At 42.2% G+C, this 144,179-nt stretch overlaps 2 protein-coding genes across 2 annotated transcripts; one reads left to right on the forward strand and one right to left on the reverse strand.

The window, feature by feature from the left end:
- Positions 1–31,798: 31,798 nt before the first annotated feature.
- CLN5 (CLN5 intracellular trafficking protein) lies at positions 31,799–59,774 on the forward strand. The gene is made up of 4 exons (XM_073664061.1): positions 31,799–32,018; positions 38,006–38,180; positions 51,984–52,209; positions 52,494–59,774. The coding sequence occupies exons 1-4, from the start codon at positions 31,918–31,920 to the stop codon at positions 52,985–52,987; spliced, it is 996 nt and encodes a 331-aa protein (XP_073520162.1). The 5' UTR covers positions 31,799–31,917; the 3' UTR covers positions 52,988–59,774.
- An 8,721-nt stretch (positions 59,775–68,495) lies between these two features.
- Positions 68,496–101,185, reverse strand: LHFPL5 (LHFPL tetraspan subfamily member 5). Its single transcript, XM_073669071.1, has 3 exons — positions 100,774–101,185; positions 100,343–100,579; positions 68,496–68,629 (listed from the first exon to the last, which is right to left on the reverse strand). The coding sequence occupies exons 1-3, from the start codon at positions 101,183–101,185 to the stop codon at positions 68,496–68,498; spliced, it is 783 nt and encodes a 260-aa protein (XP_073525172.1).
- Between the last annotated feature and the right edge of the window lie 42,994 nt (positions 101,186–144,179).

Consider the following 144,179-nt stretch of genomic DNA (forward strand, 5'->3'; position numbering starts at 1 on the left):
TGTGGTGCATACGGCGTACACAGTGTGTGTGGTGCTTACGGCGTATACAGAGTGTGTGTGTGGTGTGCATACAGCGTATACAGTGTGTGTGCGTAGTGCATACGGTGTATACAGTGTGTGTGTGTGTGGTGCGTACGGCGTATACAGTGTGTGTGTGTGGTGCGTACGGCGTATACAGTGTGTGAGTAGTGCGTACGGCGTATGCAGTGTGTGTGTGGTGCGTACGGCGTATACAGTGTGTGTGTGTGGGAGGGGTGCGTTCGGCGTATACAGTGTGTGTGTGGTGCGTACACAGTGTGTGTGGGTGTGTGGTGCGTACGGCGTATACAGTGTGTGTGTGTGTGGTGTGTATGGTGTATACAGTGTGTGTGTGTGGAGCGTACACAGTGTGTGTGTGTGTGTGAGGTGCGTACAGCGTATACAGTGTGTGTGTGTGTGTGTGGTGCATACGGCGTACAGTGTGTGTGTGTGGTGCTTACGGCGTATACAGAGTGTGTGTGTGGTGTGCGTACAGCGTATACAGTGTGTGTGTGGTGCGTACGGCGTATACAGAGTGTGTGTGTGGTGCGTACGGCGTGTACAGAGTGTGTGTGTTGTGTACGGCATATACAGTGTGTGTATGGTGCGTACTGCGTATATAGTGTGTGTGTGGTGCATACAGTATATACAGTGTGTGTGTGTGGTGCGTACGGCGTATACAGTGTGTGTTGCGTACGGCGTATACAGTGTGTGTGTGGTGCGTACGGCGCATACAGAGTGTGTGTGTGTGTGTGGTGCGCACGGCGTATAGTTTGTAAAGCCGAATAGTATACACTGTGTGTGTGCTGTGTGTGTGGTGCGTACGGCGTATACAGTGTGTGTGTGGTGCGCACAGTGTATACAGTGTGTGTGTGTGGTGAGTACGACGTATACAGTGTGTGTGTGTGGTGCATACGGCGTACACAGTGTGTGTGTGTGTGGTGCTTAAGGCGTAAACAGAGTGTGTGTGTGGTGTGCGTACAGCGTATACAGTGTGTGTGTGGTGCGTACGGCGTATACAGAGTGTGTGAGTGGTGCATACGGCGTGTACAGAGTGAGAGTGGTGGTGCGTACGGCGTATACAGTGTGTGGTGCGTACTGCGTATATAGTGTGTGTGTGTGGTGCATACGGTGTATACAGTGTGTGTGTGTGGTGCGTACGGCGTATACAGTGTGTGTGTGTGTGTGTGGTGCGTACGGTGTATACAGTGTGTGTGTGGTGCGTACGGCATATACAGTGTGTGTGTGTGTGGTGCGTACGGCATATACAGTGTGTGTGTGTGTGGTGCGTGTGGTGCGTACGGCGTATACAGTGTGTGTGTGTGTGGTGCGTACAGCGTATAAAGTGTGTGTGTGTGTGTGTGGTGCATACGGCGTATACAGTGTGTGTACGGCGTATACAGTGTGTGTGGTGCGTACGGCGTATGCAGTGCGTGTGTTTGTGCATGTGATGCGTACAGCGTATACAGTGTGTGTGTGTGGTGCGTACGGCGTATACGGTGTGTGTGTGTGTGGTGGTGCGTACGGCGTATCCAGTGTGTGCGTGGTGGTGCGTATGGCATATACAGTGTGTGTGTGGTGCATACGGCATATACAGTGTGGAGCGTACAGCGTATACAGTGTGTGTGTGTGGTGCGTACGGCGTATACAGTGTGTGTGTGGTGCGTACGGCGCATACAGTGTGTGTGTGGTGCGTATGGCGTATACAGTGTGTGTGTGTGTGGTGCGTATGGCGTATACAGTGTGTGTGTGTGGTGCGTATGGCGTATACAGTGTGTGTGTGGTGCCTATGGTGTATGCAGTGTGTGTGTGTGGTGCGTACGGCATCTACAGTGTGTGTGTGTATGTGGTGTGTACAGCATATACAGAGTGTGTGTGGTGATGCGTATGCCGTATACAATGTGTGTGGTGCATACGGTGTATACAGTGTGTGTGTGTGTGTGTTTGGTGCGTACGGCGTATACAGTGTGTGTGTGTGGTGCATACGGCGTATACAGTGTGTGTGTCTGGTGTGTACGGCGTATACAGTGTGTGTGTGTGTGTGGTGCATACGGCGCATACAGTGTGTGTGTGTGGTGCGTACGGCGTATACAGTGTGTGTGTGTTGGGGGTTGCGTACGGCGTATACAGTGTGTGTTTGGTGCGTATGGCATATACTGTGTGTGTGTGTGGTGCGTACGGTGTATACAGTGTGTGTGTGATGCTTACGGCGTATATAGTGTGTGTGTGGTGCATACGGCGTATACAGTGTGTGTGGTGCGTATGGCGTATACAGTGTGTATGTATGTGGTGCGTACGGCGTATATAGTATGTGTGTGTGTGTGGTGCATACGGCATATACAGTGTGTGTGTGTATGTGGTGCGTACAGCGTATATAGTATGTGTGTGTGTGTGGTGCATACGGCATATACAGTGTGTGTGTGTGTGTGTGGTGCATACGGCATATACAGTGTGTGTGTGATGCGTATGGCGTATATAGTGTGTGTGTGTGGTGCGTAAGGCGTATACACTGTGTGTGCGTGGTGCGTACGGCGTATACAGTGTGTGTGTGTGGTGCGTACGGTGTATACAGTGTGTGTGTGATGCTTACGGCGTATATAGTGTGTGTGTGGTGCATACGGCGTATACACTGTGTGTGGTGCATACGGCGTATACAGTGTGTATGTATGTGGTGGGTACGGCGTATATAGTATGTGTGTGTGTGTGGTGCATACGGCATATACAGTGTGTGTGTGGTGCATACGGCATATACAGTGTGTGTGATGCGTACGGCGTATACAGTGTGTGTGTGTGTGGTGCGTACGGCGTATGCAGTGTGTGTGTGTGGTGCATACGGCGTATACAGTGTGTGTGTGGTGCGTATGGCGTATACAGAGTGTGTGTATGTGGTGCGCACGGCGTATACAGTGTGTGGTGCGTACAGCGTATACAGTGTGTGTGTGTTGGTGCATATGGCGTACACAGTGTGTGTGTCATGCGTACGGCGTATACAGTGTGTGTGTGTATTGGTGCGTACGGCGTATGCAGTGTGTGTGTGTGGTGCGCACGGCGTATACAGTGTGTGTGTGTGATGCATACAGAGTATACAATGTGTGTGTATGTGGTGCGTACGGCGTATACAGTGTGTGTGTGTGTGGTGCGAAAGGCGTATACAGTGTGTGTGTGGTGCGTACGGCGTATACAGTGTGTGTGTGGTGGTGCATATGGCATATACAGTGTGTGTGTGATGCGTACGGCGTATATAGTGTGTGTGTGTGGTGCGTAAGGCGTATACACTGTGTGTGCGTGGTGCGTACGGCGTATACAGTGTGTGTGTGTGGTGCGTACGGTGTATACAGTGTGTGTGTGATGCTTACGGCGTATATAGTGTGTGTGTGGTGCATACGGCGTATACAGTGTGTGTGGTGCATACGGCGTATACAGTGTGTATGTATGTGGTGCGTACGGCGTATATAGTATGTGTGTGTGTGTGGTGCATACGGCATATACAGTGTGTGTGTGTATGTGGTGCGTACAGCGTATATAGTATGTGTGTGTGTGTGGTGCATACGGCATATACAGTGTGTGTGTGATGCGTATGGCGTATATAGTGTGTGTGTGTGGTGCGTAAGGCGTATACACTGTGTGTGCGTGGTGCGTACGGCGTATACAGTGTGTGTGTGTGGTGCGTACGGTGTATACAGTGTGTGTGTGATGCTTACGGCGTATATAGTGTGTGTGTGGTGCATACGGCGTATACAGTGTGTGGTGCATACGGCGTATACAGTGTGTATGTATGTGGTGCGTATGGCGTATATAGTATGTGTGTGTGTGTGGTGCAAACGGCATATACAGTGTGTGTGTGTATGTGGTGCGTACAGCGTATATAGTATGTGTGTGTGTGTGGTGCATACGGCATATACAGTGTGTGTGTGTGTGTGGTGCATACGGCATATACAGTGTGTGTGTGATGCGTACGGCGTATACAGTGTGTGTGTGTGGTGCGTAAGGCGTATGCAGTGTGTGTGTGTGGTGCATACGGCGTATACAGTGTGTGTGTGGTGCGTATGGCGTATATAGAGTGTGTGTATGTGGTGCATACGGCGTATACAGTGTGTGGTGCGTACAGCGTATACAGTGTGTGTGTGTTGGTGCATATGGCGTACACAGTGTGTGTGTCGTGCGTACGGCGTATACAGTGTGTGTGTGTATTGGTGCGTACGGCGTATGCAGTGTGTGTGTGTGGTGCGCACGGCGTATACAGTGTGTGTGTGTGATGCATACAGAGTATACAATGTGTGTGTATGTGGTGCGTACGGCGTATACAGTGTGTGTGTGTGTGGTGCGAAAGGCGAATACAGTGTGTGTGTGGTGCGTACGGCGTATACAGTGTGTGTGTGGTGGTGCATATGGCATATACAGTGTGTGTGTCGTGCGTACGGCGTATACAGTGTGTGTGTGTGGTGCATACGGCGTATACAGTGTGTGTGTGTGTGTGGTGCATATGGCGTATACAGTGTGTGTGTGTTGGGAGGGTTGCGTACAGCGTGTACTGTGTGTGTGTGGTGCGTATGGTGTATACAGTGTGTGTGTGTGTGTGGTGTGTATGGTGTATACAGTGTGTGTGTGTGTGTGTGGTGCGTACGGCGTATACAGTGTGTGTGTATGTGGTGTGTACAGCATATACAGTGTGTGGTGGTGCGTATGGCGTATACAGTGTGTGTGGTGCATACGGCGTATACAGTTTGTGTGTGTGTGTGGTGTGTACGGCGTATACAGTGCGTGTGTGTGTGTGGTGCATACGGCGTATACAGTGTGTGTGTGGTGTGTACGGCGTATACAGTGTGTGTGTGGTGTGTACGGCGTATACAGTGTGTGTGTGTGGTGCGTACGGCGTATACAGTGTGTGTGTGGTGTGTACGGCGTATACAGTGTGTGTGTGGTGTGTACGGCGTATACAGTGTGTGTGTGTGGTGTGTATGGTGTATACAGTGTGTGTGTGTGTGGTGCGTACGGCGTATACAGTGTGTGTGTGTGTGTGTGGTGCGTACGGAGTATACAGTGTGTGTGTGTGTGTGTGTGGTGCGTACGGCGTATACAGTGTGTGTGTGTGGTGCGTACGGCGTATACAGTGTGTGTGTATGTGGTGTGTACAGCATATACAGTGTGTGGTGGTGCGTATGGCGTATACAGTGTGTGTGGTGCATACGGCGTATACAGTGTGTGTGTGTGGTGTGTACGGCGTATACAGTGCGTGTGTGTGTGGTGCATACGGCGTATACAGTGTGTGTGTGTGGTGCGTACGGCGTATACAGTGTGTGTGTGTGTGGTGTGTACGGCGTATACAGTGTGTGTGTGTGTGGTGTGTATGGTGTATACAGTGTGTGTGTGTGTGTGTGGTGCGTACGGCGTATACAGTGTGTGTGTGTGTGGTGCGTACGGAGTATACAGTGTGTGTTGGTGTGGTGCGTACGGCGTATACAGTGTATGTGTGTGGTGCGTACGGCGTATGCAGTGTGTGTGTGGTGCATACGGCGTATACAGTGTGTGTGTGGTGCGTATGGCGTATACAGTGTGTGTGTGGTGTGTACGGCGTATACAGTGTGTGTGTGTGTGGTGCGAAAGGCGAATACAGTGTGTGTGTGGTGCGTACGGCGTATACAGTGTGTGTGTGGTGGTGCATATGGCATATACAGTGTGTGTGTCGTGCGTACGGCGTATACAGTGTGTGTGTGTGGTGCATACGGCGTATACAGTGTGTGTGTGGTGCGTATGGCGTATACAGAGTGTGTGTATGTGGTGCGCACGGCGTATACAGTGTGTGGTGCGTACAGCGTATACAGTGTGTGTGTGTTGGTGCATATGGCGTACACAGTGTGTGTGTCGTGCGTACGGCGTATACAGTGTGTGTGTGTATTGGTGCGTACGGCGTATGCAGTGTGTGTGTGTGGTGCGCACGGCGTATACAGTGTGTGTGTGTGATGCATACAGAGTATACAATGTGTGTGTATGTGGTGCGTACGGCGTATACAGTGTGTGTGTGTGTGGTGCGAAAGGCGTATACAGTGTGTGTGTGGTGCGTACGGCGTATACAGTGTGTGTGTGGTGGTGCATATGGCATATACAGTGTGTGTGTGATGCGTACGGCGTATATAGTGTGTGTGTGTGGTGCGTAAGGCGTATACACTGTGTGTGCGTGGTGCGTACGGCGTATACAGTGTGTGTGTGTGGTGCGTACGGTGTATACAGTGTGTGTGTGATGCTTACGGCGTATATAGTGTGTGTGTGGTGCATACGGCGTGTACAGTGTGTGTGGTGCATACGGCGTATACAGTGTGTATGTATGTGGTGCGTACGGCGTATATAGTATGTGTGTGTGTGTGGTGCATACGGCATATACAGTGTGTGTGTGTATGTGGTGCGTACAGCGTATATAGTATGTGTGTGTGTGTGGTGCATACGGCATATACAGTGTGTGTGTGATGCGTATGGCGTATATAGTGTGTGTGTGTGGTGCGTAAGGCGTATACACTGTGTGTGCGTGGTGCGTACGGCGTATACAGTGTGTGTGTGTGGTGCGTACGGTGTATACAGTGTGTGTGTGATGCTTACGGCGTATATAGTGTGTGTGTGGTGCATACGGCGTATACAGTGTGTGGTGCATACGGCGTATACAGTGTGTATGTATGTGGTGCGTATGGCGTATATAGTATGTGTGTGTGTGTGGTGCAAACGGCATATACAGTGTGTGTGTGTATGTGGTGCGTACAGCGTATATAGTATGTGTGTGTGTGTGGTGCATACGGCATATACAGTGTGTGTGTGTGTGTGGTGCATACGGCATATACAGTGTGTGTGTGATGCGTACGGCGTATACAGTGTGTGTGTGTGGTGCGTAAGGCGTATGCAGTGTGTGTGTGTGGTGCATACGGCGTATACAGTGTGTGTGTGGTGCGTATGGCGTATATAGAGTGTGTGTATGTGGTGCATACGGCGTATACAGTGTGTGGTGCGTACAGCGTATACAGTGTGTGTGTGTTGGTGCATATGGCGTACACAGTGTGTGTGTCGTGCGTACGGCGTATACAGTGTGTGTGTGTATTGGTGCGTACAGCGTATGCAGTGTGTGTGTGTGGTGCGCACGGCGTATACAGTGTGTGTGTGTGATGCATACAGAGTATACAATGTGTGTGTATGTGGTGCGTACGGCGTATACAGTGTGTGTGTGTGTGGTGCGAAAGGCGAATACAGTGTGTGTGTGGTGCGTACGGCGTATACAGTGTGTGTGTGGTGGTGCATACGGCGTATACAGTGTGTGTGTGTGTGTGGTGCATATGGCGTATACAGTGTGTGTGTGTTGGGAGGGTTGCGTACAGCGTGTACTGTGTGTGTGTGGTGCGTATGGTGTATACAGTGTGTGTGTGTGGTGTGTATGGTGTATACAGTGTGTGTGTGTGTGTGTGGTGCGTACGGCGTATACAGTGTGTGTGTATGTGGTGTGTACAGCATATACAGTGTGTGGTGGTGCGTATGGCGTATACAGTGTGTGTGGTGCATACGGCGTATACAGTTTGTGTGTGTGTGTGGTGTGTACGGCGTATACAGTGCGTGTGTGTGTGTGGTGCATACGGCGTATACAGTGTGTGTGTGGTGTGTACGGCGTATACAGTGTGTGTGTGGTGTGTACGGCGTATACAGTGTGTGTGTGTGGTGCGTACGGCGTATACAGTGTGTGTGTGGTGTGTACGGCGTATACAGTGTGTGTGTGGTGTGTACGGCGTATACAGTGTGTGTGTGTGGTGTGTATGGTGTATACAGTGTGTGTGTGTGTGGTGCGTACGGCGTATACAGTGTGTGTGTGTGTGTGTGGTGCGTACGGAGTATACAGTGTGTGTGTGTGTGTGTGTGGTGCGTACGGCGTATACAGTGTGTGTGTGTGGTGCGTACGGCGTATACAGTGTGTGTGTATGTGGTGTGTACAGCATATACAGTGTGTGGTGGTGCGTATGGCGTATACAGTGTGTGTGGTGCATACGGCGTATACAGTGTGTGTGTGTGGTGTGTACGGCGTATACAGTGCGTGTGTGTGTGGTGCATACGGCGTATACAGTGTGTGTGTGTGGTGCGTACGGCGTATACAGTGTGTGTGTGTGTGGTGTGTACGGCGTATACAGTGTGTGTGTGTGTGGTGTGTATGGTGTATACAGTGTGTGTGTGTGTGTGTGGTGCGTACGGCGTATACAGTGTGTGTGTGTGTGGTGCGTACGGAGTATACAGTGTGTGTTGGTGTGGTGCGTACGGCGTATACAGTGTATGTGTGTGGTGCGTACGGCGTATGCAGTGTGTGTGTGGTGCATACGGCGTATACAGTGTGTGTGTGGTGCGTATGGCGTATACAGTGTGTGTGTGGTGTGTACGGCGTATACAGTGTGTGTGTGTGTGGTGCGAAAGGCGAATACAGTGTGTGTGTGGTGCGTACGGCGTATACAGTGTGTGTGTGGTGGTGCATATGGCATATACAGTGTGTGTGTCGTGCGTACGGCGTATACAGTGTGTGTGTGTGTGGTGCATACGGCGTATACAGTGTGTGTGTGGTGCGTATGGCGTATACAGAGTGTGTGTATGTGGTGCGCACGGCGTATACAGTGTGTGGTGCGTACAGCGTATACAGTGTGTGTGTGTTGGTGCATATGGCGTACACAGTGTGTGTGTCGTGCGTACGGCGTATACAGTGTGTGTGTGTATTGGTGCGTACGGCGTATGCAGTGTGTGTGTGTGGTGCGCACGGCGTATACAGTGTGTGTGTGTGATGCATACAGAGTATACAATGTGTGTGTATGTGGTGCGTACGGCGTATACAGTGTGTGTGTGTGTGGTGCGAAAGGCGTATACAGTGTGTGTGTGGTGCGTACGGCGTATACAGTGTGTGTGTGGTGGTGCATATGGCATATACAGTGTGTGTGTGATGCGTACGGCGTATATAGTGTGTGTGTGTGGTGCGTAAGGCGTATACACTGTGTGTGCGTGGTGCGTACGGCGTATACAGTGTGTGTGTGTGGTGCGTACGGTGTATACAGTGTGTGTGTGATGCTTACGGCGTATATAGTGTGTGTGTGGTGCATACGGCGTATACAGTGTGTGTGGTGCATACGGCGTATACAGTGTGTATGTATGTGGTGCGTACGGCGTATATAGTATGTGTGTGTGTGTGGTGCATACGGCATATACAGTGTGTGTGTGTATGTGGTGCGTACAGCGTATATAGTATGTGTGTGTGTGTGGTGCATACGGCATATACAGTGTGTGTGTGATGCGTATGGCGTATATAGTGTGTGTGTGTGGTGCGTAAGGCGTATACACTGTGTGTGCGTGGTGCGTACGGCGTATACAGTGTGTGTGTGTGGTGCGTACGGTGTATACAGTGTGTGTGTGATGCTTACGGCGTATATAGTGTGTGTGTGGTGCATACGGCGTATACAGTGTGTGGTGCATACGGCGTATACAGTGTGTATGTATGTGGTGCGTATGGCGTATATAGTATGTGTGTGTGTGTGGTGCAAACGGCATATACAGTGTGTGTGTGTATGTGGTGCGTACAGCGTATATAGTATGTGTGTGTGTGTGGTGCATACGGCATATACAGTGTGTGTGTGTGTGTGGTGCATACGGCATATACAGTGTGTGTGTGATGCGTACGGCGTATACAGTGTGTGTGTGTTGTGCGTAAGGCGTATGCAGTGTGTGTGTGTGGTGCATACGGCGTATACAGTGTGTGTGTGGTGCGTATGGCGTATATAGAGTGTGTGTATGTGGTGCATACGGCGTATACAGTGTGTGGTGCGTACAGCGTATACAGTGTGTGTGTGTTGGTGCATATGGCGTACACAGTGTGTGTGTCGTGCGTACGGCGTATACAGTGTGTGTGTGTATTGGTGCGTACGGCGTATGCAGTGTGTGTGTGTGGTGCGCACGGCGTATACAGTGTGTGTGTGTGATGCATACAGAGTATACAATGTGTGTGTATGTGGTGCGTACGGCGTATACAGTGTGTGTGTGTGTGGTGCGAAAGGCGAATACAGTGTGTGTGTGGTGCGTACGGCGTATACAGTGTGTGTGTGGTGGTGCATATGGCATATACAGTGTGTGTGTCGTGCGTACGGCGTATACAGTGTGTGTGTGTGGTGCATACGGCGTATACAGTGTGTGTGTGTGTGGTGCATATAGCGTATACAGTGTGTGTGTGTTGGGAGGGTTGCGTACAGCGTGTACTGTGTGTGTGTGGTGCGTATGGTGTATACAGTGTGTGTGTGTGGTGTGTATGGTGTATACAGTGTGTGTGTGTGTGTGTGGTGCGTACGGCGTATACAGTGTGTGTGTATGTGGTGTGTACAGCATATACAGTGTGTGGTGGTGCGTATGGCGTATACAGTGTGTGTGGTGCATACGGCGTATACAGTTTGTGTGTGTGTGTGGTGTGTACGGCGTATACAGTGCGTGTGTGTGTGTGGTGCATACGGCGTATACAGTGTGTGTGTGGTGTGTACGGCGTATACAGTGTGTGTGTGGTGTGTACGGCGTATACAGTGTGTGTGTGTGGTGCGTACGGCGTATACAGTGTGTGTGTGGTGTGTACGGCGTATACAGTGTGTGTGTGGTGTGTACGGCGTATACAGTGTGTGTGTGTGGTGTGTATGGTGTATACAGTGTGTGTGTGTGTGGTGCGTACGGCGTATACAGTGTGTGTGTGTGTGTGTGGTGCGTACGGAGTATACAGTGTGTGTGTGTGTGTGTGTGTGTGTGTGGTGCGTACGGCGTATACAGTGTGTGTGTGTGGTGCGTACGGCGTATACAGTGTGTGTGTATGTGGTGTGTACAGCATATACAGTGTGTGGTGGTGCGTATGGCGTATACAGTGTGTGTGGTGCATACGGCGTATACAGTGTGTGTGTGTGGTGTGTACGGCGTATACAGTGCGTGTGTGTGTGGTGCATACGGCGTATACAGTGTGTGTGTGTGGTGCGTACGGCGTATACAGTGTGTGTGTGTGTGGTGTGTACGGCGTATACAGTGTGTGTGGTGTGTATGGTGTATACAGTGTGTGTGTGTGTGTGTGGTGCGTACGGCGTATACAGTGTGTGTGTGTGTGGTGCGTACGGAGTATACAGTGTGTGTTGGTGTGGTGCGTACGGCGTATACAGTGTATGTGTGTGGTGCGTACGGCGTATGCAGTGTGTGTGTGGTGCATACGGCGTATACAGTGTGTGTGTGGTGCGTATGGCGTATACAGTGTGTGTGTGTTGGTGCATATGGCGTATACAGTGTGTGTGTCATGCGTACGGACTATACAGTGTGTGTGTGTGTGTGGTGTGACGGGGTATGCGGCAGAGCAAGAAGAGACCACCGGACTAAGAACAATCCAACGGGATTTATTGAGGCAGGCAGCATACCAAATCAAATATCCATGTTATTCCTGATGTCCATAATAAGTCCAAAATCACAGACAGATGTGAGGTCTTGCCGCAGCTAAGAGCCCTCACCCTTTCTCTCCAGAGATCTCCCAACACAACACTGATCACGCATAAGTTCCTTGTCTTAGGCTACTGGGAACAGCCCAAGGGTAGGGGAGGAGAGGTTCCCACCTCCTAGTCAATGGTTTGGTCCATTGCATGGCTCCATATGTCTATATGAATGTGTATTGTGAGTTCTCCCCCGGCTTAGGAGAACAATGGGGAGTCCTCTAGCTGTGTTGACATAAGCCTAAGTTAAATGATGATGGAGGAACAAAGTTATACAGAAATGCAGGACAGGGCAAACTATGTATCAGGACAGTGGTGGTGCGTACGGAGTATACAATGTGTGTGTGTGTGGTGCGTACAGCGTATACAGTGTGTGTGTGTTGCTGCATATGGCGTATGCAGTGTGTGTGTGTGTGGTGCGTACGGCGTATACAGTGTGTGTGTGTGTGTGATGCGTACGGAGTATACAATGTGTGTGTATGTGGTGCGTACGGCGTATACAGTGTGTGTGTGTGTGTGGTGCGAAAGGCGTATACAGTGTGTGTGGTGCGTACGGCGTATACAGAGTGTGTGTATGTGGTGCATACAGCGTATACAGTGTGTGTGCGGTGCGCACGGCGTATACAGTGTGTGTGTCGTGCGTACGGCGTATACAGTGTGTGTGTGTGGTGCATACGGCGTATACAGTGTGTGTGTGTTGGGGGGTTGCGTACAGCGTGTACAGTGTGTGTGTGGTGCATATGGCGTATACAGTGTGTGTGTGTGGTGTGTATGGCGTATACAGTGTGTGTGTGTGGTGCGTACGGCGTATACAGTGTGTGTGGTGCATATGGCGTATACAGTGTGTGTGTGTGTGTGTGTGGTGTGTGTGGTGTGTACGGCGTATACAGTGCGTGTGTGTGTGGTGCGTACGGCGTACACAGTGTGTGTGTATGTGGTGTGTACAGCATATACAGTGTGTGGTGGTGCGTATGGCGTATACAGTGTGTGTGGTGCATATGGCGTATACAGTGTGTGTGTGTGTGTGTGTGTGTGTGTGTGTGTGTGTGTGTGTGTGTGTGTGTGTGTGTGTGTGTGGTGTGTACAGCGTATACAGTGCGTGTGTGTGTGTGGTGCATACGGCGTGCACAGTGTGTGTGTATGTGGTGTGTACAGCATATACAGTGTGTGGTGGTGCGTATGACGTATACAGTGTGTGTGTGTGTGTGTGTGTGTGTGTGTGTGTGTGTGTGTGGTGTGTACGGCGTATACAGTGCGTGTGTGTGTGGTGCGTACGGCGTACACAGTGTGTGTGTATGTGGTGTGTACAGCATATACAGTGTGTGGTGGTGCGTATGGCGTATACAGTGTGTGTGTGTGTGTGGTGCGAAAGGCGTATACAGTGTGTGTGGTGTATACAGTGTGTGTGTGTGTGTGTGTGTGTGTGTGTGTGTGTGTGGTGCGTACGGCGTATACAGTGTGTGTGTGTGTATGTGGTGTGTATGGTGTATACAGTGTGTGTGTGTGTGTGTGTGGTGCGTACGGTGTATACAGTGTGTGTGTGGTGCGTACGGCGTATACAGTGTGTGTGTGTGTGGTGTGTATGGTGTATACAGTGTGTGTGTGTGGTGCGTACGGAGTATACAGTGTGTGTGTGTGTGTGTGTGTGTGGTGCGTACAGCGTATACAGTGTGTGGTGTGTACAGCGTATACAGTGTGTGTGTGTGTGTGTGTGTGTGTGTGTGTGTGTGTGTGTGTGTGTGTGTGTGTGTGTGTGTGTGTGTGATGCGACGGTGTTCCGCTGGTTGTAAGAGGCTGGTACCACCAGCAGTTTCCATATTGAGACACCCATCACTTGGGTGTCCCAATATGGCGGTCGGCGAACTTCCGCCGCTTGGAATTCTGGGATCCGGACACATATGGACGGAACAGGATGTGAAGACATTACAAGGTGAGTATGTATTAGATTATTGCACCTATCCCAGACCTTGTATTTACCAAATAATGAAAAAAAAGGAAAAAGAGGAAGAATGAAGGGAGGGAGAGAAAATAGAAAGGGGAAGAGGGAAAGGGGAGAGTTGGACCTGCCCTACTACTGGCGATTCTAAGAGATTACTATTCCTATGGAATAATTGGGTAAAAACTTTGAATCCTGATGTTAACTTTTAAGATTTATGTTTAAGGTGGCAAAAATGGCGCAATTCATTATCGTATATTAAGAAATTATACGGCCCTTTTAGACTTAATATTAACTAACAGGCCAGACAGAATAACTGAGGTGCAGGTCGGGGGGCACCTGGGAAATAGTGACCACAACATTATACAACTCCACATGTGCTTCAGTAGGGTGCCCAGCAAGGGAGTCACAAAAACACTGAACTTCAGGAGGGCAAAGTTTGATCAGCTAAGAGATGCCCTTCACCTTATAGACTGGGATAGCATCTTCAGTAATAGGAGCACGGATAGAAAATGGGAAATTTTCAAAATAGTCCTACATAGTCACTGTAGAAGGTACATACCTTATGGGAATAAAAGGGCTAGGAATAGGAGGAAGCCAATGTGGCTAAATAAGGAAGTCAAGAGGGCAATGAAAAACAAAAAAAGGGCTTTCGGTAAACTTAAACAAGAAGGCAGCGAGGAAGCGCTAATATCTTATAGGGAAAAAAACGAAATCTGCAAGAAACAAATAAGAATAGCAAAAGAGGAGACAGAGAGACTAATTGCCAAGGAAAGTAAAACGAATCCCAAACTGTTCTTTAACTATATAAACAGTAAAAGGATTAAAACTGATGGCGTTGGCCCATTGAAAAATAACCTGGGTAAAATCATAGAGGGCGATGAGGGTAAAGCAAACCTACTCAATAGCTTCTTCTCCACTGTTTTCACAAAAGAAAACAATTTATCGGAGGAAATACAGAGTGATAAAGTAAACCCTCCGCTAAATATCACCCACCTAACCCAGGAGGAAGTTCAGAAACGCCTAAATAATATCAAAATAGACAAGTCACCAGGCCCAGATGACATACACCCCCAGGTACTAAAAGAATTAAGTAATGTGATAGACAGACCGCTGTATCTTATATTCAAGCACTCTTTATGGACAGGGACTGTCCCACTAGACTGGCGCCAAGCAAATGTGGTACCAATATTCAAAAAGGGGTCTAAAAGTGACCCTGGGAACTATAGACCAGTAAGCTTAATGTCTGTTGTGGGTAAATTGTTTGAAGGATTTCTTAGAGATGCTATTGTAGAATATCTTAATGATAATAACTGTCTAACTCCATATCAACATGGATTCATGAGGGATCGCTCCTGCCAAACAAACCTGATCGCCTTCTACGAGGAGTTGAGCTCACAGCTGGACCGGGGAGAGTCAGTGGATGTTGTATACCTTGACTTCTCCAAAGCATTTGATACCGTGCCACACAAAAGGTTGGTATATAAAATGAGAATGCTTGGTCTGGGGGATAATGTGTGCAAGTGGGTAAATAGCTGGCTGAGTGATAGAAAGCAGAGGGTGGTTATCAATGGAGTAAGCTCAGGGTGTGTCAGGGTTACTAGCGGGGTGCCTCAAGGGTCTGTCTTGGGCCCTATATTATTTAATATATTTATTAATGATCTAGTGGAAGGGTTGCATAGTAAAATAGCAATATTTGCAGATGATACTAAACTTTGTAAAGTAGTTAATACAGATGAGGATAGGGCACAGCTACAGGAGGATTTAGATAAATTGGGGAGTTGGGCCAAAAAATGGCAAATGGGGTTCAATGCCGATAAATGTAAGGTCATGCACATGGGAAAGAAAAACAACAGTCACCCATACTTATTAAATGGGAAACCGTTGGGGAAATCTGACATGGAGAAGGACCTGGGCGTCTTGGTTAACAGCAAATTAAATTGGAGTGCCCAGTGTCAGGCAGCAGCTGCGAAGGCAAATAGAGTCATGGCATGCATCAGAAGAGGAATAGGGGCATATGATGAGAACATTGTTCTTCCTCTGTATAAAGCGCTGGTGAGGCCGCACTTAGAATATTGTGCACAGTTCTGGGCTTCCGGTGCTCAGGAAAGACATATTGGAGCTAGAGAGGGTACAAAGGAGGGCCACTAAGGTAATAAAGGGAATGGAGGGACTAGAATACCCAGAGAGGTTGTCAAAATTAGGCCTATTTACGTTGGAAAAGAGAAGGCTTAGGGGAGACCTCATAGACATGTATAAATACATCAGGGGGCAGTACAGAGATCTCTCCCATGACCTGTTTATACCAAGAATGGTGACAAAGACGAGGGGGCACACTATGCATCTGGAGGAAAGGAGGTTCCTGCACCAGCATAGAAGGGGATTCTTTACGGTCAGAGTCGTGAGACTCTGGAACTCTCTGGGAGAGGAAGTGGTGATGTCCAACTCACTTAATGAGTTCAAGAGAGGCCTGGACGCCTTTCTTGAGAACAATAAAATTACATCTTATGCTTAGTGATAGTTAATTAATCCAGGGATTTAATCTGACTGCCAGATTGGAGTCGGGAAGTGAATTTTTCCTCAATGATGTAAATTGGTCTATACCGCATGTTTTTTTTTTGCTTTCCCCTGGATCAACGCTGCAGAATAGCTGCAGTGCACAAGAAATAGGCTGAACTGGATGGACGCTTGTCTTTTTTCGGCCTTATAAACTATATAACTATGTAACTATGTAATTACTTGTAAACTGGTATGCATGAGACACAAATTTGCCAGTTTGCCACTATAAACAGGAATATATTATCACACAAAAATTTCAAGGAAAAAAGCCCACAAAAAATAGGATATGGGTGGCAATAGCCAACCATATCAAAAAAGAGGACCATAAGTCTATATTTTTTTATCTCCTTTAGAAGACACCAGCCATAGCATCTCAAAATCTCCCGAAAAAAACGCTTCCACTCAAATGACGAAGGCCTTCAATTACCATTCCTTATTAAAGTTTAGGATCCTGATATTATCAATTGCAAGCATGCTTCTCCCATCAAAATTCCAGGATAGAAGGTAAGTAAGGAGCCGCCAGGTTGAATGCTCCTTTGAATCAAGTAGTTACTGTCCGTGAGTGTTTTCCCATCTGGACACCTGGATGGGATCACATTCTTGCTGTCCATACAATGTTCATCCATCAAGGTACCAGGATACAAATGGATGAAGAACCACCCAATAAAGATGCTCCATTATTCAGCTCTGGTTGTCGTTTATTTCAGTGCATAATTCTTTCAAAGAGATGTCAGGGTACAAACAGATGATAACATATTGTAAAGAATACTCCATTCTAAAATCAAACAAGGAGAATATATCAATATTAGTAAGCATGTCAATATCAGGATCAGGAATGACTAATATAAGGAATACATAATTCAGGAACACTGGGATGTGCTAAAGTTAGGAATATCTAGTTCTATGGATATCAGAGAAGTAAAACCGTCAAAAATTAACGTTAAAGGTTAAGATTAAAAATAAAGGTTCTCAAAAGACCTTACGGATTAAAATCAATTAAAAACAGCCATCAAAGACAACATGAAACCTAATTAAGTGAAATGTGTTATTGTATTTTGCTTTATTATAAGAATGATCCATAGCAAACAGTATAACAGAGAGTAGACCCCTCGCGTATCGACACAAATGTGTCTTCTTCAGGGGTAAAGTCCCTGAAGAACACACATTTGTGTCGATACGCGAGGGGTCTAGCTCCCTATACCTATTGACCTTTATGCATGCAATGGTTCTTGATTCCCTCTGGAGCTGCTAAGCATTACCTTTTACTTGCTAGGTTTTGGTTTGTTATTATGTGGACACTTTATATGGTGATTTAATATTTAACCGAGAAATGATGCATTATTTTACAAGTATTTATTATATATTGTAGCTTACACTATTTTACTGGCAGCATATTATATTATGTATATTGTCCATGGTTAATATATTATCTATATATAAAATAAGCTGCTGGGTTGTGCACGCGTCTTCTTGTGCAAAGTGGCTTCGGAGATAAGTGGCAGTTATTTCAGAGGCCATGGACTAACATCTTTCTTCTTCTTCTCTTTTCACACAGGTACATGCTCTTCTGCCTAATTCCTCTGCTTGCTGTATATGCTGCCATCTAATGCTCTGCTCTCCTGATTCAACTCACTGGTACATGCTCTTCTCCTGCACCATTCCTCTGCTTACTGTATATGCCGCCATCTAATGCTCTGCTCTCCTGATTCAACTCACTGGTAGAATTCTCTGCTTGATATTTCTGCTCTATCTGTCCCTTTCCACTCAATACTCACATATGTCTGTCCTTTCCTCACTGTAGACTTTATCTGATGTTTAGAGGTGCTAAACTGCAGAGCCTGCAGAGTCCTAGCCCTGTCTTTGATCACCCAGCCATCTCCTGGTGAGATGACCAGCTGTTAATTTAGCCACAAGCCGCTCCCACAAAGCCCCTCACCTGATGGTTTAGTGTTCCCTATACAGTACAGACCAAAAGTTTGGACACACCTTCTCATTTAAAGATTTTTCTGTATTTTCATGACTATGAAAATTGTACATTCACACTGAAGGCATCAAAACTATGAATTAACATATGTGGAATTATATACTTAACAAAAAAGTGTGAAATAACTGAAAATATGTCTTATATTCTAGGTTCTTCAAAGTGGCCACCTTTTGCTTTGATGACTGCTTTGCACACTCTTGGCATTCTCTTGATGAGCTTCAAGAGGTAGTCACCGGAAATGGTCTTCCAACAATCTTGAAGGAGTTCCCAGAGATGCTTAGCACTTGTTGGCCCTTTTGCCACTCTGCGGTCTAGCTCACCCCAAACCATCTCAATTGGGTTCAGGTCTGGTGACTGTGCAGGCCAGGTCATCTGGCGTAGCACCCCATCACTCTCCATCAGACACCATCAGACAAAGCTTTTGCCTAAAGCCCGCACAACCCCTCCTCATATCTACTCAACCTTCCTCCTCCAAACCCCACTTCTCCTCCATTACAGAAGGTCAAGTCTCCTCTTTACTCTCCAAATCACACCTCACCACCTGCGAACTTGACCCAATCCCATCCCACCTCATCTCTAACTTTACCACAGTCCTCATCCCAACCCTAACCCACCTCTTCAACCTGTCACTAACAACCGGTGTCTTCCCCTCATGATTCAAACATGCCGCAATCACACCCATCCTCAAAAAGCCCTCCCTTGACCCATCCTCTCTGACTAGCTACCACCCCATATCACTTCTCCCCTTTGCCTCAAAACTACTAGAACAACATGTCCACCTTGAACTGTCCTCTCACCTCTCCTCCTGTTCCCTCTTCGACTGCCTGCAATCTGGCTTCCGACCGCATCACTCGACTGAAACTGCCCTGACCAAAGTCACCAACGACCTACTAACTGCCAAATCCAAGCAACACTACTCCATCCTTCTCCTTCTGGACCTGTCATCTGCCTTCGACACAGTGGACCATTCCCTCTTACTACAGATTCTCTCATCTCTTGGCATCACGACTTGGCCCTATCTTGGATCTCATCATACTTAACAGACAGGACATTCAGCGTCTGCCACTCACGCACCACCTCCTCATCTCGCCCCCTATCTGTCGGTGTCCCCCAAGGTTCAGTTCTAGGACCTCTGCTCTTCTCCATCTACACCTTTGGCCTGGGACAGCTCATAGAGTCTCACGGCTTTCAGTATCACCTCTATGCTGATGACACACAGATCTACCTCTCTGGACCCGATATCTCCTCCCTACTAACCAAAATCCCACAATGTCTGTCCGCCATCTCATCCTTCTTCCCTGCCAGATTTCTAAAACTCAACATGGATAAAACAGAGTTCATCATCTTTCTACCCTCTCATTCATATCCCCTCTGACCTATCCATCAACATCAATGGCTGTTCACTCTTCCCAGTCCCACAATCTCGCTGCCTTGGGGTAACCCTGGACTCTGATAATAATATAATAATAATAATAGTTTATTTTTATAGCGCCAACATATTCCGCAGCACTTTACAAATTTTAGGGGGGACTTATACAGACAATACAGAATAAGCATATCTCATATCGAACGGAGTGAGGGCCCTGCTCGCAAGCTTACAGTCTATGAGGAAGTGGGGGAGACACAAAAGGTAAAAAGTACATATATTGTATAATGCAGCCTTGATATACTGAATAGGATAAATAATAATACATGGACTGGTCGCCAGCCAGTATGTGTGCAGTCCTGACAGAGGCTTTTATGTGCATGGTTGGTTTGAACCCGAAGTTGAAGAAGATTTTAATATGGGGGAAAGCTGGGATGGACAGAGTGTGTTTAGGTGATACGCCAGTCTAAAGAAATGTGTTTTTAGGGTTCGCTTGAAACTGTGGGTATTGGGAATTAATCGAACTGTCCTGGGTAGTGCATTCCAGAGAATTGGCGCAGCACGCGAGAAATCTTGGAGACGGGAGTGGGAAGTTCGGATTATGGAGGATTTTAGTTTCAAGTCATTTGCAGAACGGAGCGCACGTGTAGGGTGGTAGACTGAGACAAGGGAGGAGATGTAGGGGGGTACTGAAGCATGGAGCGCTTTGTGGGTAAGCGTGATAAGTTTAAAACGAACTCTATATTGGATGGGCAACCAATGCAATGACTGGCACAGGGAAGAGGCATCTGAGTAGCGGTTGGCGAGGAATATGATCCTGGCTGCTGCGTTCAGGACGGATTGGAGAGGGGAGAGTTTAGTAAGAGGGAGACCGATTAGTAGAGCGTTGCAATAGTCAAGACGAGAATGAATAAGAGCGACAGTAAGAGTTTTTGCCGAGTCAAAGGTGAGAAAAGTCCTGATTCTTGAGATGTTTTTGAGGTGTAGATGACATGAACGAGCGAGTGATTTGATGTGAGGAGTGAAAGAAAGATCTGAATCAAAAATGACCCCAAGACAGCAGGCTTGTAGCTGGGGAGTAATGGTTGAGCCACAAACGGAGATGGCAATATCGGGCACAGGTAGATTAATGGAGGGAGGAAAGACGAGTAGTTCAGTTTTTGACAGATTCAGTTTTAGGTAGAGGGAGGACATAATGTTAGACACAGCAGAAAGACAATCACTGGTCTTTTGTAGTAATGCAGGGGTGATGTCCGGAGCAGAGGTGTATAATTGGGTGTCATCAGCATAGAGATGGTACTGAAAACCGAATCTACTGATTGTTTGTCCAATAGGAGCGGTGTATAAGGAGAAAAGAAGGGGGCCTAGGACTGATCCTTGAGGAACCCCGACAGTAAGAGGAAGTAGGGAGGAGGAGGAGCCTGCAAAAGACACAGAGAAGGAGCGGTCAGAGAGATAAGAGGAGAACCAGGAGAGAACCGTGTCCTTGAGGCCAATAGTGCGGAGCATAGTGAGGAGGAGCTGGTGATCCACAGTGTCAAATGCTGCAGAGAGATCCAGGAGAATCAGCAGGGAGTAGTGACCATTAGATTTAGCTGTTAGTAGATCATTAGAGACTTTAGTGAGGGCAGTTTCAGTAGAATGTAAAGAGCGGAAACCAGATTGTAAAGGGTCAAGAAGAGAGTTGTCTGAGAGATAGCGGATTAGACGGGAGTGGACCAGGCGTTCCAGGAGTTTAGAGATAAAGGGAAGATTGGAAACAGGTCTGTAGTTGGCCGTGCAGTTCTGGTCGAGGGATGGTTTTTTAAGTAATGGTTGTATGCTGGCGTGTTTAAAAGAAGAGGGAAAGATACCAGATGAGAGGGAAAGGTTGAAAATTTTAGTTAGGTGAGAGGTGACAGCTGGAGCAAGGGACTGAAGGAGATGTGAGGGAATAGGGTCGCTGGTGCAGGTGGTAGGGCGAGAAGATGCAAGGAGCCTGATCACTTCATCTTCCGTGACTGGTTCGAAGTCAGAAAATGAGCAAGATACAATGTGGCAGGGGGGAGCATGCATAACATTTGGTGATTGGGAGAAAATTTCCTGTCGGATATGGTCAATTTTTTCTTTGAAATAGTTAGCCAGATCGTCAGCGCTGAGGTCGGTGGTCGGGGCCTGTGCTGTTTGATTGAGGAGAGAATGAAACGTGTCAAAGAGTCGTTTAGGAGTATTGGAAAGTGAGATGATGAGGTTGTTAAAGTAGGTTTGTTTGGAGAGGTGAAGGGCAGAGTTATATGTTTTCAGCATAAATTTATAGTGGAGGAAATCTTCGGGCAGATTTGATTTTCTCCACAGTCGTTCAGCGCACCTGGAGTACCTCTGGAGAAGACGTGTTTGAGGCGTGTGCCAGGGTTGTCGCCGTCTATGCCGAATTGTTCTTTGTGTAGGAGGTGCGGCTTCATCCAGGGCGCATAGCATTATTTTGTTATAATGATTCAATGCAGATTCGGGACATGAGAGGGAGGAGATTGGGGCCAATGATGATTGTAACCTTTTTATAAATTTCTGGGTGTTAATGGCGCGTAAATTTCTATAAGTGTGGACGGTGGGAGTGTCTTGAGTAGAGTCACAGTTCTTGACAGAGAATGAAAGAAGATTATGGTCAGAGAGTGGAAGGGGAGAGTTAGTAAAGTCATGTACTGAGCAAAGCCGGGAGAAGATCAGGTCCAATGTGTTCCCGTCCTCATGTGTAGGAGAATTAGCAAGCTGTGAAAGGCCGAAGGAGGAGGTTAATGATAAAAGATGCGTGGCAGATGGGGAAAGAGGATCGCCAATTGGGATGTTAAAGTCTCCCATGATTATCGTGGGGATGTCGCAGGATAGAAAATTTGTAAGCCAGGCAGCAAAGTGATCCAGGAATTGACGGAGGGGACCTGGGGGGCGATAGACAACCGCCACTCGCAGGGAGAAGGGCCGGTAGAGTCTGACTGTGTGGGCCTCAAAGGACGGGAAGATAAGGGAGGGTACAGGGGGGATAACCTGAAAAGTACATTTTGTTGAAAGAAGCAGACCAACACCTCCACCTGATCTGTTGTCAGGTCGCGGGGTATGAGAGAAATGTAGGCCACCATAGGAGAGAGCTGCAGCGGCAGTGGTGTCCGACTGCTGGATCCAGGTTTCAGTGAGAGCCAGAAGGTTGAGGGAATTAGAGAGGAAAAAGTCATGGATGTAAGAGAGTTTATTACAAGCTGAGCGTGCATTCCAAAGGGCACAGTTGAATGAGACAGAAGATATGCAGGGAATATTAATGAGATTAGCAGGGTTTCTGAATGTAACAGGGAAAGAGTTAGTGTTATTATTACTGGAGGGTCCTGGGTTGGGAGAAATATCACCTGCGACTAATAGAAGGAAGATACAGAGAGTGAGCAGATGATTGAGTGATTTGTGAGAGCGTTTCCTGCGTTGTATGGTGGGAATGAATGGATCTGCGTGGTATAACATTGTGAAGAGAGCATGACAACTGTACATAGGAGAAGAGAGGAGTGAGGGATTAATATGGATGAAGTGTGCCGCATTTGTGGGAGAACGGTGAATGTGGATGATTGTAGCAACCAGAGTATAAATGGCACAGATACAAATGGTGAATACTGTTTGCCAAAAAGATGACCTGGAAGCAAGTTTGTTTAATTGTCTTACCTGTCTCCTGCCCTGTCCAACTGCCATTTTCTAACTGCCAGGGCACTTTGCTAAATTATGGCACTTCGATAAAGTATGCATAAATGCTATATGCATAAATGCCCCCGCATAAATGCCTCCCCTTAACTAAGTCTCAATATATAGGGACGTATCTGCTTAGATCTGCACAGATTTAACTCATTAACAATCAATCACTAGCTTAAAAGACAACAGGAGACCATAAAGTGCAGGGAAAAAAAAAAAAAACAGACTAGTAAACTCGGCATGGATCATAAACTCTTAAAGTAAGTGTGATGACCTTTAAGTATCATGGAATAAAAAAGCTAGAGGAGTGAAAAAATATATACCAGAAATTGATAGGCTGCAGAGCATTGCATGGAGATATAATGCAGTTTTCAGGACAGATCACACAAGCAGTGAAAAATATATACCAGAAATTGATAGGCTGCAGAGCATTGCATGGAGATATAATGCAGTTTTCAGGACAGATCACACAAGCAGTGAAAAATATATACCAGAAATTGATAGGCTGCAGAGCATTGCATGGAGATATAATGCAGTTTTCAGGACAGATCACACAAGCAGTGAAAAATATATACCAGAAATTGATAGGCTGCAGAGCATTGCATGGAGATATAATGCAGTTTTCAGGACAGATCACACAAGCAGTGAAAAATATATACCTGTAAGAAGAGAAGAAAGATGAATATTAGCAATGCCATTTCAAACCACATATCCAAGCCCTTTCCACTTCCTGCCGACTCCAACTCAAAAATATCTCCCAGATCTGTGCATTTCTCAGCAAAGACTCTGCAAAAACACTAGTGCATGCCTTCATCATCTCCCGCCTCGACTACTGCAACCTCCTGCTCTGTGGCCTCCCTTCCAACACTCTTGCGCCCCTCCAATCTATCCTAAACTCTGCTGCTTGACTAATCCACCTGTCCCCCCGCTATTCCCCAGCCTCCCCACTCTGTCAATCCCTTCACTGGCTCCCCATTGCCCAGAGAATCCAGTTCAAAACCCTAACCACGGCATACAAAGTCATCCACAACCTGTCTCCCCCATACATCTGTGATCTAGTCTCCCGGTACTTACCTGCACGCAACCTCCGATCCTCACAAGATCTCCTTCTCTACTCCCCTCTTATCTCCTCTTCCCACAATCGCATACAAGATTTCTCCCGTGCATCGCCCCTACTCTGGAACTCTGTACCCCAACACATCAGACTCTCGCCTACCATGGAAGCCTTCAAAAGAAACATGAATACCTACCTCTTCCGACAAGCCTACAACCTGCAGTGACCACCGCTCCACCACATTACTGCATGACCTCCTCTACCCTCACCTACTGTATCCTCACCCATCCCTTGTAGACTGTGAGCCCTCGCGGGCAGGGTCCTTGCTCCTCCTGTACCAGTCGCTGACTTGTTTTGTTAACATTATGTAAATGTTTTTGCTATGTATATCCCTATCACATGTAAAGCGCCATGGAATAAATGGCGCTATAATAATAAATAATAATAATAATAACCTGCATGCTCCATATTTGATGCATCATATTGATTGAATAGGGGAGGACCATAGTCCTATTTTGGATCATATGTATGGAGTCCACAAACTATTCTAGGAAACCCTGGGCTCCAAAAGGTATTAGCGTTCCGTCCCTCCCGAGTCTCACCGTATTGCTAAATAGTACTGTACAGCCACATTTGGGGTATTTGTCCATTCAGCAGAAATTGTGGGACACATTTTGGTGCCATTTTTACACATTTCTCTGTGTGAAAATGTAAAATCTGGTGCTAAAACAAAATTTTGGTGGAAAAAATGTAATTATTTTTTTCTTCACTAACCAATGGTTTAAAATTCTGTGACACACCTGTGGTGTCAATATGATCACTACACCCCTAGATGAATTCATTGAGAGATGTAGCTTGTAAAATTGGGTCACTTATGGGGGGTACTGCTGTTCTGGCACCTCAGGGGCTCTGCCAATGTGACATGGCACCCTCAAACCAGTCCAGCATAATCCGAACTCCAATATGGCGTTACTTCCCTTCTAAGCTTTGCACTGTGCCTCAAAAGGAGTTTTCACATGAGATAATGGTGTACTTTGCACAAAAAATTTTGAGGTCCATTTTGTCCTGCTATCCTTATGAAAATTAAAAAATTTGGGACTAAAACATTTTTGTGGTAAAAATATATATTTTTTCATTTCAACAGATCAACGTTGTAAAATTGTGTGAAGCACCTGTGGGTTTGAGGTGCTCACCACACATCTAGATAAATTCCTTGAGGAGTCTAGTTTCTAAAATGGGGTCACTTGTGAAGGGTTCCATTGTTTAGGCACATCAGGAGCTCACCAAATGTGACATGACACCCGCAGACCATTCAATCAAAGTCTGAGTTCCAAAACGTCACTCCTTCCTTTCTGAGCCCTGCGATGCACCCAAACAGTAGTTTTCCCCCACATATGGGGTATCTGTGTACTCAGGAGAAACTCCACAACAGATTTTGGGGTCCATTTTCTCCTGTTACCCTTGTGAAAATAAATGGGGACCAAAAGAACATTTTTGTGGGAAAAATTAGATTTTTTTATTTTCACGGCTCAGCATAATAACCTTCTGTGAAGCAAGTGGGATTTCAAGGTGCTCACCGTGCATCAAGATAAGTTTCTTAAGGGGTCTATTTTCCAAAATGGAGTCACTTGTGGGGGGTCTCCACTGTTTAGGCACATCAAGGGCTCTCCAATCACGACATGGCAGCTGCTAATGATTTCAGCAAATTTTGCAGTCAAAAAGTCAAATGGCACTCCACTTCCAAGCCCTGCTGTGCACGCAAACAGTAGTTTTCCTCCACATATGGGGTATCGGCGTACTCAGGAGAAATTGTACAACAAATTGTATGGTGCAGTTTCTCCTGTTACCCTCGTGAAAATGCAAAATTTGGGGCTAAAAGAACATTTTTGTGGGAAAAATGTGATTTTTTATTTTCATGCCTCTACGCTATAAACTTCTGCAAAGCACCTGGGGGTTTAAGGTGCTCACGACACATTTAGATAAGTTCCTTGAGGGGTCTACTTTCCAAAATGGGGTCACTTGTGGGGGTTTTTCACTGTTTAGGCACATCAGGGGCTCTCAAAACGCAACATGGTGTCCGATAATGATAGCAGCAAATTTTGCATTCAAAAAGTCAAATGACGCACCTTCCCTTTGGAGGGCCAAACAGTAGTTTTCCCCCACATATGGGGTATCGGCGTGCTCATGAGAAATTGCTCAACACATTATGGGGTCCATTTTCTCCTATTACCCTTGCAAAAATAAAAAAAAAATTGAGTCAAAAGTAAAATTTTTGTGAAAAAAAGTTAAATGTTCATTTTTTCTTTCCACTTCCCAATAATTCCTGTGAAGCACCTGAAGGGTTAATAAACTTCTTGAATGAGGTTTTGAGCACCTTAAGAGGTGCAGTTTTTAGAATGGTGTAACTTTTGGGTATTTCCTGTCATATAAGCCCTTCAAAGTCACTGAAAATATGATGTGGTCCCTAAAAAAATGGTTTTGTATATTTTGTTGTAAAAATGAGAAATCGCTGGTCAAATTTTAACCATTATAACTTCCTAACAAAAAAAATTACGTTTCAAAAATTGTGCTGATGTAAAGTAGACATGTGGAAAATGTTATTTATTAAATACTTTGTGTGACATAACTCTGACTTAAGGGCATAAAAATTAAAAGTTTGAAAATTGCTAAATTTTCAAAATTGTTGTCAAATTACTAATTTTTCACAAATAAACGCAACTCATATTGAAGAAATGTTACCACTACCATGAAGTACAATGTGTCACGAAAAAATAGAATCAGTGGGATCCTTGGAAGCGTTCCAGAGTTATTACCACATAAAGTGACAGTGGTCAGAATTGTACAATTTGGCCTGGTCATGAAGGTGAAAACAGGCTCGGGGGTAATATTGCAATTTGACATTGTTCCCCAAGCTTGTGTTGTTGCAGTGTGATGATGTGCTGTTGTCTTATAACCATAAACCATTATAACCATAAAAGGCTTTTTGCAGCATTTCTAAAACGCATGTAATATTTATTGCCCCCACAGCAATCAAACATTTATGATGAGTGCTATGATTCAGTCAGAAATACAGATCATATATTAATAACCCCTTCAATGAATTATAGAGCAAACCAGGGTAAAATACAATAACATATTATATAGTACTGCATAAATATTCGAGAGAGAAGTGAAAACTGCTGTGCACTCACTTCACTATTTTTGTACGAAGAAATCTGCACTTTCATTCTTGGTAAAGTAGAGGACAGATTACAAATTAGATTTAAAAAAAAATAAGGTTCCCTTTACTTAAATGTGTTGTCCCGTCTCCTTTCTTTAGGTGCACACAGTTACCCAGCTGCCAGACTTCTAGACTGCTTGGGGGGGCGGCGCACCTGCTATTCACAGTTCAGACCAGCAGCATTATTGCGCTGCTGGTCCAAAATGTGTGCCCCCAATGATGCTGTATGAGGCAGCTTGCAGAGCATCAGAGAAGTAGGGGGAACTGAAGCAGTCCCTGATCAGAAGTTAACAAAGCATTGTGATCCCTGAACACTTCAGTGCAGTATTTACAACCTCACATATATTCGTGTTTGCAGCATGTGTAGCATCCAATTTTTTCACAGATGCTACACGTACACATTATAATAATAATAATCTTTTTATTTATATAGCACCAACATATTCCACAGACATTATGGGCACTGTCCCAATTGGGGCTCACAATCTAGATTCCCTATCAGTATGTCTTTGAAGCATGGGAGAAAACTGGAGAGCCTGGAGGAAACCCACGCAAACACGGGAAGAACATACAAACTCCTTGCAGATGTTGTTGTTGGTGAGATTTGAACCCAGGGCCCCAGCACTGCAAGGCTGCTGTGCTAAACACTGAGCCACCATGCTGCCCATATAACCTATAGCGCTCTGCATATGTCAGGCAGCACAGATGGCAAGGGCCAATACAAGACTATGGGTCCATGAAAAATACGTACAGCACATGGATGACACCTGTGTGCCACGAAGAAAAGCACTTCTGGATGCACAAGGTGCACAAGATCCCAATCCGTTAATAAATATGCAAAAGATACTTGCCACTTATTAAATGTGTTCAGCAGAATAATTTTATTACATGTGGAACATTCAGAAAAGGATGAGATGTTTCGGTCAATACAAGAACTTCATCAGTCTATCCAAAAAAAAAAACAAGTGTACAACAAATTGAAAACGTAATTGAAAATTATATAGACAAAAATCATACAGTGAAATTTACATAAGAGGATAAATATGTAACTACACAAAACAGACCATGGTTAGGCTCAGCCTTTCAGATAATGGATGAACAAAGAGCAAAAAAACTACTAAAAGGAAGGGGAAAAAAGGAAAAGGAAAAAAGAAGAGAAGAAAAAGAAAAAAGGGAAAAAAAGAATAAAAAAGGGGAAAGAAAAAGAAAAGAAAACAAGGGAAAAGAAGAAAGAAAAAAAAGAAAAATGAAAAAATGAAGAAAAGAAAAAAAAGAAAGAAAAGAAAAGGAAATAAAGAAGAGAAGAAAAAGAGGAAAGAAAAAGAAACAAAACAAGGGAAATGAAGAAAGAAAAAAAGAAAAGAAGAAAAAAAAAGAAAGAAAGAAAAGAAAAAAAGGGAAACAAGGAGAAAAAAGAAAAAGAAAAGAAGAAAAAAAGAAATAAAGAAAAAAACTGAAAAAACAGAAGAATTATATTGTATTGACCGAAACATCTCATTCTCTTCTGGATGTTCCACATGTAATAAAATTCTTCTGTTGAACACATTCAATGAGTGCCAAGTATCTTTGCCATCTGTGTGTTGTCCGTGTTTAACATTGCAAAGTATAGGAGAAGTCTTGTAATTTATTTCCTACTTTATCAATACCAGAAAAACACAGATGACACACTGGTGGTAACAACGGACACACTGATGGTAAAAACGGACACACGGATGACACTGATGGTAACAACGGACACACTGATGGTAAAAACAGACACACGGATGACACTGATGGTAACAACGGACACACTGATGGTAAAAACAGACACACGGATGACACACTGACTGACGACACACTGATCCTAAACACTGATCACACAGGTATCGTTTTTTCATGTACAGTACAGACCAAAAGTTTGGATACACCTTCTCATTTAAAGATTTTTCTGTATTTTCATGACTTTGAAAATTGTACATTCACACTGAAGGCATCAAAACTATGAATTAACACATGTGGAATTATATACTTAACAAAAAAGTGTGAAACAACTGAAAATATGTCTTATATTCTAGGTTCTTCAAAGTAGCCAACTTTTGCTTTGATGACTGCTTTGCACACTCTTGGCATTCTCTTGATGAGCTTCAAAAGGTAGTCAGCGGAAATGGTTTTCACTTCACAGGTGTGCCCTGTCAGGTTTAATAAGTGGGATTTCTTGCCTTATAAATGGGGTTGGGACCATCAGTTGTGTTGTGCAGAATTCTGGTGGATACACAGCTGATAGTCCTACTGAATAGACTGTTAGAATTTGTATTATGACAAGAAAAAAGCAGCTAAGTGAAGAAAAATGAGTGGCCATCATTACTTTAAGAAATTAAGGTCAGTCAGTCGCTGACGTCGGCGGTCGCGTGACCTGTCACATGACTAAATTACGTCATGGAAGGTCCTTTTACACCACAGTGAGCAGTACGAAAGACCGGACGCAGCGAAGAAGGAGACCGGGGGCCATCAGAAGGTGAGTATAATGTATATTTTTTATTTTTTACCATTTTTATTCTTTTTTTTAACTATTACTTGGTCACACTATATAATCCAGTTGCATGGATTTATATAATGTGACCAAGTTGTCAAGCACTTTTCCAAGTTATGTTAAAATTGCTTGGAAAAGCGCTTGATAACTTGCATGCAGAAATGCATGTGAAGAACGCTTGACAAACGCTTCTACCTGGCAGGAAAAAAGCATGTAAAATTCGCATTGCGTTTTTCCTGCCAGGGAGATGCAGAAAAAATATGCTGCATTTTTGCATCGTGGGCACATAGCCTTAGCCTCAGTCCTTTAAATGTCTGGGCAGTCTGCAAATGGCTGCAGAAGTGGGCAATGGCTGTCAGAGACACCAGGCTCCCCATAGAAGGAGCAGAGACTGTTAATTGCAGCTGTATAGGCACCGCTGAATGATGAATGAGTTGTATATACTGGGCAGGAGTTTCCTGATCGTGCTCCAGCAATCACTGATCTGTGTAAATGAGCTGCAGGGTATTAGCAGCACAGACTCTGCAGTGTATGTCAGCAGGCGGTATTTCTCCTGTAACTGGAACTAATATGTCAGCCCCAGTTATACTGGAAATCAGCATAAAAAATAAAAATGCTAAATAATTTAGACCGCCCCAATGATAGTACATCATGTCCTGGGTGTAGGGCTGCTGGAAATGCTCTCAGCTCATCTTCAGCACTCCCATAGCCATGAATGAACGGCAGGGCACAAATGGCCATGTCTCCATTTACACAGAATTGGTGGGGGCCCCAGCAGTCAGGCCTCCAGAGATTGGGATGTCATTCCCATCCTACAAATAGGGGATAACATCCAAACTAGATAACACCCCTTTAAGTCCCTTTACGGCTAAGGATACAAGTTGTAATGGAGCCAGGGACTGGACCCCAAATTGTCAGCTCTGCGATATATTGGATCAGGAGAAATTAGATCAGGATAAGAAATGATAAACTAAGAGCAGGTGCAGACGACCGTATTATCGGTCCGAGTAAGAGCTGACAAAACATCGGATCGCACCCCATCCAATGTTATGCTACGGGGCAATACACATGTCTGATTTTCTTCCTCAGACCGAGCCGGCCAGAAGAAAACAATCGCTGCACGCCTAAGTGTGATCCGCTATTCGTATCGCATTCGGCCATGCAATTCAATAAGTGCTTGGGAAACAGTGGACCGCACTCAGATGACATTTGAGTGCAGTCCGATTTCCGGGGACTGACACAATGGAGAAGATGGAGACATTTTTTTTCTCCATCTTCTCCTCATCCAAGAGAATCAAATCACACGGATCCCGCACTGTTCTGAGAGTGATCTGCAGAATCGGCCGAATGCTCTCAGATGAGAGAATAGACGGTCATCTGCACCTGCCCTAAAACTACAATCAAGAGCAGCTTCACAATCCAAATTCCAGCATAATGCAGTGCCTCCCCTGCTGCCAGCCCTCCACAATGTCACAGAGGTGGCTGAGCAGCATGAAACACTGTGCAAGGACACTATACTGTCCACTGTGTGCCTTTTACCCTGTGTGTGCCAGCACGTATTGTGCATTATCGGGTCAATTACCTGTACTCCTGCACACATATACACAGCACAGTGTGGGATAACACCGACACTAGTGGGCAGCCTTTCCTCCCTGCTATGTGTAATGCTGTGAAACTGAGGACTGACAGCAGGGGGAGCTAGAGTGCTCCGGCTCACACTGCAGAGATACCGCTCGCCCGCTCTGGTTGCAGTGATCGCTAGTAAAACAGCAGTCACATGGCCAGGTAGCATGTGACGGTCACATGGGCTTGTGTGATGTGACGTCATCAATAGCTTTGTGAGGGATCCTGGATTGTCTGTCGGCCATGTTTGGTCCTGGCACACATGCAATGATAAATAAAGATGCAGCGCTCTTGTCTGTCCGGTGTAGTACCGGAGTAGTCAGGGTGTGGGCCGGGTGGGGAGGGTAGGTGGGCTCGGGGCAGGACACAGCTGGGAGATGTGTGTCTTCCTGGTCATATGACAGCGCTGTGAGATGAGGAAGTAGCGGGGCTCGGGGTGAGCAGTGTCGGGGTCATGGCGCACAGGGTTGGAGCTGCCGTCCTCCGTGCTGGGGCCCTGCTGCTCCTGGCGGGGACAGTGTGGAGCACAGCGGGACGGTGGCCGGTGCCGTACAAGTAAGTGCCGCCGCCCCCCTCACTGCCGGGGGTAGTAACCCCTTCATGGCTGGACACTTCTTGCACTACAGATGACATGATAGCTTTCTAGAATGGCGTCATCTTTTCATTCCTTAGTGTCAGTACAAATGACAATATGGTGAAAGCCTGCAGTGTTGTGGGGGCAACTTCACAAGAAGTGCCCTGTGCCAGAGGTCAGTGGGGTCTCAGTGGTCGCAGATAGATGACACCTGTATCCCTCTTTATATCCCATTAAGATGTAATTGGTCAGGGAACCTGTCACCAGCAAAAAACACTATTAATCTACAGATATGGGGTTGATCATCAGGGTAGCTTTTCTAACCAGCACTTAGCCGAACACTGCAGGGAGAAAATGAACTTTACACCTGGCAGCGTTCCGGTTTTAGTTATGGGGGCAGCGCTGGTTCAGACACTGCTGAGTATACTGAGTGGCGGCTGTAACCGGGCCCCAATGCAGAGCCAGTGTCAATCAGGGCCGGGGGCACGGTTATAGCGGCCGCTTTGTATACTTAGAGCGGTAACTGAACCAGCATAGGCGCCGTGACTGAAACCGGAACGCCGCCAGGAGTAAAGTTAATTTTCTCCCCACAGCGTTCAGATAAGCGTGGGCGCTGGGCAGGTTAGTAACGCTGTTATCCTGCAGATTAACCCTATATCTGCAGGTTAATAGTGTTTTTGCTGGTGACAGGTTCCCTTTAAGGTTCACATGTTGCAGTATTATGCCACATGGCCAGTAAGGTCGGGGCTACACGGCGACTCTAGCCGTGACTCAAGATCACTGTATGCCTTTGCTACGTCACCGCGTAATGCTGGGAAATGGGATTGCATTGTGACCCACACAGTACTGTGATCACGAGAAGCAAGTTGCAAAATATGTAACTAGTACCAACTATGTGACTTCCTTGGTGTCCTCATTTCTTTGCCATGTGACTCCACTCACTTGCCCTGTGCCAACATGTGGCAGTGGCATACAGTGATCTTTAGCAGCAGGGCCTGCGTCATCGTGTAGTCCTAGCCTATAAGAGCAGCAAAACTGTGGGTGCGAGGTGGGAATTAGCTGTACCGTTATTACAGATGAAACGTTAAATGTTTTTTAGCTAATATTCATTTGACTAATAACTACATATAAAACCAGCGGCAATGCACCGTAAAACCACAATCTGTGACCACAGACTAGAGAGTGCACAAAGCCCTCTGGAATAAGCCGAATTATTCTTCAGTGCCTCACACTAAGCCCCATCTCAATAAACCATGAATGCAATCACGTTTTGATGGGTCCTTGTGTGGTCGCTTGCAGTAGAAGTCACTGACGAGTTCATGTGACTACAGTATTTCCTTTTTTCTGACCAATAGAAGTTTATTAAAGGGGACAATTTTACTAATAAGACGAGCGGTAAGGCAGATGCCAGTCCCGTGCCAGCGCTCAGAAATGGAGCTTTGAATAAGTCTGGAACTGCAGCAGGTTACATCGAGGGGCCGAGCTGTGTGACGTCCCCAGTGCACTTCCAGGCTGTTTTGCATGTAGCTTCTAAGCTTCATTTCTAGGTCCTGGCACATCGCTGGACTACTAAGCCGCTCATATTTTTAGTGTTTTTCTATGACCTATACAGCCTGGTGTGATTAGTGCTATTGTCATGCAGTATAAGGAGATTACAATCTTATGTGATCGCTTTAGTGCTGAGTGATTCATTTAATTTTCACCATTTCAGTGCAGCACAATTTTTTTTATTTTGTTTAGAATTTAAAAATAAGCTCTGCCGCTCTTCCATGCCTTCACAGCAATATCATCAGGGATAAGCAAATAGTTTCATAGGCCCCCCCCCGGTTCAACAGCCAGGTCTGTATTCCATGGCCTCTGGATGGGAGCCCTGCGAACAGTCTACTAGCTGAAGTCCTCTAGCCTACAACAAAACGGAGTGGATAATCCCTGAATATTGAGTCATAACAAAATATGAATTATGTTCAAATCTTGAATAAAGCTTATCAAATTTATTGTATCACAAAAAATAGTTAAGTGTCAATGACCACTAGAAGATATATAATAATAATAGTTTTTATTTTTATAGCGCCAACATATTCCGCAGCACTTTACAAATTTTAGGGGGGACTTTTACAAACAATACAGAATAAGCATATCTCATATCAAAAGGAGTGAGGGCCCTGCTCGCAAGCTTACAGTCTATGAGGAAATGGGGGAGACTCAAAAGGTGAAAAGTACATATATTGTATAATGCAGCCTTGATATACTGTATAGGATAAATAATAATACATGGACTGGTCGCCATCCAGTATGTGTACAGTCCTGACCGAGGCTATTATGTGCATGGTTGGTATGAACCTGAAATTGAAGAAGATTTTAATATGGGGGAAAACTGGGACGGACAGATAGTGTGTGTGTGGAGGCGAATGAAGATAGATGTATAGATGTATAAAATAGTAGGTCATGGGTGAGGACACAAAGGAAAACAGAATAACAAAAGGACAATGTTGATCCACGATATGTGGGCATAAAGTATAGCTAGTATATGCAACCATTTATCCAAATAAATAAATATCCAAGAAAAAATAAGCACAGCATGTAATAATATCAGTATGCCACAAGATGGCGTTAGAGTACAAAAAAGTTTCAGTAGTTTTCTCAGATTACTCAGAAAAAGTAGGTGAATGCATGTTAAGAAAGAATAAACATGGTCTGGAAGAAAGGTTGCAAAAAGGTAAATGTGATTACATAGCTTACCCATCTGGAGAGTTGTCCAAATGTAAGTCTGTGGCCTCAATGCGCGTAGGCTTCCTCGGGAGGGCAATGTACTCTAACGCCAGCTTGTGGCATAATGATATTATTACATGCTGTGCTTGTTTTTGCTTGAATATTTATTTGGATTAATGGTTGCATATACTAGCTATACTTTATGCCCACATATTGTGGATCAACATTGTCCTTTTGTTATTCTGTTTACCTTTGTGTCCTCACCCATGACCTATTATTTTATACATCTCTATGTCTATCTTCTAGTGTTCAGTCACATTGTTTTTAACTATTTTTTTGTGATACAATAAATTTCATAAGCTTTTTTCAAGATTTGAACATGACTCCTATTTTATGAATCAATATTTAGGGATTATCCACTCCATTTTGTTGAGGGATATATCTAGTTGGGAGTTCCCTTAGTGATTTGGGACTATGGTCCTTATAAATTGCCATGCTGTTCTGTTTACACGATTCAATATAGCTGAAGTCCTCTGCGGCCCCTCTTACGATTGGCCAGTCTGGCATGACATCATCATTGCAGCATGGTGCACACACAAAGTCACCCAAAACCAGCTAATCCACAGAGGCGTGGACAACATCAAGTAGGAGGTGGTCTGCTGGGCTCCTGTCTAGTGGCCACGAATACTCACCTGGCTTCTGGACCAGGGTCCTGCGAATCAGTTTGCTCATCTCTGATGAAACAAACATTGCAGTGTAGACATGGCAGATACTGATTCACATTTATCTCGATTTTTCATCCTATACGGAAGTGGACACTGCGGAACTCTTTGAATAGGCAGAACTGTGAGATGAGCAGACTCTATTCTATCCCTTGGGCTGCTAAGCATCAGCTGCATCATCACTGCACACCCACTGGGCCACCTTACTGGTTATTTTGGTGACCCCCTCTCATGGCACTGTGCTGTAAACCCGGGCTACTGCTTTCTACTAGATGTCCTGCGCTCCCAGTGCACATTTTCCCCCGACCAAGTCGGCACTTGGCTCTGGTACAGACCAGATTCCAAAGTCATACGTACTGTATGTAAGTGGTGACAGGTTGCAAATTATCGTCCTCAAGTGGGAGAAAAAAAAAGTGAAATTAAGTTTAGCAACGTAGCATTTGGAGAAAAGCCTCTCCCACCCCCCACCCCCCTTCAAAAAAAAATCAATAAACCCATTGTTTTTAATTCAAAAAAATACTTGATGCCAAAGAACAACCACCCATCCCACAGTCCCACAAAAAAACTAGACTCCTTATTGCTAAATCGATTGAAACAAAAAGTTATATCTTGCAATGTGGTGACATAGAATTTTTTTTTTTTTTTTTTACATGAAATGTGCTTTTATTTAACAAAGATACTAAAATGTTAAAAAAACAACAACCCTCTATTTCTGTAATCTTATCGACCCATGGAATAAAGCTATACTGCTTGTCATAAAAAATGCAGAATTGCACATTTTCTTTTTTTATTCTCCTCCAAAAAATGAAATAAAAGTTAATAAATACATTTCATGTAACCCCAATATGGTGCCAATAAAAACTGTAACTTGTCCCGCAAATAAAAAGCCCCTGATAAAGTCAAATTGGCAGAAAAATAAAAAAGCTAAGGCTAAGTTCCCACGATGAGTATTTGGTGTGTATTTATAGAAATCTCACGCTCACATGTGAAATTCTCTTGCAGTAAATTCATTTTATTTGCTGATTTTTCTCACAGAATGAATGAGATGTGGGAAAATCCGCAGATAAGGCAACAAAAATGCACTGTAATGCACATATGGCTTTATCAATAAAATGTTCTCAAAGATCGGTAACTCAGCAAACAGGAAGTTTCCAAAACAAAACACTGGTAGGTTTTAAATAAAATTAACATACCAAAAAGAGACGAGGGGAAAAAAACGCAAGTAATTAACACATTTTTGTAGAAATGTTGCAGAAAATATGCAGCATCAAAAACACTCCTAGGCTATATTCACACTAGGTGTTTTTTTTTCTGTACAGCAAAACCTGATCTCTTGGCAGGAAAGAAGCCTCGTCAAAAATGCTGGTTTTGGTGCGTATTTTGCTGCGTTTTTAGTGCATGTTTCAGGATCCCAAAGTTCAGCTTTGCTTCCACCATAGGAGCATGAACACATGTCACCAAAGCAAGACACGTTACAAATGTAAGTGTGGGAGGTGAATTGGTCTGGAATAGTTTGACACTGGCAGTGCATTGAGTTTGTAGGACACTATTTACTTTTACACTTTGGTCGCCAATTGAGTTGCTCAGGCATTGTTCAATCTCATCCCTTGGTTGGCCACAGGTATTGTTCAATCTCACCCCTTGGTCAGCCAATGTTTACTTTGTACGCATTACTAATTTAATTAAACTGTACTAATCCTAACTGCCATTTCAGGTGACCAAGATAAGATGGTAAACTTGGGAAAATCACAAAAATAAATGTTTTTCACTTACTGCTGTACTTGCTTTTTTTTTACACTAAAAAAGCAGCAAAACTAGGCGTGTTTTGCAGCGTTTTTGCACTACCCATTGCTTTCAATGGGTGAAAAATGCTGAAAAAACGCTGAAAGAAGTGACATGCTCTGTTGTGCAAAAAAACATGCAAAGCATACTGAGGACAAAAAAAACAAGCTGTGCGCATGAGATTTCTGAAATCTCATAGACTTTGTTGGTACTGTAAAAGGCAGCTGAAAATTTGCATAAAAAAACGCCCAGTGTGAACACAGCCTAATACTTATCATGGGAATTAGCCTAAGGCTGGGTTCACACAAGTGTATTTCGCAGTTCATATACGGATAGCAATGCCCGGTCTGACCGTGGATCTTCTGACCTGAACTGACAGCGTCATAGACATATAAGAGCTTGTAAGTTTAGAACAGGAGACCCACAGGCAGGCTAGGCATTGTGGTCTGTATACGGACCATGGAATACACTTGTGTCAATACGGCCTCAATCTCTTGCAGGGTGTGAGTGAAAAAAAACACATTTTAAAAAGTTCCTTCAGTAACGCACCCTTTGGTTGCTCTGTGAAAAGACCCTAAGGAATATTATTGACCCATAAATACTTTGGTCTGAGGCCTTTTGCATTATGGCCGTGGAACTCATCAATGATTTCATATATTCTTAAATTATCCTAAAGTGCGAAAGTGGGTGTCAAACCTACATATTATATACAGTAAAGAGCCATTAAAATTATAGTCTGTTGCCTTTAACTCTAGGCGTTTTGACCATCGGCCCAAGTCTGACCCATACTGTCAAGCCCAATATACATTTTGCCCTACTGGATGTGCAGATGGTGCTATACCCACCATGAAGAATGAAGATGTCATTGAGGTTTTCCGACTGCAAGCTCCTGTCTGGGAATTCAAATATGGAGACCTGCTTGGACACTTGGTACGTATGATTTTATTGGGCTTAGATTTTTTTTGTAAGACGTTCTCCATCGAAATATATTCTTATAAAATATCCTATTCATTATAGATAACAGCTTGGTTTCAGCTCTGCTATGCCTTTTTGTTCCTCCTCTGTTGACCGTCAAGTCTTGGATTAATTTGGAGCACATGACTAAATGCTAGGGTCAAACAGCCTCATAGAAAAGTGTTTGTCTCAAGTGACTGCTCTATTTAGGTCTGATTCAACCTTGCTGAAAGTAGAAAGGCGGATTTTCCGTAACGACTTGTGACATGTATGTTTGTCACAGGTCGCATGCGAGGTGTATGGAGCAGGCTCAGGAGCTGAGCCTTCTCAATCAATGCCAGGCAGTTGCCGACCTTTATACAGCCAGAATCTGCCTATAACGGCTACCTCCGATAACTTTTTAAATGCTGCTTCCATTCATTATAATGGTTGCTGGTGTGCGCATTTTGGCTCCCATCACCCCACTACAACCTGTGATACGATCATGGGGAACCGTTGGGATACCATGGAAGCCGGGAGCTTACTGAAGGCATCAGCCGCTGCTATCTTGACCCAGCTAGGCAGCTTCATGAGAAGACATCAGTTACTTTTTTTACTGCAATACTTAAAGGGGTATTCCCATTTCAAAGATCCTATCCCAATGTGTAGTAGGTATAATAATAATAATATTAGCAAATACAGTTATATGAAAAAGTTTGGGCACCCCTATTAATCTTAAGCTTAATGTTTTATAAAAATTGGTGTTTTTGCAACAGCTATTTCAGTTTGATGTATGTAATAACTGTTGGACACAGTAATGTTTCTGCCTTGAAATGAGGTTTATTGTACTAACAGAAAATGTGCAATCTGCATTCAAACAAATTTGACAGGTGCATAAGTATGGGCACCTCACCAGAAAAGTGACATTAATATTTAGTAGATCCTCCTTTTGCAAAAATAACAGCCTCTAGTCGATTCCTGTAGCTTTTAATGAGTTCCTGGATCCTGGATGAAGGTATTTTTGACCATTGCTCTTTACAAAACAATTCCATTTCAGTTAAGTTTGATGGTCGCCGAGCATGGACAGCCCTCTTCAAATGATCCCACAGATGTTCAATGATATTCAGGTCTGGGGACTGGGATGGCCATTCCAGAACATTGTAATTGTTCCTCTGCATGAATGCCTGAGTAGATTTGGAGCGGTGTTTTGGATCATTGTCTTGCTGAAAGATCCATCCCCTGCGTAACTTCAACTTTATCACTGATTCTTGAACATTATTGTCAAGAATCTGCTGATACTGAGTGGAATCCATGCGTCCCTCAACTTTAACAAGATTCCCGGTGCCGGCATTGGCCACACAGCCCCAAAGCATGATGGAACCTCCACCAAATTTTACTGTGGGTAGCAATTGTTTTTCTTGGAATGCTGTGTTTTTTTGCCGCCGTGCATAACGACTTTTTGTATGACCAAACAACTCAATCTTGGTTTCATCAGTCCACAGGACCTTCTTCCAAAAAGAAATTGGCTTCCCCAAATGTGCTTTTGCATACCTCAGCCGACTCTGTTTGTGGCGTGCTTGCAGAAACGGCTTCTTTCGCATCACTCTCCCATACAGCTTCTCCTTGTGCAAAGTGCGTTGTATAGTTGACTGATGCACAGTGACACCATCTGCAGCAAGTTGATGCTGCAGCTCTCTGGAGGTGGTCTGAGGATTGTCCTTGACTGATCTCACCATTCTTCTTCTCTGCCTTTCTGATGTTTTTCTTGGCCTGCCACTTCTGGCCTTAACAAGAACTGTCCCTGTGTTCTTACATTTCCTTACTATGTTCCTCACAGTGGAAACTGACAGGTTAAATCTCTGAGACAGCTTTTTGTATCCTTCCCCTGAACAACTATGTTGAATAATCTTTGTTTTCAGATCATTTGACAGTTGTTTGGAGGAGCCCATGATGCCACTCTTTAGAGGAGATTCAAACAGGAGAACAACTTGCAAGTGGCCACTTTAAGTAGCTTTTCTCATGATTGCATACACCTGGCTATGAAGTTGAAAGCTCAATGAGGTTACAAAACCCAAAAAAGTGCTTTAGTAAGTCAGTAAAAAGTAGGTAGGAGTATTTAAAACAAGAAAATTATAAGGGTGCCCATACTTATGCACCTGTCAAATTTTGTTTGAATGCAGATTGCGCATTTTCTGTTAGTACAATAAACCTCATTTCAAGGCAGAAACATTACTGTGTCCAACAGTTATTACATATATCAAACTGAAATAGCTGTAGCAAAAACACCAATTTTTATAAAACATTAAGCTTAAGATTAATAGGGGTGCCCAAACTTTTTCATATAACTGTACCTCCAATTAGAAACGTAGTATAGTTCTTCTGATTCGCTATGTTGCTTATCTCGTGCAGGCATTTTTCAGTAGCTTAGGTTACGACCACTAACAGCTAACTAACTGTCACTATATTAGTGGTCGTAACCATGGATACCTAAGTTAATGCATTTTCCTGCATATGGGTTAAGCAACATAGTGAATCTGAAGAACTTTACTACATTTTTAATTGGAGGTATTAGCTAATGTTATTATTATTACACCTACTACATATTAGGATAGGATCTTGGAGATGAGAATGCCCCTTAAAGTACAATTGATCAGAAAATCGTAGGTTCAAGTCCCATAGGGGAACAAAAAAAAAGTTAAAAAAAATATATACAGTACAGACCAAAAGTTTGGACACACCTTCTCATTTAAAGACTTTTCTGTATTTTCATGACTATGAAAATTGTACATTCACACTGAAGGCATCAAAACTATGAATTAACACATGTGGAATTATATACTTAACAAAAAAGTGTGAAACAACTGAAAATATGTCTTATATTCTAGGTTCTTCAAAGTAGCCACCTTTTGCTTTGATGACTGCTTTGCACACTCTTGGCATTCTCTTGATGAGCTTCAAGAGGTAGTCACCGGATATGGTCTTCCAACAATCTTGAAGGAGTTCCCAGAGATGCTTAGCACTTGTTGGCCCTTTTTGTCTTCACTCTGCGGTCCAGCTCACCCCAAACTATCTCAATTGGGTTCAGGTCTGGTGACTGTGGAGGCCTGGTCATCTGGTGTAGCACCACATCACTCTCCTTCTTGGTCAAATAGCCCTTACACAGCCTGGAGGTGTGTTTGGGGTCATTGTCCTGTTGAAAAATAAATAATGGTCCAACTAAACGCAAACCGGATGGAATAGCATGCCGCTGCAAGATGCTGTGGTAGCCATGCTGGTTCAGTATGCCTTCAATTTTGAATAAATCCCCAACAGTGTCACCAGCAAAGCACCCCCACACCATCACACCTCCTCCTCCATGCTTCACGGTGGGAACCAGGCATGGCATGTAGAGTCCATCCGTTCACCTTTTCTGCGTCGCACGAAGACACGGTGGTTGGAACCAAAGATCTCAAATTTGGACTCATCAGACCAAAGCACAGATTTCCACTGGTCTAATATCCATTCCTTTTGTTCTTTAGCCCAAACAAGTCTCTTCTGCTTGTTGCCTGTCCTTAGCAGTGGTTTCCTAGCAGCTATTTTACCATGAAGGCCTGCTGCACAAAGTCTCCTCTTAACAGTTGTTGTTGTAGAGATGTGTCTGCTGCTAGAACTCTGTGTGGTATTGACCTGGTCTCTAATCTGAGCTGCTGTTAACCTGTGATTTCTGAGGCTGGTGACTCGGATAAATTTATCCTCAGAAGCAGAGGTGACTCTTGGTCTTCCTTTCCTGGGGAGGTGCTCATGTGAGCCAGTTTCTTTGTAGTGCTTGATGGTTTTTGCAACTGCACTTGGGGACACTTTCAAAGTTTTCCCAATTTTTCAGACTGACTGACCTTCATTTCTTAAAGTAATGATGAGCACTCGTTTTTCTTTACTTAGCTGCTTTTTTCTTGCCATAATACAAATTCTAACAGTCTATTTAATAGGACTATCAGCTGTGTATCCACCTGACTTCTGCACAACACAACTGATGGTCCCAACCCCATTTATAAGGCAAGAAATCCCACTTTTTAAACCTGACAGGGCACACCTGTGAAGTGAAAACCATTTCCGGTGACTACCTCTTGAAGCTCATCAAGAGAATGCCAAGAGTGTGAAAAGCAGTCATCAAAGCAAAAGGTGACTACTTTGAAGAACCTAGAATATGACATATTTTCAGTTGTTTCACACTTTTTTGTTAAGTATATAATTCCACATGTGTTAATTCATTGTTTTGATGCCTTCAGTGTGAACGTACAATTTTCATAGTCATGAAAATACAGAAAGATCTTTAAATGAGAAGGTGTGTCCAAACTTTTGGTCTGTACTGTAGATACATATTTGGTATCTTCTTGTGTGGAAAAAAGTCTGATCTAGCAAAATATTTAAATTATTTAATTTGCACGTTAACGCCTACACACACAAAAAAATCTAAATGCCAGAATTGAAATTTTTTAACCATTGCACTTCCCCAAAAATTGCATTAAAAAGTGATCTAAATGTCATGTGTACTTCAAATTGATATCAATAAAAACTTCAGATCAATGCACAAAAAACAAGCCCTCAGATCCATCAACAGAAAATTAAATAAATTTCCATTTCTCAAAACATGACGATAAAATAAAACTGTTATATATTAATTTGAAAAAAAACTCTAAAATATAATATGTAAAAAATAAATTTGTTTAGAATCACCTTAGTTGTACTGACCTGAATAATCCTAGTATACAGTCATTTTTACAGCACAATAAACACTGCAAAAACAGTTAGGAAATGTGTTTATATATCTAGTATAACTGGTTTTGCTGTGTTTATTGTGCTGTAAAAATGACTATGATTATTCAGGTCAGTGTATATATACACTACCGTTCAAAAGTTTGGGGTCATTTAGAAATTTCATTATTTTTGAAAGAAAAGCACTTTTTTTTTTTCAATGACGCTAACGTTAAATGAATCAGAAATACACTCTATACATTGTTAATGTAGTAAATGACTATTCTAGCTGCAAACGTCTTGTTTTTATTGAAATATCTACATAGGTGTATAGAGGCCCATTTCCAACAACCACCAGTCCAGTGTTTTAACGGTACATTGTGTTTGCTAACTGTGTAAGAAGGCTAATGGATGTTTAGAAAACCCTTCCACAAGTATGTTAGCCCAGCTGAAAACTGTTTGGCTGATTTGAGAAGCTATAAAATTGACCTTCCTTTGAGCTAGTTGAGAATCTGGAGCATTACATTTGTTTGTTCTATGAAACTGTCAAAATGACTAGAAAAAGAGAACTTTAATGTGAAACTCGACAGTCTATTCTTGTTCTTAGAAATGAAGGCTATTCCTTGCGAGAAGTTGCCAAGAAACTGAAGATTTCCTACAACGATGTATACTACTCCCTTCAGAGGAGAGCACAAACAGGCTCTAACCAGAGTAGAAAGAGAAGTGGGAGGCCCCGCTGCACAACTGAGCAACAAGACAAGTACATTAGAGTCTCTAATTTGAGAAATCGATGCCTCACAGTTCCTCAACTGGCAGCTTCATTAAATAGTACACGCAAAACGCCAGTGTCAACGTCTACAGTGAAGAGGCGACTCCGGGATGCTGGCCTTCAGGGCAAAGTGGCAAAGAAAAAGCCATATCTGAGACTGGCTAATAAAAGAAAAAGATTAATATGGGCAAAAGAACACAGATATTGGACTGAGGAAGATTGGAAAAAAGTTTTATGGACAGACGAATCAAAGTTTGACGTGTTTGGATCACACAGAAGAACATTTGTGAGATGCAGAACAACTGAAAAGATGCTGGAAGAGTGCCTGACGTCATCTGTCAAGCATGGTGGAGGTAATGTGATGGTCTGGGGTTGCTTTGGTGCTGGTAAAGTGGGAGAATTGTACAAGGTAAATGGGATTTTGAATAAGGAAGGCTATCACTCCATTTTGTAACGCCCTGTGGACAGCGCTTGATTGGAGCCAATTTCATCCTACAACAGGACAATGACCCAAAGCTCACCTCCAAATTATGCATGAACTATTTAGGGAAGAAGCAGGCAGCTGATATTCTATCTGTAATGGAGTGGCCAGCGCAGTCACCAGATCTCAACCCCATTGAGCTGTTGTGGGAGCAGCTTGACCGTATGGTACGCAAAAAGTGCCCATCAAGCCAATCCAACTTGTGGAGGGGCTTCAGGAAGCATGGGGTGAAATTTCTCAAGATTACCTCAGCAAATTAACAGCTAGAATGCCAAAGGTCTGCAATGCTGTAATTGCTGCAAAGGGAGCATTCTTTGACAAAAGCAAAGCTTGAAGGAGAAAATTAATCGTTCAAATAAAAATCATTATTTCTAACCTTGTCAATGTCTGGACTATATTTTCTAATCATTTTGCAGCTCCTTTGATAAATAAAAGTATGAGTTTTCATGGAAAACACAAAATTGTCGGGGTGACCCCAAACTTTTGAACGGTAGTGTATATTATATTTTTTTAGTACATTATGTGCTAAATTAAATGTCATTCAACATTACAATTTCTATTGCCAAAAACAAGCCCTCATACAGCTATATTGATGGAAAAATAAAAGAAAATTGTGGTTTTTCAAAGCAGTGGGGGGAAAAAAAACAAAAGAGCAATAACGGAAAATCGCGGTCATAAACAGGTTAAAGACTAGATGTCATGTCTACATTATTATTGCAATAAATGTAAATCAATATTCCAGACATTAATGGGATCTGATGAGTGTTGGATTATCAGACATTCTGGACTAGTAAGAGGAGTTGCGTGTTATAGTAGTTTCCTGATTAACCATATCTTCTCCATCTTATGGTTGTGAAATTCAAGATTATGATGCAGTGTGCACTGTCAGACGCTGGCACAGCTGTTTCCATAAAGTCCGACTTCCCTTCTTAGTGGCTGGGCTCCAGCAAGGTGTTACGGATCCGGGTGGTGGAACCTCTGTGCCGCGGTGCAAGGAGGGACCCAGAGGGGCGTGACTAAGTATCAACTCAGACCAACCCTGGTCTTACAGCGGCTAAAAGACTCCGTGACCAGGGAGGGACCGAGCAGAGGGACCAGGTGCTACTCTGGGGACGACCTTGTAGGAGAGCAGGTGGCTCCCACGGGTCAGCAGACTGGGACTGACCGGTATAGCGGATGGACACAACAGGCAGGCAGAAGTCTCTGGTTAGTTGACCGGTGGTCACGGCAAGTGACGGCAGGAGTCTCTAGGTGGTCACGGCAAGTGATCCCAGGTGAGAGGGCTGGCAGGCACTGCAGGTAACAGGCAAGTGCTCCCAGGTGAGCGGGCTGGCAGGTAACAGACAAGTGCTCCCAGGTGAGCGGGCTGGCAGGTAACAGGCAGGTAACAGGCAAGTGCTCCCAGGTGGGCGGCTGGCTGGCATGGCAGGAAACAGGCTGGCGGGCAAGACTGGTAGTCAGGCTAGCAGCGGGACCTGAGGGCTGAAGCAGAGGTCAGAAACACTGTGCAACAACTTTTGCTCGGGCACCTCCATTTTGGAGGAGGTGCCTTATATATGGGAGGACCCTCGGCTATTGGCCGGGGACTCCTTAGGACGGCGCGCGTGGCCCTTTTAAGAGAGAGCGCGCGCCCTAAGCACAGTGCCCGGGAAGCTGCATGCGCCGGCAGCAGCAGGAAGAGGAGCGCAGGAGGACGCCGTGCGGGGAGGTGAGAAGGACGGCGTCTCTGCTTGGTAGGGGGCAGAGACGCCAATGCTACAGTACCCCCCCCCCTTTACGCCCCCTCTTTTTTAGGCCAGAAAGAAATTTTTCAAGAAGCTTGGCATGGATGTTCTCCCTGGGTTCCCAAGTTCTCTCCTCTGGGCCAAACCCCTTCCAATCCACCAGAAAAAAGGTTTTTCCTCTTACCCTCTTGGTGGCCAGAATATTCTCTACCTCAAACACGTCCTCAGCAGAAACCGGAGCAGGGGAAGAACCTGGATTATTGGAAAAAGAGTTAAAGACAACTGGTTTGAGGAGAGATACGTGGAAGGAGTTGGGAATCCATAAGGTGGCTGGGAGTTTTAACTTGTAGGCCACTGGATTGATTTGCTTAAGGACTTCAAATGGACCGATGAAGCGGGGGCCCAACTTGTAGGAGGGTATTTTGAGCCGAACATGTTTGGAAGAGAGCCAAACCTCTTGAGGCGCATCCAGACGTCTCTTGTCAGCATGTCTCTTCATCCGCTCGGAGGACTGAAGAAGTGCAGACCTAGTACTTCCCCGAAATGGTGGAAAATTCACTGACCAGAGACTCCGGGGCAAGGTTGTCCACAGAAGCGGAGATGGGAAACGGAATCCGGGGATGTTGACCATAGACTATAAAGAACCGAGACTTGGAAGATGATTCGCTCTCATGGTTATTGTAGGAGAATTCGGCCCATGGCAGGAGATCCACCCAATCAGTATGGTGAGCGTTAACAAAGTGCCGGAGGTAGCTGGTAAGGATCTGGTTGATCCGCTCCACTTGACCATTGGACTGTGGATGATAAGCGGAGGAGAAATCCAGGGTGACATCCAGCAGCTTACACGTAGCTCGCCAGAAACGAGAGGTGAACTGAACCCCTCGATCCGACACGATGTGGAGGGGTAGGCCATGGAGACGGAAGATGTGGAGGAAGAAGTCCTTAGCTAGCACTGATGCAGACGGGAGACCAGGCAGAGGGATGAAGTGAGCCATTTTAGAAAAGCGGTCGGCGACCACCCAAATGACTGTACAACTGGCAGAGACAGGGAGATCTGTGATAAAGTCCATAGCAATGTGTTGCCACGGAGCATCAGGTACAGGAAGAGGCAGGAGATGACCGGCTGGTAGATGTCTGGGAACTTTGTTGCGGGCACAGGACGAACAGGCGGAGATGAAGTCTACCACATCCTTGCGCAGGGTAGGCCACCAGTAATGCCGGGCGATGAGCAAGAAGGTCTTCTTTTGGCCAGCATGGCCGGCTAGTTTAGATGAATGACCCCAGTGAAGAACCTTCACACGATCCGTTACTGCTACAAACGTCTTACCAGGTGGAAGACGAGTCAGATCCAAGGGGGCCACATTCATCACTTTGGAGGAGTTGATGATGTGCATAGGCTCCTCCTCTTGATCGGAGGACAAGAAGGATTGGGACAAGGCGTCGGCTTTGACATTCTTGTCCGCCGGGCGGAAGATTAGGACGAAGTCGAAGCGGGTGAAGAACAAAGACCACCGGGCCTGACGCGGGTTGAGTCTTTGGGCATTCTGGAGATATGCCAGGTTTTTGTGATCCGTATAGATGATCACCGGGTATAGAGCTCCTTCAAGCAGGTAACGCCACTCCTCCAGCGCCAATTTAACGGCTAACAGTTCTCGGTCTCCTATAGAGTAGTTGCTCTCCGAGGAGGAGAAGAGTTTGGAGAAGAAGCCGCAGGTAACCATTCTCCCGGAAGAAGACTTTTGGATGAGCACCGCTCCGGCTCCGGAGGAGGAAGCATCAACCTCCAGGTAGAACTGTTTGTTGCAATCCGGACGGTGCAGCACTGGGGCCGAGGAGAAGGCTTGCTTTAAGGAAAGGAAGGCCTCCTCTGCTTCGGGTGACCATTCCTTGGGATTTTCTCCGTTACGGGTGAGCGCAGATATGGGAGCAGTCCGAGAAGAGTAGTGCGGGATGAAGAGACGATAGTAGTTGGCGAAGCCCAGGAATCGCTGAATCGCCTTCAACCCCTCCGGACGGGGCCACTTTAGGACAGCAGAGAGCTTCTCAGGATCCATTCGTAGGCCTGTCTGGGAGATAATGTAGCCCAGGAATGGAAGAGAGGTCTGCTCGAAGAGGCACTTCTCGTATGTTGCATAGAGGTGGTTCTGCCTGAGCCTAAGCAGGACCTGACGAACATCCCTCCGGTGTGTGGGAAGATCCGGAGAGAAGACCAAGATATCGTCCAGGTATACCACCACGCAGGAGTAGAGAAGATCACGGAAGATGTCGTTGACCAATTCTTGGAAGACAGCGGGAGCATTGCAGAGACCAAAGGGCATCACATGGTACTCATAGTGACCGTCCCGGGTATTGAATGCAGTCTTCCACTCATCTCCTTGACTGATTCGGACCAGGTTATACGCTCCACGTAGATCCAGCTTGGAAAAGATCCTGGCGCCCTTAAGGCGATCAAACAACTCGGAGATGATCGGCAGGGGATATTTGTTTTTTACTGTGATCTGATTGAGTCTTCTATAATCAATACAGGGGCGTAGCGAACCATCCTTCTTTTTGACAAAGAAGAATCCGGCTCCAGCCGGGGAGGTAGATTTCCGGATGAATCCCCTAGCCAGATTCTCCTCAATGTACTCAGACATGGCCCGGGTTTCGGCCGCCGACAACGGGTAAATACGCCCACGGGGTGGAGTGGCGCCAGGTACCAGGTCGATCGGGCAATCATATGGCCTATGAGGTGGCAGTGTCTCTGCTTCCTTTTTATCGAAGACATCCGCGTAGGACCAGTAAGGAGCCGGTAGACCGGGTAAATTAGCTGGGGTAGGTGGAGGACGAGTCGGGCGAACCGGGATCAGGCAGATCCTATGGCAGTCCTGCCCCCACCGGAGTACTTCACCAGATTGCCAGTTCAGCACGGGTTCATGTGTCTGGAGCCAGGATAGACCTAGCAATAGGGAGTGAGAGAGTCCGGACAGCACATGGAAGGAGATTTTCTCCGAGTGCTGCATTCCCACCTGCAGGGTTAGGGGCTCAGTGACGAGCAGGATGGTCACCGGAAGGAGTCTTCCATCCACGGAGGCGACGGACAATGGTTCAGCCAGAGGTTTGGTGGGAATTCGGTATCTCTCTACCAGGGACTGGGAAATGAGGTTTCCAGCAGCTCCAGAATCCAGATGAGCAATTTCAAAGAGACGGTTCTCTCCCCAGGAGATAGAGACAGACCAAAGTCAGGGATGGAGAGGGCTTGCTTTTGCCTAGGACGACCTCTCCGAGCGGTCCTAGACACTGAAGTTTCCCTGCCTCTCCGGGCAGGAACGGATCAGGTGCTCTTTACTGCCACAATAGAAACAGCTCCCCTCGGCTCCACGTGACTCTTGGCAAGATTTGACCAAGGCGGAGGAATTTTCCCTCCGGGTTGGTCTCTTTGGTGCGTTCTTGGAACCGGATGTCAATCCGGGTAGCGAGTGACACCAGGTCATCCAGGGTGGTAGGAATGTCCCGACCGGCTAGTTCATCCTTAATCCGGCCGGAAAGGTCCTCCCAGAAGACGGACACCAGAGCCTCGTTATCCCAGGCAAGCTCAGAAGCGAGGGTACGGAACCGTATGGCATATTGGCCCACGGTGAGACTCTCTTGGCGGAGACGTAGCAGAGAGCAGGCTGAAGAGGATTTTTGTCCTGGTTCATCGAAGACTTTCCGGAAAGCAGCGAGGAAAGACGATGGGTCGGACACCAGGGGATTCCCCTCTCTCCCACAGGGGATTTAGCCATGCCAGTGCTTCCCCAGTGAGATGGGACATGATGAATGCCACCTTGGCCCGGTCGGAGATGAACTGATGTGCCAAGAGTTCAAAGTGCAGGGTGCACTGGTTTATGAAACCCTGAGCTAAGGCGGGGTTGCCAGCAAAATGTGGAGGTGCCGAGAGCCGGGGTCCATAGCCGGACGCCATAATAGGAGTAGGTTGTGGTGCCGCGGAAGTAGGCGCTGCCTGACCAGAGAAGGTCCCAGACGGATCGGATAATGCACCTAGGCGACAGTGAACCGATCACAGGTAGGACAGGACCGACTCCTGTTGAGCCCTCTGACGTAAGACCTCCTGGTGCAGGTCGGATATTGCGGGGGTCTGGGGGCCACCGGGTTCCATGGCCCGAGCAAACTGTTACGGATCCTGGTGGTGGAACCTCTGTGCCACGGTGCAAGGAGGGACCCAGAGGGGCGTGACTAAGTATCAACTCAGACCGACCCTGGTCGTACAGCGGCTAACGACTCCGTGACCAGGGAGGGACCGAGCAGAGGGACCAGGTGCTACTCTGGGGACGACCTTTTAAGAGAGCAGGTGGCTCCCACGGGTCAGCAGACTGGGACTGACCGGTATAGCGGATGGACACAACAGGCAGGCAGAAGTCTCTGGTCACGGCAAGTGACGGCAGGAGTCTCTAAGTGGTCACGGCTAGTGCTCCCAGGTGAGCGGGCTGGCAGGCACGGCAGGTAACAGGCAAGTGCTCCCAGGTGAGCGGGCTGGCTGGCACGGCAGGTAACAGGCAGGAAACAGGCTGGCGGGCAAGACTGGTAGTCAGGCTAGCAGCGGGACCTGAGGGCTGAAGCAGAGGTCAGAAACACTGTGCAACAACTTTTGCTCGGGCACCTCCATTTTGGAGGAGGTGCCTTATATATGGGAGGACCCTCGGCTATTGGCCGGCGACTCCTTAGGACGACGCGCGCGGCCCCTTTAAGAGAGAGGGAGCGCGCGCGCGCCCTAAGCCCAGTGCCCGGGAAGCTGCGCACGCCGGCAGCAGCAGGAAGAGGAGCGCAGGAGGACGCCATGAGGGGAGCTGGGAGGTGAGAAGGACGGCGTCTCTGCCTGGTAGGGGGCAGAGACGCCGATGCTACACAAAGCACACAATACTCCCATTCCCTCAGTTGGAGGGAAACCCTGATCTTGGTCTGTATGCTCAGCCTATATGCCTGTAACAATTTCCAATGAATTTTCCCAAAGACCATCATTGCTAAAGCGGTGTACTCTTGGCGTAGCTTTGGTCGTTATTTATGGGCATACTCACTTTGTCAACTGTATTCAATAAAGCCTTCTATGCAATTCAATATAACTGGATTCTATAGCTAAGAATTCTGTGCAGTATTTACTTTCTTTTACAAGAGGATTCAATAATTTACTTTAAACATGTATGGACTCGTTGAACATATGTGAACACAGCCTAAGTCATCTTTGATGGCGCTTGCTAATTTTGGAATTATTCCACAGCTCAGTCTTGTGACATAGCTATGTAGACAGATGATACCTTTTTTTGCAAAGAGCTGATGTATTTTGGGCAAGCTGAATAACAGAATAGAAACATTTCCTTTTAAACAAGTTGCAATGATTTAAATGGTCACTGTCTTTGTAACGAACATGAGAAACTTTGTAATATATGTTATCAGTGAAATATTCTTGTTTCTCCACTTATGAGCTACTTCTTTCTTTCCGTCTGCCTTCTGAACTCACCATTCACAATCTGTTTGTTTTTTTACAGCAGCTATTAAAAAACATTTAAAAGACCATTAACAGTTTCCTATGTTACAGAATTGCAATGTATCCATAAAAAAATGGATTCTGTACTGTGTGTCCATATGGATTTTTTTTGCGCACCCGTAAACTTGAATGGGTGAATCACATCCGACAAACAGAAGAAATTAGTGCATGCTGCAATGTTTTTTTTACAAACATATTTGGTCAGTGAAAAAAATTGCTTCTTTGCAGTGCCTCATTGAATAACATTGGTCCTAGTGCAGTCTGTTTTTTACAGACAGCACTTTGCCCAAAAATACGCTTATGTGAACGAGTCCTTACAGTGAGATAGGGGAACAGGAATCTCTCATATCTGTTTGCCGTGCATGAAAGACATCATAGCAGCTAGTGTCCACCCATTAGCTCAGAGACAACTGAAAATTAGAGCTGCAGAGGAAAAATACCAGTGCTAAATTCAGGATGTAAGGCGTATAGTAGCCAGAAATATTGTTATTCCACATGTGCACAGCTTATTCTGAGCAGTCACGTGAGATGTGAGCTTATGAACTAACCTCTGTCTCTGTTGTATTTTGCTCAGAAAATAATGCATGACGCCATCGGTTTCCAGAGTACGTTAACTGGCAAGAATTACACAGCAGAATGGTATGAACTCTTCCAACTTGGTAACTGTACATTTCCGCACCTCAGGCCTGGCATATCGCAACCATTCTGGTGCAATCAGGGAGCAGCGTGTTTCTTTGAAGGAATAGATGATCAGCACTGGAGTAATAATGGCACTTTAGTTCCAGTAGCAACAATATCAGGTAAATGGAAAAACAAGGTTTCTGGTAACTTGGAGTTTGGGGAATAATCTGAGGCATATTTACATTTTTTATATTTTTAAGACCTGCCTACAATGAAAGGTAAAAATGTAAAGGGTCACCCTACCCAAAAATGAGTGTATGGTGCAATTTACTAAAGTTTACCTTATGTTTGTCAAACTACCCTTTCCAACAAACATTTTAAATCTTATTTTACATTTTCACCTTTTTTCCCTTCTTTATATTTTCTAGTTAAAGGTTTTAATGATTTTTTTTTTCCTTTTTAGGTTCCATCTTCAATCAGCTGGCGACATGGATACGAGAGGATAACAACACTGGCATTTATTATGAGACGTGGACTGTGCAGGGATCACTGGGACCCAATTCCTCTGTGTGGTTTGATTCCTACGACTGCAGCAAGTTTGTGCTCCGCACTTATGAGAAACTTTTACAGCTTGGGGCCACGTTTAAGAGAAATATAGAGACAAACTACACTCGCTTATTCTTATTGAGTGGAGAACCTGTCTATCTGGGGAACGAAAGCTCAATCTTTGGCCCACAGGGAAATAAGTCATTGGCTTCTGATATTCAAAAATTTTACTACCCATACAGACCCCATCAGTCATTTAAAGAACTTCTCCTGAGTATTCTGGATATTTATGGGAAGGTCGTTTTAGACAAGACATTTTATCTGTATTATAATTTTGAATACTGGTACTTGCCAATGAAGCCGCCTTATATTAAGATAACATATGAGGAAATTCCCCTCCCTTCCAGATAGCATATTAAGTCAGAAATCACATATCTTTAGTATTGTCACTTTAGTCCTTCTATATAAATGTCCTTCTCTATTAAGAACGCACTGAGGGTGATGCACCAAAACTACCGCCTGAGAAAACTGTAGGATCTTCCTCAGCAACTAATCAGATTGCTGCTTTTATTTTTGCTCCTGCGTGTTTTCTCCCTTTTAAATTGTAACTGCCCTAGTGGAAGGCTCTTTAACCGGTTCCCGACCGCCCACTGTAGATAAATGTCGGCTCTTGCCGGGCTCTGTGCAGCGCCGACGTTTAAAAACGGTGGGTGGTCTCGCAGTGCTCAGGACCCCCAGGGTCCTGCAAGGCACTGCGATTCCGGTGCAGAGCGTTAGCTCTGACAGGGTACATCATCGGGACCTGATTAGATCAGGTCCCAGTGATGTTAACCCTTTGCTGTCTTCTATATGCTGTGATCTATAGTGATCGCGGCATATAGGAGACAGCAGGAAGAGAGGGGGTCGTCTTACTTACCTCCGAAGACCTCCGTTTCGTTTGAGGACCTGGGGTTGCTATGGCAGCTGGAGGTCACATGACCGCCTCCAGCTCTGCCATATATGGTGTCCTTCCTGTCTGGCTTCAGCCTGTATGTAGCTGATACCAGACAGGAGACTCTGACTGAAACAGTCAGGGAAGATCTCATGTAATGTAATATATGTCTATTACATTACATGAGATCAGTGATCAGAAAAATAAAAATTAATGTCCCATACAGGGACTAAGTAAAAATGTAAAAAAAAGTTTTTAAACTATTAAAAAAAAATCACAAAATAAATAAAAATTAATAAAATATTAAACCAATAAATCCGTAAATTATTACAAAACCAAAAAAGGTACACATATTTGGTATCGCCGCGTCCGAAACAACCCGAGCTATAAAACTGTCACACTAATTAACTCCTTCTGTGCACACCGTAATAAAAATAAATAAAAAACGGAGCAAAAAAATATGCTTTTTCATCATATCGCCAAACAAAAAGTGGAAAAAAAATGCGATCAAAAAGCAGAATAGTAATAAAAATGGTACCGCTGAAAACGTCATCTTGTTCCGCAAAAAAAAGCCGCCATACAGCTCCATCAGCCGAAAAATAAAAAAGTTATAGCGCTCAGAATAAAGCAATGCAAAAAAAATATTTTTTTTTCTATAAAATTGTTTTATTGTGTAAAAGCGCCAAAACATAAAAAAATACAGTAAGTGTAGTATCGCTGTAAACGTACTGACCCGAAGAATAACGCTGCCTGATCACTTTTACCACACGCAGAACGGCATAAAAAAAAACTCAAAAAACAATTCCTGAAGTGTTTGTTTTTGTTAACTTTACCTCCCAAAAAACTGAATAGAAAGCGATCAAAAAATGTCACGTGCCCAAAAATGGTTCCAATAAAAATGTCAACTCGTCCCGCAAAAAACAAGCCGTCACATGACTCTATCGGCCGAAATATGGAAAAATTATAGCTCTCAAAATATGGTAATGCAAAAACTAGATTTTGCAAAAAAAGCGTATTTTAGTGTGTGACAGCTGTCAGTCATAAAAACCCGATATAAATCTGGTATCTCTGTAATCGCACCGACCCGAAGAATAAAGTAATCTAATCAGTTATATCACACGAGGAACGGCATAAAAAATAAATAAAACAAATATTATTCACCTGCTACTGATTTGTTTATTATGTCTCCCAAAGATCCCAGTAAGGCTCTGCTCACATTTATCCTGTGCTCTGCGCTGAGCACTTACACCAGAGTTTCCGTGTAAATCTCTGAAATACGTGATTCAGCCAGAACCCATGATGGAAGATTCCCTGTAATGAGGCAGATATAGGCCACTGTGGATGCCGTCTAGCCTGGGATCCCACGGTGTCATTTGTTTTAGGCGTGCATAAAAGTGCGGTTGGCCACAGTTTTGTGCACTTCTGAAAAAAAGGACACCACTAAACAGAGGCCAGATGGAGTCCAGAGTAACTCTGCTGCCTCATTACAGTGAATGGATCCCGCAGTGGTTTCATCTGAATTACATCACTTGGAAATTTAGATGGAAACCCCGATGTAAGTGCTCAGCCTAGAGCGCCGGATAAATGTTACGTAAAATGTTCCCAATAAAAGCTTCAACTCAGTCCTCAAAAAAAGCTAGTCCCCACTCAGGTCCATCATCTGTTAAAAATATAAGGGACTTCCAAGTTACTGGTAGCAGAAAGGCTCTGGAAAAGCAAAATGGTCCTTGCCCCCCAAAAGAAATTCAGAATATTTAGTACTCCCAAATCCAAATGCCTATTCTACAATAATTTGTTCTCCAATTGTCAAATAGCGCTCCTTCCCCCTCAAATCTCACCGTATGGCTAAGTGGTACGATACAGCCACATATGGGGTATTGACACTTTTAGAAGAAATTGTGTGACACATTTCGGCACCATTTTTACCCATTGCCCTGTGTGAAAATGTAAAATCTGAGGGTAAAACATTTTTTTGTGGTAAAAATATAATTATGATTTTTTCACTGCCCAATGGTATAAATTTAAAAATTAAAAAATGCTCACTACTTCCCTAGATGAATTCCTTGAGAGGTGTAGTTTACAAAATGGGGTCACTTGTGGGGGTTTCTGCTGTTTTGGCATGTCAGGGGCTCTTCAAATGTGACATGGTGTCTGCTGCCTATCCCAGCCAACATAGCGCTTCTTTCTCTTCCGAACCCTGCCGTACACCAAAGCAGTGGTTTTCCCCCACATATGGGGTATCGGCGTACTCAGGAGAAATTGTACAACAAATTTCATGGTGCAATTTATCCTGTTACCCTTATGATAATGCAAAATTAGGGAATGAAAAACATTTTTTATGGGAAAAATGTGAAAATTTTATTTTTACGGCTTAATATTATAAACTTCTGTGAAGCAGCTGGGGGTGCAAGGTGCTCACCACACATCTAGATAAGTTCCCTAAGGGGTCTAGTTTCCAAAATGGTGGCACTTGTGGGGGGTTTCCGCTGTTTAGGCACATTAGGGGCTCCCCAAATGTGACATGGCGTCCGCTAATTATTCAAACAAATTTTACATTCAAAAAGTCAAATGGCGCTCCTTCCCTTTCAAACCTTGCCATGTGCCCAAACAGTAATTTGCCTCCACATATGGGGTATCGGCGTGTTCAGGAGAAATTGCACAACAAATTTCGTGGTGCAATTTATCCTGTTACCCTTATGATAATACAAAATTAAGGGATGAAAAACGGTTTTGTGGGAAAAATGTGAAAATTTTATTTTTACAGCTCAATATTATAAACTTCTGTGAAGCACCTTGGGGTTCAAGGTGCTCACCACACATCTAGATAAGTTCCCTAAGGGGTCTAGTTTCCAAAATGGTGTCACTTGTGGGGGGTTTCCACTGTTTAGGCACATCAGGAGCTCTCCAAACGCAACATGGCGTCCGCTAATTATTCAGACAAATTTTACATTCAAAAAGTCTAATGGCGCTCCTTCCCTTCCGAACCCTGCCGTGCGCCCAAACAGTGGGGTATCAGCACGCTCAAGAGAAATTGCACAAAAAAAATTGGGGTCCATTTTTTCATGTTACCCCTGTGAAAATAAAAAAATTGGGTCTAAAGTAACATTTTTGTGAAAAAAGTTAAATGTTAATTTTTTTCTTCCACATTCCAAAAATTCCTGTGAAGCACCTGAAGGGTTAATAAAGTTCTTGAATGTGGTTTTGAGCACCTTGAGGGGTGCAGTTTTTAGAATGGTGTCACTTTTGAGTATTTTCTGTCATAAAGACTCCTCAAAGTGACTTCAAATATGATGTGGTCCCTAAAAAAATGTGTTTGTAAATTTTGTTGGAAAAATGAGAAATCGCTGGTCAACTTTTAACCCTTATAGCTCCCTAACAAAAAAAAATTTGGGTTCCAAAATTGTGCTGATGTAAAGTAGACATGTGGGAAATGTTATTTATTAACTATTTTGTGTGACATATCTCTCTGATTTAAGGGCATGAAAATTCAAAGTTTGAAAATTGCAAAATTTTCTAAATTTTTGCCAAATTTCCAATTTTTTCACAAATAAACGCAAGTGATATCGAAGAAATTTTACCACTATCATGAAGTACAATATGTCACGAAAAAACAATCTCAGAATCAGGGGAATACGTTGAAGCGTTCCAGGGTAATTACTTCATAAGCTGGCAGTGGTCAGAATTGAAAAAATTGGCCCGGTCACGAAGGCAAAAACAGGCACTGGCGCGAAGTGGTTAAGAGCTGTGTTGCATAAAGAGGCAGGTATTGCACAACAGATCGGTTGGCAAAACTACACATTATTTTCTGGAAGTGTTTGCTCTTTCCCTTGTATGATGTTGCCCAGTTATAAAAAGGCAGTGTCATGCAGGAGAAATAAGGAAAAAAAAAAACAACGCCCCAGAGAAGTGAAGGTAAGAACAGGCTTTTTCACTATGGTCCAAGGAGAGTGATGTGACTAAACTTTATCACACAGAGATCTCCTCAATCCCAGCGCTTACTATTATTACAAGCACCAGGAGGAGATCTGTGATGTAAACTCATTACATACAACACTATGGATTTATCCCAGGTATCGGGGAATAATGATTTGATACCTGGGATAGATTCAGAGCATTGTCTGTGAGAAACCCTACTTGCGTGATCATCTTCATTATTGCTCCTCTGCAGCTCTCCTACTCCAGCACGTTAACTTCATTACATTTTGAATGTCATTACAGTGCTGGGAGAGGAGAGCTGCAGCGGAGAGAAGTGATTAAGATGGTCATGCACGATGATCATGATAGATCTAGAGATTTGAATGGAATGACATTACATCGCAGATCTCTTCCCTCCGCTTGTAATGACAATAAGCACCAGGAGTGAGGCGATCTCTGTGTGATGAGGTTAGACACATCGTCTCCCCAGGTCAAAGTGAAAAAGCCTGTTCTAACCATCTCTGGGAGCGTTTTCTTCTTTCTACTGTATGACGCTGCCTTTTTTTCTCTCGCGTGACACTGCTGCCTTATGATTGGGCAACACCATATAGAGGAGAAAGTAAACATCTCCCAGAGAAGAACGTCTGTTAATGCCCCCTTGTTGAAGGGGAAATTAGCCTGTGAGGCGCCCTAAACTTTAGAAATCCATATCTCTGCAACAGAGAAGATAAATAAAAAAGGAAAACTAAGTTTTATTCAGCTCTTCAGACCATTTTTCATGAGGTAGCCAGATTAACTTGCAAAAAGTGGCGAAAGGTCCTTTTTGAAGGGATAGTCCACAACTTGCCTTCTGTAGGTTCTGTCTATTGTTGTCGGTAGAAGAAGTTAAAAAAAAAAAGAAAGAAAATATATCCACAAAGATGGAGAACTCTTGTAAATATAGAATTTGTCTGCCGTAATGACATGCCTATTTTTGACGGTAGAATGAGTAAACTGAGGATCTATCTATGAGCTTATTCTGACCGTCTGACTGGAGAGTTTGTAACTCTTTTAGCAGTCTTTTACTGAGCCTGTAAAAGCCAAGCGAAGCAAAGTTTTTAATGACTGAAGAATTTGCAACTCTTGATTTTTTTTTTTCTTAATTTATAATGAAACGCAATTGCAAAAAATGATTTTTAGCCCCAAATACATGGATTTAAGATAAAAAATAAAACTTTCCCCAAACATGCAGAGCTCCTATAAAAAAAAAAAGAAGAAAAAAATGCTGTCTACTCTATTCACATGTTTGTTTCAGTGTTTACTTGTATATACCACCGCTTAACTTCTGTAAGCTCTGTTGTACTGACTATTGCGGGCCGCAGAATGATTTAAGCGGGTTGTCCAGTCCAAATCACACTGTGTGCTGCCGGGATTCGCCGGTTGCAGACCTGGGACCGGAGGGTATGTATATGTTATACATACTCCTGGCTAGTGGGCGCAGCTTCGCTTCCATACACCTGTATGGAGCGAGGCCACACCCTCTGGACGGCCGTGTCACTAGTCAGGGTGCGGCCTCCCTCTATGCAAGTGTATGGAGAAAGGCCACGCTCACTAGACGGGCTCTGGCCGGAAGTATGTATAACACATACATACCCTCCGATCCCGGGTCAGAAACTGGCGAATCCCCGCAGTGCAAAGTGCGTACACTGGGGAGATTTATAAGTCTGCAGTCACACAGAGTGATTGCAGACTTATCGATTTGGACCGGACAACCCCTTTAACTAAGAATCTGTCAGTGAGCTTGTTGTAACCATCTGACTGGAGAGTTTGTAACTCTTTTATCTGTGTTTTATATGAGTTTCTCTTAGATGAATTTGCTGGGAAACAGCCTGTAAAAGCACAGTGGTGCAATTTTTTTTTTAATGGAAACTAATTGCAAAAAAATTATTTTTAGCCCTACATACATAAATTTAAATAAAAAAATCCCCAAACTTAAGATCCCTTGTAAATAGAGGATCTGTCTGCTCTACTGACATGTTTGTTTGAGAATATACAGTACTTGTATTCCCCATAAAATAACAATTTTGTAGCATCATTTCTTATACCTCTTCATTGTGCTGTTCCCCTATGAAAATGCCTGAAACTGTATTAATAAAATAAGTGGGTGTTACCATTCATTTTGTTAGACTGTATGGGGACATGCCCTTTATCACTGGCAAATCTGAGTGGACACTGGACACACGTCATCAACAAAGGCAATGATAACACTCAGTTGTCAATATTTTTTTTTATAAATAATTACAATTGTAAGAAAATATTTGCCAGAATTGTAATTTTATGGAGACTGAAAATAAAATATTCAGTTAAAAAAAAGATATGTTGTGAAAGCTGACTGATCTCCTTTTAATGACATTTCCTGCAGAGCTACATGCAAACATACACTATATAGGAATAATTGGGCTTTATGTATGCACTTACCCTAAGGCCTAACCATGCTTCTGTATGTGTACACATTCAGTATTTGCAGCAGAAAAATATGCTGCACATACTGGATTGTTGGCAGGAATAACGCTTCTTAGTTTCATATTGTTTTATTTGAAAAGGAACAATAAATTCGGTGACAGTTACCCCACGCAGGGGGAGTATAATACTATTCATGTCCATTTGTCCCTTCTCTTTTTACATTTTTACAGTAACACATCAAACAAATACAAATAAGACTCCAGACTCCACATGGGGAGGGGAGGGAAGGGGAGGGAATGGATATCCAGAGGTTACCATGTCAATCACATTTCCTAAATCTCATTGTCCACCTTTAATTTGTTACAGATGGATAGGCAAACTCAAAGTGACCCTAATGACACATAATATGATGTCCTTTAATTAAGCCTACCAAGCTAATATGATCCAATCATGCCCATCTTTATATACAAACTCCATATCAAGGGGAGATACGCAGGGCTGCAGCTAGCTGTGTGTCCGTGTGAAAATCTATCCAGGGGGTCCAGGTGTCGAAGTATGTTATCAGGCTGTCAGTTCTTGTGGCTTCTATTCTTTCGTGTAACATTATTGTATTAATTCTGTTTTTTACTTCCAAAAGGGATAATGTTGTTGTTTTCCATTTGGATGCTATATGGATCCTCGTCGCCATGGTGATATAATGAAGGAGTTTAAAAGAAGTGTTAGAGATTCCAGAAGGTTTATCTCCAAGTAGCAAAACTGTCGAAGACAGATGTCCCAAGCAGTCTCGTGATCAAATCTCCAATATCTTTCCACAAGGCTTGCACCTTGGAACACGTCCACCAGATATGTTTCATGCCTCCCTGGGCATCACATCCTCTGAGGCATTTTTCCGAGACCCCTGGGTAGATTCTGTGCAGTCTAGTTGGGACATAGTATGTTCTGTGTAGTAGTTTTATTGAGGTTTCTGTCAATGAAGTTTGATTGCTACCCTTTGAAATTGTGTCACAACAGCATAGCCATCTTTGGGCGGTCATTGTTACATTGAGGTCTGTTTCCCAGTTTAGCATGAATTTTTGTTTTCTATTATGTGTTTGGGGTCTTAAATATAGAATATAAGTGTGAGATGATTCCCCTACCGAACGGGTCGTAGATACATTTTTGTTCAAAACTCGTTGAATGTGAGAGAATTTTCTTTGGGACTTGTCTTCCTACAAAATGTAGTACCTGGTTGGTGTGCATTGCTTCTCTATATGGAGGGGTGTGTGTGTCTATGAATTCCTGTCTAGTGATCAGTTTATAGGACGGGCTAAATTCCTTCAAACCTATAAGCCACCATTGGAACACTTGTGGTTCTAATCCAGGGGGGAACATCGGATTATTAAGTATCCTCAGCAACTGGGAGGGTTGAGATTGTAGATGGAACTTAAATCTTACTTTCCTCCAGATGCTCAGAGAGTGGAATGAAAATAGGGAAAATATAGTCACATTTTTAGGTAATTTGCCCACTGACCACAGGAGCCCTGGGAGTGAGTATGGCTCCAATAGTGAAGACTCAATTCCTACCCATCTGGACACATTTGACAGCTGTGCCACTTGATCTCCTTTGTAGTATAAGGAAAAGTTTGGCAGCGACACTCCTCCCAGGCTCCTGTGTAAAAACATAGTTTTCTGAGCGATTCTGGACCGCTTGTTGTTCCATATGAATTTATCTATCAGCGAATGTATCATGGAAAAGGTCCTATGAGGTATATTTATAGGGATGGTTCTAAAGAGGTAAAGAAATTTCGGGAGTGTGACCATTTTGATTGCGTGTGCTCTACCTAACCAAGAAAGTGACGGGGTGGACCATCTATTTAGGTCAGCTTTAAAACTTTGTATAAGAGTGGCGTAGTTCCATTTATAAACTGTACCCTTTTCTTTCGTGAGGTTAATTCCCAAATATGTAATGTAGTGTTCTTTTTTAGTAAAGCCAAAGTTTGAGGTAATTTGTTCTTGCTGTGTTTGGGTCATATTGATGAATAGTGCTTCGGATTTCTCTATATTGATTTTGAGTCCTGAGATTTTTTCAAATGATTTGAGGAGGGAAAATAAATTGGGCAGGGATATTAAAGGCTGGGTAATGGATAGGAGAAGGTCATCTGCAAATAGACTCACCTTGTATTCATATTTGGACAGCTTAAAACCACTTATGTCAGGGTGGCCTCGGATTGCTTCAGCCAGGGGTTCCATTGCCAGTGCAAATAGCGCAGAAGAAAGTGGACAGCCTTGGCGTGTACCTCTGCATATATTTATAGGGGTCGGTTTGGTTGTTGGGAGTTTAAGATAAGCGGAGGGTTTATCATAAAGCAATGCAATGAAGTCGATGAACGAGCGGGGAATCCATACTTACTCAAAATGTTGAAAAGATAGGGCCAGGATATCGAATCAAACGCTTTTTCAGTATCTAAAGCGAGCATCATTAGTGGTGTCTTTTTCATTGTTGCGGCATGTATAATATTTAGGTTACGCCTAATATTGTCTGGCGCTTGCCTAGTGGGGATAAAACCTACCTGATCTCTATGGGGTCATTCCACATCAAGTGGACCAGTTTTAAAAATCGTCCCCACTCGACCTTCTCCGATTTTGTTGAAAATTTATAAGGATGTACATGTATGTTTGAAAAGAGGTTCTGTAAATTTTTAGGGCCAGATCTCAAATACATTGGGCACTGTTGACCTTTCACTGGAGGTTCCACCAAGCCTGCGGCTTCAGCTAAGAGGATTTTGCAAACTTTGGCACATAGCCATTAGAGTTCTATACTGGCTATGATGCTGAAATTTGGCATACTAGCTCAACTTTTGCTGCTAAACACAATAAAATTATTACCGGCTATGACAAAACAATATTTCAGCCGCAATTTTGTGTCAAAGTAGCTTGTAAAACGTGTCGCATAAAATTTATGCCAAACTTTGCGATATATAACTCAAGACCAAAAACCAATAGTAATTGGTGCTTTGCCCTGTACACCAAACATCTACATGACTTTGCATTGCTGCAATATCACGGTCAAACCATGTGTATTTGTGGAAATATTCACACCCACATATGATGAAAAACTTAAAAAAAAAAAAATTCTCTAAAAGGGTACCCCTAAAATATATTAATTCTGATATCATTAGAAAGAGCACATTTTTCTCTACAAGGATCATTGGGTTTTTTTTGGAGTCTCTCAGTTTAAGAAAAGAAAAATGCCACTGAACATGGTGTTATTTATGCGCGTAATTCATTGATTTTGTGTTTGATTTTCAGATTCTTATCACATGTTACAGAGTTGTATTGTTGCTAGCAATGTCTATTATAATCAAAAACCTATAAACCTTTTTATTTATGAAAAGTTATTGACTATTGTTACATTTTAATGCATATATTATTTATTTTTTAGCGATGGAGAATGAAATTGATGAAGAATCGGCCCAGTGCTCTATCGGCCTTGCGAACAATTCGAAGTGCCACCTTAAGACATTCACCCATAGCAAGGATGAGTTGAAATTGTTTACAAGCTTTGGATTGGATGAACAGAAATTGCTGCGTCGACGAGTGGGACTAAATTTTGACGAACATTCACAAATCTGTTTACACCATGAAGCTTCATTCTTGACCAAATATGAGCATTTGCAAAAATCGGGTTGCAATCCTTTTGGGAAGAAAGGTCATAACACCAAAAAGAATTTGCGAGCTATCAATTTGTTAGCAGCTGACCAGTTGAATAAATTTACAAAGAATGATGTGAAGCCTGGCCAGAAGATGTGTGCATCATGTCGAAAAGAATTTGCTAACAGGAAAATATCAGCTGATCCAGTTTCCTCTGAATCAGATCCAGATGGAATGGAATGTTCTCCTGAAAGTCTAAATTCAAGCTTAACATCCATTCGCATCTCTCCTCTGAAATATCCACGGGTAAGCCAGCGGGATTCACTTGGATATGCAAGGAGAAAGATAAGCCAGGTACAAAATGCATTTTCTAGCAAGATTGCTTCAATTGGAGGGCTTGAGCCGAAAGACATTGAGCAAACAAAAACAGCACAGTGCAAAATGTGTCTGGATTACATTCACCTTTTGGCAGGTTTGAAGCAAAAGCTGCAGGTGTCCAGTCGGGCAGAAAAGGTCCAAATCTTGACATTGGCACCTAAAAGTTGGTCCATTAAGGCTATATCAGACGAATTCGGTGTCTCTGAACGAATTGTCAAACAAGCTCGAAAGCTTAAATGTGAACATGGGATCTTAGCCTTACCTAGAATCAAGTGTAGCAAGAAAGTTTCTGAGGAAGTGAAGAAAAAGGTGCAGGCATTTTTTGAGGATGATGAATTCAGTCGAATGTGCCCTGGTAAAAAAGACTATGTATCCATGCGAATAGCAGAAGAAAAAAAGCAGATGCCAAAGTGACTATTACTGAGCAATATGAGGGAAATGTTTGTTGCCTATCGGGATCGGAATGGCCCTGAAATTGGATTTTCCAAGTTTTGTGAGCTTCGGCCAAAGTGGTGCGTAAACCGTTGGATCTGCTGGAACACATTCCATTTGTGTGTGTACCATTCACCAAAATGTCAAGCTAATGCTTGCAGCATGCCCAATCAATGATGACTACAAAGAGCTCATATGCAAAATGGTCTGTGGAATTGAATCCAAGGACTGTATGCTTGGCCGTTGTGATAAATGCCCGGGTCCTGAAGTTTTAAAAGAATTTCTAGTCAATGTGTTTGTCAACAGTGACCCTGAAGATATTATTGAGTTTAAACAATGGATTCACACTGATCGAGACACGCTTGATACCAAACAACTGACTATAGAAGATTTCATTGAAGAATTGGTTTTGAAAATTTCTAAACTTTGTAGTCATCACTACATCGCCAAGCATCAAAGTAGCTATTTGAAATCGTTGAAGGAAAATCTGAGACCTGGAGAGGTTGTGATCCTTATGGACTTTGCTGAAAATTACTCATTTATTGTTCAAGATGCCATTCAAGGTTTCCACTGGGAAAATAGTCAAGCTACAGTACACCCATTTGTAATTTACTTCAAGGAGTTAAATGGTGAAGCTGCGCAGAACATCAGCTTGTGCATAATCAGTGATTGCTCACGACATGACACAGTTGCAGTCCACACTTTCTTAACAGTAATTGTGGAGTATCTCAAGACTCTCATCTATGGGATTCGTCATATCCACTACTTCAGCGATGGATCTGCAGCCCAGTACAAAAATTTCAAAAATTTTCTCAACTTGTGCCACCACAATGCTGATTTCAATATCAGCGCTGAATGGAATTTTTTTGGTACCAGTCATAGAAAGTCGCCCTGTGATGGGATTGGAGGGACAGCAAAGAGGTTGGCAGTTCGTGCCAGTCTTCAACGCCCAACTGAAAACCAAATACTGACCCCGGCGGATTTATTCAACTTTTGCAACGAGCAACTGCATGGAATCAAATTTTTTTTTGTTCCAAAAGAAAAAATTGACGAAATAAGGGTAGTTCAAGAGGAAAGGTTCAAAGATGGACATACAATTGCTGGAATAAGAGAAAATTACCAGTTTGTGCCAATTGATGACAAAAAGATTCGCATTTCAAGGGTGTCAAATGACCCATCATCTTTCATTGCCCATGTAGATAGATCTGTCAGATCAGAAATGCCTTTTGTGCCAATTGCAAACCTCCAGCCAGGGCAATACATTGCCTGCATTTACGATAGGAACTGGTGGATTGGAAATATTTCTGAAATTTCAGTCGACGACCATGATGCATTAATAAATTTTATGCATCCTCATGGACCAGCTAGCTTCTTTCACTGGCCTGTGAGAAATGATACATGCTGGATTCCCGAGCAGTCAATCATTGCAATAATTCCAGCACCAGCTGCAACAGCAATGGGCCGACAATACAGCTTCTCTGAACCGATTATGTTGCAAATTCAGCAACAATTCCAGACCACTTAGACTGAACATTATGGCTTGGAAACAAACAAAAGATACCCAATATTAGGCTTGGGATCCTAGGCAAAGACACCCACCCTCAGGCTTCGGAACCTGCGATAAAGAGACCGCCCGCGGCTGGCCTTGCACGGCTATCGGCCATGGCTCCTAGGCGATGGGGCTGCCAATTCTCGAAAGACCGCATTATTACAATTCTTAATAGGATTATAATACCAATTCGTAGGGAATTGGTTGTGGTATAACCACCATGGACCAACGCAAGGGTTTGAATAGTGCAGTTACCATTCATTGCTTATTAATAAATAACAACATGTTCAGTGGCATTTTTCTTTTCTTAAACTGAGAGACTCCAAAAAAAAAAAACAATGATCCGTGTAGAGAAAAATGTGCTCTTTCTAATGATATCAGAATTAATATATTTTAGGGGTACCCTTTTTTAGAAATTTGACCTAAAAATAGGTAAAATTCGTTTTTTTTAAGTTTTTCATCATATGTGGGTGTGAATATTTCCACAAATACATATGGTTTGACCGTGATATTTCAGCAATGCAAAGTCATGTAGATGTTTGGTGTACAGGGCAAAGCACCAGTTACTATTGGTTTTTGGTCTTGAGTTATATATGGGCAAAGTTTGGCATAAATTTTATGCGACTCTTTTTACAAGCCACTTTGACACAAAATTGCGGGCGAAATATTGTTTTGTCATAGCCGGTAATAATTTTATCATGTTTAGCAGCAAAAGTTGAGCTAGTATGCCAAAGTTCAGCATCATAGCCAGTATAGAACTCTAATGGCTATGTGCCAAAGTTTGCAAAATCCTCTTAGCTGAAGCCGCAGGCTTGGTGGAACCTCCAGTGAAAGGTCAACAGTGCCCAATGTATTTGAGATCTGGCCCTAAAAATTTACAGAACCTCTTTTCAAACATACATGTACATCCTTATAAATTTTCAGCAAAATCGGAGAAGGTCGAGTGGGGACCACTGGTCCACTTGACATGGAATGACTCTATGGATTAGAGATGGCAAAAGTTTGTTTAATCGTCTGGTGATGATAGATGTATAAATCTTAACGCCAATGTTAAGTAGGGATATTGGTCTATAATTTTTGATCATGAGGGGGTCTTGTTTGGGTTTGGGTATTACCGTAACTTGAGCAGTATAAAATTCTGTCGGCATTTGTTCTCCTAAAAGTAAGGCATTAGAGTATTTTTAGATGTGTGGAAGAAGGGTGTCACTATATTTTATATAGTACATGGCTGTCAGCCCATCGGGTCCTGGAGCCTTCCCTTTCTTAAGCTGTTTTATCACCATAGTGATTTCCTCTTCCGTTATCTCAGATTGCAAAACTTTACTTGTATTATTGTCAATTTTGGGGAGGTGTATTGTTTGTAGGAAGGACTCTATCTGGTTTTGAGGCAAGGGTTGGGGCTTTGAATATAGTTGTTGATTGAAGGAATGAAATGTGGCATAAATTTTGTCAGGGTGTGATGTTACGCTACCTGAGGTATCTTTTATGGAGGATACTGTGTTTAGTAGTTCTTTTTTACGGAGTTGTCTGGCTAATAGCTTACTGGGTTTGTTCGCTTCTTTATAGAAGTATGTTTTTGTCCATTCCATAGCCTTCTCCGTTTTTGTAGTTAAAAGGGCATTTAATTGTAGTTTCGTGTCTAGGATGCGTTTTATTAGATATTTCGATGTTTGCGATTGGTTCGCTATTTCATATCTAGCTAGTTGGGTTTCTAGATTCCTTTGTATTTGGGATCTTTCTTTTTTTCTATGAGCCGCCAATTTAATTAGTGTTCCTGTTACGTATTTTTTGTGAGCCAGCCAAATGGTTCCAGGGCTAATGTCTTCCTTACAATTTGTAGAAAAATAAGTATCCAGGTCTTCCTTAATTTGAGATGCTATTATTGGGTCTGTGAGGATAGCCTTATTTAGTCTCCAAGAGAAAAGCAGTGTTGTTGGAGTATTAAGTTTGAAAACCGTTAAAACCGCATCATGATCTGAGCAGGAGGAAGGGATATGTCTAGAGTATAACATTGTTGGTAACGTACATGAGTTTGTTAGGATCAGGTCAATCCTAGAGTAGGTTTTATGCACTGGGGAGAAGAACATATACCCTCTGTTAGAGCTATTGGATTCTCTCCAGGTATCAGTTAGTTGGTTGGATTTAATAAGGTAATTGATCCTTTTACGTTCTATTTTGGATAAATCCGCTCTGCCAATGGCGGAGCTGTCCAGGCTAGGGTTTAAGGTCCGATTAAAATCCACCATATTAAATGTTTGAAGGTAAAGTTATTGAGCTTAGTAAGAATCATTCGGAATAATGAAAGCTGTTGACCAGCTGGGGTGTAGCTATTAATTAGACATGGGTCTAAGCCCTGCAATGTTCCCATTAGGATAACAAAACGGCCCTCTGGGTCTACTAGGGTATCGCTCAGTTGGAAAGGTAAGCTATTTTTAAGGAATATTGCCACTCCTCTATTTTTTTTGTCATTAGTTGCCAAATAAACCCTATTGTATGCAGAATTAAAATATGAAGGGAATGACGTGTTTGAGAAATGGGTTTCTTGGAGGCAGATAATATCAGGATTATGCTTAGCATAGTCAATGAATGCCTTTCTTCGTTTTGACGGGGAATTAAATCCCCGGACATTATGCGATAAGACCCTACACATGGTTATGGTGTGTAGGGGTGTAGAGTGGGTTGCTTATTACATATCGCCTTATATTCAATGTTCGTGTTGGTGGTTCAAAATTGGCATGGTATATCAGGAAAGGATCTGTGGACATGGTCGGAGAATCTGGATCATACGAATAAAAATACATATATAGGGTGAATAAGACAAAAAATAACATAAATACAAGTTGGGAGATTAACCCAAACAGGTTGGTAACTTAGAGGTTCCTAACACATTTGGGATTCCTCCTCATTACCATGGTGGGCAACATACAGTATCCTGGGTCGCCTAATACAGCTAAATATATGGAAATTCACAGTAAACAGGTGAGAAAAAAAGAAACAATCTAATATGCGCCTTATGATGTATCCGTCCTCCCAAATCATATACATGTGTTTTCACATGTATATACCACATATGAACCTTCTTTCTTTTTTTTTTTTCTATCAATTTTTATTAATAAAGGTTTATGTGGTATAATTACTAGTGTCGGAGGGATATCATAAGAGTAAAACTGTCCCATTTCTGGGTTGTAGGTACACGTTACCTGTTTAATCTCAATAAACAAAAAGAGCATAGGCAAACACCTTAAAAAGAGACCTACAGTGCTGGCCAAAAGTATTGGCACCCCTGCAATTCTGTCAGATAATACTCAGTTTCTTCCTGAAAATGATTGCAATCACAAATTCTTTGGTATTATTCTCTACACTTAATTTGTCTTTAATTAAAACACAAAAAGAATTGTCCTAAAGCCAAATTGGATATAATTCCACACCAAACCTAAAAAAGGGGATGGACGAAAGTATTGGCACCCTTTGAAAAATCATGTGATGCTTCTCTAATTCGTGTAATTAACATCACCTGTAACTTACCTGTGGCACCTAACAGGTGTTGGCAATAACTAAATCACACTTGCAGCCAGTTAACATGGATTAAAGTTGACTTAACCTCTGTCCTGTGTCCTTGTGTGTACCACATTGAGCATGGAGAAAAGAAAGAAGACCAAAGAACTGTCTGAGGACTTGAAAAACCAAATTGTGAGGAAGCATGAGCAATCTCAAGGCTACAAGTCCATCTCCAAAGACCTGAATGTTCCTGTGTCTTCCGTGCGCAATGTCATCAAGAAGTTTAAAGCCCATGGCACTGTGACTAACCTTCCTAGATGTGGACGGAAAAGAAAAATTGACGAGAGATTTCAATGCAAGATTGTGCGGATGGTGGATAAAGAACCTCGACTAACATCCAAACAAGTTCAAGCTGCCCTGTAGTCCGAGGGTACAACAGAGTCAACCCGTACTATCTGTCGGCATCTGAATGAAAAGGGACTGTATGGTAGGATACCCAGGAAGACCCCACTTCTTACCCCGAGACATAAAAAAGCCAGGTTGGCGTTTGCCAAAACTTATCTGAGAAAGCCTAAAACGTTTTGGAAGAATGTTTTCTGGTCAGATGAGACAAAAGTAGAGCTTTTTGGGAAAAAGCATCAACATAGAGTGTACAGGAAAAAAAAAGAGGCATTCAAAGAAAAGAACACGGTCCCTACAGTCTAACATGGCGGAGGTTCCCTGATGTTTTGGGGTTGCTTTGCTGCCTCTGGCACTGGACTGCTTGACCGTGTGCATGGCATTATGAAGTCTGAAGTCTACCAACAAATTTTGCAGCATAATGTAGGGCCCAGTGTGAGAAAGCTGGGTCTCCCTCAGAGGTCATGGGTCTTCCAGCAGGACAATGACCCAAAACACACTTCCAAAACCAGTATAAAATGGTTTTAGAGAAAGCACTGGAGACTTCTAAGGTGGCCAGCAATGAGTCTAGACCTAAATCCCATAGAACACCTGTGGAGAGATCTCAAAATGCCAGTTTGGAGAAGGCACCTTTCAAATATCAGGGACCTGGAGCAGTTTGCCAAAGAAGAATGGTCTACAATTCCAGCAGAGCATTGTAAGAAACTCATTGATGGTTACGGGAAGCAAATGTTTGCAGTTATTTTGGCTAAAGGTTGCGCAACCAAGTATTAGGCTGAGTGTGACAATACTTTTGTCCAGCCCTTTTTTGGAGTTTTGTGTGAAATGATCAATGATTTGATTTTTGCTTCATTCTCTTTTGTGTTTTTTTCCTTGCAAGCAAATTAAATGAAGGGAATAATACCAAAGAATTTGTGATTGCAATCATTTTCAGGAAGAAACTGAGTATTATCTGACAGAATTGCAGGGGTGCCAATACTTTTGGCCAGCACTGTATGTAACTTCTCAAGTTCCAAAACCCATCTCAGACTCGAGGGCATAAGAAACCATAGAAGGTTTCTGTAAATTAAAGTTCAGGTCGTTGATACTCTGGTCTGTTGTCTCCTTCTTATGTTGGCTTCGGTCCATTCTTTCACTGGACGGGATGAACGTTTGTTTGGAACGGAGTCATCTGGGAGCTGGATACCTGCTTTTCTGAGAGCGGCTCTCCCCTCTTCCAGGGACCGTATAACATAAGATGCACCTTTTATAGAAAAATGATAGCGCAAATGGAAAGCCCTATCTGTATCTTATATTTGCATCCTGTAGGGCCAAGGTGATGGGTCGGACAGACCTTCTCCTGAAAAGTGTGGCTGGGGAGATGTCAGCAAAAAGGTGGACGCTATCTGGGACTACTGGGAGATCCGGGTATTCTCGTGCTGCAGTCAAGATGAGATCTCTTTTATCCTCGTGATGTAATTTGAGAGCTACGTCTCTTGGGATATCTTCTGACCTTGGTTTCCCTAAGGCTCTGTATATCCTTGTTATACGTAGCAGAGCTGGGTCTGTGTCAGGCAGGAGTGCAGTAAATAGGTCCATAACAGTTTCTTTCAAGGAAGTAAATCTTTCTGGCAATCCTTTTATTCTTATGTTTCCTCTCCTGGACCTATTCTACAGATCATCATATTTAAGATCTAATAAAGCAAGGTGATCTGCATGGCTTTTAATGTGAGCCTGATCTTCCTCTAGAGCCCCAGCTGTATCCTCCATTTTTTTTTCCAAGTCACAGGTCCTCTGCTCTATCTCTTGTAATTGAGCAGAAAAGTTATCTACAGCAGTTTTTAATTCAGTTCTGAAGGTCTCTTGCAGCTGCTTCAGTAAATACTCAGTTGATATCACTGAGCCTGCTGGGACGTGCTGGGGGGGGAGGGTGTCAAAGTCCTGCTGTGAGGCTGAGGACACCCTGGCCATTGTTGGTTTCCCGCCCGCCTGCTGTGCTGATAAGAGATCAGTGATAGAACAGGACCTTGCTGTTGTGCTGACTCCTTTCTAAAGGCCCCGTCACACATAACGAGATCGCTAGCGAGATCGTTGATGCGTCACGGTTTTTCGTGACGCAATAGCGATCTCGCTAGTGATCTCGTTATGTCTGACAGGTAGCAACGATCAGGCCCCTGCTGTGAGATCGCTGATCGTTACAAAGCTTCCTGGACCATTCCTGGGTCGTTGCGCTGCCGCTGGGCAGTGTGCATCGCTGTATTTGACACCTTATCAACGACCTCGTTAGCGATTCAGAACTGAGACACGTAGGCGTGCATAAATTGGACTTTTCTGCGCCCCTCGTCCCCGATTGGTGGTCGCTACTGCATCCTTGCTTTTCGGATCCCACCAGCGTTCTCAGGCTGTGACTCCACTTTGAAGAAATCAGACATCTTTAGCGAGGTAGGTATTGTTTGGGGTCTCAAATGAGTTTCCATTTTTAATTCATTTATAGGACATTTACCAATTATCTGCTATCATTGCTCTTCAGGGAGGGAGGGCTTGGCTTCTATCTGTATATATAGGCTTTTGCATGGGCAGATATTTTAGGGGTCTCGTGCACATGTTTTCTGACACGCTGTCCTGGCCAAGTGCTTCAGAGTTTTTCACACGCCAATTAACATGAAGCTTAAATCAATAGACTCTGTTGTTTTGGCCTGTTGCACGCTTCACAACTTTCTTCGTTGACGTGATGCAATTACGTACTGTCCGCCTGGCTTCGTGGACTCTGTGGACCGAGCCAATGGGGAAGTGGAGCTCGGTGAATGGCGTGCAAACGATCCTGCAATTGCAGGCCTTCAACCAGTGGGACATGGCAGAAACACCCATGATGCGAAGACCTGCCGCGACAACTACTGCCAGTATTTTAACGGTCCTGGTGCTGTTCCTTGGCAGCATCAGAACCTATAGTGGGCAACTACTCATGTTTCTACACTACTGACATTTCTGTACTGATGTGTCTAATAAACTGTGTGTTCTACTATGCAAAAGCTTTGCTTCTCATTCTTTCAGTAGTAGCAGTAGTCACCGCAGTAAGCAGTCCATATATATATATATATATATATATATATACATATGTATACACATGCGTATACAGATACATACGTACATACACACATATATACATTCGTGTACTCGTATGTTAACAGATTCATCCATGTACTCATACATATTTTTAAGTACATAAATATATACACACACACTCATATACACATACGTATACAGATAACTATATATACACATACATACTCTCAAACATACAGCTATGCATACACATAAATGGCCATTTACATCTCTATATATATATATATATATATATATATATATATATATATATATATATATATATATATATATATATATATATATATTCATATAAATATATGGACATCCATACATCTGTACAGGAACAATGCACACACCAGTGTTCTCGTCTGACCGGAGACGCAGTAGCGATCCCATCTGACCGGAGACGCAGTAGCGATGTTAAACCAAGGCCGCCCAATCAGAATGCAGTAGCGTCCACCAATCGGAGATGAGAGGGCGCGGAAAAGTGATTTTATGCACGCTTTTGTGACACAGTACAGTCCCTATCAAGGTGTGGATCGTTGAAATACCTGCTGTGTGAAAGCGTCCCAACGACCGCCGAGATCGTTAGTTCGCTGGGGCGGCCGAAATCATTGGGAAGTTCTGCATGTTTGACAGCTCCCCAGCGATCACGAAACGACTCTCCAGCGATCCCAAAACTGTGACGCACTAACGATCTCGCTAGCGATGTCGTTATGTGTGACGGTGCCTTTAGGCATTCTGCCCTCCCCGCACTTAGCTGTTATCTTTCAGGGCTTTGGTAACTTAAATACCTGCTGAGACGCTGTAAAGTGCTGTGTTCAGCGATGCTAGGACAGGAGCTCAGGCTGACATGTCCTCTCACTCCGAGGTCCATGCATGCTCCCCAGGAATAACACTTCTTAATATACTTGTTTTATGTGTTTTTTTCTCTCCATTCATTTGGGTGAAAAATGCTGCAAATGCACATGCAGCATGTCAATCCTTTTAGTGTAACTGCTGCAAATCTTCAAGGAAAAAATAAGTGTCATGGGCATGAGATTTCAGAAATCTTTATCACTTTGCTGGAACAGTAAAACGCTGCATTTTTTCACTGCAAAAACTCATCATGTGAACATACCCTAAGTGGGGTTTTATGGTTACAGAAAAGTCCCGTTCCCAAGTGCAGTTGGTAGTAAAAAAAAAAAAAACAGACTGCGCTTTACTCACTCTACTCTGCTGCCCCAGTTGCTTGTCTGCAGCGCCAACTTCGCCTCAACAGCACTGGAGCCAATCACTGAGCTTAGCAGTTCTTGCCATCTACATTGGCAGAACCACTGAGCTCAGTCATTGGCTGCAGAAGTGAAGTCGTGACGTCAGCGCTGCAGACCAACAGAGACCAGGGCAACAATGGAGACTGTGTGGAGGGTGAGTAAAGCACAGTTTGTTTTGGGGTTTTTTTACTAAAAAGTGCAGCTGGGAACAGAACTTTTTTTTAAACCAGAAAACCCCTTGAATATCTTTTGGAAATAGCAGAAAATTGTAAAAAATATTGTAAAAAAAAAGATGGTGGCAGTTTCATTTTAATTCATTATTCATAATTCTGCACACCTTAATAAAGTGTGTTAATATCCTTCGGCCTCACCCTCCCTCATTACACAAATACACATCACCTGATATGCTTCATCCAATAAGCATTCAGGGTTATACAGTTTGGAGTTGGAAAATCTGCATATAAATGATGGTATGGTCAAAATACTTACATGCCTAATAATTGTACACACAGTGTTATCTACTGAAAAATGTGGAGGGCATCACTGGGGATCCAGACTTCTGTAGTTTTCCAACAGACACCTGAAGCTAATTACCCCAATAAAGTTATATTGGGGATTTACTTGTTCCCATTTTTTAGGACTTTTTTTATTTCATTATTTTTTAATTAAGATAATGTTTTAAATATTTTCTGACAATAAAGTTACTTTGTGCGTAAAGAAGATTTTTCTAATGTTTATACTGAATGTTTCAATAGTATGAAAGATAAATATTAAAGGGGTTATTCAGCTTCCCTAACTCCCACATTGGTAGGCGAATGACTCTAATGACATGGCGTCTGCTGACCGCTTGCCGGGTCTCATGTTTTGTAACTAGAGTAGTACGCATGTACGATACCTACTGGCAAACACTGAGAGGCGTAGGTTATCACCTTTAAGTTATGTATAATGAAGCTTTTTGTGACTGAAGAAGTTTGAGAAAAAAAAATAAACTTTTAAATTTGTCGTAAGAGCATTCTTTAAATCTGCTTTATGAGACATTATCTTGAAAGTGAATGGAATGAATTTTTTAGGTCACTCAATGTTCAGTGTGTGATATTATGGAAAAGTATTACTCCCCCTTTCATGACCTTTTGGGTATATTTACATCAAAGGTTGTGTCCATGCCTTTGATAACTGATTTAATCAGCCATCATGTACCTTTAACAGCCGCGGGTAGAGCGGAGCTCTGCCCGCAACTGTTAACCAGTTAAATCCCACTGACAATCACGTGATCTTGGGGCGCCTAGATAGGTTGTCGTGACAGCCGAGGGTCCTCTGATGACCAGTGGCTGGCGTTCATAGAAGATAGTGATTTCTGGTATGTATGGCACAGGCGATCGGACAATCTCAGCTTCAAGTCAATTAAGTGGACTATTGAAGTCAATAAAAAGCGTGAAAGTAATAAAAAATATATGAAAAAAAAACAAGCGTTCAAATCATCCTCTTTTGCCCCATTAAAAGTAAAACAATTAAAAAAATACACTTATTTGGTATCTCTGCTTTCAGAAATGTCCAATCTAACAAAATAAAAAATAAATGAATCCAATCGGTAAACGGTGTAACGAGAAAAAAAAAACAAAACGACAAAATGACAATTTTTTTTTAGCCGCCGCAACATTGGCAGCATCAGCAAAAAAAATTTTCTTACAAATTTCTTTCACACCACTTAAATAAAAACCTATACATGTTTGGCATGTGCATACTTGTACTGACCTGGAGAATTATATTGCCATATAGTGAGCATTAAATTAAAAAGAAAAACAATTGTTAAATTGCACTTTTTTTTACAATTTCAACGCACTTGGAATTTTTTTCCCGTTTTCCAGTGCATCACATGATAAAATGAATGGTGTCCTTCAAAAGTACAACTCCTCCCGCAAAAAACAAGCCCTTATACAACTACAGAAACGGAAAAATAAAAAAGTTATTTCTCTTGGAATAAGGGGGGAGGAAAAAATAGAAACTCGCAAGGCCATGAAGGGGTTAAGGAATTATAAATACCATTGTATATACACAGTCAGATATACTCAACATTAGTGAATTATCTATCTACAGATGATGCACTGTCCTTGCAGCAGATCCTTTTCTTTTGAGGACAGGGAAGAATCTGTCAATCACTAAAGCTGGTCATAAACGAGATGATTTAACATTGGTGTTTCCCATCTGCCCCATTAACATGAGCTCTCTGCTTTGAAAACAAAAGGAAATTCCAACTTGACTAATCCTTCTCACCCTCGACATCATCTGTCAAGGGAGATTTGGGAGGCCACCATAAACATCATTCGATCAGCCGGTCCTGCCCAAATCGGCGGAATAGGACGACTTTCATCTAGTGTGTATTATGGGTTTTAGAGGTTATTGTTAAAGAGTAATTAATGTTTTAATTTTTATTTCATAACTCAATAGTACACATGAAAATAAGCAACTTTGTAATACATCTTATCGAAGAAATTTACTTCATTCACTCTCAATTCATGGGTTAAATATATTAAGGTGAAGCCAGATTTTCCCATTACTAAGATGAGTGATGATAGTTGTTGCCAGGGCCGGATTGACCATCTAGCAATTCTGACATATGCCAGATGGGCCGTTCTCGCTGTGGGCCGTATCAATTGTGACTCAATTAACAGTATCAGCATCCTCAGGACGCTAGTACTGTTAACTGCTGTGGCAGAAAACGGAGCCATCACTCCGTGCTCTGTCACTTACTCCGGCATGCCCCAAGTTGCTTGCGGTTGAGGTGGATGCGAAAGTTGGATTAGGTAAGTATTAAGGTTTGGGGTTTTTTTGCAGGCTGTGATGCCGATAACACTGAGGACCATCATACTATATGGGGACCTGGGAGGGACCATCATACTATACAAAGAAAATGATAAAGTCCGCTCACCTATAAACTCCTTCCCGGTGTTTCCTCCTTTGTGCTCGGATAGCAGCAGGCTGCTGCATTGAACATAACTTCAGACCAAAATCCAGCGAGTGAGGAGACTCCAGCGATGTGGTGTAATTAAAATTTCCATTTATTTGAAGGATGATATTTTCATAAAAAAATGCACTTACAAAGAGAGCCAATTCACACCATATGGGCAAACAGAGTAAAAAAAATCGTTACGCGTTTCGGCTTAGAAAAGCCTTAATCATGGTACATACATTGGAATACAAGCAGGGTATAAATACAAAAGAACAGCAAACGGACCAAGGAAGTTCAATCAGTTAACTAATTAATTCTTGTGACGTTCAGGTGTTACATCTTCGTTTCCAAGTTGGAGACAGGCTTTTTTTCTTTTTGTGGTTATTTAATGCTACAGACGTTATAATAAAAGTCCTGACATTGAAGTTTCTGGCAAGAGAATTGAAACAAATTAGCTCAACAGTATAGATTCTGCATGTTGGAAACAGTAATAAGTATACGAAACACAATATATACCAACGAAATATATGTATGTATAGCTGAATAAAAAATCTCCCACAGTGGGAGGTGACCAGTTTAGTTCGTCCGATTTATTCCAGCTTTCATCTAGATATCCATATATATCGTACTACCGTATATAATAATAAAACTATTATTTTCAATTATCCATTGCTGTATACAAAAGATATGTTGGCATTATGTATTAGTATATATGGAACGAAAAATTACTTACAGTTTGCTGTCAAAAAAGAAATTGATAACTTTTTGTTCACAATGACCTGTTATTAATGTGTTATTATTATTATTATTATTTATTATTGATCTCGCCTCCACTTATTTCTCTATAACAGAAAAAGAAAGAAAAATATGTCATTGTGAAAAAAATATATATTTTTGCTTAATTATTCGTCGCTTCAAACGCTCGTTCACACTCGTTTGGTTTCACATCCACTTTAACTTCTAGAAATGGTTAAATTGACCATATGTTCCACAATCTGAATATTTATTGTACGTTAATGTGTAAGAAAGAGAGAGAGAGAAATGCACATCGGAGACTCATTTAATTTTTTTGGGTTTCTTTCCTCTCCCATGTATCCTTTATTTAACAGAGATTGCACTTGATGGTAACATACTATAGAGGGACCGTCATACTGTATGGGTGGCCAGGGGGGGACCATCATACTATATGGGTGGCTATGGAGGACCATCGTACTATATAGGTGCCTGTGGGGGGACCATCATACTATGTGGGGGACCATCACACGGTATTGGGGCTGTGGAGTCACATCATACTGTGTGAGTGACCATCATACTGTATTGGGGTTGTGGGGAAACAATTCTAGTATATGGGGCCTGTGGGGGGACATCATACTATATAGGGGTCTGTGGGTGGACCATCATACTATATAGGAGCCTGTGAGTGAACCATCATGCTATATGAGGGCTGTGTGGGACCATCATACTGTATGGGGGACAATCATACTGTATTGGGTCTGTGGGGCACCATCTACAGTATTGGGCCTGTGAAGGGGCGTGGCCATCTCCTGGCTTTTAGTAGCAGCCAGTTCACTGGTAATGTCTGCAGTCCGAGGTGAGGGGGCGTGACCTTCCCCTCTCCCCCCCCCCCGGCTTGTAGTAGTAGCCAGGCCCCTTATGATGTCTCCTTGTCTGCAGGCCGAGGTGACAAGATGACCATGACCAGATGCCTCTCCATGTAATGGAGAGAAATATATTTTTTGTTAATTGAGCCAATAATTAAATCAGACGCACAAATGTATTTTAAGAAAATTTTATTTATTTTATTTCATTACACATTAACATATCAAATTAGTTTTAAGATCCTTTTTCCAGGTCTTCCAGTCACTCCATTTTATTAACCCCTTGTCTGTGCTAGGTCCACCAGCTCTTTGTACAATTTTCTTTCCAGGGAGGACAGTGAACCAATAAAAGGTTCATATAAATGACAGAAACTTTGAATCCTTTATTGCTCTTTAAAAAGGAGAGACCCATGAAAAAGTATTGAAAGTAAAAGAGAGAATCATAGTCATGTATTGCCTTGTACATTCTAATTTATATTCTCATGATTTGGAATTGTAGACTATCTATGCCATACGTGGCTATAGAGGTGGCAGTATACATCTGAAAATGAAAGAATAAAATCTACTCTAGACGTACGGTTTATAACTTTTTTTCTAGTTTAGGACACAAATATGATCTGAATCTAGTTTTATAAAGGTTTGCTATTTCTTATCCCCTTCCAGGTGCAGCCAATATTTTGGCGTTTTTTTTTTCTTTATCTAAGAATGCAGTGAAATGGTGAAAAAATGCCATTCCGCCATTATTCGTTGGGCTTAGTTTCTATAGTGTTCAAATGACCTGACAACATGATTTTCCAGGTCAGTACTTTCACGGCAATACCAAACTTGATTAGTTGTTTTTTTTTTTATTTAAGTGGTGAAAAAAATTGTATATTTCTAAAAAAAATAAAATATTATATTTTGTTTGTGTTACTATTTTCTAAGACCTGTTTATTTTCCCATTGAAGGAGCTGTGTCAGGGCCTGTTTTTTTTTGGTGGTGAGCTGACATTTTTATTGATGCTAATTTGTGGTACATAAAAAGTTTTACTCGCTTTAAAGTTCAATTTTTAGGGAGGTGTTTTGACCGAAAAACCAAAAATCCTTTGCAGCATTTGCTATACAGGTTAGTTTTGTAATTTCTTAGATCGGACTTTAATGGATGCCACAAAACCAAATATGTTTATTTTTGGTTTTTTAACTGGGTAGAAGGGAGGCAATTTGAATATTGATATTTTAACATATATATTATTAAAGGGAACCTGTCAGCTGATACATGCTGCCCAAGCCACGCGTTTCAGAGACCATCATACACAGCTGTGATCATACAGACAGTGCCTGATACATGCTGACCACACTATGGGCAGCATGTATCAGCTGACAGGTTCCCTTTAAAAACTTTTTTTTTTTTGTGTCTCCTTAAAGGGGTATTCCCATCTCCAAGATGCTATCCCAATATGTAGTAGGTGTAATAATAATAATAATAATAATATTAGCAAATACCGCCAATTACAAATAAAGTTTAGTTTTTCTGATTCACTATGTCTCATTCCTCATGTACAGGCATTGCAGGACCTTAGGTTTCCATGGTTACGCCCACTGATATAGTGAGAGCTAGTTGCTAGTAGTTGTAACCATGGATGCCTTAGGTAGTGTTGAGCCACCCCCGTAGTGTTCGGGTTCGGTTCGTCGAACACCGGGATGTTCGAGGAACTGTTCGTCGAACTGTTCGTCGAACACCTTAGAACACCGTCGAACACCGTTAAAACCAATGGCAGGCAAACAAAAACACATAGAAACACATAGAAAATACCTTCAAAGGTGTCCAAAAGCTGACAAACTGCTCAGTAGACGCTTTCTTTAAAAAAGCCGGCCGGCAATTCAGCAGCGGCATACACCGGTACCCGACAATTTAGACAAGAAGGAATAGAGCCTCACACATAGATTAGATAGATAGAAACATGTCAGTCACATATATATGAAGTACAGTGACAGTGTTGCTTACTGTACTTGTCATTTAGTGTAAAGGATTTATTAAAAAATATAATAGTGTTTTCATGCACTGTCTCTTTAAAAAAGCCGGCCGGCAATTCAGCATCTGTACCCGACAATTTATAACAGACAGAATAGAGCTTCACACATAGATTAGATAGATAGAAACATGTCAGTCACATATATATGAAGTACAGTGATAGTGTTGGTTACTGTACTTGTCATTTAGTATTAAAATAAAGGATTTATTATTAAAAAAAATTGGCGTGGGGTTCCCCTTAATTTTAGTCTCTAGCGGAGGTTAAGCAGACAGCTGGGGCAGATGTTTGAAGCCTGGGAAGGGGGTAATACCCACGGAGCTTCCCAGGCTACTAATATGAGCCCCCAGCTGAATACATAGCCTTTACTAGCTATTAAAATGGGGGACCCCCCAAAAAAAATGACGTGGGGTCCCCACTAATTTAATAGCTAGCAAAGGCTAGGCAGACAGCTGGGGGCTGATATTAATAGCCCAGGAAGGGAGCCATGAATATTGGCCCCCTCCCAGGCTAGAAACACCAGCCGTCAGCCGCCCCAGAAATGGCGCATTCATAGGATGCGCCAATTCTGGCACTTAGCCTCGCTCTTCCACGCTGCCCTGTAGCGGTGGCAGGGGGTAATATGGCTGGGGTTGATGTCAGCTTATAATGCCAGCTGACATCAAGCCCAGGTTAGTAATGGAGAGGCGTCTATAAGACACCCCCATTACTAACCCCATAGTCAAAGTTAAAAGAAAACACAAACACCCAGAATAAAGTCCTTTAATTGAAATAAAGACACAATCCTTTATTGTTCTAAATTAAACCATACTTACCATCACGCCCATTCCAGCTGAAGCCAACGATCTGCAATAAAAGAAAAATAATAAAGCAACATCATCCTTACCTTTCCATGGTTCCCACGACAGCTTCAGCTCTGCTACATCGAGATGACAGGCTGGACCGCAGCAGAACGCTGCCATCCAGCCTGTCATCCCGCAGACACTGAGAAGCGCAGGCATGCTTGCGCTCTGCAGTGTCTGGCTGTGACGGCATAAAGATGAGACGAGTTCATGTCCAATGAACTCGGCGCACCTCATGCACGTCACTGACAGCGTGGGAAAATTCTCACGCTGAAGCGCTGAGTGCAGGAGAATTCTCCCACGCTGTCAGTGACGTGCATAAGGTGAGCTCATGTCCAATGAACTCAGCTCACCTCCTGCACGTCACTGACAGCGTGGGAGAATTCTCCTGCACTCAGCGCTTCAGCGTGAGAATTCTCCCACGCTGAAGCGCTGAGTGCAGGAGAATTTTCCCACGCTGTCAGTGACGTGCATAAGGTGAGCTCATGTCCAATGAACTCAGCTCACCTCCTGCACGTCACTGACAGCGTGGGAGAATTCTCCTGCACTCAGCGCTTCAGTGTGAGAATTCTCACGCTGAAGCGCTGAGTGCAGGAGAATTTTCCCACGCTGTCAGTGACGTGCATGAGGTGAGCCGAGTTCATTGGACATTAACTCGGCTCATCTGGATGCCCTCACAGAGAGACACTGTGGAGCGCAAGCAAGCCTGCGCTTCTCAGTGTCTGCGGGATGACAGGCTGGATGGCAGCGTTCTGCTGCGATCCAGCCTGTCATCTCGATGTAGCAGAGCTGAAGCTGTCATGGGAACCATGGAAAGGTAAGGATGATGTTGCTTTATTATTTTTCTTTTATTTAAGGAGATCGTTGGCTTCAGCTGGAATGGGCGTGACGGTAAGTATGGTTTAATTTAGAACAATAAAGAATTGTGTGTTTATTTCAATTAAAGGACTTTTTTCTGGGTGTTGTGTTTTTTTTAAATACTTTACTAGAAATTCATGGTGGTCATGTCTAATATTGGCGTGACCCCATGAATTTTGGGCTTAGGGCCAGCTGATAATGCCAAGCTGGCCCTAACCCCTTTATTACCCAGTGAGCCACCGCATCAGGGCCCTGGATGAGTTGGGTACAGCGCCAGAAGATGGCGCTTCTATGAACGCGCCATTTTCCGGGGTGGCTGCGGACTGCAATTTGCAGCGGGGGTGGCCCAGAAAGCTTGGGCCTCCCTGCGCTGCGGATTCCAGCCCCCAGCTGCCTAGTTGTACCTGGCTGGACACAAAAACAGGGCGAAGCCCCACGTCAATTTTCTTTAAATTATTTCATGAAATAATTAAGAAAAAAAGGGCTTCCCTATATTGATGTGTCCGGCCAGGTACAAATAGGCAGCTGGTGGTTGGGGGCAGCCCGTTCCTACCTGCTGCACCTGACTGGACACAAATATAGTGCGAAGCCCCACTTCAATTTTTTTTAATTATTTCGCACTATATTTGTGTCCAGCCAGGTACAACTAGGCAGCTGGGGGCTGGAATCTGCAGCGCAGGGAGGCCCAAGCTTTCTGGGCCCCCCCCGCTGCAAATTGCAGTCCGCAGCCACCCCGGAAAATGGCGCGTTCATAGAAGCGCCATCTTCTGGCGCTGTACCCAACTCATCCAGGGCCCTGGTGCGGTGGCTCACTGGGTAATAAAGGGGTTAGGGCCAGCTTGGTATTATCAGCTGGCCCCAAGCCCAAAATTCATGGGGTCACGCCAGTATTAGACATGACCGCCATGAATTTCTAGTAAAGTATTTAAAAAAAACACAACACCCAGAATAAAGTCCTTTAATTGAAATAAACACACAATTCTTTATTGTTCTAAATTAAACTATACTTACCATCACGCCCATTCCAGCTGAAGCCAACGATCTCCTGCAATAAAAGAAAAATAATAAACCAACCTCATCCTTACCTTTCCATGGTTCCCACGACAGCTTCAGCTCTGCTACATCGAGATGACAGGCTGGACCGCAGCAGAACGCCGCCATCCAGCCTGTCATGCCGCAGACACTGAGAAGAGCAGGCATGCTTGCGCTCCTCAGTGTCTCGCTGTGACGGCATCCAGATGAGCCGAGGTCATGTCCAATGAACTCGGCTCACCTCATGCACGTCACTGACAGCGTGGGAAAATTCTCACGCTGAAGTGCTGAGTGCAGGAGAATTCTCCCATGCTGTCAGTGACGTGCATGAGGTGAGCTCATGTCCAATGAACTCAGCTCACCTCATGCACCTCACTGACAGCGTGGGAAAATTCTCCTGCACTCAGCGCTTCAGCGTGAGAATTCTCCCACGCTGTAAGTGACGTGCATGAGGTGAGCCGAGTTCATTGGACATGACCTCGGCTCATCTGGATGCCGTCACAGCGAGACAGTGAGGAGCCCAAGCATGCCTGCGCTTCTCAGTGTCCGCGGGATGACAGGCTGGATGGCAGCGTTCTGCTGCGGTCCAGCCTGTCATCTCGATATAGCAGAGCTGAAGCTGTCGTGGGAACCATGGAAAGGTAAGGATGAGGTTGCTTTATTATTTTATTTTTATTACAGGAGATCGTTGGCTTCAGCTGGAATGGGCGTGATGGTAAGTATGGTTTAATTTAGAACAATAAAGAATTGTGTCTTTATTTCAATTAAAGGACTTTATTCTGGGTGTTGTGTTTTCTTTTAACTTTGACTATGGGGTTAGTAATGGGGGTGTCTTATAGACGCCTCTCCATTACTAACCTGGGCTTGATGTCAGCTGGCATTATAAGCTGACATCAACCCCAGCCCTATTACCCCCTGCCACCGCACCAGGGCAGCGTGGAAGAGCGAGGCTAAGTGCCAGAATTGGCGCATCCTATGAATGCGCCATTTCTGGGGCGGCTGACGGCTGGTGTTTCTAGCCTGGGAGGGGGCCAATATTCATGGCTCCCTTCCTGGGCTATTAATATCAGCCCCCAGCTGTCTGCCTAGCCTTTGCTAGCTATTAAATTAGGGGGGACCCCACGTCATTTTTTTGGGGGGGTCCCCCATTTTAATAGCTAGTAAAGGCTAGGTATTCAGCTGGGGGCTGATATTAGTAGCCTGGGAAGCTCCGTGGGTATTACCCCCTTCCCAGGCTTCAAACATCTGCCCCAGCTGTCTGCTTAACCTCTGCTAGAGCCTAAAATTAAGGGGAACCCCACGCCAATTTTTTTAATAATAAATCCTTTATTTTAATACTAAATGACAAGTACAGTAACCAACACTATCACTGTACTTCATATATATGTGACTGACATGTTTCTATCTATCTAAGCTATGTGTGAAGCTCTATTCTGTCTGTTATAAATTGTCGGGTACAAATGCTGAATTGCCGGCCGGCTTTCTTAAAGAGACGGTGCATGAAAACACTATTATTTTTTTTAATAAATCCTTTACACTAAATGACAAGTACAGTAAGCAACACTGTCACTGTACTTCATATATATGTGACTGACATGTTTCTATCTATCTAATCTATGTGTGATTCTCTATTCCTTCTATTCTAAATTGTCGGGTACCGCTGCTGAATTGCCGGCCGGCTTTCTTAAAGAGACGGTGCATGAAAACACTATTATTTTTTTTGATAAATCCTTTACGCTAAATGACAAGTACAATAAGCAGCACTTTCACTGTACTTCGTATATATGTGGCTGACATGTTTATATCTATCTAATCTATGTGTGAAGCTCTATTCTTTCGGTTCTAAATTGTCGGGTACCGGTGTATGCCGCTGCTGAATTGCCGGCTTTTCATGTTTCACTGTTGGCACTGTTCCCATCGATTTGGGCAATCACTGTAATGCCACAACCACCATGGCTGTGGCATTACAGTGAGTGGCAGACAATCCCTGCATGATTGGTGCTCTAAATAGCACCAGACATGCAGGACACGCTTTTGGTGCACGAACAGTTATCGAACATAACCTCGAACAGTCGAATTTTTTGCAAATCGTTCGGGTTCGTCGAACAACTCGAACACCGCCCAAAACAGCTCGAATTTGAGATTGGCGAACAGTTCTAGTCGAACACCGCTCATCTCTAGCCTTAGGTCCTGCAGTCCCTGTACATCAGGAAAGAGACATAACGAATCAGAAAACTTTACTACATCTCTAATTGGAAGTATTTGCTAATAATAATAATAATAATAATAATATTACACCTACTACATATTGGGAAAGGATCTTGGAGATGGCAATACCCCTTTAAGGAACTTGAACTTTGGATCACTTGTGCTTTATGCAGTACTACTGTATTGCAGTATTTAAAAAAAAAAATACATTCTCTTATGAAGCCCAGCCAAGAGGGCCCTCAGAAGGTCCCCAGGTACCATGATAACCCATCGACACCCCATGAACATATGACAAGGGGGCTAAAGGAAGCCGGTGCACATGCATATCACCAATTGTGTCATTTAAATGTCGCTGTCAGAGTTTGACAGCGATATTTAAATTGTTAAACTGCAGCAATAAGAGCAACAAGCATCGGTCATTGCTGTTACAGGCAGATGCCTACTGTGTAAGACAGCTGGAATCTGCCAGGTTTGGTGCAGGCTAAGCTCTTGAGCCCCATCTATACATGGATACCTGATTTAAGATGTACTGTTAAAGGGAAGTTGAAAGAAAATTTTAAATGTTACTTTAAGTTAAATAAAATTAGCTATTGTTTGAATCTGTTTTTTTATGTTAAATGTATTTTTTTTTTAATTTATTAAATTATGGACTTTCAATTTATAACATTGGGGAAAAAAATAGAGGAGAAATGGCACATCCGTATTCGAAATGCCACTTTCTGGCATTTCTGCGCCCTTAATAATAGTGTTTATTAAGGGCACAGTAATGGCAGAGACAGTCAGTGAGTTCATCATGTGGAGGTTTAGTGCTATGCATTTTATCATAAATACTTAATAAAAAAATTATTTTAAGGGATATGGATGTTTCATTTCTTCTCAGTTTTTCTAATGTCATATTCAGTATAAAGATGTGTTACCTTTCACTAGAATACTGTCTGTGATGATAATGTGAGTTGCAAGGTTTGGGGGGGAAGGGCTATTTTTTTATATTAATAATTGTTTAAGCTATGTTCCTGCGATGAATTTTTGATATTATGGACTTCCTGCACCTATTAAGTAAATTAGGTTACTTGCATTTTTTTTCATTGCATTTTCTTACATGTGTTTTTATTGCGTTTTTTGTCTCTGCGTTTTTTGTCTCTGCGTTTTTTGTCTCTGCTTGGTTTGTCATGATTTTAACAAAGCTGCTTGGCTTTGACAAAACTTGCGTATGTGAAATGTGCACTGTAGGTGAGTTTACACGGAGTACAAAATAAAAGCACAGTGGGCATGAGATGTCTATAAATCCCATCCATACTGCGTTTTCAACATAGTGAAAAAACGCCACATCAAAAATTCATTGTGGTCACACAGGTTTAGAAAACTGAAAGAATAAAAAACATGAAAATGGAAATCAGGTGAAAAGTGGCCAGTTTTTGCTCTTATTTGATTACCGCTGCTCCAATGAGTGTTCTGATTTTTGTTTTTTCATGGTTTATATTTTCCAAAGGGGTGTGGCTCACAAGGTAATAATGTAGAGCAGCGTAAAGACACGCCCCCAGAGAACACTGTGAATAACGCCCCGTTGGTAAAGACCATAAATATTAGCGCTAAACAAAAAAGGTCAATATCTCTGGAACCATATGACGGATTTAAAAAAAAGAAGAAGAAAATATCAATACTCGATAAAGCCGAGGGAACGAAATAAGAGCAAAAACTGGCCACTTTTCACAATGGTGACAGGTCCTCTTTAAACAGTAGGTTATATTTGAAGACAAATCCACTTTAAGCCAATGAGCTACAAGATAGCGGAGCTAACTCAACATCATGATAGATTACAAGACAATATGTATACATCCTACCTTAAGTCAGTGCTACTCATTCTATGTATTCCCAGTACATATTATGTACTGTATATTATATAACCGAATGCACAGTAATATACAATTTCATTAATCATTTCCATTTACTTTCACGTATTCCTATATTCCTTGCATTACTTCCATGAGGAGCATAGGGGAATTGAGGAATCTGAATTCATATTCTTGCAGTTGAAAGACGATCCATTTACCCACTCTCATCCTCTGCAAAAGAAAAACCAAGAGTATATCTTTTTAATGTAATCCTCCCCACAGGGACAATCCTTTGCTACAATAATGAAATCTGGGTATACAATTGTTCTAAAAGATAGGATGATTTTCATGTTAAATTAAAGAAGCACTTCCATTAATATATTTTTTTTCATTAAATGTGTGTATATGTGTATGTAATGTAATCTGGGTGTATTAATATACTCACCTACCGCCGCCTTATTCTTTATTAAAAATCATTTATGTACCATAGACCATCTATCTGATGGGCACGATATGATCGTAGGTCAGTCATCTGATTAGCATGGCTTTTCCAAGACTAGCCATTGCAAAAGCTTTATGACTGCTCTCAGACATTTTTATGAAAAGAATCAAAAAGATGTTACATAAAATCAATACAAAAATGCTAAAGACTATATTCAAAAATTCATGTTTGTTGATAACAATTGCCTACACATGTTAAAAAAAAATATATAAAAAATCTATACAGCACAAATGACATCAATGAAGCAGGCACAAGGTGTGATCGTAATAAATAAATAATTATAATGCATGTAATTGTGAAATTAAACCAATGCTAACTTGATAGTCAGTGCTGGGTGCAGGAAGGCCTGTTCAATCTCATGGATTGAAATGGGTCTTTGAAATGGACAGTGACCCGAAGCATACTGCCAAAATGATAAAGTGGCTTAAGGATAACAAAGTCATTGTTTTGGAGTGGCCATCACAAAGCCCTGATCTCAATCCTATTGAAAATTTATGGGCAAAGCTGAAAAGGCAGGTGCGAGCAAGGCGACCTACAAACCTGAATCAGTTACACCAGCTTTGTCAGGAGGAATGAGCCCAAATTCCGACCAACTATCGTAAGAAGCTTGTGGAAGGATATCCCAAACGTTTGACCCAAGTTATTCAGTTTAAGGGCAATGGTACCAAATACTAATGAAATGTATGTAAACTTCTGACGTTGCAGTAAGTTATAAAAGTGCTGTAAACCTCTCCCCCTCTCCCACACCCCCCCCCTTTCTCCCCCTCTCATTCTGATTTCATGTCAGATATTGAGAAAAACATCCATATGTGTCTTTTTATATCGTGTATGTAAACTTTTGGTTTCAACTGTATATGTTAACCGGTTCCCGACCGCCCACTGTAGATAAACGTCGGCGCTGCCTAGGCTCTGTGCAGCGCCGACGTTTAAAAACGGTGGGTGGTCCTGCAGCGCTCAGGACCCCCAGGGTCCTGCAAGTGCTGCGATTCCGGTGCAGAGCGATAGCTCTAACAGGGGACATCATCGGGACCTGATTTGCAGTCTTCTATATGCCGCGATCTATAGTGATCGCGGCATATAGAAGATAGTGAGAGGAGAGGGGGTCGTCAACTTACCTCTCCGATGGCCCCCTGATAGCTTCCAGGACCTTCCGTTGTTATGGCAGCTGGAGGTCACATGACCGCCTCCAGCTATGCCATATATGGTGTCCTGCTAGGCTCAGCCTGCAGCTGAAGCCTGGCAGGACACACTGACTGTGAAACAGTCAGCAAAGATCTCATCCAATGTAATACATTTCTATTACATTGGATGAGATCAGTGATTAGAAAAATAAAAATTAATGTCCCATACAGGGACTAAGTAAAAATGTAAAAAAAAATGTTTTTAAACTGTTAAAAAAAAATCACAAAATAAATAAAAATAAATAAATAAAATATTAAACCAATAAATCCGTATATTTATGCAAAAACAAAAAAGTACACATATTTGGTATCGCCGCGTCCGAAACAAACCGATCTATAAAACTGTCACACTAATTAACTCATTCTGTGCACACCGTAATAAAAATAAATAAAAAAACGGAGCAAAAAACTATGCTTTTTCATCATATTGCCAAACAGAAAGGGGAAAAAAAATGCGATCAAAAAGCAAAATGGAAATAAAAATGGTACTGCTGAAAACGTCATCTTGTTCCGCAAAAAAAAAGCCGCCATACAGCTCCATAAGCTGAAAAGTTAAAAAGTTATAGCGCTCAGAATAAAGCGATGCAAAAAAATATTTTTTCTATAAAATTGTTTTATTGTGTAAAAGCGCCAAAACATAAAAAAAATATACAGTAAGTGTATTATCGCTGTAAATGTACTGACCCAAAGAATAATGCTGCCTCATCACTTTTACCACACGCAGAATGGCATAAAAAAAAAACCCTCTAAAAACAATTCCTGAATTGTTGGTTTTTGTTAATTTTACCTCCCAAAAAACGGAATAGAAAGCGATCAAAAAATGTCACGTACCCAAAAATGGTACCAATAAAAATGTCAACTCGTCCCGCAAAAAACAAGCCATCACATGACTCTGTCGGCCGAAATATGGAAAAATTATAGCTCTCAAAATATGGCGATGCAAAAACTAGATTTTGCAAAAAAAAGTGTCTCTTAGTGTGTGACAGCTGTCAGTCATAAAAACCCGATATAAATCTGGTATCTCTGTAATCGCACCGACCCGAAGAATAAAGTAATCTAATCAGTTATATCACACGAGGAACGGCGTAAAAAATAAATAAAACCAATTCTTCACCTGCTACTGATTTGTTTATTATGTCTCCCAAAGATCGCAGTAAGGCTCTGCCCACATTTATCCTGCGCTCTGCGCTGAGCGCTTACACCAGAGTTTCCGTGTAAATCTCTGAAATACGTGATTCACACGAAACCCATGACAGAAGATTCCCTGTAATGAGGCAGATATAGGCCACTGTGGATGCCGTCTAGCCTGTGATCCCACGGTGTCATTTGTTTTAGGCGTGCATAAAAGTGCGGTTGGCTACAGTTTTGTGCACTTCTGAAAAAAAGGACACCGCTAAACAGAGGCCAGACGGAGTCCAGAGTAACTCTGCTGCCTCATTACAGTGAATGGATCCCGCAGGGGTTTCATCTGAATTACATCACTTGGAAATTTAGATGGAAACCCCGATGTAAATGCTCAGCCTAGAGCGCCGGATAAATGTTACGTAAAATGTTCCCAATAAAAGCTTCAACTCAGTCCTCAAAAAAAGCTAGTCCCCACTCAGGTCCGTCATCTGTTAAAAATATAAGGGACTTCCAAGTTACTGGTAGCAGAAAGGCTCTGGAAAAGCGAAATGGCCCTTGCCCCCCAAAAGAAATTCAGAAAATTTTGTGCTCCCAAATCCAAATGCCTATTTTACAATAATTTGTTCTCCAATTGTCAAATAGCTCTCCGTCCCCCCCAGATCTCGCCGTATGGCTAAGCAGTACGATACAGCCACATATGGGGTATTGCCACTATTAGAAGAAATTGCGTGACACATTTCGGCACCAGTTTTACCCATTGCCCTGTGTGAAAATGTAAAATCTGAGGGTAAAACATTTTTTGTGGTAAAAATATAATTATGTTTTCTTCACTGCCCAATGGTATAAATTTAAAAATTTAAAAATACTCACTACTTCCCTAGATGAATTCCTTGAGAGGTGTAGTTTACAAAATGGGGTCACTTGTGCGGGTTTCTGCTGTTTCGGCATGTCAGCGACTCTTCAAATGTGACATGGTGTCTGCAACCTATCGTAGCCAACAGAGCGCTCCTTTCTCTTCCGAACCCTGCCGTACACCAAAGCAGTGGTTTTCCCCCACATATGGGGTATCGGCGTACTCAGGAGAAATTGCACAACAAATTTAATGGTGCAATTTCTCCTGTTACCCTTATGATAATGCAAAATTAGGGGATGAAAAACATTTTTTTGTGGGAAAAATGTGAAAATTTTATTTTTACAGCTCAATATTATAAACTTCTGTGAAGCACCTGGGGGTGCAACGTGCTCACCACACATCTAGATAAATTCCCTAAGGTCTCTAGTTTCCAAAATGGTGGCACTTGTGGGGGGTTTCCACTGTTTAGGCACATTAGGGGCTCCCCAAATGCAACATGGCATTCGCTAATTATTCAAACAAATTTTACATTCAAAAAGTCAAATGGCGCTCCTTCCCTTTCAAACCCTGCCGTGCGCCCAAACAGTGGTTTGCCTCCACATATGGGGTATCGGCGTGTTCAGGAGAAATTGCACAACAAATTTCATGGTGTAATTTATCCTATTACCCTTATGATAATGCAAAATTAAGGGATGAAAAACGTTTTTGTGGGAAAAATGTGAAAATTTTATTTTTACAGCTCAATATTATAAACTTCTGTGAAGCACCTTGGGGTTCAAGGTGCTCACCACACATCTAGATAAGTTCCCTAAGGGGTCTAGTTTCCAAAATGGTGTCACTTGTGGGGGGTTTCCACTGTTTAGGCACATCAGGGGCTCTCCAAACGCAACATGGCGTCTGATAATTATTCAAACAAATTTTACATTCAAAAAGTCTAATGGTGCTCCTTCCCTTCTGAACCCTGCAGTGCGCCCAAACAGTGGTTTTCCCTCACATATGGGGTATCAGCGCACTCATGAGAAATTGCACTACAAATTGTGTATTCCATTTTTTCCTGTTACCCTTGTGAAAATAAAAAAATTGGGTCTAAAGTAACATTTTTGTGAAAAAAAATTAAATGTTCATTGTTTTCTTCCACGTTCCAAACATTCCCATGAAACACCTGAAGGGTTAATAAACTTCTTGAATGTGGTTTTGAGCACCTTGAGGGGTGCAGTTTTTAGAATGGTGTCACTTTTCGGTATTTTCTGTCATAAAGGCCCCTCAAAGTCACTTCAAATAAGATGTGGTCCCTAAAAAAATGTTTTTGTAAATTTTGTTGGAAAAATGAGAAATCGCTGGTCAACTTTTAACCCTTATAGCTTCCTAACAAAAAAAAATGTTGGTTCCAAAATTGTGCTGATGTAAAGTAGACATGTGGGAAATGTTATTTATTAACTATTTTGTGTGACATATCTCTCTGATTTAAGGGCATGAAAATTCAAAGTTTGAAATTTGCAAAATTTTCTAAATTTTCGCCAAATTTCCGATGTTTTTTCACAAATAAACGCAAGTGATATCGAAGAAATTTTACAACTATCATGAAGTACAATATGTCACGAAAAAACATTCTCAGAATCAGGGGAATACGTTGAAGCGTTCCAGAGTAATTACTTCATAAAGTGACAGTGGTCAGAATTGAAAAAATTGGCCCGGTCACGAAGGCAAAAACAGGCTCTGGCGCGAAGTGGTTAATAAACCCCTTAACAATCACATATTTGAGGTATTCGTATAAGGAATTGCTTATTTTTATGAAATATACCTTGTTAAAGAATGACCACCATCAAAATTGTAACATAGAAGGCATCAGTGTGTTGTACATGATTAACATTACAGTGTATGGTAGAAGCTTCATAATTTATTTATCCATACTTGAAAATTACTGATGAAACACTGATGTAGAAACTGGCCAATCACTGATGACACTTCTACCATTTTTTGCATAGGTAAACAAACATGGACATCTATATGAAGCCTAAAGCAGTGATTTATAGTTGTCATTCGCGGACTTTGCTAGCAATGTGTTTATGGTGTTAATCAAAATGTTTCCCAAATGTCTTCAAAATGTATATAAAAGGGAATGTTAGGGTACATGCAGGGCCGGCCCAAACGTATAGGCGAACTAGGCGGCCGCCTAGGGCGCCGACCCTAAGGGGGCGCCAGAGAAAAAATAGAAAAAATTGTAAAAAATCTTTTCAAAAGGCAAAAAGTTTTAGGGATGGAAAGAAAAGTGTACATAAATTTTTTTATCATAAAATTAAAAGAAAAACCGATGAGCTTCAATTTACGCACGGAAAGGAGGCGCTAAACTACGGACGTGAGTCGTTTGCATCGTCTGCTGACAGGTGTTTGATCCCGCGCGTTTATTTTGCTCCTAAGTTTTCAAATGTTGGCAAAGCAAAGCAAACAACCAAAAATGCACACACTACACTAAGGGGGCGCCCGAGAGAAAAAAATACGTATACTTAAAAGGTAGGTGTACCATATGGCCTATTTATACGTAGTTTGGACTTTAGGTACTAGGTACTAGTTGGCGATTATATTGAAAGATGTCATCAGCAGTCGATGCGGCTAGTGGGAGGAGTCTGTTTTGACGCATTGGCGTAGACTGCCTGGACTGCCAGTCAGGCCAGCTAAGGCAAGGGAGATAGTATCTACGTTTTTTGCATATCGGCACGCGCGATTATAATATTTTCGAGGTATGTCTCTACTGTTTGCGTGCTTTATCATGTGAGCCATTGCTGTTATTTTGTATATTCATTAGATTCATTGTTCCATGAGGTTTCATGAATGCAAATAGAAAATAGGAGGTTTTTAGTAAATTTTTGGCCTAGGTTCTAAAGTGTTAGGCGCTGCGAGGTAGGTATATTGTTTTGATTTTCAAAAATATTGGAAACATTGGAAATTGTTAAAGAAATTTGTGGTTTTTGTCTTAAAAGTAAAATCGTATTATATAATGTTCAGATAACAATTTTAATCGGTGCGTTAACTTTTAGGTAAATGCTGTGTGTTGTAACGAGTCATGGCTGATAAGAAGAAAAATCTTTCGGGTTTCAGAACCGTAAAAGAAAAGCTGAGGAGGAGAAATCACTTTCAAAAATCAAAGGGTCATTTTTAAAATATCTAAGCAATAGAAATGAAGACGCGGAATTCCAAACGTTGGAACAACAGGCTTCTGTTGCCTCGGAAATATCGAATGTGGAAATAGAATTTGTTTCTCATGCTGAAAATAGTGAACTACAACCATCAATATCTGGTGGTAGATCTGATCAAAGTACCAGTACTGACATGGAGGCTGGTACATCTATAGAAATACTACGCAAAGACTATTCGGACGATCCCACTACGTGGACCGTAATCAATGATGACTTACGCCTAGATGTAGTAAAAGTTGGCCCCACACAAGTTAAAGCTTTTGATTTTCCTTTGGACACTAATCGTAGAAAATTTTCTTGTGTTCACTATAAACGTCGTCTTGTCAATGGTGAAAGTCTTGAACGCAATTGGCTAACGTATGCTATTCAGAAAAATTCAGTTTTTTGTTTTTGCTGCACGTTGTTTCCAGACTCATCACTTCAACTAGGAATCATCAAACGCTCAGCCTTAGGTACTGATGGTGTAAATGACTGGAAAAACATATCTGCTATTTTAGCCTGCCACGAAAAAAGCAAAGATCACATGATTAGCTTTCAAAAATGGAAGGAACTCGAAAATAGACTTAAGATGAACAAGACCATTGACGAAGAACACTTACGCAAAATTGAAGGGCAAGAAAAATACTGGCATCAAATTTTAGAAAGGTTGATAGCTCTAGTGAGGGTACTAGGTACGCAAAACTTAGCATTCCGTGGATCAAATGATGCATTGTTTGCATCTAATAATGGGAACTTTTTGAAATTTGTGGAGTATTTGGCTATGTTCGATCCCGTCATGTGTGAGCACATTCGGAAAATCCGGGACAAAGAGATTCATGCACATTATTTGGGAAAAACAATACAGAATGAGATGATTCAACTGCTAAGTAATGGTATTCAGGAAAAGATTCCTGACGATGTCAAAACTGCAAAATACTTTTCTGTAGTGCTGGATTGTACTTCTGACGTGTCTCATGTTGAACAAATGACTATCATTGTTCAGTTTGTTTCCACATCAGAAGACAAAAAGTTTGAAATTAAAGAGCACTTCTTGGGATTCATTCCTGTTTCTGATAGAACTGGAGGTGGTTTGACAGCCGCTGTCTTGAACAAATTTGAAGAACTGTCACTCTCTGTGGACAACTTACGAGGGCAAGGCTACGACAATGGGAGCAACATGAAGGGAAAAAACATCGGACTACAAAGACGAATTTTGGACATAAACCCACGTGCATTCTCTGTGCCTTGCAGCTCCCATTCTCTAAACTAAGTTGTCAACGATGCCGCTAAATGTTGTTTTGGAGCGACAACTTTATTCCTGTTAGTTTGAAATCTCTACATATTTTTCTCTTCGTCAACTCAGCGTTGGGAAGTACTCGTGCGTCATTTGCCATCTCTGACTCTAAAACCTCTAAGCGAAACAAGGTGGGAAAGTAGAATTGATGCTCTGGCCCCCCTCCGTTACCAATTGAGCGAAGTCCATGATGCCCTAATGGACATAGCAGAAAATATTAGTCTCACAGGAAGCTCTGGAAATGTCTCCCGGCTAGAAGCTCAAGGTCTTGCTAAACAAGTTGGAACCTTTTCTTTTGTTACATCTGTTCTAGTATGGTTCAACATTTTGTACGAAATCAATTTGACAAGTAAGTTACTTCAGTTACAAGAATTCGATTTAGCTGCTGCTTCTCAACACCTTGACAAAACAAAGAAATATCTGCAATCATTAAGAAGCGATGAAGAGTTTGAGAAGCTGTTAGTTGATGCGAGGGAAATCGCAGAAGAGCTTGGCATACCAGCTAATTTTGAGTCAAGTTCTGCGCCAAAACGTTTAAAGAAAAAAAACAGACAGTTCTCTTATGAAGGGAAAGATGAGCCCATAAGAGATGAGAAACAGAGTTTCAAAATTAACTTTTACTTTGCAATCTTAGATACTGCTATAAATTCAGTTGATGTGCGGTTCACTCAGCTGAAAGAAATGGAATTGAAATTTGGATTTTTGTACCACATCTGTTCACTTGAGGGAAAACCAAGCAAATTTGTTCTGGATAAGTGTAAAGCTCTGGAAAAGTCTCTTACACACAACGAAGTAAAAGACATCGATGCCATAGAGCTATGTGGTGAACTGCAGGCAATGTCAAGACGTGTTCCAGAAGATTCATCACCAAAAGACGTTCTTGAACTTTTGCTTAAATCTGACTTGAAAGAAAGTGTCCCCAACCTGGTGGTGGCTCTAAGAATTCTTTTGACTCTGCCTGTGTCCGTGGCCTCAGGAAAGAGAAGCTTCTCAAAACTAAAGCTAATTAAAACATATTTAAGGGCAAATATGATGCAAGAGAGGTTGGTTGGGTTGGCCACAATTTCGATAGAATCTGAAGTTGCTAAACAAATTAATCTTGGTGACTTAGTGTCATCCTTTTCAAAAAAAAAGGCAAGGAAACAAAAATTTTAATTACCTATGGTCGTTTTTGTTTTGTGTTATTGATTACTTTGTATATATTTGTCCTATACAACTTCTCAGAAGATTAAAGAGTTAGGAGAGAGTTAATTAATCATTGTTGTTGTGGTTTATTTTGCTCCTCAATTTATATCCCAAGTTTTCATCTACTGACAAGAATAGTAGGGGCGCAACAAAATAGTTTCGCCTAGGGCGCCGTAATCTCTCGGGCCGGCCCTGGGTACATGCACATGAGTTGTTCCTCTGCAGACCTCCTGCAGCAAAATGTGTAACATTAAAACTACTGCTAATTTCATTGCAAGAATGGTACAGTGAAGCCGCATATTCCATCCTTTGCAGTGCAAAATGGGCATTCAATTATTCTTAAATCTTATGTGCTGCAACATAATACGCTGCAGATTTGGTGTTGACATTTTACCCTCCAAAATAGAATAACATACTGCATTATTTTGTCTGTTACTTTCAGCAGAATCTACAATAGAAGCTCCAAATTGAGCTTTGAATGCAGATGTGAGCAGAGCCTAACCTACTGCAGTTTCATCAGTTCTGTCAGTTTCCTCAGCCCATCACCATTTAACCTCAATAATGGGAAAATGATCAAGATTAAACTGATAATGACCACTGCAAAGTGTTCAATTTGATTTTGAGTAATTATTTTATCTACTTAAATAGCATCATCATATTCCACAGCGCTTTATATACATTATCATCGCTGTCCCCATTGGGGCTCAAAATCTAAATTCCCTATCAGTTTGTCTTTGGAGTGTGAGAAGAAACCGGAGAACCCGGAGGAAACCCACGCAAACACGGGGAGAACATACAAACTCCTTGCAGATGTTGTTCTTGCTGGGATTTAAACCCAGGACCCCAGCACTGCAGGGCTCCAGTGTGAACCACTAAACCACTCCACTTTTAATACCAAACATTGTTGATACACTGTGGGAATAAATTATGAGCACAGTTTTATGCAGATTCATTCATTCTTATGGATTATTTAAAGCTGATCTGTCACCAGATTTAAAAATGTGCATACGTTAATCAGTAGATCTCTTACACCTGATGAGACTGATGTACTAACTCAAACAGTAGCAAGACTCATAAAATGCTCATGTTAATATCAGTGTGCCGACACAGCATTAATTATCCAGTCATAAATTCAGTAGGGCAGGAGACGTACTCGATTATCTTTATGTTGACTTTTGAATTTATTTGTTTTTCTTTGGTTGGTCAAGAAACACAAACTATTATTTGTATAAGCCTGAATATTGACACTTGAGTTGATATTTACTGCAACTTATTGTCTGCTAACTTTGCAAGACAAGGACGCAGGATCACTGAACAATAGATATTTGCAAAATATGTTAATTGACCATTGTGTGGGCCCTGTGACTTGTTGACCCGCAAAACAGAGAAGAAAGAACTATGCCAATCGATTAAATGCTCAAACATTGAGAGTTCAACTCATCCCACCTACCCCCTGACTTGTGGATGATGACCTGAGTCACAGATGTGGAAATAAAAATGGATTTCTATTGTTCTGCAAGGAGAGTCAGAGTGAATTGCCAGAGCAACAGCTAAGACAACATGGCTCCATCAAGAGGGACGCAGATATGATTTTCTACAGGATGTCAGCTTAGGGGGCCACGGCCCCACCTGGAAGAACACAGATCTGCTCCATTGAATATCATTGAACCCATAGATACATTTGGGGAAGCTAGGATTGTGATCCACAAGTCACCTGATCCCAGGGATATGTTTGGGGAAACCAGGTTGGCACCCTCCTGTCACCTGGTCCCATGGAAATGTTGGGGTAGCCAGGCTGGGACCCTCCAGTCACCTGGCCCCACAGATATGTTCAGAGAAGACAGGTTGGGACCATCTGGTTGCCTGGCCCCATGGAGACATTTAGAGAAGCCAGGTTGGGACCATCCGATCACCTGAACATGTGCCTCAATGGAATGTCAACTTCCTAAGCTTGTCGTTACCTCCTCTCTATAGGCGCCCACCAAAAGCAGGGTGCCACTCGTGGAGGTAGTCGGCCCTGGAAGCCCCGGAGTTATAGCTGCTCTAATCCCAGCAAGTCAGCGGAAGGGCGAGACTCTGTAATTTTGCACCATCTTGGGTATTTTGCTGGGATTGTTCTATATGTTATTGTCTGTTTGGTGGTTCAATAAAGTATTGCCACACTGTTTTACCCTCACCCTGTGTTGTCTGAGTAGTGTTCTGCCCACGGGAGACCCCCGTGTCTCCACAATCAGATATGAGAACTTTCAAAAAAGTTTATACAGCCATTCTGACATAGATTATCAAAAGTAAGTACACCATCCTTATTTTTACTGCCAAGCAATGCTCACATAATATTACATACAGTACAGACCAAAAGTTTGGACACACCTCATTTAAAGATTTTTCTGTATTTTCATGACTATGAAAATTGTACATTCACACTGAAGGCATCAAAACTATGAATTAACACATGTGGAATTATATACTTAACAAAAAAGTGTGAAACAATTGAAAATATGTCTTATATTCTAGGTTCTTCAAAGTAGCCACCTTTTGCTTTGATGACTGCTTTGCACACTCTTGGCATTCTCTTGATGAGCTTCAAGAGGTAGTCATCGGAAATGGTCTTCCAACAATCTTGAAGGAGTTCCCAGAGATGATTAGCACTTGTTGGCCCTTTTGCCTTCACTCTGCGGTCCAGCTCACCCCAAACCATCTCGATTGGGTTCAGGTCTGGTGACTGTGGAGGTCAGGTCATCTGGCGTAGTACCCCATCACTCTCCTTCTTGGTCAAATTTGAGATCCTTGGTTCCAACCACCGTGTCTTTGTGCGACGCAGAAAAGGTGAACGGATGGACTCTACATACCTGGTTCCCACCGTGAAGCATGGAAGAGGAGGTGTGATGGTGAGGTGGTGCTTTGCTGGTGACACTGTTGGTGATTTATTCAAAATTGAAGGCATACTGAACCAGCATGGCTACCACAGCATCTTGCAGCGGCATGCTATTCCATCCAGTTTGCGTTTAGTTGGACCATCATTTATTTTTCAACAGGACAATGACCCCAAACACACCTCCAGGCTGTGTAAGGGCTATTTGACCAAGAAGGAGAGTGATGGGGTACTACGCCAGATGACCTGACCTCCACAGTCACCAGACCTGAACCCAATCGAGATGGTTTGGGGTGAGCTGGACCGCAGAGTGAAGGCAAAAGGGCCAACAAGTGCTAATCATCTCTGGGAACTCCTTCAAGATTGTTGGAAGACCATTTCCGATGACTACCTCTTGAAGCTCATCAAGAGAATGCCAAGAGTGTGCAAAGTAGTCATCAAAGCAAAAGGTGGCTACTTTGAAGAACCTAGAATATAAGACATATTTTCAGTTGTTTCACACTTTTTTGTTAAGTATATAATTCCACATGTGTTAATTCATAGTTTTGATGCCTTCAGTGTGAATGTACAATTTTCATAGTCATGAAAATACAGAAAAATCTTTAAATGAGAAGGTGTGTCCAAACTTTTGGTCTGTACTGTATATAGCACACAGAATACTACTGTATAAACAGCAGAATGTTTTTTTTAAAATCCTCTTAAAGTTAAGAACATTTTAAGAAACTTCAAATAATGAAAGACTAACCTTTGCTTTGGACCTTGAAATCTTCGGGCAGCAAACTATCCTGCCTATTTCCGAGTGTAAAGGCAAGGAAAGAAAGGATAAGAGCATCCATTATGGCTATGATAGCTAGAATGTAGGCCCAGCGCACAGTACAGGCTCCCAGCGTATATTTATCAGTCTTATCTCCACACATGCGCTTCACTTCTGTAGAGTCCCACCCATCTGGGTAAATTAGGCATCCGATCATTATGCCAGCTGCTGCAAGGTGAGGAAAAATTAAAAGTTTTCATATGCCAAAGTAGGAGAAGAAACTAAAAAGTAATTGTTCACACTAATTATAAGTATAATGGAGACTAAATAATATAGAGTAATGTAATTATTTTACACTACTGATCTTTTTATGCATTGTCTTCTAAATAATAAATGAATAGGTAACCGTTCTCATTTAGTACCTGCAGCCAACTGCATCCATCCACAGACCTTGTACACTGTGGCCGAATTGCAGAAAAAGAAAAGACTGAAGGCCAGCATGGAACCCACCACCAGAAACATGGACACTCCAATAAAAAACATGGCAGTCTTGAAGGCTCCTGATGGTATGCTCTCAAAGTCCAAGGCACTTCCTTTGCAGATTAGCTCTGACGTCAGTGCATTTCCTATGCAATAGCTGAACAGACCGAAATAACCAGCCTGAGGAGTATTTAAACTATCCCCAATCCAGTAAGGTTGTATGAAGACTTCTACCATGATGATAGAGAAACATATGGTAAACACTGCCCACAAGACACCAATGGCACGTGCATTACGTACATAGTTGGTGTGGTATATTTTGGCTGCTTCTTGCGCTGGCAGTAGCTGAACCATTTTGATCCGATTTTGGTATAACTCTTCTCAAAAGAAAAACCTTAAAGCAACAAGAGTAACACAAATCAATAAAATATACAGCAAAGACACAACGTTTAATGATACTCATCGGTTATTTTCAGATCACCACCACACTTCAATGCTTCACTCAACCCTTTCTCTAGCCTACTAAGTTTTGTCTTCTGCCGGATAGTGGACTTGGAACTGTTGTGTTAGCTGGCACCTGTTCACACTAGCTAGGATGTGCTGGTCATTTTTTCTATTTGTAGTGGCTCATGTTGGCAGCTGGGACTCTGGCCCAATGGGAAGTCATCTCATCTATTGTGAGAATAACATCTTTAACCCTTTCACTTACAGGACAATTTTCACACCTTTGTCAAACACAAATAAAACCTGAATTATAAAATAATAGACACCAGTCGCATTAGTAAATTGTCACCCAGCGCTTTTGTAATCATGGGTGCTTTCATGCACTTTTGCATAAAAGTGTAACATTTTGTAAGAATTCTTTCAAAATTCATACATGTGGCTTAACATCTAACCCAGCTGAGCCTCCTAAAAATTAAACTAACAGATGTGCAGAGTTCATACATGTCACTTATGCTTATATCTATATGAGCAAATCATTACTTTATTTAACCTAACAATTCTGTAATACAGTTACCGAGTCACAGAGTTAACAATTGTCTAATTAGAGCTGGGGTTATTAGACCTGCAACTGCTCGTCTTTTAACCCCTGTTGTAAAAATAAAAATAACTCTACCCCTTAAATGTGACCTCCAGAGGACATATAGATTTCCTAAATAGTAAGAGGGGTGATAACATGAAGAAAGGTTCCTGTTTCCTGAGGCCACTTGTGGCTGTACAGCCAGTATCAGGCTACAATCTTTCTTCCTACTATCACTTGCATGAGTAACCACTTCCAACTCCTTCCTTACACACACAGAACCCGGAAGTAAAACTTTTCATGATGCACCTGACTTAAATCAGTGCTGATCTTCTTAGATTATCTTTTAAACGGTACATGACTCAATATTTTAAAGACCCCCAAATAGATTAGTTAGCTGTTGGGCGAACACTCAAAAAAAAAAAGTCAAAATTTGGGTTTTTTGGAGGTGGGTCAATCAAAAACACTAATGTTAGGGGTCTTTCAATGTAGAAAAATATATATTTAAAAAAGTACTGTGCAAAAGTTTTAGGCAGGTGTGGAAAAAAATGCTACTGCGCAAGAATGCTTCCAAAACATAGAAGAGTTAATAGTTTATTTTTTATCAATTTAAAAAAATGCAAAATGAATGAACATGAGAGAAATCTAAATAAAATCTATACTTGGTGTAACCATCATTCAGCTTTTTAAAAAAAAAAAAAAAAAAAAGATATAAAAAATAGATTCTAATCATGCACCTTTTCCACCATTAAAATATAAAAATATTTTGGATCACCATGTCCATAAAATTACAGTCTATCAAGATATAAAATTAATCAATACATTAATCAATTAGACACCATAAGGAATAAAAAAAAATCAAAACACCAGAAATGCAGTTTTTTGGTCACTATTCCTCCCTTAAAAAAATGCAATAAAAACATTGTGTGTTCACCATTTTGGAATGAATAAAACTGTTTGCTCGCCACACAAAAAAAGCAAGCCCTCACGTAGCTCAATGGTTGGAAAAATAGCAACTTTACGGGTCTCAGAAAATAGCGACACAAAACAAACTTTTTTTTTACAAACTTCTGAATTTTTTCTATACAATGAACTCTGTATAAACAAAACAAAAAAAAAACAATGGTGGATTTTCATTTTATTTGGGGTTTTTTTTTATGTACATTATATAGTAAAATGGGTGATGTCATTCAAAAATACAACTCTTCCTGCAACAAACAAACCCTTATCCAGTTATGTTGACAGAAAATTCAAAAAGAGCTGTCGGAAGAAGGGAAGATAACAATATAAAACTAAAAATGAAAACTGGTTGTAGAGGCAAGTGGTTAATATATGTGAATATTCTCTCTTCAAACTTGATGTCATCCAAGTCACTTGTCATAATAGTGGCCAGCATTTCCCTATTCTGAATGTTATTTCTTCTATGTCAACAGGGTCGGACTGGCCTGGTGGGGTATCAGAGAAATCCCTGGTGGGCCCGTGATGTGGACGAGAGAGGGGGAAGAAAAGAAAAAAAAAGCCTGCGATATTTAGGGGCACAGGCCCTTTAAAACCACAGACAGACTATGTGCAGGGGAGCACGCATGCAGCGTTCTTTACTTGAACCGCAGCGTCGCATGATGAAGCTGACTATTGTGCGTCTGATATTGCTGGCGTATGACGTCACTGTCATGCGCCGCCTGCAACGAGTGCACTCACATCAGCTGCCGGCCTTTGCTAGGTCGGCGGCCATTTTAACACGCCCGGCTCAGTAAGGTAAGAGGAATCTTTTTTTCTGTGTGGATGCGGCATGGTATGGGGGCCAGGATGGATATATGAGATGGGGGCCAGGATGGATATATTGGATGGGGGCCAGGATGGATATATGGGAAGGGGGCCAGGATGGATATATGGATAACTTTAGGGTCCAATTAGGGACATTATTACTGCTGTAATATAATTTACTTTTTAGGAAACTGATTTCAATGGGGGGGACAAAAGGTAGGTCCTGTTACTGTGCAAGGCGGCACTATGTCGCTTTTTTTCTTCATCTGGCATAGTGTAGAAGTCGGGGAAAAAGTGGGGAATGTGATCTAGAAGCAATCAGCTATTGATAACTGTGTTATTTTCTGCAGAGACGAGTCCTGGCTGGAAGAAGTGATGGTGGTCTGTGCCAGATGGAGAAGAAAAGCGAAGATGAAAAACTTCACCTAGAAATGTCACTGGTGAGTCAGTGTATCACATGTACACTTACACTATATAGTATATACAGAGCTCCTGTGTGTAATGTCACTGGTGATCACTGTATTACCTATACGCTATATACAGAGCTCTTGTGTATAATGTCACTGGTGATCACTGCATTACCTGTACACTATACACTATATAGTATATACAGAGCTTCTGTGTGTAATGCCACTGGTGATCACTGTATTACCTATACGCTATATACAGAGCTCCTGTGTATAATGTCACCAGTGATCCCTGTATTACCTGTACACTATACACTATATGCAAAGCTCCTGTGTATAATGTCACTGGTGATCACTGTATTACCTGTACACTTACTACACACTATATACAGAGCTCTTGTGTATAAGGTCACTGGTGGAAATAACTTGTTAGTATTGTGGTTTGTATTCATGATCAGTATTGTATTATTCAGTCACTATGTGGTGGTAATATGTGATCTGGTAATGGTGTGGCGGTATTTGTTCCTTGTATATGATAGTATTCGGTCACTTTGTGGTCCGGTCAAGGTGTGATGGTACTTGTTCCTTGTATGTGGCATTATTCGGTCACTATGTGGTGGTAATATGTGATCTAGTTATAGTGTGGCGGTATTGGTCCCTTGTATGTGGTATTATTGGTCACTATGTGGTGATAATATGTGGTCTGGTCATGGTGTGGCGGTATTTCTCCCTTGTATGTGGCATTATTGGTCTTGGTGTAGTGGATTGTGTTGTGTATGGCGGTCATTTGTTCTCTCTGATATCAATTAGAAGATTCTTTATTTCCATTAAAGATTAAATACTTGCAACACAGCGGCAGAGATGCACTTACAGGGGTTCTCCGGTGAAAAAAAGTAATCATCTTTCCACAGGATAAGTGATAACGTATTGATTGGAGGGGGTCTGACTGCTGGGACCCAATCGGCAGAATGTGGAGCTTTTATCCCCATTAGACTGGAGCGGCATGTGCAACTTGACCACAGTTCCATTCATTCCCTAAGTGGATGCGAGCGCTGCTCTTGTTTTTTTTGCTAGCCCCAAAGAGAATGAATGGAGCTGCGTTCAGACATCCCACCAGCTGCTCCATTTTAAAATGGGGATAAGTGTCTTGTCAGGGATAAAACTTTGCAATTCTTCCAATCGGTGCGATTTCCAATGGTTGAACCTAAATGATCAATAAGTTATCATCTATCATGTGGAGCCCATGGATCGGTGATAAGTTGTTTTCACTAAAGAACCCTTTAATGCAAACTACGGTAATTGTACATCCCAGGTATGGTGGTGCACAGTATATGTGCAGGAGCCGCCTGTGTTTTACAGTCGATGTTCCACTCTAACAGGGATAACTGCTTAAAGATATTTGCATATAGCTGTAGGGTGGGCCTCTAGGGTCAGTTAACCCTGTGGGCCCCAGACACCCCAGTCCGACCCTGTATGTCAATCATACTTTTTATTTTTCTATATTTCAAAACATGCATTAAAATGTATTGGTTACAGTGCTGACATGTTCATAAAACTCCACCTTTGCCTTGCAATAGCCTGCATTTTAAATCTTATGAAAAGAAACATTGTGCACTAGGCTTGTCCATAAAGGTTATTTTGTGTGAAATTCCATTCTGATCATGACCAGAATTTTCCTGATTCACACTAGCAGAAAAGGGAAATGACTGTTGAGAGAGGCAAGGTGCTCCTGACTGTTCCAGTATAGTAATAAAGCCCTGTAAATGTGCCCTACATTCTGCTGTATGATCAATACAAGATGGAACGTGACAGTGTGTTATGTGTTACTATTTAGAAATAACAAAACAATTGCAACATTCACATTTCTATTACATTATGTTTTGCAATAAGAATGACCTGGACTAAAGTATTCTCCATTTGATCATTTTGACATTTCAATTTGGTGAATATTTTTCTTGAAAGTTACATTTAAAAACCATTAAGTTACAAATGATTGAACAATTTCTAATTAAACTAATTAGAGATGACTTATATCATTCTGTTTTTAATTCCATTAAGTGGTAGCTACACTGTTCAAAATTATTAGGCATGTTAGTATTTTGACCAAATCATAATTTTTATGCGTAATTTCCAACTCATGAATGCCTATTTATAAGGTGATGTTTATTTGTGTAATGGGGGATGGTGTGGACTAAGGATATCAACACCCTTTATTATGCAGCTTGTTTTCCTCAGGAATACTGGCCAAAAAAGAGGTTTAACTGACTCTGAAAATTAAAAAATTGTTACAAGTCTTACAGAGGGATGCAGCACTCTTGAAATTGCTAAGATATTGGGTTTTGATCACAGAACTATCAATCGTCAACAGATTAAGAAACTAACAGACTCCATGGATGGAAGGCTTAGGACTGTTGTTGAAAGGATTGGGGGCTATATTGGTCACTGACTTTTTTTTTATGTATTTTTGTACATTTTGAGTTGTTTGGTTATTATTCTCACTTTAACAGATGAAAATAAACAATTGAGATGGGAAATTTATGTTTTTCATTTAGTTACATAATAATTCTGCCCACTATTAGTTGTCCAATAATGATGCACACACAGATATTTTCCTAAGAGAGTCAAAACCTCTTTTCTACTTTCTTAAATATTCAAGTTTATTAACCTCTTCTATTGACCAACAGCACTGTAGTTGTTCAATAATAAAATTAATCATCAATATTTTACATATTGACAGTGCTCAAACGTGTGAAAGTAAAGGAAGGAATTTTTTTACAGTTTAATTCTACACAGAAATATTTGTTATGATTTCATGTGTACCTTTTAGGGTTCTGATTTTATGTAGACAGGATTTTCTCACAATTTAGGCATGTTTCACCGCATGTCATATTAGTGAGCAACTCTCACTTTTAACCATTGAATAATATACAATGTCTCAGGCATGCACAAGCAAATTATGAGATCTAATTTGGCTAGGTGAGAAACTTAAGACTGGGATCTAAGGGGTAAGGTTTCTTCTTGTGAAGAGTGACAAGCCAGGCCTGGCATGTCAGAATGACGAGACTTATATGCCATGCATGCTCCACTGGGAAATTAAACATGAAAATTGCATCTTCAGAAAGAAAGAGGACTTGAACTCTAGTGCCAACCTACCCCTTGCCTGCTGGTATATCTGACACTAAGAGGCAGTAGTACATAGCCATGAGCATCCTGATGTAACATAGTAACATAGTAACATAGCTTGTAAAGCCGAATAAAGACTTGAGTCCATCAAGTTCGACCTGTTAGTTCTGTAATTGCTAAAGTTGATCCAGAGGAGGGCAAAAACCCCAAATGATTTAGCCAATCTTCACCTGAGGAAAAATTCCCTCCCGACTCTGAAACCAGCAGTCAGAATAAATCCCTGTATCAACCTACTATTTTATTTTATTTTTAAGTATATGCTGAAATCTGCCTGGTATCTAGAAAAGCATCCAGTCCCCGCTTGAACTGGTGTAGTGAATCTGACATTACCGTCTCCTCACTCAGTGAATTCCATATTCTCACTGCTCTTACCGTAAAGAACCCCTTCCTATGCTGGTGCTGAAACCTTTTCTCTTCCAGTCTTAGTGAATGCCCTCTTGTTACCGTAATATCCCTCCTTTTGAACAAATCCCTGGCAAGATCTCTATACTGTCCCCTAACATATTTGTACACATTTATTATGTCCCCCCTCAACCTTCTCTTTTCCAGGCTGAATAGTCCTAGTTTTGCCAACCTCTCTGGGTATTGCAGTCCCTCCATTCCCTTTATTAATTTTGTTGCCCTCCTTTGTACCTTTTCAAGCTCATTTATATCCTTTCTATATATTGGGGCCCATAACTGAGCACAGTATTCCAATTCACAGTATGTGAGATCTATGTAGCAGTATCTCCACCGATATCATTGAGTTACTGAGATGCTACATCAGCAAAATAGTAGGAAATTTGTAATAATAATTATGAAATAAAATCAACAATAGCATTTCAGGTGGTTTCACACCCAAAAGGCCTGATACAAATGGTGCAAATAATACATGAATTATGAGAAAAAACTAAAACTCTATTTACAGTTGTGCTCAAAAGTTTACATACCCTGGCAGAATTTTTCCTTTCTTGGCCTTGTTTCAGAGAATATAAATGATAACAAAAAAAAGACTTTTTCTCCACTCATGGTTATTTGTTGAATACATTTATTGTCAAACTACTGTGTTTTCTCTTTTTAAATCTTAATGACAACCAAAAACATCCAAATGACCCTGATCAAAAGTTCACATACCACAGTTCTTATTACCGTGTATTGCCCCCTCGAAGATCAATGACAGCTTGAAGTCTTTTGTGGTAGTTGTGAATGAGGTTCTTTAATTTCTCAGATGGTAAAGTTGCCTATTCTTCTTGGCAAAAAGCCTCCAGTTCCTGTAAATTCCTGGGCTGTCTAGCATGAACAGCGTGCTTGAGATCTCTCCAGAGTGGCTCAATGATATTGAGGTCAGGAGACTTACTAATGTGAGTTCCCTATCCCTAGTCTCATACCGCCGTCTTCACCTTCTATCCCTGCCGCTCCCGTTGGTCTCCAGGAGGTCCAGCTCTATTTTCCAAAATCCCAGCCAAGGCAGAAAATATGCAACAAAAAAACATGATGTGTGAACAGAGAATTCTGGTTTCTCATAGACTTTGCTGGTACTGCAAAACGCAGTTGAAAATTTGCATAAAAATCTGCAGCAAAAAACGCTGAAAAACACAAGATGTGTGAACATAGCCTAAGACTAGGTGAATGGACTTTAGATTTGAAGTACCACTCCAGCGATGAAAAAAAAAATACTGGAGTGCTGCTTTAACATAAAAAGTCTCATATTTCTTTAAAACTGCACAAAAATTGTGCCAAAGTTTCAAGTGTACATGAAATTAAGCCAAAGATTAGGGGTGGACTGGAGTACATTTGCACCAAATTTAGCGACTGTTTGAAAATCATCTGGAAACCTCATACTCTGCCCACAGTGGTGCAGTGAAAAAAACCAGCAGATAAAAAAGTTACTTTAAAAAAGGCATAAATGGAAGGGTGAATAAGGCACAAACAAAAAAAGGCGCAAAATACTAAAAATGCAATTAAAACAAATGTAAATGCAATAATTAATGGCGAGCAAAGTGTTTTGTAAAAATGGCACTATAGTCTTTGATGTAGTTTTTGTTTAAATGGTTTTTATTAAGGGAAATTTTACATAATGGGGAATAAAAACAAAAAGGGGATACAATACATAAGAATAATGAAGAAAACCAAACAATGGAAGAAAACTAGGAAATGAGAAAAACAAGCTGTACCTTAACCTATCTAAACTAAAGAAGATAAGGAAAGGGAAAGGAAAAAATAAAGGAAAAAATAGGAAGGGAGGGGAGAGGAAAAGGGGCAGGGAAGGAAAATAGAAAAAGGAGAGGGGGACGGAAAAGAGGAGAAATAATAGGGGGAGAGGTTAAATGGGGAAAGAATATACTGGGAAAGGAGAAGGAATGAAAAGAGGGGGGGGAGCAAAATAATTATCTGAGAAGTGCTTAATGCAAATAATACAATGTACATTATAGTGTACCTAAAACACATTTCATGTTTTGAAGAGTGAAAAAAAAGAAACAAACAACTGGCTAACAGTTGGGATTTATCATAAGAAAGGTAATCTACATTTGAAGGAAAGAGTAGGTTACATAGAAGACCATCTGGCTTCATATTTTGGAAGAGTATTGTTTTTTAGGGCAAAGGTTAGTTCAAAAGTGTTATGTATTGAGACTCTATCCATGATATCATTAATTGGAGGGATAACAGGACATTTCCATTTGGTTCCAATGAGCAGTTTAGCGACTGCAAAAATATGGAGAGATATAAATCTAATTTTCCTAGGACGGGAATTAGTTTCAATGGAGAGAAGAGAAAGATAAGGAGAGATAAGTATCTTCCTTTTTATATAGTAGGTTATTGATCTCTTCCCATAAAGGCTTTATTTTTGGACAAGACCAAAAAGTATGTATAATACTACCAGTTTGCCCACAATCTCTCCAACATAGATCAGACAAGGTTAGGAAGGCTTCTTTAAGCCTAACAGGAGTGAGATGCCAGCAAGAGAGTATTTTAAAGTAGTTCTCATGTATATTGGCATTAACGTTAAATTTGTACATGAGCTTAAAAGCTTGTTGCCAATTATAAGAAGAACATTTTTTATTTAGGTCTGTTTCCCATTTTATAATCGATTTAGGTTTTTTAAACTCGAGATCTGAGTTAAAGAACATGTAAAGATTTTTCATGTTCCAAATTAAGTCAGATGATGGGTTTTCTAACAATGTAATAATAGCTCTTGGGAGAGCTAAAGGTAGTTAGAATTTTTTTCTCATATATTTTCTAAGATCCAGTAGGTTGAAAAGTTCCTCATCTGGAAGACCATAAGAAGTTTTTAAAGCTTGGAAGTTTATGATGGAGTCTTTATTGGGACCTGATAGCCAGAAGGCAAGAAGGAACAATTACTAATCCCTAGTTTTATCCATTTGCCAAATGGAATCTTAGGAAAAATCGCGTGAAAAATAGTAATGGGTACTTTCTCAGGAGGAAATATGAACAAATTATCTGATACCAACTTATATAGTTTTTTCCAATGGAGAATTGTTGAGAATAGTGTTGGATGTTCTGGTAATGGAAGAGAAGAATGAAGTAGGTGTAACATAATAAGGGATGATAAAGGTGAGTTTCCATATAATTCCTCTTCCAAAAAGACCCAGTTTGGTTTATTATTCGTCTGAAACAAGTTTCTACTCTGTAGGATGATCTTTGCCTCATAATACGCTTGCAAATTTAGAAGTGCTATGCCTCCAATGCTCCTATTCTTGAACAGAAGAGTTTTTGAAATTCTAGGAGGTTTGTTTTGCCAAATATATTTTGACAGTTGTTTATGGAATTTCTGAATCAAGATAGCAGGAGCAGAAAGAGGAACCGATCTAAGCACATACAGCAATTTTATGAGGATCATCATTTTATAAATGGTTATTCTACCTAGCCAAGAGGTAATTACTTTATCATATTTATCAAGGATAGATTATATTTCTTTAATGATTTCTCCAAAATTTATTTCCACAATATTCCTTATAGGGTTTGTGATTTCACCTTTATATCATTCCGAATATCTTTATCTTTATATCATTCCGAAAATCTTTATCTTTTCTCATTTATTTTATAATAGGAAAATAAAGAAAACCTTTTGATTAACACAGAAATTTCTCTAAGGGAGTTTATAGGATCTGCAGTGGAAATGAGGATGTCATGCGCAAAGAGTCCTAATTTGTGTTGCCTCATGCCTGATGGAATGCCTTTAATGTAATAATTTGACCGGATTAATTCAACAAAGGGTTCCATTAGTAGAATAAATTATAATGGGGAAAGGGGGCTGCCCTGATGAGTTCCATTAGATAAAGGAAAAGGGGAAGAATAATGGTTGTTAACGATGACTTTTGCTGTGGGGGAAGAATATAAAGCTAATATGGAATTTAGAATATGGCCTTCAAGTCCAATTTTTTTTTAAAGTAGCAATCATAAAGTTTCAATTAATTTGATCGAAAGCTTTTTCCGCATCTAGTGATAGGATAGATGGAATTTTCTTATTTTTTATGATAGACAAAATATTTATAATCCTTCTTGTCCCATCTCAGGTCTGTCTTTTTTTAACAAAGCCGATTTGATCAGAATGTATTAATGTAGGGATAATGTATTTTAGCCTTTCGGAGATTAATTTAGCGTATATTTTAACATCACAGTTTAGGAGGGAAATGGGTTTGTAATTTTGTATTAGCTCGGGGTTACTATCTTGTTTGGGGATAACAATAATATTACCATGTAAAGATTCCTTTGGAAAAGAACTTGAGTTAGTGGCAGAATTGAAGAAAGATAACAGTGGTGGTATTAAATGATGTTTAAAAATTTTGTAGTATTCATTTGAGTATCCATCTGGACCTGGGGCCATATTATTTTTTAATTTAGACATTGCAAAAGCAATTTTCTCCTCATTAAATGGTGAATTTAGAGAGTTGGATTGTTTAGGGTCAAGATGAGGTAAGTTTACGGAAGAAAAAAATTTATTGATGTCATCAGTGTTGGGTTTTGGAGTATATGGGTCATCTTTCAGGTTATAGATTGTGGAATAAATTTTTTGAAACTGATTTGCAATACACTGAGGATGATAAACTGTGGAGTCTGCAGTTCTAATAGCCTTCATTCTAGATTTAATAATGGTGCTCCCTCACTCTAGTTGCCATCAACTTTGACATTTTGTTGAATGAATAATAGTAATTCATTCTAGAGATTTTTATTATTTTATCATAATCCTTGATAAGAAGGGCTTTAAATTCTGTTCTTAATTTCAAGAGAGTAAAGTGAGTGTAACATGACGGGTTGTTTTGTTGTCTTATTTCCTCATTATTGATTTTCCTAGAAACTTCTAGAATTTTTTCTTTAATTTTCTTTTGGTGTATTGTGTTAACTTGTATAAGCAGACCACGAATAACGGCCTTATGAGCATTCCACAAACAAGAAGGAGAGGTGTCAGATAGGGAATTTTCTTTAAAGTAAAGTTCTATGGCCTCTTCAATTTTTTTCTGTATAGTGGACAGTTTAAAATAAAGGAGTTGCCCTTCCATTCCCTAAAGCTGTTTTTGGAAACTGACGTTTTTATTTTACAGGAAACTGGGGCATGGGGGCATGATCTGACCAGGTTATGTTACCTATTAAGACCTCTGAAAATTTATGAATAGAAGAAATATCTGTGAGAATCAAATCTATTCTTGAAGATGTTTTGTGAAGATTAGAGTAGAAGGTGAATTCTCTCAAAATATGGTGATGCAAAAACTAGATTTTACAAAAAAATGCGTCTTTTAGTGTGTGACAGCTGTCAATCATAAAAACTCTATATGATTCTGGTATCGCTGTAATCGCACCGACCCGAATAATAAAGTCATCCAATCACTTATACCGCACGAGGAACGGCGTAAAAAATAAACTCTAGGGTTAGAGTTAGGGTTGTGCTAGGGTTGGGGTTGGGGTTAGGGTTGGGCTAGGGTTAGTGTTGGGCTAGGGTTGAGGTTGGGCTAGGGTTAGAGTTGGGCTAGGGTTGCGGTTGGGGTTATGGTTAGGGTTGAGTGAGGGTTAGGGTTCGGCTAGGATTGGGGTTGGGCTAGGGTTGGGGTTGGGGTTAGGGTTGGGATTTTTTCAAAAATAAAATAAAAAAGATGACGATATGGCGACTAGTGTTGAGCGCAAGTGCTCGCTACTTGAGTTTGTATCGGGTGCTGGGTATGCACTGAGTATCACAGGTGCTCAAGTGACATACTCGAGTCTCCGCCCCATATGCTTTGCGGCAAAAAAAACGTTGCGGGGATTGTCTGCCATGCACGAGCGATCCCCACATGTTTTTTTTTGTGTGTCTAATAACCGTGAAACATGTGGGTGGGGACTCGAGCATGTCACTCGAGCACCCACGATACATGGTGCATACCTGAGTACCCGATGCAAACTCAAGTAGCGAGCACTTACGCTCAAGACTAATGACAACTTATTCAATATGATGACCTAATGTTATCAAATTCTGTGTTGTACCTCCTAGGTTCAAAATGATCACTATACCCCCTGATAAAATCATTGAGGGGTGTAGTTTCCAAAATGGGGTCACTTGTGGGGGCTTTCCACTATTTAGGCACATCAGGGTCTCTCCAAAATCAACATGGCATCCGCTCTCGATTCCAGACAATTTTGCGTTCAAAAAGTCACACAGTGCTCCTTCCCTTCTGAACTCTGCCGTGCGCCCAAACACTGTATTTTCCCCACATATGGGGTATTGTCGTACTCAGGAGAAATTGTACAAAAGGTTTTGGGGTCCATTTTCTCCTCTTACCCTTGTAAAAATAAAAAAATTGGGGCTAAAACATCATTTTTGTGGAAAAAGTTTGATTTTTTTATTTTCACGGCTCCATGTTATAAACTTCTGTAAAGCACTTGGGGGTTCAGGGTGCTCACCACACATCTAGTGAAGTTCCCTGAGGGGTCTAGTTTCCAAAATGGTGTCACTTGTGGGGGGTTTCCACTGTTTAGGCACATCAGGGGCTCTCCAAACGCAACATGGCGTCCGCTAATTATTCAAGCAAATTTTACAATCAAAAAGTCAAATGGCGCTCCTTCCCTTCCGAGCGCTGCCGTGCGCCCAAACAATGTTTTTCTCCCACATATGGGGTATCTGCTTACTCAGGAGAAATTGCACAACATACTGCATGGTGCAATTTCTCCTGTTACCCTTATGAAAATTCAAAATTGGGGGCTGAAAAACATTTTTGTGGGAAAAATGTGAAAATTTTATTTTTACGGCTCAATGTTATAAACTTCTGTGAAGCACCTGGGGGGTTCAAGGTGCTCACCACACATCTAAATAAGTTCCCTGAGGGGTCTAGTTTCCAAAATGGTGTCACTTGTGGGGGGTTTCCACTGTTTAGGTACATCAGGGGCTCTCCAAATGCAACATGGTGTCCGCTAATTATTCAAGCAAATTTTACAATCAAAAAGTCAAATGGTGCTTCTTCCCTTCCGAACCCTGCCGTGTGCCCAAACAGTGTTTTTTTCTCACATATGGGGTATGTGCGTGCTCAGGGGAAATTGCACAACAAATTTTGGGGTCCAATTTTTCCTGTTAACCCTGCGAAAATAAAAAAAAATTGGGTCTAAAGTAACATTTTTGTGAAAAAAGTTAAATGTTAATTTTTTTCTTCCACATTCCAAAAGTTCCTGTGAAGCATCTGAAGGGTTAATAAAGTTCTTGAATGTGGTTTTGAGCACCTTGAGGGGTGCAGTTTTTAGAATGGTGTCACTTTTGGGTATTTTCTGTCATAAAGACCCCTCAAAGTGACTTCAAATGTGATGTGGTCCCTAAAAAAATGGTTTTGTAAATTTTGTTGTAAAAATGAGAAATCGGTGGTCAACTTTTAACCCTTATAGCTCCCTAATAAAAAACATGTTGGTTCCAAAATTGTGCTGATGTAAAGTAGACATGTGGAAAATGTTATTTATTAACTATTTTGTGTGACATACCTCTCTGATTTAAGGGTATAAAAATTAAAATTTTTAAAATTGCTAAATTTTCTAAATTTTCGCCAAATTTCCGTTTTTTTCACAAATAAACGCAAGTGATATCGAAGAAATTTTACCACAGTCACGAAGTACAATAGGTCACGAAAAAACAATCTCAGAATCAGGGGGATCTGTTGAAGTGTTCCAGAGTCATTACCTCATAAAGTGACAGTGGTCAGAATTGTAAAAATTGGCCTGGTCATTAACGTGCAAACCACCTTGGGTGGTAAAGGGTTAATATACCTTTTTTAAACATATTCACTTTTTCCATTAATCTATTAAGGAAAGAAATTTGCCCCTTCTTGGGAGCATATATATTAACCAGTGTGTATGTCACCGATTCTAGTTCACAAATTAAAATATGAAAGCGTCCGTTGGTATCTATAATTTCGTTGATAAATTGGAAAGATATTGAGTCTTGAATGGTGGTAAGGACTCCAGCTTTTTTACCAGATGAGGATGATCTATAAGAGTGTGTGTGAATACCGGGGGTCTTCCGTGGGCGTAACGCTACTCAGACAACACAGGGTGAGGGTAAAACAGCGTGGCAATACTTTATTGAACCACAAAGCGGACAATAAACACACAGAACAGTCCCAGCAAATGCCCAAGATGGTACAACATTACACAGTCTCACCCTTCCTTCTCCGCCCGCCTGAGATAGAACAGCTGTGACTTTGGAGACTTCCACAGCCGACTACCTCAACTAGTGGCTCCCCGCTTCTGGTGGGTCCCCACAGAGAGAAGGTAGCGGCAAGGTTAGGAAGCTGACAGTCCATCGAGGTACAAGAGCAGGAGACACAAGGGTCCAAATCTGGCCTCTCCGAGAGTTTACATGGGGCCAGGCGACCGGTGGGTCCCTCCTGGCAACTCTAAATGTCTCCATGGGTTTTAGGCAACTGGTGAGTCCCTCCTAGCAACCCCAAAACAACAGATCCATGGGGCCAGGTGACTTCTTCGTTCTCTCCTGGACTCCTCAAAATGTATCCATGTCTCTCTGATGGTTAATGGAGCAGATCCAAATCTTTCCCGTCAGGGCCGGTACACTTAGACTAGAATCATGTATAATACAAATCTTTGTCTCTTTGAATGCCATGAAATCCATCTGCTGTCCTGAAGGATGTCTCTCATACTCCTTCTAAGGTCTTTCTGATGTTCCTTGATTCTCTGTCCCAAGTCTCATTCTGTCTCTAGCACTACAGATATCCCTGTTTATATTTAAATCTGTGTGAGGTCATCAGGCACAGGTAAGAGGTAAAGGTGCAGGGCTCAGTTATTATTGAGCTAATCTATTTAGATAGTTGGTATCACATAGGCTGTTGTAACTAGCTGGCTTTTAGTACAGTTAGCATATTAGCCAACAACATTGTTTCCAAGAGGAGACCGCAATCAGGGTTAGACAAATACTGGTCTGACCTTTAGAAATACACAAACATGTACAAGACAATTTAAACACAATAATGTAATTTAAACACAATAGTGTATTCTCTTGACTTAACAAATCTAAACGTCTGGCTTATTAAGATTTTACTTTGTATCATCACCATGTGTGAAAGACTTATGGGCAAAGTTTGGAGGATTTTTATTTGCAAATTTTGTTTCCTGGAATGCTAAAACATCAGCATTGGACAATTTAGCTTCCTTCCATGCAGAAAACCTTTTAATGGGACTGTTGAGACCTTTGACATTTAAAGAAATTTTTTTTATAGCCATAGTAACTAATAAAAATTATTAAGACAGTAGCCTGAAGCTTCTTAATAAAACGTATGCTTAGAGTTCTTAAGGAAAACCAAGTTACCACATTGCATAATAAAAACATGCAACAGATTGTACATACATGTAGAGAAAAAGGACATGTTAATAAAGTACTCAGCCAATGATAATCCTCAGACTGAGAGGAAAGGATAGGAAAAAATATCCCAAAAAACTGTCCTAAAAAGGGAGGAAAAAAGTTTGCCAAAGATCTGCAAGGAAAACCCGGAATTTTATAAGGAATATTTATAACAGTACCTATCAGAAAAGAAAAAAAAATAATACCATAAGTCTATATGAATATGAGAGTGGCCTTCCATATAATGATCCAAAAAAAAACATGAGAGAAAAAAAATTAAGTAGGATCCTCTTCAACCCCAGCAAAATTATTTTTCTTCAGAAAGTCCCAGCCTTCCATGGGGTCTCTGATTATATGTGTTGTTCCGTTGAAGAAAATAAGTAACTTTACTGGGAAACCCCATTTATAGGGAAGGTTATTCTGCCTTAGAATAGTAGTGATGACTGCAAAAGACTTTCTGAGATTCAAAGTCTCTTTGGAGAAATCAGGGAAGATCTTTAGTGAATCATATGGAGCTGGAAGAGATTGATGATCCTTTAAATATCCAAGAAGACGTTCCTTCGTTTCGTAGAAATGGAACCTGATGATGGTGTCCCTTGGTATGTCTTTGGGAAGAGATTTAGATTTTTGAATCCGATGAGTTCTGTCTAGTATTAATTCTAGATTAGGAATAGAAGGGAGAACCTTTTGGAGAATGCTTTTAATATATGAAGACAAGTCAGCAGGTGGTATGTGTTCAGGAATACCCCTGAATTTTAGGTTGTTTCTCCTATTTTATCCTCCTGGTCGGTGATCTTAGTTTTTAATATTTTAATTTCCATCTTTAAAAGAGAATTTGTCTCTTCTAGATCTGTCTGCCTAGAAAACATGTCATCCACCCTTTTTTCTGTAATTTTCACTTTATGATTTATTTCTGTTATAGAATTTTGAAGGGCATCAAATCTTTTGTTTAAATTGGCATCCATTTGTGATATTGTGGATCTGAAGCAGTTGCAAATATATAACTCAGATGGGGATAGAGTAATTGGAGGTTTCTCTGTATGGATATTTGAAAAATCCATAGTTGTACTTTGTGCAGAAGGGTTTGCATGGGATGCAGTAGGTGGAGTTTGAATATCTAACCTGGGTTTTTATTTATATTGTGTCATATTAGGGGATGAATCTTCCAACTCCTCCTCAGCATCAGTAAAATGAAGAGAAGCATATTTATTATTTTTGTTATCAGTCCAGTTGTTCCTTTTATTACCAGTACTTCTGTTATCAGACATAAAGGATAAAGTATGGTATATAGAGGGAGATATTCCCTAATCAGTTCCCTTTGTTTTTTAACTCCTTTTTAAATCAAAGCTCTTTCTGAGCTTTTGAAGAGGTTGACAACTCCTTATTTTGTACAGGAGAAGGTTGAGTTATGTTAAGGGATTTCCCTTTAAAGGTTTTCCCCATATTTGAAGGTTCATTTAATATAGGAGAGGTATCCCCCTTAAAAGAAGCAGCAGAGTCAGCTGTTTGAGCCTTGCGGAGCTGTTCAATGGGAATTGCCGGCATAGCTGAGTTTAATGTGTTGCACATCTGGGAGGAAACTTTAGGGCCACTGGCGATGCTCCCTGACTGTATGGGGTCTTGACCTGGAGTTTTAAAGTTGGCACAAGAGTTCACATCCGAGCGGGGAAGTGGGTTGTTGTGCTGAAGTAGCGGTAGTTTACTTACTGCGGTCCCTACTGTTCCTATAGTTGTCAGCTCTGCAGTATTCTTCTGGGTCTCCTTCCTCCTGACAGCTGGTAGTGGTCCTGAAGGATGTTTAAGGGTCTTCCCCTTTGGATCCTGGGGGTTTGAGAGGGCTGTGGATGACATTGCTGATGTCGAGGGAGAGATGGATCTTGCAGAGTCGGGTCCTGTTATCTGGATCATCAACGGTTGCCGAGGGGGACTTTCCTCCTTAGCAACAGCTGCCGGAGGTCTGATAGGAGGCTGGAGGGTCTTCCTCTCCTGGTCCTGGGGGTTCAAGGAAGTTGTAGTGGTCATCTCTGTATCTGTGAAGGACTTCTCTGGAGCTGGAGGAGAGATTTTCCTCACGCTGTGAAGTCACATAGTCTGAAACAGCTGATGTTGCGGCCGTCGCGACAGTGAAGCTGCAGCTCATTTTTTTTGTTCAGAATTTGCCATTTTTAATCACAGAACCTCCAAAGAGGATTCAAATAAGTCCTGAGTGGATAAGGAAGGTCTTCAGTTGCTTTTTAGTTCATTAGGATCTTCTGAAAAGGCATTAATTACGATTTCCAGGCTTCAGCTCTGCAGAGCTCAGGGAAACACGACCATCTTGATGTGCATCCAAGCCACACACCCTTTGATGTTGTTTTTGAGCCTACACCAGGAGTGGATCCAGCGGGAAGAAGTGCAAGTCCTTCCTTTGTTTTTGTCATTCAACTTGAACCCACTATTGGCTTTGGTACTAAGTCTGCTAATGTAAGGAAGTGCAGGTGCTGCCACCCTCCTGCCCTTGAAGATATGTTATTATATAATACATTGCACTGTTTAAATGTGATTTTAGCTGTTTGTCAATTTGCATGTACTTAGTTGGAGAACAGACAGAGTGCGTCAGATAGGGCCTAATAATGAGTATTGTGAGACCTAAGTCTGACAGTTGGCAGACTGACATGCTACAGTGTGTTGTGCGCAAACAGGGGGGACCACTACACATCAGATAATACGTCCTATGGACCAAGGAAACATTAAAGAGACATTTGACATACTGGAATCCAGGCAAGCGAGGACATCTTAAAGGTATGGAACTTTACCCCGGTTGGAAGCAGAAGGCCCACTTTACCCTGCTGTACTGTTTGGGTCTATTTGACCCGAAAAAAAGTTTGTGAAGCTGCAGATTATTTATTATGAGGATCTGCAAATCGTGGTTAGGCAAGTTTGTTTATGGATAGATGTTTTAAGAGTGTTGTTTTTTTTTTATTTGAACTCTTTTTGTATGAAATAATGATTGTTACATATGTACTGTTTAGATCAATATGACCCGATAGCGTTTTATACAGATCTTCTGCGATATTTTCAGTCACATAAATGATTTATAGTATCATTGTGGATTAGCTATTGCATCTACTAATGTTTATCGATTTCTCCAGTTCCTGCAGGTCGGTGCGCTCGATACATTTGCAAGTTACTGCAGATGGATGGGCTTTGAGTACAGGTCTGTGGAGGTCTGTTTTGCTTTAGTATATAAGCTCTTATTGTTGCTAAACTGGTTAGTGTTTATTGCGATTTTATTATTGTTGTTGTTTATTCATATAGTGCTATTTTATTCTACAACGCTGATTTTACCCCATGAAAGTCGCGAGTGTCCATTATTTGGAACGTTTGTTAAAAATGTGGCAAAGACTTCCATTGAGTGAAGCTGAATTGTAAAAGCTTGCCAACGCCTCAGATTGTGAAGAAGATATCCAACTGGAGAAAGTGTCTGAAGATGAGGACCACATAAGTGTAGGGGAAAGTGTATGAGAATACTGATTCTGAAGTTGAATTTGATGAGGTACGATACCCAGACAACTAGTCCGATGCAAGCAATTCAGTCTAAAAACAAAAATGTAATTTGGAACTTGCAGCCTTCTGCCGAGGCAGGAAAATTGTCCTGTGCTAACATCAGATCATTTTCTAATAAATAGCCACAATTAGAGAAGTTTGGGATAAATGGATAGAGATTCTTCCAAAATTATACAATACTGGTGAAAATGTCACTGTGGATGAACAACTTGTGGCATACCAAGGTAGGTTCCTGTTCAAACAATATATACCGAGTAAGCCAGCAAAGTACGGCATCAAGATATGGACACTTTGTGACAGCAGCAGTTCATACGCTCTAAATGCTCAGGTATATACAGGAAAAAAGCCTGGAGAATGTAAGAATGCATAAATATAGCAAAAAGTGAACCTGTATAACCTTTTGCTTTATTTTCTTTAGAAAACTGAAGTTTTGATTTTTATTTTTCATTTGTTTTTGACCAACCATGTTCACATACAGTTAAATAATGCGACTGGTATTCAAATAATACGTTTAGAGTAGCTAAATGTCAAAATTAACAGACTTTAATAGGTGTATAGCCAATACGAACAGAACAGCAGGGTTAAAGGGGATCAAAGCAGAGAGAAGGAGTTGTATCAGCAGGGTGCTAGTGAACAGTTGTTTATGGTGAAACATAGCTCGATTCTATATATTGAAAGGAAGTTATGGTCATCATATATGGACTTAAATTCTCCTACAGAGAGCAGTGGACTTTCTTGGTTCTAGTGAGGAGTCGTACCGACGTACCTCAAGCAGTGGGGTCCACATTAGTCAGGGGAAGATGAAGTCTCCTATAATCGTTTGCTGTATTGTCATGAGATACAAGAGTATGAAGTGCAAGCCAAAATCAGGAGCCGAACAATCAGAGGAAAAGTATAATAGAAACACGTCACCACTTCTACATTTTTCACCCACTCCTGGTTTTAGCTTACAAATACTGAAGTAAAATACTTATCAAATACTGAATGTGTGAATGTGGCTTTAGAGCACTATTATTTTTGGAATTGTCAGTAAACCTTAACATATTGATGTAAAGTATCACTATATTTACTATATATGTAAATCAATCTTAAGGACAGGTTCTCTGTTAGTACATTTACTAAACTGCTTAGTTACAGAATAAAAGGTCATATAAATACATTGGTATATAGCAACTAACCTTAATGCTTGCGGAAATCCAAGCAGGCAATTTTTTTTCTAGCTGAGCATTACAAACATCAGAATGAGCGACCCAGAAACCCAACTGCATGTGACGCTGGAGCAAAAGGATGTGTATATTATCACTGAAACGTAAGAGGATGACTGTTCCTGTGCTGTAATGTAATGCCCACTATATTATTTATGCCCAGCGGGTTTACTGTGTCATCTGTATGCTCATTTAATCCTGGAGTGTTAGGTGAGAGTTTACATTACAACCCCCCATCATCCAGGTGCATTATGGGAATGTAGGTAATCCTCTTACTATTGATTGTCTCTTTAATATCATCCAAGTCTACAAGATTAGTACGTGTGACTACAGATACTATAACTGTAACGTGAAAAGATGTTTTCTGCAGGTCAATGATAAAACCAATTACTATTACTTTGTATGTAACTATACCTGACCTTTTATTTTTTGAAGAGGCTTTGATGTCATCTGTGTTTTTTAACAGCTTTGGCGCAGATTCTGTTGTTTTAGATGGGGAAAAAAATATAACATGTAGTGCTATGGACACCTCAGCAGTAACCAACAGAACCCATTATAAGGCTATGTGCCCATCTGCATCTGAGTCACTGTCAGGAGCCTCGTTACCAGATTACCACATTTTTGGATGGGAAGAATAGCGTTTCTTTTTGTCACACTAACCTCCACAGAGTGCAGGATGCCAGCTGGCAGACTTCCGTGGGGGTAACGTCCAAGTACCCTCTGGTTTCTCCTGTCAACTTTGCAGTCAGAAGCAACACGGGGCGGGGTGTCAGGAGACATTGCAGTGGGGTCATTGCAGGCTGTAAGCTGTTCTGAAGACATGGGTTTTCAAGTTCTGCTTGAAAGTTCTGAATGTAGGGGATAATCGGATGTGTTGGGCTACAGAATTCCACAGGCTGGGGGATACTTAGGAGAAGGAGAAGTCTTGCAGGCGATTTGATGAGGAACGTACGATTGTGGAGGAAAGAAGGAGGTCTTGGGAGAATCAGAGATTACGTAGTGGGAGATATCGGGAGATTAGTTCAGAGATACACTGGCATGTAAAAATTTGGGCCCCCCTGGTCAAAATTACTGTTATTGTGAACAGTTAAGCAAGTTGAAGATGAAATGATCTCTAAAAGTCCTAAAGTTAAAAATGACACATTTCCTTTGTATTTTAGGCAAAAAAATCTATATATATTTTCATCTTTTACATTTTAAAAATTACAAAAAGAAAAATGTGCAGATGAAAAAGTTTGGGCAACCTGCATGGTTAGTACCTAAAATCCCAAAAAAAAGAAAGTGATGAACTGGCATCACTTTACTACTCTAAGTTTAGGCATGTGATAATAATTTGAGCTCCTCTTTGATCTGTTTAGGTCTCTTTTTGTGACTACCAGGTACAGGTGCATCTCACTAAATTAGAATATCATGAAATAGTTAATTTATTTCAGTTCTTCAATACAAAAGGTGAAATTATATAGAGTCATTACAAACAAATTGCATCCTTTTGCAGTAATTGATGCAAAAGGAGCCCCGACCAAGCATTGAGTGCATTTACTGAACATACATTTCAGTAGGCCAACATTTTGGATTTTCAAAACATTTTTCAAGTTGGTGTTATAAAGTATTCTAATTTACTGAGATAATGACTTTTGTGTTTTCATTGGCTGTAAGCCATAATCATCAACATTAACAGAAATAAACACTTGAAATAGATCACTCTGTTTGTAATGACTCTATATAATATTATTATTATTAATAATTTATATAGCGCCATTGATTCCATGGTGCTGTACATAAGAAGGTGTTACATACAAAATACAGATATCACTTACAGTAAACAAACTAACAATGATAGAACAGTATGGAGGGAAGAGGACCCTGCCCTTGCGGACTTACATTCTACAGGGTATAATATGTGAGTTTCACTTTTTGTATTGAAGAACTAAAAGAAATTAACTTTTTGATGATATTCTAATTTAGTGAGATGCACCTGTAGATCACTACGTTGATCTCTTTGATATATATTCAATTTGCATTTACTTGATTTCCTTGATGTTGATTTCGGTTAGTCCTTTAGCACAGATAGTTTTTTCCATCCCCTTAATAGGAGCTCATACAGAGGGCTACTACTTCATATATAGCCTTTGTTTCTATCCCTGGGTAATTTTCTATTTCCCGATATATTATACAGATTTTTTACTGTGTCCTTTTCTGTGTGGTCCTAGACATGTTTTATCATTTGTATAAGTTTTTATGTAAGTGGGGGCACTCTTTTTCTTTAGTGTCACTATATACCATTCTTTGTCTCAATAAAGTTATTTTATCTTCTAAGATCTACGTTCCAGACTTTATTTTGACCATACATTCGGTGTTCTTCTTTTGGGTTCTCCGTTCTATTCCGAATGGTCTGACATTTATTTTCCAAGCAAATATATATCATATATATAATATATCTATTCACATTGGTTGACCAATCCTTTTAAATTGATATATATGATTTGCTAAGTTCAGTATGTGTTTCTTCTAGTGGTTAGTACCTAGTAGCACCCCCTTTTGAAAGTATCACAGTTTGTAAACACTTTTTGTAGCCAGGCAAGAATCTTTCAATTATTGTTTGAGGGATTTTCATCCATTGTTCCTTGGAAAATTCTTCCATTTCTGTGAGATTCCTGGGCCATCTTGCATGTACTTTGAGGTCTAGCCACAGATTTTCAATGATGCTCAGATCAGGGGACTGTAAGGGCCATTATAAAACCTTCAGCTTGCACCTTCTGAGGTTGTCTATTGTGGATTTTGACCTGTGTTTAGCATCATTATCCATTTGCAGAAGCCACCCTCTTTTAAACTTCGCTTTTTTACAGATGGTGTTATGTTTGCATCAAGAATTTGTTGAAATTTCATTGAATCCATTCTTCCATCTACCTGTGAAATGTTCCCCATGTCATTGGCTGCAACTCGACCCCAAAGCATGATTGATCCACCCCCATGCTTAATGCTTCTCCACACATACCTTTGATCATTGTTGTCAAAGAGTTATATTTTAACCTCATCGGTTCACAAGACTTGTTAACAAAATGCATCAGGCTTGTTTAGATGTTCTTCTGCATACGTCTGATGCAGAATTTTATGGTGAGGATGCAGGAGAGGTTTTCTTCTGATGACTCTTCCATGAAGGCCATATTTGTGCAGATGTCTCTAAACAGTAGAACAATGTACCACAACTCCAGAGTCTGCTAAATCTTTCTGAAGGTCTTTTGCAGTCAAGCGTGGGTTCTGATTTGCCTCTCTAGCAATCCTACTAGCAGATCTCACTGAAATTTTGCTTGGTCTTCCAAACCTTATCTTGACCGCCACTGTTCCTGTTAACTGCCTTTTCTTAATTAAATTTCAAACTGAGGAAAGGGCAACTTGAAAACGCTTTGCTATCTTCTTACAGCCTTCTCCTGCTTTTTGGGCCTCCACCATTTTCATTTTCACAGTGCTAGGCAGCTGTTTAGAAGAACCCATGGCTGCTGGTTTTTGGCACAAGGTTAGAGGAGGCTGTGTTTTTATAAAGCTGGGAAATTTGCATCACCTGGCCTTTCCTAATGATGATAGTGAACAAGCCATAACCCTATCAGGCTAATTAAGGTCTGAAACGTTGGTCAATGTTACCTGAGCACACAAATCTCCAATGGTGCCCAAACTTTTGCATCGGCCCATTTTCCTTTTTGTAATTTTTAAAATGTAAAAGATGAAAATATATATTTTTTGTCTAAAATACAAACAAATGTGTCATCTTTAACTTTAGGCCTTTTAGAGATCCTTTCATCTTCAACTTGCTTAACTGTTCACAATAACAGTAATATTGACCAGGGGTGCCCAAAATTTTACATGCCACTGTACCTCTTGGTGGATGTGTGTTCAGGAGTTTCAGCCCCTCAACTAAGGGGGTTACCTTGCTAGGTAAACTCCAGTTGTATTCTAGCAGTGTGAGTCTGTTTGCTTTCCCTCCCAGCACCTTTTCCTTTTACCACTGTTAAGTTTCTGGGAGGTTATACTTATTCCTTTTATTTTTTTCTCCTTACCTTTCCCTCTCTACCCTATATGAATGTGTTTTAGTTCCTCACTTTGGGTTTTTGTATCTTACTTCACACTTTCCTTTCCCCTTGTTGTCAGTGTGTTGCAGCCTCCCCTCTGGTTCCTCAGTAGGTACAAGAAACATCTCGATGACCTTTTCGGGAGTTAAGTACGAGGTGTTGTTTTTAATTGTGCAGCTAGGACCTTTCTAGTCTGTAGAGGGATCAGTTGGGTGTGGGGGCGACGTTTCCCCTCTGTGAGTGTGCACACGTTCATAACATTATAGCCAGCCCATTGGTGCATTCTAAGGCGTCAGCATGGATCCAGTAAACGCCTTGGTTTCACAACTGCAGTTTTTATCCTCGGAGGTTGCGGATATCAAATGTCTACAACAGCTTACATGTTCTGCTGCCCCGATTGACTCAGGCCTACAGAGCATCGCAGTTGAAACCCAGGTAAAGTTGCTGAATTGCTTCAACTGGGACAGAAGTAAGTTTTCTGTTTTCTCTGCCTCTTGTAAATTATATTTTCGCCTACGTCCTGTCTCTTCTGGGTCTTAGAGTCAACAAGTGGCCATTGTTTTGTCATTACTCTTCTTATATGTTTTAACTTCTGCTTTCTCACAACTCGCCCACCCTTTAACACATTCTGTGAATTCTCTCCATATCAACCCCTCCCTTCTCCCCTCTCCCATGTATAACTCTGAGGCTCTACTGACATTTCTCACTCACTCCAAATCCATCCACTACCTCCATACAGCACTCAAAACGTTCATACAAATCATTGCACCACCTGCTCTTTCTCTTTCTTCTCCTTATCCTAGTCGCTGGCGACATCTTCCCCAACCCTGGGCCTCCCTCCACTAGCATACATTACTCTCATCTAGCTGCATATAGAAACCCTGCTAATCTTATTAATATTCAGTGCATGTCCTCTCCTATCGCTTTCCATTGTGCTCTCTGGAACGCACAGTCTGTGTGTAACAAACTAACTTACATTCACGATTTTTCCCTTTCTAGTTCCCTTAACCTTCTGGCTATTACAGAAACCTGAATCCAGCAGTCAGACACCACCGCCGCTGCTGGTCTCTCATTTGGTGGGCTGAAATTTTCACATACCGCCAGACCTGAGAACAGACAGGGTGGAAGTGTTGGTTTGCTCCTTTCATCACAATGTGCTTTCCAGGTCAACCCCCTACCCCCCGTTCCCTCACTTATGTTTCCTTCCTTTGCAGTCCACACCGTCAGACTCTTCAAACCCTTCTCCCTGCGAATGGTGGTTGTGTATCGCCCTCCAGGCTCCTCCCACCGGTTCCTGGATCACTTTGCCACCTGACTTCCTCACTTTCTATCCTGTGACATCCCCACTATCATCATGAGATACTTTAACATCCCCATCCATGATCCCCTCTCCCAATCTGCCTCTCATCTACTTTCGCTAATCTCCTCATTCGGCCTCTCACAGTTTTCTAACTCTCCTATGCATGAAGACAGGAATACTCTGGACCTGGTCTTCTCCCGTCTCTGCTTGCTGCATGACTTTACTAATGCTCCTCTCCCGCTCTCAGACCACAACTTTCTTTCCTTCTCTGTCAAGAACTGTCTCCTCACCCGGAACACCCCCACTTACCACACTTATAGCAATACACGTATCATTAATACTCAGCAGCTTATGGACAATCTACACACATCTTTAGCTCCCATTTCCTCCCTCTCCTGTCCAGACTTTGTCACACTACAATAATACACTGAAGAGTGCCCTAGATGAAGCAGCACCTTCTACACGCAGAAAAACCCGATACAGACAACGGCGGCCCTGGCACACGATGCAGACACGTTTTCTTCAGCTCAAGGTGTGCTGAGCATCAGTGGAGAAAATCACTTTTAGCAGAAGACTTCCTCCACTATAAATTCATGCTCAAAACCTATAACTCTGCCCTTCATCTGGCCAAACAATCCTACTTCACCACCCTCATCACTTCACTATCCAACAATCCAAAACGACTTAAACTCTCTCCTGAACCCTAAAGAACAGGCCCCCATAACCAACCTTAGCGGTGAGGATCTGGCCACTTATTACCTATAAAAAATCAACCACATCCATTAGGACAACTCAGCTAAATCTCCCCAGTGCCTGGATCCCCTTCCCTGCCGCACTTCAAGCTCACTTGCCTTCCTTGAGCCTGTCACAGAAGAAGACGTTATCCAGCCCCTTGCTTCTTCTTGGCCTACAACAGTGACCCCATTCCTTCACATCTCCCAAAGTCTCTCTCACCGGTGGTCACCACTCACCTGACTAAAATATTTAACCTCTCTCTTTCTTCAGGTATCTTTCCCTCCTCATTTAAACATGCCATCATAACCCTTTTACTTAAAAAGCCATCCATGGACCAGAACTGTACTCCTAATTACAGACCTGGCTCTAATCTTCCATTCATATTTAAACTCCTGGAACGCTTGGTCAACTCCCGTCTAATCCACTATCTCTCAGATAACTCTCTCCTCGGCCCTCTACAATCTGGTTTCCGCTCTTTACACTCCACTGAAACTGCCCTCACTAAAGTCTTTAATGATCTACTAACAGCTAAATTCAAAGGTAATTGCTCCCTGCTGATTCTCCTGCATCTCTCTGCTGCATTTGACATTATGGATCACCAGCTCCTCCTCACTATGCTCCGCTCTATAGGTCTCAAGGAAACCATTCTCTCCTGGTTCTCCTCCTACCTCTCTGACATCTCCTTCACTGTATCTTTTGCCGGCTCCTCTTCCTCTCCTCGTCCCCTTACTGTCGGGGTTCCGGAGGGCTCAGTCCTAGACCCCCTCCTCTTCTCTCTATACACTGCCCTATTGGATAAACAATCAGCAGATTTGGGTTCCAGTATCATCTCTATGCTGACGACACCCAATTATACACTTCTTCTCCTAACATCACTCCTACCCTAATACAAAATACCAAGGAATGTCTGTCTGCTGTCTCTAACATCATGTCCTCCCTCTATCTTAAACTGAATTTCTCCAAAACTGAACTACTTGTGTTTCTCCCCTCTACTAACCTAACTCTACCTAACATTGAAATTACCTTGGAGGGTTCAACCATAACTCCCAAGCAGCACGTCCGCTGCCTTGGGGTCATATTCGACACTAAACTTTCCTTTACTCCCTATATCCGATCACTCACCTGCTCTTGTCACCTGCATCTTAAACACATCTCCAGAATCCGACCTTTTCTCACCTTTGAAACTGCTAAAACTCTTACTGTCGCTCTTATTCACTCTCGTCTGGACTATTGCAACTCTCTTCTGATCAGTCTCCGTCTTACCAAACTTTCCACTCTCCAAGTCTTCCTGAATGCGGCAGCCAGGGTCGTATTTCTGTCCTGCTGCTTCACCGATGCCTCCATCTTGTGTCAGTCATTACACTGGTTACCCATTCGCTACATATAAACTCATCGCTCTCACCCACAAAGATCTCCACAGTTCTGCACTGCTTTATATCTCCTCTCTCATCTCTGTCTATCACCCTACACGTGACCTCCGTTCTACAAATGACCTAAGACTAACATCCCCCATAATCCAAACCTCGCACCTTCGTCTCCAAGACTTCTCTCGTGCTGCGCCTGTTCTCTGGAATGCACTACCCCAGATGATCTGACTGATGCCTAGCCCCCACGTCTTCAAGCGCACTCTAAAAACCTATCTCTTTAAAAAAGCCTACCACTTCAACTCAGTAAACTAACTTTCCCCTGTTCCCTCCTTCTAAATAATATTCAGAATCTGCTCCCTACTATTTATCTGTCTCCACACCCTCCATGCACACGATAACTGCACTCGATACTTGATTATTGCACTTAAACATACTGGCTGATGACCGGATCATGCAGCTTTATATGATAATCCATATTATAATTGCTAGACCTGAAATAACAAGCACTTTTCACCTATTGTGTCCCCCCACCCCATTTCCTTTTAGATGATAAGCTTGCGAGCAGGGACCTCTCTCCTAATGTAACTGTTTAAATTTTCTTACCTTGTATTGAATTTATTGTCTGTACATGTCCACGCTTAATTGTAAAGTGCTGTACATGTTGGCGCTATATAAATAAAAATTATTATTACTATTATTATTAAGATCCACAAGCTTCGGCATTTTCTTTTCCTGAGGATTCCCTGGTGTTTTTCTCTGAGGCATTTTTTTGGGCCCTTGGCCTCATTTATGATCACCCTGACAAAGTTGCAGTGGCTGAATCCAAGATCTGTAAGTTGTTTCAGGTAGGCGGTAAAGCTGAGGACTGCTGCTCAGAGTTTAGACAGTAGATACCTACTGGAAGTTCTGCCAGATTAGATTAAGGATATGCTGGTCTATGGTTCCTAGCTGCAGCCCCTGGAGGAAGCTATGATACTTGGTGTTTGTTTAGATAGAAACCTGAGAGATAGACACACATTTAATGGCATTTCAGTGGCATCTTCCTCACTTTCAGTTGAAACTTGTGAACATATGCAAATTGGTGCTTGCAGATATTCAGGAGGGTGTACAGAACTGGGAGCATCAGCTCATTTTTGTTTGTACTGTGATCGTTCTGGTCAATTCTTGTCTCAAAGATTCAAATATAATAATGAATTCCTAAAAAGAAAAAAGAGGAGACTTTAAAAGATAAAGATGCAGGTTCCAAGAGTGTGAGATTGTCTCTTACAGGTATCCCTGTATTGTTTTTTCCTTACAGGTATCCCTAGAGACTAAATCTGGTTTTATTTTTCCGACTGAATTTGTGGGTTCAAGTTGGACCTTGAATTTAATTGATCATGATTTCGCTATAAACTGTGGTTATGATTTCTCTTCCCTTCGTCTTCCCATTCAGGTTTTGGCAATTGTTAACTCTCCTCTTTCACAAAGTCACGTTACTATGAAGGTCAAGACTGTATGTATGAAAGTAGGAGTGTTACATATTGAATCCATCTCATTCATAGTTTTTCCTTCTCTACCTGCCAAATTAGTGATAGGCCTGCCATGGTTTATTAAGCACAATCCTGCAATTAATTGGGAAATTTAAGAGATTAGGTCATGGGGCGACTCTTGCTTTTCCAAATGTCTGTCGAGATCTTTGACTTTTGTGAGGACTCACCTTCCAGAATTCAATCAGGATTTCTGTGATGTTTTTTTCTAAGACTGAGTGTAATGTTCTTCTGCCGCACAGGTCATATTATTGTGCTATCGACTTCATACCAGGAGTTAAAATGCATAAGGCTCGTTTGTTTAACCTTTCTCTTCCAGAAAGAAAGGCCTTGAAAGACTATATTCAAAAGAGTGGCTAAGGCCACGGTCCCACAATCAGTAGTTGGTCAGTATTTTTTCTCAGGAGTGGGAGCCAAAACCAGGAGTGGGTGATTTTATTATTATTATTTATTTATATAGCGCCATTGATTCCATGGTGCTGTACATAAGTAAGGGTTACATACCAGATACAGACATCACTTATAGTAAACAAAACTAAACAATGATAGACTGATACAGAGGGAAGAGGACTCTGCCCTTGTGGGCTTACATTCTACAGGAACGGGGAAGGAGAAAGTAAGTTGGGGGGGTTGCAGTAGCTCCGGTGTTGAGGTGGCAGCAAGCAAGGTCATGGCAGGCTGTAGGCTTGTGTGAAGAGATGGGTTTTCAGGTTCCGTCTGAAGGATCCAAATGTGGAGGCTATTCGGACGTGTTGAGGCACAGAATTCCATAGGATGGGGGATATTCGGGAGAAATCTTGGAGGCGATTGGATGAGGAACGAATAAGTGTGGAGGAGAGAAGGAAGTCTTGGAAGGACCGGAGATTACATGAGGGAATATATCGGGAGATTAGTTCATAGATGTACGAAGGGGAAAGGTTATGGATGGCTTTTTAGGTCAGTGTTAGTAGTTTGAACTGGATACACTGGGCAATTGGGAGCCAGTGAAGGGGTTTGCAAAGGGGGGTAGCAGAGGAGTAGTGAGGTGAGAGATGAACCAGTTGTGCAGCAGAGTTGAGGATGGACTGGAGGGGTGTGAGAGTGTTAGCAGGTAGGCCACAGAGGAGGATGTTGCAGTAGTCGAGGCAGGAGATGATGAGTGCATGCACAAGCATTTAGTAGATTGAGGGTTGAGGAAAGGACGGATTCTGGAAATATTTTTGAGCTGGAGGTGACAGAAGGTGACGAGAGCTTGGATGTGGGGTTTGAAGGACAGGGCAGAGTCAAGGGTTACTCTGGTGCAGCGGATTGCCGGTACTGGGGAAAGTGTGGTGTCATTTATTGCGACAGAAAGATCAGGTGGACAAGATACGCGAGATGGGGGAAAGGTGATAAGTTCAGTTTTGTCCACATTGAACTTGAGGAAGAAAGAGAAGAAGGAGGATATGACTGATAGACATGTTGGAATTCTGGACAGCAAAGAGGTGACATCTGGGCCAGAGAGGTAGATCTGGGTGTCATCAGTGTACAGATGGTATTGGAAGCCATGAGATTTTATGAGCTGTCCCAGGCCAAGGGTATAGATTGAAAAGATTAGGGGTCCTAGGACAGAGCCTTGAGGGACTCCAAGAGAGGGGGTGGGATGAGGAGGTAGCATGGGAGTGGGAGACGCTAAATGTGCTGTTAGGAAGGTATGAGGAGATCCAAGATAGGGCAAGGTCTTTGACGCCAAAGGAAGAGAGGATCTGTAGTAGGAGGCAGTGGTCAACTGTGTCAAAGGCAGAGGACAGGTCAAGAAGAAGGAGTACAGAGAATTGTCTGTTAGCTTTGGCTGTAAGTAAGTCATTAGTAATTTTGGTAAGGGCAGTTTCGGTGGAATGGTCGGGGCGGAAGTCAGATTGTCGGTTGTCGAAGAGATGAGAAGTGAGAGGAAAGTTCACCGTGAAAGTGTTGCTCAAGGAGTTAGGAGGCAAATGGGAGCAGCGATATGGGGCGGTAGCTGGACAAGGCAGTTGGGTCAAGGGATGACTTTTTGAGGATGGGTGTGATTGTGGCATGTTTGAAGGCAGCGAGGAAGGTACCAGAAGTTAGTGATAGGTTGAAGAGATGGGTTAGGGATGGGATGAGTGTGGGGGTGAGTTTGGGGAGAAGGTGGGATGGGATGGGGTTGAGTTCACATGTGGTGAGGTGTGATTTGGAGAGGAAACGAGTGAGGTCTCCTTCTGTGATGTTGGAAAGGGAGATTATGGGGGAAGGACAATGGGGTGGGAAACAAAGTGGTTGTGGTGGTCGGACAGTAAAGACTTGCCGTGTTTGGTCAATCTTGTTTTTGAAGTGTGTGGCAAACTCACCAGCAGAGATGACAGAGGTCGGAGGGGGCAGTGGAGGGCGGAGAAGAGAGTTAAAAGTGTTGAATAACTGTTTGGGGTTGGAGGATAAGGAAGATATGAGGGTTGTGAAGTAGGCCTGTTTAACAGAGGTGAGGGCTGATTTGAATGTGAGTGTTGCTTGTTTGAATGCAGTGAAGTCGTCTTGCGAATGTGTTTTCTTCCAACGCCGCTCCGCAACCCTGGACGCTTGCCGAAGCTGTTTAGTGAGGCTGTTGTACCAGGGTTGCCTACTGACTCATCGCGCTTTGCCATGCATTAGAGGGGTGACCGAGTCAATAGCTGATGTGAGAGTGGCATTGTAAAAAGCAGTGGCGCTGTCTGTGTCGTGGAGTGAGGATATGGATGTCAGTGGTAGAATAGAGTCAGAGAGTGTGTGAGTGTCTAGATGTGCAAGGTATCTGTGGGGGTGTGCTAGTTGCTGGACATGGGTGACATGTGAGGAGGACAGGGATGTGAAAGTGAGTAGATGGTGGTCAGATAAGGGTAAGGCGGAGGTTGTGAGATTAGATAGGGAGCAGAATCGGGTGAAGATGAGGTCTAGTGTGTGTTCGTCTGTGTGTGTGTGGCTGAGGAGGACCACTGAGTAAGTCCAAAGGATGAAGTAAGTAACAGGAGTTTGGATGCTGTTGAGTGGCGAGTGTCAGTGGGGATGTTGAAATCGCCGATGATGATTGTGGGAATGTCAGCAGAGAGAAAGTAAAAAAGCCAGAGGTCGGTATATGACAGCCACTTGGAGGTAAATGCGGCCAGAGTGGACTTCAAAAGAAGGGAGAGTAAGGGAGGGTAGAGGTGGGATAGGGCTAAAGGTGCAGTTGGTAGAAAGGAGAAGACCTACTCCTCCACCATGTCAGTTACCAGGGCGAGGAGTGTGGGTGAAGTGGAGGCCATGTAACACAGCACAGCAGGAGAGGCAGTGTCGGAGGGTGTCAACCATGTCTCTGTGATGCCCAGGAATGAGATGACGAGAGGTCAAGTGGTCGTGGACAAAATGGAGCTTGTTGCAGACAAAGCGGGCATTCCAGTGTGCTCCAGAGAGAGGGAGTAGGGGGTTGGGCGTCAGAGGCACGGGTTTTATGTAGGAGAGGCTGCGGTAGTTTGCAGTTGGTTGGAAGCGATAGGAGGCAATGGTGGGAGGTGTGGGTTGTGGGGGTCCAGGATTGGGAGATATGTCGCCAGCAGTGAGGAGAAGCAGAGAGAAGGAGAGCAGGTGGGAGGAGAGTGTCCGGCTTGTTTTATGTTTTGGTAGGATAGATCTGAGGCTGAGGAGCAGGTCTGCAGATGAGGTCAGGTGGGGGGATAAGAGGTAAGGAGAGAGGATTATTTGGTTAGAGATTGCTGGGGTTTGGGAATAGCGAAGGAGAGTAAGGATTAGTGGTGCAAGGACAGTAAGGGCGTATGTAAGCATAATGAAGGTTTAAGTGGGAATGAGAAACTAAGCACAATTAGTAAATAGTTACTGCTACCTTCTGGCCTATTTCGGCATATTTCAGATAAGACCCTTAAGCGCAACCCTTCAGAGCCAGACCTCTGGACTCTGGATATTTGAAGCTCTTAACAGCACATGGAGTTTGATCAGCTGTGATCAGAAGGCAGGAGAGAGGAGCCGCAGGGAGACTGGACACAGAGCACAGGGTGGAGGAGGAGAGTAATTAGGAAGAAGGCTAAATGGTGATAAATGCAGAATTGGTGCACTTGTTTCTATTATACATTTTCTGTGATTTTTCCTCACCATGTTTTGGCTCCCACTCCTGAGAAAAAATACTGACCAAATACTGATGATGGGACCGTGGCCTAAGGATCATATACAGTGCATTGTGAAAGTATTTGTCCCCCTTGAACTTTTCTACCTTTTGCCACATTTCTGGCTTCAAACATAAAGATATAAAATTCTAATTTTTTGGGGAAGAATCCACAACAAGTGGGACACAATCGTGAAGTGGAACGAAATTTATTGGATATTTTAAACTTTTTTAACAAATTAAAAACTGAAAAGTGGGGCGTGCAATATTATTCGGCCCCCTTGAGTTAATACTTTGTAGCGCCACCTTTTGCTGCGATTACAGCTGCAAGTTGCTTGGGGTATCTCTATCAGTTTTGCACATCGAGAGGCTGAAATTCTTGCCCATTCTTCCTTGCAAAACAGCTCGGGCTCATTGAGGTTGGATGGAGGGCGTTTGTGAACAGCAGTTTTCAGCTCTTTCCAGAAATTCTCGATTGGATTCAGGTCTGGACTTTGACTTGGCCATTCTAACACCTGGATACATTTATTTTTGAACTATTCCATTGTAGATTTTGCTTTATGTTTGGGATCATTGTCTTGTTGGAAGATAAATCTCCGTCCCAGTCTCAGGTCTTTTGCAGACTCCAACAAGTTTTCTTCCAGAATGGTCCTGTATTTGGCTCCGTCCATCTTTCCATCAATTTTAACCATCTTCCCTATCCCTGCTGAAGAAAAGCAGGCCCAAACCATGATGTTGCCACCACCATGTTTGACAGTGGGGATGGTGTTTTGAGGGTGATGAGCTGTGTTGCTTTTATGGCAAACATATTGTTTTGCATTATGGGCAAAAAGTTAAATTTTGGTTTTATCTGACCAGAGCACCTTATTCCACATGTTTGGTGTGTCTCCCAGGTGGCTTGTGGCAAACTTCAAACTAGACTTTTTATGGATATCTTTGAGAAATGGCTTTCTTCTTGCCACTCTTCCATAAAGGCCAGATTTGTGCAGTGTACGACTGATTGTTGTCCTATGGATAGACTCTTCCACCTCAGCTGTAGATCTCTGCAGTTCATCCAGCGTGACTATGGGCCTTTTGGCTGCATCTCTGATCAGTCTTCTCCTTGTTCGAGATGAAAGTTTAGAGGGACGGCCGGGTCTTGGTAAATTTGCAGTGGTCTGATACTCCTTCCATTTCAATATGATCGCTTGCACAGTGCTCCTTGAGATGTTTAAAACTTGGGAAATCTTTTTGTATCCAAATCCGGCTTTAAACTTTGCCACAACAGTATCTCAGACCTGAATGGTGTGTTCCTTGGTCTTCATGATGCTCTCTGCACTTGAAACAGAACCCTGAGACTATCACAGAGAAGGTGCATTTATACGGAGACTTGATTACACACAGGTGGATTCTATTTATCATTACCCGTCATTTAGGACAACATTGGATCATTCAGAGATCCTCACTGAACTTCTGGAGTGAGTTTGCTGCACTGAAAGTAAAGGGGCCGAATAATATTGCACGCCCCACTTTTCAGTTTTTAATTTGTTAAAAAAGTTTAAAATATCCAATAAATTTCGTTCCACTTCACGACTGTGTCCCATTTGTTGTTGATTCTTCCCCAAAAAATTAGAATTTTATATCTTTATGTTTGAAGCCAGAAATGTGTCAAAAGGTAGAAAAGTTCAAGGGGGCCAAATACTTTCACAATGCACTGTATGTCCATCCAGCTCTCCAGTTGTGGTGAAGTTTTTCTTTGTTAAAAAAGGATGGAGGGTTGCATCTGTACTTGGATTTTAGAGAGATTAATAAAATCACAGTTTACAATCCTTATCCTTTCCCCTTTATATTTGACTTTTTTAACCAATTATCTGGAACTATAGGGTCTTCCAAACCTAACTTGAGAGGGGCATATAACCTTATACGCGTTCATCAAGGTGACTAATGGAATTCAATACACGTAAAAGTCAATTTGAAAATTTGGTGATGCCGTTTCGGTTAACTAATGCTCCAGCAGTCTTTCAAAATTTCAGAAATGAAATTTTTTGCTCTCTGGTAGGTAGATTTCTGGTAATTTACCTAGACAAAATATTGATTTACTTGCGTACTCAGGAGGAGCATCGTGAACATGTCAGACAGGTTTTCCAAGTTCTATGTGACAACCATATATTTGCTAAATTGGAGAAATGTCAATTTGAAGTACAGCAAGTCCAGTTCTTAGGACATTTGGTTTCTGCATCAGGGTTTTGGATGGTCCCCATTAAGGTGCAAGCAGTCCTTGATTGGGTTTAACCGAGTAACTTGAAAGCGTTAGAGATTTCTTGGCTTTGCAAATTTTTATCGGAAGTTCATTAAAAACTTTTCAGTCATAGCTAAGCCTTTAACTGACATGACTAAGAAGGCAACAGATTTTTCTTCTTGGTCAGTCAAGGCAGTAAATGATTTTTCAGCTCTCAAGACTGCTTTCTCTAAGCTCAGCCAAACCAGTCTGCCTTTCTTTGTCGAGGTAGATGATTCCGCTATTGGGATGGGAGCTGTTCTTTCACAGAAAAAAGTGGATATCTACATCCTGGTGCCTTTTTTCCTAGAAGTTCTCTCAAGCAGTCTAATTATGTTATAAATGACCGAGAACTTCTGGTGGTTAAAAGAGCCTTTGAGGAATGCAGACATTGGTTGGAGGGGGCCAGACACAAGGTGACTGTCTTTACTGATCATAAGAACCTGTTGTATATTGATGCTGCTACACATGTGGTCACAATTGTTGGTACCCCTCGTTTAATGAAAGAAAAACCCACAATGGTCACAGAAATAACTTGAATTTGAGAAAAGTAATAATAAATTAAAAATGTATGAAAATTAACAAATGAAAGTCAGACATTGCTTTTCAACCAAAAATTAAACTCATGAAATAGGCCTGGACAGAAATGATGGTACTCCTGAAAATAATATAACAAAAGGGACAAGTTAAATCAAGTTGTGTCCACTAATTAGCATCACAGGTGTCTACAATCTTGTAATCAGTCAGTGGACCTGTATATAGGGCAACAGATTCTCACTGTGCTGTTTGGTGACATGGTGTGTACCACACTCAACATGGACCAGAGGAAGCAAAGGAAAGAGTTGTCTCAGGAGATTAGAAAGAAAATTATAGACAAGCATGTTAAAGGTAAAGGTGATAAGACCATCTCCAAGCAGCTTGATGTTCCTGTGACTACAGTTGCACATATTATTCAGAAATTTAAGATCCATGGGACTGTAGCCAACCTCCCTGGACGTGGCCGCAGGAGGAAAATTGATGACAAATCAAAGAGATGGATAATACAAATGGTAACAAAAGAGCCCAGGATAACTTCTAAAGAGATTAAAGATGAAGTTCAAGCTCAAGGACCATCAGTGTCAGATCGCACAATGCGTCGTTGTTTGGTGGACTTCATGGGAGACGCCCAAGGAGAACACCATTATTAAAAAAAAAAATCATAAAAAAGCCAGACTGGAATTTGCCAAACTACATGCTGACAAGCCACAAAGCTTCTGAGAGAATGTCCTATGGACAGATGAGACAAAAGGGGAAGTTTTTGGCAAGGCACATGTTAGAAAAAAACTAACAGGAGAGTTCTATCTTGCTGGTCACATGACCTTTTTTGCCTATTTAATCCTGCTCCGCCCTCCTGGCCTTGCTGGACTTCATTGTAATTTCTACTCTTAAGTTAGCCTGGTGCTTAGTTACCTTTCTCAGTCAGTTTAGCTAGGTCTTCGGACCTTTATGTTCTATGTTGTGTGTTTGTATTTTACTGCTACAATTTCTGCTAGGAGGTGTCCAACTTTATCCCAGTCCTTAGTTCTTGTAGGGATCCCTTCCTTGCATCTATAGGTCTTCGTACAGACTAGCTGAGGACTTTAGCGGGTCTGATCGCAGGATCAGGTTCCCCGTTACATCGTAGGGATCTAGCTTAGTTCTATTGTAGGGACAGATCTCCTTTCTTTCCTTAGTGCTTGTAGCAGATCATAACAGTAAGTCCAGCCCAAAAATATCTCTAAGGAAAGACTTCCAGTTTCCATCATGGTGTCGGTTCAGGATTTGGCTCAACGCCTGCAGGGACTCTCTCTGGAGGTGGCCGAGCTCCAACAACACGTGAGTAGCTGTTCTGGAGCACATTTTGTTGAGCCAAAGGTACGTTTGCCTGATTTATTTTTTGGTGATCAAGAAGAATTTTTTTCCTTTAAAAATGCTTGTTTGTTGTATTTTCGTTTGAGACCCAGATCCTCTGGTGATGAATCACAGCGCATAGGGTTCATAATGTCACTTTTGAGCAAAGAACCTCAGGGATGGGCCTTTTCTCTCCAACCTAGTGATCCATGCTTTAGATCAGTGGATAGTTTTTTTTCTGCTTTGGGTTTGTTGTATGATGATCCTGATCGTGTCTCATCAGCTGAGACTGAATTGAGACGTTTGAGGCAGGGATCAGGTAATGTGGAAAAATATTGTTCTCACTTCCGTCGGTGGTCTGCCCAGGTAGGGTGGAACGATTCAGCTTTGAAAAGTTTGTTTCTTGCGGGGCTAGGTGAAAGAGTTAAGGATTTGCTGATTGCTTATCCCACACCTGGAAACTTGCAGGAGGCAATGCAATTAGCTATACGGGTGGACAGGAGACTGCGTGCAAGGGTTAATGAGAGTAAATCCTCTGCCATGTCAGCTCCGAGTCTTGAGAGGGTCTGTACTGACATTGGAGAGCCGATGGAGATTGGGGCGAAGGCACCCCGCTCTCAGGAAAAAGACTGCAGATCTTCTGAAGGTTTGTGCTTTTATTGCGGGAAATCTGACCATTTTATTAAGAACTGTGTGCTTCGTATGAACAAAGAAAAAAAAAAGGTCAGTTACGCCCATATTGCCTGTTTAAATACTAAGGGGGTATTTCTTTCTGCTACTACTGCTGCTCAGGAAGAATTAATTGAATTTCGGATATTTGTGGATTGTGGTTCTACTCTGAATGTGATTGATGGGGCATTCTTGGAAAAACTTAAATTAAAACCCAAACCTTTGTCATCCCCTATTGCTGTGGTTTCTGTCGATGGCTCCCCCTTGAAGAGTGTTACTCACAAGGTCTGTGAATTTCCCCTCACTATTAATGGTATTCACCAAGAAAATTTGGATTTGGTGGTATTAAATAATTTGCCTTCTCCAGTAATTTTGGGGTTACCCTGGTTAAAATTGCACAATCCTGTACTGGATTGGTCTACCAATGAAATTAAGTCCTGGAGCCCTAAGTGTTATGACAAGTGTTGTAACGGACGTATTGCTGCGGTGGAAAAAGGGGAATTACCTGTACCTATTCAGGATTTTTGGAGAGTTTTTTCTGAGGAGGAGTCACAAATTTTGCCTCCCCATAGAGACTATGATTGTACCATTGAATTTGTCCCTGGAGCGACTCTTCCTAAAAGTCGTTTATTTAATCTTACTATTCCTGAGAGAAAGGCTTTAGAGGAATACATACAGACAAGCTTGGCCGCCGGTCACATTAGGCCTTCCAAGTCTCCTGTGGCTGTTGGATTTTTTTTTGTTAAAAAAAAGAACGGCGGTTTACGTCCTTGTCTGGATTTTCGGGAGATTAATAAAATTACTGTACGCAATCCTTACCCATTGCCATTGATTCCTGATTTGTTTAACCAGTTAGTGGGGGCCAAGTGGTTCTCTAAAATTGATCTCCGGGGGGCATACAATTTGTTGCGCATGAAGGAGGGTGATGAATGGAAGACTGCTTTTAACACTCCTGTGGGTCATTTTGAGAACCTGGTTATGCCTTTTGGTCTTACCAATGCTCCAGCATTTTTTCAGAATCTTATTAATGACATCCTTAGACCTTTGATCGGCAAAAATGTGGTTGTGTATTTGGATGACATTTTGATTTATTCACCGGATCTGGAGTCTCATTGGCGAAGCGTACGTGAGGTATTACAGTTATTAATTGACAATTCGCTTTTTGCTAAGCTGGAGAAATGTGAGTTTGCTGTACAGAGAATTAGTTTTTTGGGCTACATTATCTCCAGCGAGGGCTTTGAGATGGACCCTGTGAAGGTTCCGTCGGTTCAGGAATGGCCTAGGCCTATTGGTTTGAAATCGATACAGAGGTTTTTCGGTTTCGCCAATTATTACAGAAAATTCATTAAAAAAATTTCTATTATTGTTAAACCACTGACCGATCTCACCAGGAAAGGTGCTAATGCGGTTCAGTGGACTACTGAGGCCATTGAAGCTTTTGTGTTTCTAAAGGAGAGGTTCAGCTCTGCTCCCATCCTTATGCAGCCTGATGTGACTAAGCCGTTTTTGGTTGAGGTTGATGCTTCTTCGGTGGGGGTCGGTGCGGTGTTGTCTCAGAAAAACAAGGATGGAGTACATCCCTGTGCTTTTTTTTCAAAAAAAATTTCTGAGACTGAACTTAATTACGATATTGGTAATCGGGAATTGCTGGCTATTAAACTCGCATTCGAACACTGGCGTCATCTCTTGGAAGGTGCTGAATTTATCATTCAGGTTTTCACTGATCATAAAAATCTGATCTATCTTGATGCTGCCAAGCGCTTGAATGCCCGTCAGGCTAGGTGGGCACTTTTTTTCTCGCGGTTTAATTTTTCCGTTACTTACATCCCGGGTACCAAGAATGTTAAAGCTGATGCTTTGTCTCGCAGCTTTTCTCCCATGGTCGGTGCTGAGGAGGACGGGAGCATTTTACAAGAAAGTGTTGTGATTGCTGCATTGGACTCGGTTTTGGAAGATGAGATTCTTAAAGCACAGGAGAATGCCCCATCTAACACTCCCCATGGGAGGTTGTTTGTGCCTAGGACCTTTAGGAGAGATTTGTTTGTTGAGTGTCATGAGTCTCGGTTGGCAGGTCATCCAGGAATTTCTGAGACCAAGAGACTGGTGGGTCGCAGTTTTTGGTGGCCTGGATGGCAGAAGGAAGTCATTAAGTGGGTGCGTGTTAGAACCTTGCTGTTAGGTTTTTTTTCCTTTGCTGGTCACATGACCTTGTTGGCCTATTTAGTCCTGCTCCGCCCTTCTGGCTTTGCTGGACTTCATTGTATATCTACTTTCTAGCTAGCCTGTGCTCTGTATCTAACTCTGTTAGTTTGCTTGGTCTACGGACCTCTATGTTCTATCTATTTTGTTTGTTCGTCTGTCTGCTACTATTTCTGTTAGGAGGTGTCCCATATTCCTCCCAGTCCTTAGTACTTATAGGGATTCCCTCCCCACATCTATAGGTCTTCGTACAGACTAGATTAGGACTTTAGCAGGTCTGATCGCAGGATCAGGTTCCCTGTTACATCGTAGGGATTCAGCTGAGTCTCATAGTAGGGACAGATCTCCTCTCTTTCCTTAGCTTTGGTAGCAGAACATAACAGTAAGTCCAGCCAGCAAATTCTCTAAGGAAAGATTTTTCTGTTCCATCATGGTGTCGGTTCAGGATTTGGCTCATCGCCTGCAGGGACTCTCTCTGGAGGTGGCCGAGCTCCGTCAGCACGTGAGTAACTGTCCTGGAGCACATTTCTTGGAGCCTAAGGTATGTTTGCCGGATTTGTTTTTTGGTGAACACCGAGAATTTTTTTCATTTAGAAATGCTTGCTTATTGTATTTTCGTTTGAGACCTAAGTCCTCTGGGGATGAATCCCAGCGCGTAGGGTTCATAATGTCACTTTTGCGCAAAGAGCCTCAGGAGTGGGCCTTTTCTTTGCAACCTAGTGATTCATGCTTCAGATCAGTGGATAGTTTTTTTTCTGCTTTGGGACTATTATATGATGATCCTGACCGTGTCGCATCAGCTGAGACTGAGTTGAGACGTCTAAAACAAGGATCGGGTAATGTGGAAAAATATTGTACACATTTTCGTCGTTGGTCCACTCAAACAGGGTGGAACGATTCTGCTCTGAAAAGTCTATTTCTTGCTGGGCTCAGTGAAAGGGTTAAAGACCTGCTAATTGCTTATCCTACACCTGAAGATTTGCAACAGGCTATGCAATTAGCTATACGGGTGGATAGAAGACTGCGTGCTAGGGTTAATGAGAGCAAATCCTCTGCTATGTCAGTTTCTGGTTATGATAATGTGTGTACTAACAGTTGTGAACCGATGGAGATTGGATCGGTGGCACCTCGCTCTCAAGAAAAAGACCGTCGTTTTTCGCAAGGCTTGTGTTTCTACTGCGGAAAATCTGGTCATTTGATTAAAGGCTGTGAGCTTCGTATGAAGAAAGAAAAAAAAATGGTCAGTCACGCCCGTATTGCCTGTTTAAATTCCAAGGGTATATTTTTAGCTGCTTCCACGATTGCTCAGGAAAAATTAATGGAATTTCGGGTGTTTGTTGATTGCGGGTCTACACTGAATGTAATTGATGGGGGATTCGTGGAAAAACTCAATTTAAAACCTGAACCTTTGTCATCCCCCATTGCTGTGGTTTCTGTGGATGGCTCCCCTTTGAAGAATATTACTCTCAAGGTCAGTGAATTTCCTCTCACTATTAATGGTGTTCACCATGAGAAATTGGATTTGGTAGTGTTGAATAACTTGCCTTCTCCAGTAATATTGGGTTTGCCCTGGTTAAAATTTCACAATCCTGTACTGGATTGGTCTACCAGTGAAATTAAATCCTGGAGCCATAAATGTTATGACAAGTGTTGTAACGGGCGTATTGCAGCTTTGGATAGGGGAGAATTGCCTGTTCCTATTCAGGATTTTTGGAGAGTTTTTTCTGAGAAGGAATCGCAGGTTTTGCCTCCCCATAGAGACTATGATTGTTCTATTGAATTTGTCCCTGGAGCGACTCTTCCTAAGAGTCGTTTATTTAACCTTACTATTCCTGAGAGGAAGGCTTTGGAGGAATACATACAGACAAGCTTGGCCGCCGGTCACATTAGGCCTTCTAAGTCTCCTGTGGCGGTTGGATTTTTTTTTGTAAAAAAAAAGGACGGCGGTTTACGTCCTTGTCTGGATTTTCGTGAGATTAACAAAATTACGGTACGCAATCCTTACCCACTGCCATTGATTCCTGATCTGTTTAACCAGTTATTGGGGGCCAAGTGGTTCTCTAAAATTGACCTTAAGGGGGCATACAATCTGTTGCGCATGAAGGAGGGTGATGAATGGAAGACTGCTTTTAACACTCCTGTGGGTCATTTTGAGAATCTGGTTATGCCTTTTGGTCTCACTAATGCTCCTGCATTTTTTCAGAATCTGATTAATGACATCCTTAGACCTTTGATCGGTAAAAATGTGGTTGTGTATTTGGATGACATTTTGATTTATTCGCCAGATCTGGAGTCTCATTGGCGGAGCGTGCGTGAGGTATTACAG

This window comes from Phyllobates terribilis, unplaced genomic scaffold (assembly GCF_046119375.1).
Source record: "Phyllobates terribilis strain yellow unplaced genomic scaffold, ASM4611937v1 Scaffold_2__4_contigs__length_985480577, whole genome shotgun sequence".
NCBI lineage: Eukaryota > Metazoa > Chordata > Amphibia > Anura > Dendrobatidae > Phyllobates > Phyllobates terribilis.

Coding starts and splice junctions, on each gene's coding strand:
- CLN5 (XM_073664061.1), top strand. CDS start 31,918: ATGGCGCACAGGGTTGGAGCTGCCGTCCTCCGTGCTGGGGCCCTGCTG. Junction 32,019..38,005: donor CGGTGGCCGGTGCCGTACAA/GTAAGTGCCGCC, acceptor CTTTAACTCTAG/GCGTTTTGACCATCGGCCCA. Junction 52,210..52,493: donor TCCAGTAGCAACAATATCAG/GTAAATGGAAAA, acceptor TTTCCTTTTTAG/GTTCCATCTTCAATCAGCTG.
- LHFPL5 (XM_073669071.1), bottom strand. CDS start 101,185: ATGGTTCAGCTACTGCCAGCGCAAGAAGCAGCCAAAATATACCACACC. Junction 100,580..100,773: donor ATGGATGCAGTTGGCTGCAG/GTACTAAATGAG, acceptor CTCACCTTGCAG/CAGCTGGCATAATGATCGGA. Junction 68,630..100,342: donor TTTCAAGGTCCAAAGCAAAG/GTTAGTCTTTCA, acceptor CGTATGATCCAG/ATTCTCCGACCATGTCCACA.